The sequence below is a fragment of the Onychostoma macrolepis genome, chromosome 02 (assembly GCF_012432095.1).
Source record: "Onychostoma macrolepis isolate SWU-2019 chromosome 02, ASM1243209v1, whole genome shotgun sequence".
NCBI classification, from domain to species: domain Eukaryota; kingdom Metazoa; phylum Chordata; class Actinopteri; order Cypriniformes; family Cyprinidae; genus Onychostoma; species Onychostoma macrolepis.
The window spans coordinates 31798920-31943098 of record NC_081156.1 but is presented as its reverse complement, the minus strand read 5'-3'; the positions used below and the strand labels follow the sequence as shown (position 1 = coordinate 31943098).

The window sequence follows — 144179 nt, the reverse complement described above, 5'->3', positions numbered from 1 at the left end:
AATATGAGCCTTTCAAAATACAGCATTATTAAATATTTATTCAAACAGAATTGTTGTGCAAAAATATTTTTAAAAAAGTAAAGCTGGTCTGACATCTAAATGCCATGTCACTGTGGTACATTTGCAGGCCGTGCAACTCATATAACACTGCACTGTTTTATAATGAAAGTTTGGATCATGAATATTAATTAGTTTACTTAACCTGGCAGAGCTACCAATGGAAACATTTCTTGATTAATATTTATATGACAATCTCAAATGTGCTTTTCTTAAGAGAAAAAAACTTAAAAATGAATTATTTGATCAAAAATACAGTAAAAACAGCAATATTGTGATATTATAACAATTTAAAATAGCTGAATACAGTTTCAAATGTAATTTATTCCTGTGATGCAAAGCTGAGCAGAATTACTCCGGTCTTCTTCAGTGTCACATGATCCTTCAGAAATCATTCTAATATGCTGCTTTGCTGCTCAAGAAACATGAAAACAGCTCATGAAAACAGTTGTGCTGCTCATTTCTCAATGAGTATAAAGTTCAAAAGAAAAGCATTTACAGTTATGTGAAAATGCTTTGTAACCTTGTTACAAAATTTGTAACATTTTGTAACGTGTTTACTGTCATTTTTGATCATTTGAATGCATCCATGCTGAACAAAAGTATTAATTTATTATTAAAAAGTGGAATGGTAGTGTAATTTTAGATTTTTTTAAATTATTTTGTGGCATTGACTAATGCAAACCTCTTACCTGTGACCCTCAGCACCTGCAGGCTGACGAGGGGTTTGAGTGAAGCGGGACTCAGGGTTCTCAGGTTGTTCCTGCTCAGGTCCAGAAGAGCCAGAGAGGACAGACCCACCAGAGCCTGATCTCCCAGCACCTCCACCGCATTCTCCTGCAGATGCAGCTCCTGCAACCGCTGCAATCAGCATTTCATCACGATTATTACTACAAGCATGATCATAGCTATCATAAAACACACTTTGTAAAGCAATCTAGCATTATGCAGAGTCATCTATTTTCACTTCAGTGTCTCTATTGAATTAGCATATTGCTGAAAAAGCCAAGTAGGGCTCGCTGCCCAACACAAGATCCAGGGGGCGTGGATGGATCCACATCTAGGGGGTGGAGATTGGTAGGTTTAGGGGTGGAGATGGGTGGGTTTAGGGATCAGGGGGTGGAGACGGGTGGGTTTAAGTATATGTAAGGTGGGAGGAGTTGGATCTGGATCCAACCACACCCCCTAGATCTTGTGTTCTGCAACGAGACGCTCCTCGAAAAAGCCCCTATTAATTTAGCACTTTTGTGAGTTTTTCTACTGCTTTTCTGTGGCTTCTGCTTCACTTCTACTCTCATGAAACGTGCACACTTTGGCGTAATATTATGTAAAGACTGTGCAAATATTCAGAACATTCTAAAAATAATTTTAGTGAGGCAGCATTATTATGGTTTTAGTATTTCAAAAATTCCCACAATGTTAGGAAGAAACATTCTAATTTATTTTGAACTCAACGGACCTTCTATAGTGGTAATTGGAAACGGCAACAAATATTAGGCCTATTTCTGTGTTAACATTTACCCCAAAAGCAAAATAAAAATCCATGACAGTGTTATGACTTTTTTTTTGTTTTTGTTTTTTTTTTGACAAATTTTTTCGAAAAAAATTAACCATGGTTTTATTGTAGTAAAAGGGGGCTATTGATTACCATTTGTATAACCACAGTTTTACTACAAATACTATGGTTAAACTATGATTGGTGTATCAAAACCATGGTTCATTTGTGGTTACCATGGTTTTTTTGGTTTTATTTGTGCTAAAGTCATGGTTAATGTTCAAAAGGGTAGCCTAGAGATTGATTATGTTGGTCAGAAGAGAAAAAGACGTCAGATTTGCTGTTCCCCCTCAGCCACCGTGTACACTCAAGCAGTGTAATGTAGCCTAAATGAACATTAATTAAAAATAATAATAATAATAAAATCGAATAAAATGATTCCTAACTGCCTGTCAACCTGTGTGTTTGCATACTAGCCAATAGCGAGAGATTGGGGCGGGGCTACTGTAGCAGACTGAGCCAGAGGGTGTTTAAGATTGCCTTACAGAAGCGCAAGAAGCTTCTCGACAGGTAAGCTAAGTAGGCTATTCCTAATATATTGGACCATTTATTGAAAAGCAGCCTGCTTTTTACTTTGAGATATGCTTTCATTTTTATAGACCCGTAAGTGCTGTGTTTGTGATGTTTGACTCGCGAAATGGGCTTTTGAAAATAGGCTGCTTTATACTTGTATTTCCGCTAGATGGCACTAGCAGCACAGAAACTGCCTAGCCTACCTTTAAAATAGTATTAATACTAGGCTTAAACCTAGTCCTAGACTAAAATGTAAGTCTGAGCTGTTTTAACTGAAATAAACTTGCACTGACTGATCTTAAAATATATCAGTGCCTTTCAAGATGCACACCAGTAATGTTTTTTTTTTTTTCTAAGCACGTTTATAAAAATCACTTAAATGTCCTAATTGAACTATGGCCTAATCCTGGTTTAGTCTAAACACTGTCTGTGAAACCGTGGCGCAGTCAATTACGTTTCCAATGTAAAAATCACTTATTTCTCTTTACAGTTTCATTTTGGAAGTAACCTTTTTTATGTAATTATGATCTCTTGAATCCCCTTTTTTGTCCATTATATGGAGTTTACAAGCCAATAAATATACAGTCCGACTCCCAGTTGAACCTTTATTACCAATCTTTAAATTAATATTTTAGTAGCATTAATGCTGCACATTAATGCTCCTATAACATATGTTAATTGTAAAAAAAAAAAAGTTCAATCATTTGTAATGTTAAAACATTTGAAAATGTGTGTTTTGATAGGCAGAATGGCGCAGAGAGTCGTTCCACCTGTAGTCCGCGGAAGGTGTAGTCCTCGAGTCTGGTGATCTGGTTTCCTGCGAGGTAGAGGATGCGCAGGTGGTCCAGGCCGCGGAACACGTCAGCTGTGATCAGGTGGATGCGGTTTCCGTTGAGCGCCAGCTCCAGAAGCAGGCCCAGGTTTCTGAAGGCCCCGGCCTCCAGCGTGGAGATGCTGTTGTTCTGCAGGTAGAGGTAGTGCAGCTGGCCGAGGTCAGATAGATCCCGCTGACGGATCTGTCCGATGGCATTGTCCTGCAGAAAGATGGTCTGGACAGGACACAGATTCCGTGGCAAAACATAAGTACCTTAACACAGGTTTGTGACATGGTTAATTTTATAAACTAACATTAAAGAATTTTAAGCAGAAAGAACTAGAGATAATCAGTTTAACCAGTATTTCTTACCAATATTCACACTTTCCAGCTTTAAAATAGCTACTCTGTGGATAAATAACACAATTCATTTCTCTGAGAAAAAAATTATAATAATAACAATTGTAATTTATTATTATTATTAAATTGATATTTATGTTTATACGATATATAAATATATAATATATATAATATGTAAATATTTTAATATTTATATTTATTAAATATATTGATATTTATAGTTGTGGTCTAATGATAATTTAAATTACATTAATTATGGAATTAGTGTTATTGTTGTTTAATTTTTATTAATAGTTCAAGTATTATTGTATGTAGTATTATTATTGTTAAAGGTGTTGTCATTAATAACATTAATAATAATATGAATTATAAAGTACATACATAATACATGACACATAATGCACTAACAATTGAATTAATAATTATAGTAAAACAACCACAACAAAAATAATAATTAAATTATTATATTACTAATATAATTATCATTATTCTACATATTATTAGTATTAGTATTATTAATGTTGTTGTCATTAATAATTAAATTAATAATAAATTATATTAATAGTGGAATTATAATTATTTAGATTTTTATTATTATTGTTGTAGTCTAATGATCATTTAAATGATAAATTATCATTATTGTACTATTATTATTAATATTATTATTATTAATGCTGTTGTCATTAATAATCAAATTAATAATAAATTATATTAATAGTGGAATTATAATTATCATGATTTTTATTATTGTTGTAGTCTAATGATCATTTAAATTATATTAACAATGGAATTATTATTAGTAGTAGTAGTAGGAGGAAAACAAAAAAGCTTCATTGATTATAATGGCATTCTGGTTTTGACGTGCCAAGTAATAAAAGCAGCATCCGTCTCATTCATGTCGACTTGTTTTTCTGTCCTAATCAGTGACAGCAGCGAGATAATGCAGACAAAAAACAAACAAACAAAAAACGCTTTTAAGCTGAAACACAAAAGAAAATGTTTATATCCTGGAATATGCGTTCCAGGTGAATGCAGAGTGAAAGAAGGTTTTCTTTAACATAAAATGGATCAATTCAAAGCTTTGGAAGTGTTGCACAATTCTGGATTGACTATCCTTGAGCCTTAAACATGCAAACAAATCAATTAGCAGCATCAGAAGGGCATTAATAGGCTTTCACAAGAGCAGAACAACTGAGTGGCCTGTCTCCACTCATTTAACTGTATTAATGATGCAACATATTACACTGATTAATTTTCTAATTGATTTCTATCAAGCTATTGTCTGTGATCAAACACGGGCCGAGCCGAAGCAAATTTCTTGTGAAGCATAGGTTACACGGGTCAATTGAGCAATTTATGCGAGTCGGCTCATGAATATTCATGAGCTGCAGTAATGTTAGTGGTGTGACTGGAGCAGATACAGAAACATGCAAATAGGGTCCACAGGGTGACGCTGGCCATGATTTACTGAACGATTCCCAGCATTCCCAGAGTTATGATCTATGGTTTTAATGTTGGGTTTGCTGTATTGTGGGTCAAGGTGTAGATACAAACAAAAGAAGATAGTATTTTATTATTTAGGGTGACCAGAATAATAATAATAAAAAGTTCAGGTGTGAGCTAGTTTGTTTAATGTAATACTTTTGTTTTCATTTACTAAAGTCTGTAAAGAAAAAAAAAGAAAATTGTTTATTCATTCACAGTAAGACCAAAAACCTTTACTACAGTGAACAGGGTCAACTTGACTTTATGACTACTGATCAATCATTCTCAAAATTGCTGAAAATTATATTCAATAAACAAACTATAGTTTTGAATTCAGCCCAGTTTTCTCCCATAAAAGCTAATGTAAAGTATTTATAAACTTTTCAAAAGTATTTAGAAAAATTTTATAATCTTGATTATTCTGATCATTTTGATTATTTCTGATCGTTTCTCAATAAAAAAAAAAAAAATTGTATAGAAACAACATGACACCAGTGACCCATTTAAAAATATATATTTGTATTAATTTACATGATGTTTCATTTGACAAAATGTTTAATTTGAATGACAAAAATCTATTTAATTTAAATGACAAAAAAGTATATTATAACATCATTAAGCATAAAAAACATTTCTTATGATTAAGTTCTTATGATTTTAATTTGTTGTTATTAATTAGCCTACTTATTTTGCTTGAAATGACATTCTATTTTTGACATTCTATAAAGTTCTATTCTATAATTATTTTCCCATATTGTTTTTAACATTTATAATAACTGTTATAACACCAAAAACACACAGAATCATTCATGTGATTCAACAATTTTTTTTAATGTTGTTATTTATATATTTAATTAATTATTTTGATTAAAATAATTCAAATTTAGATCATTAGAAAATGTATAAATCATTTTAAATGATATAGAAACATTGACACTGGCAGTATTTTTGACGTTTTATGACGTTAGTGTGTTTTTCCATATTGTTTTTAACATTTATAATAACAATAAACACCAAGAACACATGAAAATCATTCGTATGATCTGAATTTTTATTAAAAATGGTATTGTTTATATTAAATTACCTCTCTTAATTAAAATAATTTGTATAAAAATGTATAAATCACTGTAGGAACTAGTTTTGATGTTTTGATGAAATATTTTAATAACTGATTTTTTTTTTGTGAGCAGCTAAGATTAAACTTTGGGAGCTGATTTCACACGAGGTCAAAAATGAAAATGTAGAATTCAAAAATCTAATTTAAATGTTAAATTTCATTTAGATAAAACAAAGACACATTATCAAGTAAAATTTTAAATAAATTAAAAAAAAATATATATATATATATAATTACAGTTAAACAAATATTTAAAGCATTTTCATTAGTTAAGAAGTGTATAATTTCTAATAAGTTTTTTTTAAATCAGATAACTTTTTTTTTATAAATGTGAATTGCAAAATGTATTTAATAAATGGTTACGTTACAAAGTGATGTCCTTCACTCTTAAAAATAAAATTTTCAAAGGGGGGTTTGATGCCATTTTTGCTTCCCCTAAGAAAAGTTTCAGAGAAAGTTTACATTTCAGTTTCTTTTTTTTCTTAGTGTGACAAACATTTTAAGAATGTTTTTCCACAATAAAGAATCTTTTGTGGGATGAAGAGATTCCATGAATGTAATGTAGAACCTTTTTGGTGACCTGTCAAGGGACATGTTAGTCCCCAATACAGTATTTTGAGAACGACCCACCTATGAACATCCACATGTGTTTGCGCAACTGACCTGTGTCCCGTGTGTGATGCCTTGCGGGATCTCTTTGAGCCCAATGGATCCACATTCGACGGTCAAGCTATAGCAGCGGCACCCAGAAGGACAACCGATAGAAGTCGCACACAGCTGGGCCAACATGAGCACCAACACCGCAGAGAGCTGAGGAGGATTCATCTCAGAAAGAACTGTGAAAACAGGAAAGAGGGAATGATAGAAAAGAGGTGGCAGAACTAGGGCAAAAGAGAGGAAAGAGAAAAGAAGAAAGAGAGAGACGGGTTGCAGTTAAACCAGCGGAATAATTGTCCAAAAGAGAAAGAGAGTGAGCCAAAAAGACAGGGCTTGTTGTTAAAGAGCGCATGCACGTGTGAGCTAATCGGATCCGTAACGCATGAGAATCCCGCTTAAGTGGATCGGAAAATTGAATCCTGCCGAGCAGAAAGGGAAGTAAGCGTAGAGTCAACATAAGGAGGGGGAAAAAACGTCTGAAAGACAGATAGCGCTCGCTCCTGCCTGCCGGTCCCTACAGAACAGTCTCTTAGGAAGAATCTGTGGTGGGCTTTGGTTAATTAAACATGAGGCTTGAGGTGCACATGCTCGCTGCCTCCAGGATCTCTTTTCTGTTTTGAGAGAATATGAAATACAACACCAAACACTGGCCGGCGCGCACTGCACGCTTCTCCCGGGAGAGCAGATCAAACCCTCAGCCTGTTCCACTCGCCTCATCCATCTCAAATCCCCAGCTTTTCATTAAGACATGGATTATAAGAGTTATGAACAAAGACATGTGCATTTTGGCCCCCTGGTCCCAGATTTACAGCATACTGGACTGGATGTGCTTCAGGGCAGGACCGTATGATTGTATGAACTGCTGGAAATGCGTTAGAAAGTCTACCTTCTGTCATATTCTGTACATAACACCTAAGATTCATTCAAAAATAAACTTATCTATTAGTTGGTGTTTATAAAATTGCATTACATATTAATGCCAGGTTAATTAATAGTCTGTACACATATGGTTTTTCACTTTCGCTTAAGTGAAATATTATTTCCATTTAAAATAGCTATTTTTCACATGATGTATTATTAATACGCTGATTTGCTGCTCAAGAAACATTTCTTATTATTGTCAATTTTGAAAATAATTGTGCTGATTATTATAGGTTAATAAATCAAGTATTTATTTGAAATAGGAATTTTATAACAATTTTAAATATATTCTACGTTTTAAATATATACAGGTATATGAACAGAAGTATTAATTTGATTTTTTAAATATATAAAACATATTTTAAATAATATAGTTATATAAAGCAATAATGAACCATTAAATAAATGAATAAAAAAATAAAATAAATAAATCAAATACATAATAATAAACTGCTTAGAATGACATCTGAACATCAAATAAGCTGTGATTGACAGTGATTTTGCTGTTGTGTCACATTTTCAATGTGGACGGTTCAATTACTTGTTGCGTGCCTGCTTAGGACTCAGTGAAATGCGTTTCAAACCTGATTTGTGTTTTATTAAACAGAACAACAAGGATAAACAAGACACAAAAATACTAAACCTCTCTGTACCTGCCAACAATAGCATCCTTTGTGCTTTTTTTCTGAAACTACAACTCTTTCTTTCTTTGGCTGCTCTGTTCTAGATAAATTCAGAATGAAAGAGAGATGCTGCTTCATCCACACCTCGAGAAGTCTCACAAAATGGATCAATACAGAGTTCTGTGTGCATTTAGCAGTTCTAGGTCGTCTGTCGTCTGTGAGCATAGAGCCTCTGAAACATGGTAGTGACTGAAAAAGATCAGATTTAGAGGTCCAAAGGACGGGGATCAAAAGCGACACAAGGCGATTTGGAAAGGCGGATTTGAGATACGAGTGCATCTAGAGCTCCTAAATAATGTTCACAACTTTAAATATGAAACGACGTCTCATTTTTCAAAAAAAGACATAATAATGCACAAAGAAAGAAAGATTGTGTCTGCGTGGACAGATAACAATGAATTGTTTCATTTGGCTTCGATGTTGATGTGATACATTTGGGCTGTTCTTCGCTTAAATGTGTCATTGAGTGATGAACCATGAGCAAATGTGAATATTTTATGCCTGTTGCTTAATTTAGAGAGTATTTGAGAGGACAGCGAACTCGATTAATGCAACATGACCCACATAAGCCTTTTTATCTGCTCAAAGCATGAAGGAGAAAGACACGATAAACATCAGAGGAGAAATGGCAGTCTATTCAAGTCCAGTGTCCTGCACTCAAATGCTATTCTCCTGATGCTGGAGAAAAGAGAATGGAAATCACAATGGACAGAATAAAGGGGGGAAATGGGAAATTCTGAATGAGTTTTGCTTTCAGCGCCTTTCTTTTGCTACGTGTGTCGCTTCACAAACATCTGCAAGCCAAAGGAAGCAGCCGTGAAGTGTTGAAAAGGCGATGTTCTGTGAGATACGGTGCTCTCTTACACGTGCGTCTGGGTTCTGAAGTGATTCTGTCAGATGAGATCCTTTAAAAGCACTGGGAACATCTACAGAATTTAATATTTAGAGGCTCCATGCCGCTTTATCATGAGACCGCGTGTTTGGAATTCACTGCATTTCTCTCCAACAACAGCAGAGTGTGTTGAGAACGGAAAACAGAGGGATGATGGATGTATTTTGAAGTTTCAACAGATGTCATATCTCAGACGGATGGATAAATAGACTGACATAGTGAAATAGGAAATTCAATGACAATAAAGCCAGAGACTCTTTAGTCCATCTGAAATTGATTGAATCATTAAAAGTGGGAACTGTATACCATAGGTGGTTAGAGTATGGAAAAATGACAAATTTCTGACATTGAAGAGGTCAAGGTTGAGCCGTTAGGCTACACCATGTGGGAAAAAGTGACTTTTCTCCATTATGGACAGTTAATTTGGCTGTTATTTATTTATTTACTTGCTTACTTTTTGGAATGCAGCATAAATCTTACTTTTAGTATAGGATAAAAAATTATAATAAATTAAGTAATATAATAGAAAATAATACGTATGGATGAATTAATTAATTAATTAATGGCCAAATAATTGTATTATTATTATTTTTTATTGGCAAGCAACATAAATATTGCCTTTAGTAGAGGATTTAAAAATAAAATGCAATAAAATAACTCAAATAAAATAAAATAATAAAATAAAACATATGAATGAATGAATGAATGAATGACTAAATAAATGGTTAAATAAATAAATAAATACATACATACATAAAATAACATTTTAATAAAATAAAAAAAATGTATGAATGAATTAGTTATTATTAGTAGTATTATTATTGTTGTTGTTATTGTTATTATTATTATAATTTTGCAAGCAACATCCAGCTTCTAGTAGAATATCCAAATTAAGAATTATTTGCATAATTGCTTAAAAAGAAATACATAACAATATAATAATTTAATAATAAATAAAATGAATGAATGAAAATAAAATAAAACAAGACTTCTGTCATTTCATTGGCAAACTTTATTTCTTCTGTAGAACCCAAATGGAGAAATGTTGTCTTTCAAGCATCATAAAAGACAAAAAGCACCACAAAAGTATCATAAATGTGGTCCAAACGACTTGTAATATTTCAAATCTTCCAAAGCCACTTGATTCATGATGCTCTGACAAACAGACTAGAACTTATATCATTATTCATTGATAATCCTTCCCTCCAGTGAACTGTTAAACACAGCGAGCGGACCGTTGAGAACCCTGTCAGTCAGGCTGATGAGAAGACCAACAGACAAAGAAATAGAGACGAAACAGATGGTGCATTCACACATTCCCTTAAAAAAAAAAAAAAAAACAATTCTACAATCCATACTGTTTTGCAGCAAATTCAGTCCATCGGTTTCTCAAACAGCTACAAAAAAGAAAACAAAGGAGCATCATTCTTCAGGGGACAGCTTGTGTCTAGGGGTTTTCTCGATGATATACAGTACAAATGCCAGTTTGCTTCAGAGATATTTCTACTGTCATGAGCCTGGTTATAATTCTGTTCGCTCTGGATGAGCTATAAGGCCTGTACAGATCTGACAAGCTAATACACTCTGGTTTATAGTTTGTAGTGATGCTGAATGCAGTAACGGCTGATTCTGTGAGCAGCCAGCGCTTTGTTTGCTCTTGTCTGAGAGCAGCTTGGAGGGTTTAATATCTACAGTGCTGTATGTAACCGGGTGATTCGTGAAATGGCACTTCATTCAGACAGACGACTGTCCTTGTGCTGGGAAAGCTGTACTTGAAATGTACTACAGTATGTGTTGCTCTGAATAGGAAAATGTGAGCTCGGTGAAGGACAATCGAATGTAAACGGTGGAGCTGTTATTTGTCTGTCCTACCTTTTCCTAGAAAATCTAAGAATTATTGATAAAACCAAGGTCAAATCATATTTTTGCCACAAAATCTAAAGGGAAAAAAAAGAGAAATAATGATTAAATAAAATAATTGCATTTTCACTTGATTACAGATTATAATTAATAATATTTAATCATTTATAATTTTCATTATTATTATTATATTTAAATAAGTATAATATTAAATATTCTCAATGTCAGTGACAAAAATAAATTATCATGGTGTATCAATACTATTTTATATATAGTATTGTTCATAATTTCTATTTCAAATAAATGCTTTTTATTCATCAAATAATCCCGAAAAAAAATTATCATGGTTTTCACAAAAACATGAAGCAGCACAACTGTTTTCAGCATTGACAGTAATATTTTAATATGTTTTTTGAGCAGCAAATCAGCATGTTAGAATGATTTCTGAAGGATTATGTGACACTGGAGACTGGAGTAATGATGCTGAAAATTCAGCTTTGCGTCACAGGGATAAATTACATTTGAACATAAATAATAAAAATAAAAAATAAATATATATATGTATATATGTGTATATATATATATATATATATATATATATATTTTTTTTTTATTGTAATAATATTTCACAATATTACTGTTCTTTTATTCTTACAAAACATAAAAATTATTATTATTTCACGGTGAAAAAATTGCAGGAGAAAATTCTTCAGAATGTTCTAAATGAAAAAATAATGCCATAATACAAACAATTCTAATGGTCCTAATGTACCCAGAATATATTACGACTTCAGAAAGACATTGGTTAAACACATATAAACTACATTTTATCCCCATGAACACACATCATGCTCTTGGGTTTTCTGTCACATTTACAGTCTTAATAATAAAATCTGAAGACACCTCTAGATCTGAATGTGTCATGATTACAAAGAAAGAACTCCATACGCTTGCACCTGTCAGCCTCATATAACATCATATTCAAACGTAATGTGCTCCCAGGAGTGCTTTCTTTAATGGGCCGAGCTAAAAGCTTGGAGTGTTACGACTGACCCATATCATCAGTACAAATCACAGCTATCGCGTCACCTGACGCGAGCATTCATCAGCTCTAATGTAAAGCAGAACTCAGAGTCTAAATGAGAAGAGCTGAAGTGATCAGATTCAACGTGTCAGGAAGAGATAAGAGAGAGAACGTGTGAGTGAGAGATAGCAAACACACAGCGATGCCCTCCGGCCATGCCTCCCATGTTGTCATGGAAACAATAGCACAGGGTTTGGATTCTGAAGGCAAGGCCTGCAGGCACTATTACGACCGAGAGCAGCGTTCGGCACTCAGGAACAAGACAGAGACAAAGAAACAAAGGACGAGCCAGATTAACAGAGGGGGAAAAGTGAACAGGGAGAAAGAAAGAAAGAAAGAAAGAAATACATTAATTCATTAAATGCTTGCAGTGGACAACCTTTCATCTGCCTCGAGTCAAATGTGCCATAAGCATTACTATTATTAGTGCTATGATGATGTACATGATGCGATGTACGATTGCGACAGAATATATTACTGGAGAAATAGAATGCTGAGAAGTAGAATGTACTTCTCAAAGTAATAATAATAATAATTTGTATTTTAATCAAAGTGACTTACAAAAGAGGAACAAAAGCAATTAAACAAAAAGCCAACAATATTCATAATCTACAATGGAATATTTATTAGACAATTAGAAAATAATAAAAATAAATAAATACTACAAATAAAAAAAAATGTGTATATATATATATATATATATATATATATATATACACATATTAGTGTTGTCAAACGATTAATCACGATTAATCGCATCAAAAATAATATATATATATATATATAAAAATATAAAAATAAAATAAAATAAAATGAAACATTTTCATTTGATTACTTTTAAAAAGATTCATACAATTGTTGGAATTTTATATATTCATTTGATTACCACCATTCTAATAAATTTGTTTTATCTCATAACTCCTGACAATTAAGTTTGAAATGTTAGTAATTCGTTTGAGCTGCAGATATGAATGATGCCGCAAATTATGCATCATGTTGATGCGAAGTGCACTGGTATCTTTCTAAAGCGATCAGACCTACAGTTTCAACAGAAGATAAAATGTCTGAAAAGTCTCAGAAGGATGGATGTTAGCCATATCTACAGACTAACATATGTATGACAAGAATCCTTTTAAGACTTTTCCCACACTTTTCATCTTCTGCAAGGCTAAAATTGTAAGTGAAGTGCAAGGGGAAAAAAACATGTTTTCTAAGAGAGAGAGTGTGTGTGTGTGTGTGTGTGTGTGTGTGTGTGTGTGTGTGTGTGCTGAACTGAAACACAAAAGCATGTAAATTGTTATGCTCTGCGATTTCACCTGAGTGTTGTTCCTCTGTGACTGTGTGTTTTGGCAATCACAGCACACGAGGGCAGTAATCAGAGACACAAACACACTTCCACCCTGTAGTCTTTTATCATTTCTCATCAGAAGTGAACTCACACAGTCGCAGCAAGCCTCCAAACCTACTGTCTCCAAATCAATTCCAGGCCTATGCATTTCTGGCGTATCACCAATTTAGCCAGAGACTCTGAATTTTGGATGGTCCAAATGGATAGACACATCTGCTTGTTATTTAATCGCAGTACCGTGTCCAGATGCGGTTTGCTCTGATCGATTTTTCTGGTCTCTAAGCACAGATCAATACGTGTGTGTGTGCGTGTTTGTCAGAGGAGCAACACTGTCCACTGATTTGAAAACTTTTTGAGATGCAAATCAATGTGGGAACCTGAGAACGAATCTCATGAAAACAGGTCCAGTTTGCATTTCACCCCAAAGTCATGAGAAATTATATTCTTGCTTATAGGATATAAAGCCTATTTGGCATTGTGGCATTATTTTCATGAATATTAAACTAAGCACATTTTCCCTGAAATTCTCATTACCGTTATGCATCCAGGCGTTGTGTAATTCCCATTAGTCTTTATAATGATTCTCATTAGATTCTCATAACAGTAATACTGTATTTTTGTGTCATACAAAACAAATTGCAGTAGATTTTATTTTAGAACAGCACTAAAAGCAGTGTAAAATTAATACCATAATGTACTAATATTATTATTATTTTGTCATTATATATTTTATTTTATTTCATTTATTTATTTATTTTTTTGCAACACAACTATGAAAATGCGACTTGTTTGCAGTACATTAACGAGAACTGGCAGAAATAATAAACAATTTTCAAGAAAATAATGCTGCAATGTTACTAAAATAAGCTTATTTATATTGTATATATAATAAGTATAATATATTGCATTTCACCCCAAAGTCATGAGAAATTATGTTTTACATAAGGGAAATAAAGCCTATTTATGGCATTGTGCCACTGTTTTTGTGAATATTAAATTATTATTAAATTAAGCACATTTCCCTTGAAATTCCCATTACCATAATGTACCCAGACATTACTTTTTTGTAATTCTTATTATTCTCTATAGTAATTCACATTACTGTAATACAAGATTTTTGCTGTTTTTTAAATAGCACTATAATAGAAAAAATATTAATATTATTATTTTACCCCTATATATTTTAATTATTTATTTGCATTACAATTATAAAAAATGAGACTCATTTGTATTATAGTAATGCCAACAGGGAGAAAGAATGACAGATTTAATAAATTCTCATTAGATTCTCATTACTGTAATAAAGTATTTTTGTGGGGTACAACACATATTGCAGTTACAGCTTTTTTTTTTAAATCAACACTAAATCAAAGACAGTGGAAAAATAATTGCATAAGGTATTAATATTATTATTATCTGATCACTTTTTGAACTGCAATTATTTACATTACAGTAACAAGAACTGGGAGAGAGAATGAACACCTTATTTAATTGCCAATAAAATAATGCAACAATCCTGTAATTGTCCTAAACTAGGCTTAATTTTATTGCTAAATATATCTAATATCTTTAAGCACAATATATTCAAATTAAATTCCCACACAAAGCTCATTGTTCTTTACACATGCTGGGTGTTGTAACATTACAGGATCCACATGTGTCCTGTGTCTCGCTGGCTGATTTTATCGATCGCTGCTCTGTTATTCACTGCACGCTCATGCGAGTGTGACACTGTGCTCTTGTGCTTCTACACTGGACTTTCAGCTTTCAGCCAGTACAGTCAGATAAGCCTGAAAGGAGCCCGGCGTCATCAGTGAATCACCTGTAGCTCAACTTCCAGCTCTGTGAGCTCAATGCCATTCACAGCTGTCTGAAGAATAGGGAGGAAACTGCATCTTAAATCCACATCCAATAGGTCTTTTAACCAACATCGCCTATATTCACAGCATCTTTTCAAAACACCTGCTCAAAATACGTTCGGTGTTAAACTGGGGTCAACAGAAAGAACAAAAACAAACAGAACTGATCTATATTCATGTAATAAATCATGAAAACATTATACATATATGTGTGTGTGTGTGTGTGTGTGTGTGTGTGTAGTAAATAAAACAAAAATTAAGAAAATACTACTTCAAGAATAATACTACTTTAGTTGTTACTTGCTGTTTAATTAAATTCTATATATTTATTATATACACACACACACATTGTATGTGTATATATCATACATACACTTAAAAGAAGTGTAAAAAGAGAAAAAAGAAAAATTTGAAAGTTGTAAATAAAACAAAGATTATTGAAATTTGTTTTACAAGAAAATTTCACATTCAATTCGGTGTGTTACTGTTACTTAATTGTCAAGTTTACAATATGTAAACACACAGTATATTTACAGTATACACACATACACACACACACAAATATATATATCTCTCTATCATCTCTCTCTCTATTTCTCTATACATACAGACAAAAATTCCTGGCCATGCAGTTAAATCAGTCTATCTCTAAATGACACAGTTTGTAATAATTTCATTTTTCCAGTTCCGTGCCAGATTTCTGCCACATGGATTTCCTGTATGCTTGCCATATTCAGAGTCTGACAGTCGCGTCTGTTGCAAAACAACAGACATATTGCATTGCATGCACTCAAACTGTTGTTTTCTCTATGCTAGTGAGTTTTAAGTTTGCATTCATTTGCACTAACTGTTATAAATCAACCAGCTTTCATCAGTGTCAGGCAGGAACATAAAATAATAGACTTTAATGCATAGTTTAAGGAATGTGTTCCTCTTTGCTTCCTTGTATCTTTGTGAAAATAGTACAAAATTATTCTTGCATTTGACATCAAATAAACAAAAGAGTTAGATTTTAAGAAATCAGATTAGATTTGCCTCAGTACCAGATTACATATCAAACAAATGCTCTCCTTGTCTCCTTCTCCATGTGGATGAATATACACTGCACTGAATGGCCTTAATGATGCTGATTTTACAGTATAACACAGCAGAGTACAATGCACAATATGAAAGACATATTAAAAGTGATGCATCAAAACAATAGGGCACAAACTCCTTCAATTTGTTGCAGGTACAAAGACACACTGTTGTGAAAGCATGAGGAGTGCACGTGTTGTGCATTCAATTAGACAAAGTGTTTAAAAGTCACAGGATGCATGAGTACCTATCGGAATATTATATATACAGAGGATCTTACCTCCAGACCGTGGACTCGGTGCGGTGCTGCGTGCGGTGCTGAAGAGCTGCGCTCTTGGTCTTTATACGGACTGAATTCAGATGCACATGAATGAAATATCAATCCACGTCTGGACGGCGAACAAAGCGGCATTTGAGCTGCGATCCGAAAGGCCACCGCTCCGTCCTGCCATCCTCACAGCAGCGATGCTGGAATATTCCTCTGTCACATCACATCCCGCACAAAAAAGCAAATCAATATCAGCCGAGCGCGAAGCTCTTACCGATATGAGTCTAACCAACCAAAACCACGTTTGCTATCCCTCTAAAATAGGTTAAGAAGCTTTCTCCAAATCTCTTCCTCCCTATGAGCTCAGCTGAGTCGACTCTCTCTCTCTCTCTCTCTCTCTCTCTCTCTCTCTCTATTGTTCACTCTGATTTGTAACGTAAGACTCGCATCATCCTTGAAGCGTTCATTCAGCGTGTTTCCTTTAAACTTAGATTAGTGGTTGTGTACGCCATAAACATGTAAATGTAATTTAAATATAAAAAAGAAAAAAAATACTGTTCTTGATTATGAATGCTGCCGATTATTTATATAACCTATAGGCCGATATATTTGTTAGTAGGCTAGTAGTAGTATTAGCTTCCGCTAAGAAAAACATTACAGAAAACGGTTGACCAACGTTAAACAATAGCTAACAACAACAACAACAACAATAATGTATTATTGTTATTAATCTACAGTTAGCTTCTTTTTAGGTTCTCTCTCAAAGTTCTTGAGAGAGTGTGTTTCTGCTGTCCTTCCGAGGTTTTTTATTCTTTTTCTGTAACACTTGAAGCGTATTTTGTTCACCGGTCGTTACTCACTGACACTTTTCCGGTCACATGATTTCAGCACCAAGGACAGCGACAAATGACCAAAATACACAGGCGTCTACACCAGAGGAAATCATAAAATGCACTATATTACACTGAATTTTTTTGCAGTTATCAAGAAAATATACATTATTATTAGCTGTGTTTTACTACTTCAAAATTTTACATCTAATTTGAGCGCTATTTGTGTGAAATTTACCAGCAACTGAATTGAAAATTGTTTCTACATTTTTTTTCAATGTAGTAGGCCTATATTTAAGCAATATGACAGAAGCAAGAGTACAGTTGTTGGGTATATATATACACTGTAAGTTAAGTTAGTGACGTATTGTCAAGTATGGTGACCCATACTCGAAATTAGTGCTCTGCATTTAACCCATCCAAGTGCACACACACAGCAGTGAGTAGTGGACAAATACACATACAGTGAACACACACCCGGAGCAGTGGGCAGCTATTGCTCCAGCGCCCGGGGAGCAATTAGGGGTTCAGTGTCAAGGGCACCTTAGTCATGGTCTCAAAGGTGGAGAGAGTGCTGTTCATTCACAATCCCCACCTTCAATTCCTGCCGGCGCGAGAATCAAACCGGCAACCTTCAGGTTACAAACCCGACTCCCTAACCATTAGGCCACGACTACAGTAAGAAACTGACTGTGAAATTCACAGTAATTAACTGGCAGCAAGTGACAAGTAACTTACTGTAGAAGAAATAACCATATTTTCGCTGTTTTCATTTACAGTAGCAACCATGTAAAAGTAAAACTCACTAATTTGCAAGTGCAATTTTATTTATTTTTTTGCCTTTTTGTGCTTATTACACAGGACAGTGTAGCGATTGGTGTGGGATGGAGAGAGGGGAATGTGATCGGCAAAAGACCTTAAGACAGGAATCGAACACGGGTCACCAGAGACACAGTTGCACTATATATCAGTGTGCTAAACACTAGACTATTGGTACAGACAGGTTCCATTGCTGTTTAGTTATATTGATTCAGCCCAAATAAATAATAATAAAAAAAATGAAATAAATAATGCATGTTGCATGATTTAAATATAAATATTCACAGTTAACTGCTCATTATTATAACAAGCTTTATTCATCATTCTTCACTTATTGCTAGATGTGTTGAAAACAATAAAATCTTGATGACCTTCTGGTCATTTTTATTTATTTATTTATTTTTACAGCACATTGTTGGTTACTGTAATTTTCTACAGTATATAGTTGCTTATTGTGTTTTCTACAATACATTGGTAATTACTGTGATTTTATACAGTACATAATTAGCTATTGTGTTTTCTACAATACATTGGAAGTTACTGTGATTTTCTACAAGACATTGCTGGTTACTGTGGCGCTCACAGTACTTCTTACATTACTGCAATTTTGACTGAAACTAAGGTATTCTACTGTGAACTAGTATACAGTAATTTCCTGTGCACAAACACAGTAAATTACTGTAGATTTCACATGATTTTTTTACAGTGTAGGCTATAAATGTTCATACCATCAGCACAATTGCAAGTCTTGAATTGCTTTTATTCAACAGAAGTATATACAAATAAACATATTAATATATGTAATGACTTAATCAGAATATATTTAATGAGTTAATAATAATTATATATGGTCACACTTGTCCAATTCTTACTATTAACTAACTATGAATTACAACTTCTTAACAATATGTTCATGCAGAATAAGGCATTCATATGTGTAATAATAAGCAGTAATAATGCATGCTAGTTAAAAATGAGAGTATTATGATATGCTACAAGTTAGTTCAAAAATACATGCCCAAAGACATGGTAATACCATAGTAAAAATAAAATCAAAGCAAACCACTGGGAATACATCTGCTCTTCAAAGTTAGAGAGAAAATCTTAAATTGCATTAATACAACAGTTCAGTAAACAAAAGGTTAATGAGTAGCTTGCATTTTAGACACAATATTGTATTTTCCTCCTTTGTTTCTATTTTTGCTCTGCTAACAAAAACTAAAAAGCAGAATAAATGAATGCTTCCATGGCTCACTCAAAAGGTTATCGCTTTACACCTATAAAATATATAATATATAATAGTTCAATCAAAACAAACCACTGGGATTAGCTCTGTTTCTGCCATTTTTGAGTTACTCTGTATGTTATAACAAATCCATCACTGCAAAAACCCTCACCGAGAGGCTTCATACTACATTAAAACACTTCATGTAGGGAGCAGAGAGGAGCGGTACAGCATTACAACACTAACTCATGGTCCATTACTGTCTTTTACAGTCTAATTACATGAAAAAAACACAGCGGGTGACCCGTTTGTTGTTACTGTCTTGTGTGTGTATTGATGTATGTGTTTATACCGTAGAGATAAAGACAGTGTATTGTGTCGAATAACTGATTTGTTCTTTGCTCCTGGGGTGATTCTCATCCCATAGCAAAGACGAATCGAGTGTCACCCTACTTTAATAATGCATCTCTCCCCGACTGATAATAACACAATTTATTTCAGGACCAAGCCTTGCTGTTAATGAATGTTTCGACAGAAACAGGCTCTTCATAAATGATAGCCGCCCAGGTGTCAACTTCATAGCCCAACATCTCAATAATGCGTGTCCTCAGCTGCTGCACTTTGTCATAAAAATAAAGGCTTGGTGATGTCATTTCCCCTTTGTCTGAAATCCATAAAACTACAGCGCACAATGGAAGGTTGAGTTTTCAGCAAACAGGAATGGCACTGTCGCCATGGCGATGTGATCCTGGGATAACATTAATATTGGTTTACGAGAAGAAAGAGAAGCTCTGCCTTTTCCTGTCTGTTTGTTCCCCTGTGTGGAGAATGCAGCTGGAGTCTCGCTTATCTGTGCACGTAATCCCAGTTGGGCTCTTTTGACGGCTGCATTATTGTTTATATATGGGTCGTATTAACCTCGGATGGAGCAGGGGAGCGGGGGATCAAGGCGAGCTGACCCACATTCACATGTGTTCGGATCCATGTGCATTCGGGATGATGCATGCATTGTAGTGTTTGTTTGCATTTACTGTGCGTGTAAATACCCTCAGGGCTGTGCTGGTCCATGTCGACCCAGATCAGAGTAATTACACATCAGAGACTCACGTCTGGAGTAGATGAGAGATTTGCTTCACCACGTACAAAATAAACACACATCGGTTTATAGCTTCGGTTTTCTAGACAGATTGTACCAACCGCTGCTCCAAAACCAAGAGAGCTGCTTATCTGAATTTTTTTATTTTAAGACATCAAACACACTGCTTTCCATACTAAATTGGACAGACGTTTCAGTTGATGTATTTGACCTCTGACCTCTGACAACAAAGGCATGATGTGTGGAAGATGAGTTTTGGAAATTGGAAATTCAAGAATTGCCAAGGTAAACAGAGTGCAGCATAAGGCATGTATATTTAAGTTTGTTTTCGCTTTCATGTTGTTGAACAGGAGTCTCTTATGCTCACCAAGGCTGCATTTATTTATTAATAGTGCAGTTAAAACCATAATATTCTGAAATACTATTTGAAATATAATTTCATATATATTTTGAAATATAAATATAATTTGAAATAACAGTTTTCTGTCTTAATATATTTTAAAATGTAATTTATTCCTGTGATGCAAAGCTGAATTTTCAGCACAGTGTCACAAGATCCTTCAGAAATCATTCTAATATGCTGATTTGCTGCTCGAGAAACATTTCCTATTGTGCTTATTGTGCTGATTAATATTTTTGTGGAAACTGTGATTACACTACTATATTAAAAGGATATTTTTTTTAAGAAAGTAATGCTTTTATTCAGTTAGAAAGTGACTAAAGACATTTTATAATGTTACAAAAGGTATCATATTTCTATGCATCAAGAAAATGTTTATGCTCAAGATGCATTTCTTACTATTATTAATGTTGAAAATAGTTGTTTAGCTTAATATTTTTCTGGAAACTGGTTTTGATACTCTTTTATAAATAGAAAGTTCAAAAGAATAACATTTATTTTAAAATAGAAAATATTTTGTAACATTATAAAAGTAATTACTGTCATTTTTATCAATTTAATGCATCCTTGCTGAATAAAGTATTCATTTCTTTTAAAAAATATTGTACTGACCTTTTGAATGGTAGTAAATATACTCACATTTAATGCATATTTAATTCAGTACAATTCAAAATTAATTTATTAATTCATCAAAAATTAATTAAAAATTGACATTTTCGTCCAATATTTGTGCCCGTGTGTTCCAAAGCAATTACTTATTAGGACTTTAGGATTTGAACTAGCGTTCTGCCTTTTGTAAACACCAAGGATTGGCTCTCTAGGTTGTGGAACAGAGCAGCTGTCTGTGAACTACGAAAACAGTCACTATACGAGCTGTGAGTGTGTAAGTGTGTGTGTGAGATTGTGCATTTGTTTTGTGTCCATAGGCAGAGTGCTTTGTGGGGATTATTGTAACACTGAATTGAGAAAGCAAACACGCTTTTACCCTGGAGAAAGAGGTGGGCCATGACTAAAACAGCTTTGAAGGATTACAGCATTGAAAAAGTCGTATTGTGGAAAGAAAACATGAGCAATGGTGTATAGACAGATGTTTTCTTTTTCACTAGTCTTTGGGGGTTTGGGGAGGGATGAAAACAAGGGCTTTAGCACAAACAGCAGAACAGCAATCACACACACATTCAGACATCTGTCTCTGTGCTACTGTCCGTTCAAGGTTGAAGAATGAGCAGATTAGACTGATTAAAGGAATAGTTCACCCAAAAACAAAGATTTGCAGAAAATGTGATCACCCCAGGCCATCCAAAATGTAGATGAGTTTGTTTCTTCATCAGAACAGATTTGGAAAAATTTAGCATTACATCACTTGCTCACCAATGGATCCTCTGCAGTGAATGGGTGCCGTCAGAATGAGAGTCCAAACAGCTGATCAAAACATCACAATAATCCACAAATAATCCACACCCCTCCAGTCCAACAATTACTGTATTGTGAAGTGAAAAGCTGCATGTTTGTCAGAAGCAAATCCACCATTAAGACGTATTAACTTTAAACCATTGCTTCGGGTTAAAATATGACTTCATAATTCATAATATTGCTTCCTCCAGTGAAACAGTTATCTCATCTAAAACACAGACCAAGCACCGTTTTCAAGAGAAAACAGTCCAAAACAGTTCATAACAAATAGGTTGGTGGATTTTGCTGTGAGAGACAACAGGAGATGGACTTTTTCACTGTTATTATGGATTATTATGGATTTATTTTGGCCAGAAGCGATGGTTTGAAGTTAAAACGCCTTAATGATGGATTTGTTTCTGACAAACATGTAGCTTTTCACTTCACAGTACATTAATCGATGGACTGGATTGGTGTGGATTATTGTGGTGTTTTTATCAGCTGTTTGGACTCTCATTCTGACGGCACCCATTCACTGCAGAGGATCCATTGGTGAGAAAGTGATGTGATGCTACATTTCTCCAAATCTGTTCTCATGAAGAAACAAACTCATCTTCAACTTGGATAACCTGAGGGTGAGTACATTTCACCCACATTTTCATTTTCATGTGAACTATTCCTTTGATGTTGTGAGCTTTCATCTGCATGTCTTTGTGTAATCGTACAGTATTTCATCTATTTGTAATCAAATGAATGTCCTTCACCACTCATTCAACGCAAACACTCACAACCCATCAACATAGTTGTCTGTAAATACTCCATATTGCCTTTCAGCAGCGATCCCTCAATAGACTCATTACTATTTCAGAAACACATTGCACCACAATCGATACATTTCCATTAGCATGATGGACGACTGTTTTTCAAATGCTCTCCTGTCTCAACAGAATCACAGGATGGCGTTTACAAGACACAGAAGTGTCATGACTAATGCTTTACTCTTTATACGACGTCTGTCTTCCTGGAATTTCAGACCATTTAACTTCAGCCGATTATTCACATTCAGACACACTGCAGAGCTATTATTTTCACGTTAAAGCTTTGATGAATTCATGTGGTAATGCCGCATGTGAAAGGAGAACGGGGGAAGATGGCTACAGTAATTTTCCATCTCTTTCAGACGTTGTGAAGGCCTGTTCATCCCTCTCCGTCACTGACAATGCCAGACTCAATCTCCTATAATTCATCATTCATATTGACTTACAGGACTTCTCAGAGGACACAAACTGCAGCCAAAGCAGGAAGCAATCCAGCAGATATGAATACCTGAATTCATAAAAAGACAAGGAACCTTTAAAACATGCTAATTTTATGCATCCCACATGCTCCATTAATTAAACAGGAAAACACACAAACAGCTTGCTATAGTTTGTATATAAAACTTCATTCACAACATGAATCCTGTGAGAATCTTCTCAAACAAATGCAAATCTGCTCATGCTAGCATTTCTATAGTAGGTGTATCCACATTTGTGACCCTGGACCACAAAACCAGTCTTAAGTTGCTGGGGTACATGTGTAGCAATAGCCAAAAATACATTGTATGGGTCAAAATTATCGATTTTTCTTTTATGCCAAAAATCATTAGGATATTAAGTAAAGATCACATTCCATGAAGATATTTTGTAAATTTCTTACCATAAATATATCAAAATTTCATTTTTGATTAGTAATATGCATTACTAAGACCTTCATTTGGACAACATTAAAGGCGATTTTCTCAATATTTTGATTTTTTTGCACCCTCAGATTCCAGATTTTCAAATAGTTGTATCTCGGCCAAATATTGTCTGATCCTAACAAACCATACATCAAAGGAAAGCTTATTTATTCAGCTATAATTGACACTTAAGACTGGTTTTGTGGTCCAGGGTCACATTTAAGAAACTCCTAATTAATGTCAGCATCAAAACAGCATGGCTATATTATAAACCTAAAGCTATACTACTCTGCATTATAAATATTATTATTATAAATACATTCAGATTTTTTTTTTGTAAGAATAATATATATACTAAATTTTCTATAATGTACAGTATAAATAGCACAGAAAGAGGAATACTGCATTGAACAATATAATGTAATTGTTGTACATGTTGATGATAGAAAAAATAATTGCTCTCTTTGATTCATTATATGTAAAGATTTTACTCAAAATGAGAATAAAACAATTCTTTCTGAGAATGAAAATGTATTATTTATTATCTATCAATGATTATTTAAAATTACAATATATTATTTAAAATTATTCAAAATATTAGATATACTATTAAATTATTTTATTATATAATATGTGTGTGTGTGTGTGTGTGTGTGTGTGTGTGTGTGTATATATATACATTAAACATATCATATATAATTATTACAACAACCAAAAAAAATATTATAAATGTAATAACGAACCGCCTTGTGTGACGTCATATTTAGGGGGCGTGTCATCGTGCGTTCAGCTGGACGTAAAGACGTAAAACAGCAACTGGTAACACAGCGTGGACATGTAAGTACTGTTTGACACTTTTACAACTCTTAACTTAACGTTAGTTCCGACGAGTAGTTCATGACCATTTTATCGTTTTTTGTAAATGCGAAACTGATTTCGCAAAGGGTTGCTCAGCTGTCACAACAGTTCCTGTTTAAAAACAACAACAACTAGTGATTGAGACCGCTGTGAAGAAGTAGAAGTCCATTAAAACAAAATCAAACACCGATTCAGTTATCGTTAAATCTTTAACAGATCAACTATGTTAAACTGTTGGAGATTAAATTTAAATTCGTAAACTAGATCAAGCGTAAACTAAATGCAGGCTTGAATGAGTTCTCTTATTATTGTGGTTGTAGCTTATTTATCATTTTACCAAAAATACCTTCTCTGGCGTCTGATACTGGAAACACGTTTAATTACGTTTAACGTTATACGTTTTAAAAGAAGCCAGAAATCACTGAGGTTACAACGTGTTCACAAACCAGCCTAACCAGTTCTGCTTGAACGAGGCTTGTAGCAAAACCCTGAAAATCTCTGTAGTTTAAAACAGTTTACAATCTCATTGTTCACTGTGGCTGATGTGGCATGTCAGTTGACCATGCATATGTTTAATATACAGGGTTTCTGCAGGTTTTAAGGTGATAAATGTAAGACTTTTTAAGACCAATTAAAGACAATTCAGGAAATAAATTTATTTGAGCACAGTACACCAGTGTGATCTCTCTAAATGTAAATGTCTTGTATTAGTAGTGCTTCAGTCACAGTTTGAAAATACAACTTCCAACTGATCTCCAATACTTTAATCCGGTTTTTAAAGAAAAAAGGAAAAAATAAATGGCTTTAGCTCTGCACCAAGTCACTAAAATATGGAAATAACTTTTCCTGTGATCACAGAGTCAAGAAGTGATGCTGTTCCTCAGTATTTTTGGCTTGTTTTCCAGTCCGAATATCTAAAGATTTTTATATCAAGATACATTAACTTGAGAAGCAAAATGACATAAGAAGTCTTGTTTCATGAAAAATTTATCAAAAGTGAGTTTGTGATTTTAAAACAAGAACAGTTTGCTTAATTCAAAAGGAAAACAAGTTTTCATACTGACATATATTTGTTCTTGTTTTAAGCATAAACCCACTTAAATTTGTTCACAAAACAAGACTTCATGTGTTCAATTTGCATCTCAAGTGAATGTATCTCGATTGAAGGATGTATTGGAAATCGAGGCAAAAATACGGATGATGATATTAATTTTTTGCAGTGCATGCAACATTTAGCCTAATGCCATGACTTTATGAATTTAAGACTTTCTGCTCTGATTTAAGAGCTTTTTAAGCATTCATTTGTGCAAGGGTGAATTAAGATCCCCTGAAACCATGTATATATATCTATTATTCTGGCTTCAGTTTTACTTCTGTATATTGCAGGGAGGACACACTGCTGTGGATTGTGGGTGTGTTGTTACTCCTGTTCTGCAGTCTGGATGTGTGGTATTACATACGGGCAGTGATTGTGCTGATCCGGGCCTGGTTCCTCTCACCCGTATTTGACATCACAGCAGAGCAGACTGCTAGCGGACGAGTCGTTCTCCATGACGTTGACCTTTGCCACATGAACAATGCACGCTACCTGCGTGAGTGTGACTTTGCCCGTTTCTCTCTGTATACCCGCAATGGTGTTTTCAAGGCTTTAAGAGCTCTAGGGGCCAACATGGTCGTTGGGGCAACTACCATCCGCTATAGACGGCCGCTGTGTGTCGGTGAGGCGTTTGAGATTCGCAGTCGAATCGTTACATGGGATGAGAAGTCATTTTACCTGGAGCAGAGGTTTGTATCTTGTAAAGATGGGATGGTGTCAGCTGTTATGTTCTGCAAACAGAATGTCCTGCGCAGCAGTCCGGACAAGATCCTGCAATACCTGTGCAAGAGAAAGGTGAGCTGCTTTCATAGATTTACTAGCACTTTTAACTCTCTGGTGGTCTTCTGTTGTTTTGAATTTTGGAGTTTATTTATTTATTTATTTTTCCATTTCATTGGAATGGTTCAATCTTTTGACATTTGTAGCAGTTGCTATATAAACACAAAAAATGTGGACATGATTCAAAAAGGCTATGAAAGTCTGTTTATAAATGCAAAATTGCATGATAGAAATTCACAATTCAGATAAAATTCAGTATTTCAAGAAATAATGTTGAGAATTCAGAATTGCAGAAAAAAAAGATAATTACAGCTTTTTTTTCTCTTTTTTTTTGCATTTGCAGGTTTTCACAATTCTGATGTTTTTTTTGTTTTGTTTTTAATCAGAATTGCGAGAAAAAAAGTTGCAATTATTTTTTTTTATTATTCCGTAGCGTAGAGCTTCCATAAAAGGCTAAGTCATCTTAAAAAAAAAAAAGTAAAAATACAGAGCAATTTTTTGGTGTTCAATCTAATAATGTCTAAATATATATCCAAATGCAACTTTATAACGTAATTAATTATGTCTGAAAATATTTTTATAAGCAAATAAAGAACACATAGCCCTATATAAACACTGTATTAGTTAGTAATTATATTAATATTAGCATTTTCTAATATTTTAATTATTTTAAATAGAAATAAATGGTACATAATTTAGAGGTGAATATAGTGTGTGGTACCATGAAATCCCCTACAAAAGCAAAATATGAAATAATAAATTATTCAATAATAAAATTATTGATAGTACATTTATTTCATGAAAAAAGTTAAGCTTATTGTCACTTAGGGAATGAGGAAAACCAGAGGGTTAAAGAAATGGTTCGCAAAAATGTTATAAATTTACGTGTTGTTCCAATCGAATATTAATTCCCTTTTTTTCAAAACACCGAAGCCTGACATTTATGAACTGATTTTGTAGGTTGAAGTGCCAGAAATTCCTGAAGACCTGCAGCACTGGATCAATTTCATCTCAGCCAGCAGTAAAGCCCTTAGGGGAGAAAGTCAGCTCGATGATAAAAAGAACGAATGACGGCTCACTGCCTTAAATGAACTTTCAAACACTGGTTTACATTCTGATGCACATACATTAATGTCTCAGGTGTTTGGACACTCCGATGCAAAATAAAACTGTGAGTTCTGCTGTAATCTAAACGTCTGATTCATGCTGCATTATGTATTGTGTATACTGTAAGATTGAGAATATGTAGAAACAATTTCTTAAAAAGATATTTTTTTTATGGTGTATTACTGTCTGCCACTGACTGGACTGGAGTGTGAAGCATTAATAGCAAGGGAAACAAAACAATAACAAAAAATAAAACAAATAACTATGCCACTTATGCAGTATGTGTAATTTAAGTTCCATTTTCTAATCCTGTTATTATCTTTATATTTTTGGCTGTCCTAATGCACAAATCATAAGATTTGGTAGATTGAAATGGATTACATTATGTATCTCTACTATTTCTGTAATAACTTCTACACAAAATAATATATTACTGCTTAAATGACATGCAAAACATACCTCAGTATACAATGAATTGGGAATTATTCCAACATATTCAAGTAGCAGCAAAAACGTTTCTGTTCAAACAAATATATAAATAATTTATTGAATGCCTTAAAAACAATAACAATTGTCATCATTGTCAAATCATAACAATACATTCAGTCTTTCAGTCCAGAGGAAGTGCCAAGTCCTTTAGCAAAGCTATTGCTTTTAAGTTTGTAGAGAATTCAATAGATTAAAAATACATTTTCATTCGAAGTTTGAATCAAAAAAAAAAAAGAGGTTTGAATTTAGAAAATTTAGATAAATGTTTTTCTTGGAAGTGACGATGGAATTCTGGCGTCACGCCGTTCGTCTGGCGGCCTGCTGACGTAGTCACGTGGCCTCCTCAAACCAATCAGAGCACGGTTTCAGTCTGTGCGGAAGTGCGTGAAGCCGGTGTCTTGCGGGTGTCAATCGCGTGAGTAACAAGAAAATCATATTTGACAAGATTATGAATATGAACACTGATAAACGCACGCCGTTTACCAATTTACACGTATTAAAACTCAACCCGGTCTACTTAGGATAGGTTTCGTTGCACGACCTTGCCTATGATCCACATGTACATCTGATATTTAATCTAAACGTTGATTTTTGATTCATTTCCGATGTGAATGAATGATGTGACGTATTTCCATAGCTGTTTTTAAATATATATATTTATTTATTTATTTTTTAAAAGAAAGAAAAAAGATGCAATCATGTCCTGCGTGTTGTTTTTAGCAAGCCGGGTCACTCTTGTTAGAAACCCTGTTCTGCGTCTCCATGTGATATGTATGAATTATCCATGATGTGAATAATTAATAATCTTCACTGTGTAACAGAATCATGCTGCTGTGGATTCTGTCCGGCTCTCTGCTTCTGTTCGGCAGTTTTGACGTCTGGTACTTCTTGAGAGCAACGTGGATGGTGATCAAGTCCTGGTTCCAGGGTCCGGTTCGAGACGTTATGGCGGAGCAGGTGGTTCACGGAAGGGTTCTCCTCCACGACCTGGACTTTATGTGTCACATGAATAACGCCCGCTATCTGCGCGAGTGCGACTTCGCGCGCTACGCGTACTGCACGCGGAACGGGCTCTTTCTGGCGGCGCGTGCGCTCGACGCCTCCATGCTGATCGGAGCCACCACCATCCGCTACCGGCGCTCGCTGGCGTTCGGCGAGGCCTTCGAGCTGCGCACGCGGATCGTGGCGTGGGACGAGAAGTCCTTCTACCTGGAGCAGAGGTTCGTGTCCAAGACAGACGGGTTCGTTTCTGCTATCATGCTGTGCAGGCAGAATGTCATTCGCGGAAATCCACAGAGGATCTTGGATCACCTTTGCAAGAGGAAGGTATGCATTTATAACGAGTGCATCATGTGCTTATGTATTTTGTGCATTAAAGTTGTTGCTTTCTTTTTCTTAGGGTGACCATACGTCCATACCATACGTACCCGGAGATGTCCACTTTTTGGACCTAAAAATGCGGAATTTCTAAATCACCCAAAATGTCTTTCTATTCTCGCCATTCATTGTGTGGGTTTTTGTAAAGTCCTGCGCGGGACTGAATCCCTCTCCTGCTGAATTTCTGACCATTGCTCTCGCAAACATTGCATGTAATTGTCGCGCATCAGGCAGCCGCTATCAATATGCGGAGTATTTAAATCTCTTATGAATGAGCGCTCACTGTTCACTTTCACTTTCGGTTTGGCCATCACCCGCAGTCTGTGTAAAGGGAGCACATCTTATAAGATCAGATATCTGTCTATCTTTTGAGCAGCAAATCCTCCAGCATGGTCTGTCAGTCATCCCTCCTTACTCTCCACCTATGATCAGTTAAATCTGACTCCTGCAGCTAGTGTCTGAAGCCAAATATTGCATAAATTACATTTGACTGAAATACTTGTAACATTGAAACATTTTGCCCTCTACCCATGATAAACTGTGGCAGATGTAAAGTTTTGTGAAGGATTGCCACGGGTAAGAAGCCTTTTAGCTTTGCCTATTAACAATCTTCATAACAGTGACTGTAAAATATGTATTTTAGGAAATTACATATTTTGAGTTTGGATATTATAACCCTCCTCAAACCACCCACATACCCAACCACCAATCACGCCCCCCATCTGCCCCGGCCCCCACTGTCCTCTTTTTGGAAAGCTGAAATGTGGTCACCCTATTTTAACATTTAAAAGCTCATCCTAGAATATAGTACTGTAGTGTTAAATGTTTGTGCTTGTATATTTACTTATTTATTTGAAATGTGTTGTTTTTATTTTAGACAAATTTTATTGTAATCTTATTTACAGTATCTCACAAAAGTGAGTACACCCCTCACATTTCAGCAAACATTTTAGTATATCTTCTCAAGGGACAATACTATTGAAATTAAACTTGGATATATTTTAGAGTAGTCAATGTGCAGCTTGTATAGCAGTGCAGATTTACTGTCCTCTAAATATAACTCAGCATATAGCCATTATTGTCTAAATAACTGGCAACAAAAATGAGTACACCCTAAGTGAACATGTCCAAAGTGTCAATATTTTGTAGGGGCACCATTGTTATCTAGCACTGCCTTAATCCTCCTGCCTTGGAGTTCACCAGAGCTGCGCAGGTTGTTGCTTGGATCCTCTTCCACTCCTCCATAATGACATCAAGGAGCTGCTGGGTGTTAGACACATGGTGCTTCTCCACCTTCAGCTTGAGGATGATCCACAGGTGTTCAATGGGGTTCAGGACATACTTGGCCACTCCATCACCTTCAGCTTCATCAGCAAGGCAGTTGTCATCTTGACGGTGTGTTTGGGGTCATTGTTATGTTGGAAAACTGCCGTTTGCCCCAGTTTCTGAAGGGAGGGCATCGTCTTCTGCTTCAGAATGTCTCAGTACATGTTGGCATCCATGTTTCCCTCAATGAACCTCAGCTCCTCAGTACCAGCAGCACTCATGCAGCCCCAGACCATGATGCTACCACCACCATGCTTGACTGTAGGCAAGACACAATTTTCTTGGTACTCCTCACCCGGGCATCGCCACACATGCTGGACACCATCTGAGCCAAACAAGTTTACCTTAGACTCATCAGACCACAGGACATGGTTCCAGTAATTCATGCTCTTGGACAGATTGTCTTCAGCAAACTGTTTGCGGGGTTTCTTGTGAGCCAGCTTCAGAAGAGGCTTCCTTCTGGGATGACGGCCATGCAAACTGACTTGTTGCAGTGTGCGGCGTATGGTCTGAGCACTGACAAGCTGAGCTTCTGCTTCTGCAACCTCTAAAGCGATGCTGGCAGCACTCATGCATCTGTTTTTGAAGCCAGTTTCTGCACCTAAAGCACAGCACAAGGTCTCAACTTTGATCGACTCTTGTGAGGCCTGTTCCGAGTGGAACCCGTCTTGGAAAACCTCTGTATGCCACTGGCCACTGTACTGTAACTCAGTTTCAGGGTGTTACCGAACTTCTAGGCCATCTTTGTGGAGAGCAGCAATACTGATTCTCAAATCCTCAGAGAGTTCTTTGCCATGAGGTGCCATGTTGAACATCCAGTGGTCAGTATGAGAGAACTGTACTCAAAGCACCAAATTTTAACTGCTTTAATACAAGATAAACAAATTTGTATGGTCTTGTCAAGCAGCCAAAAACATGAACATGATGAATAGGACATGTGGCTTTGCATGGTTAAACGACGTATAGCTGTTATCATTTAGGGTGTACTCACTTTTGTAGCCAGTTATTTAGACAATAATGGTTATATGTTGAGTTATTTTTAGAGGACAGTAAATTTGTACTGCTATACAAGCTGCACATTGACTACTCTAAAATATATCCAAGTTTCATTTCTATAGTATTGTCCCTTGAGAAGATATACTAAAATGGTTGCTGAAATCTGAGGGGTGTACTCACTTTTGTGAGATACTGTATTTCTTTATTTTTTTTACTTACTTGTTACTTTTTGCATTTTTTTGGACCCCCAAATATGCTCATTCTCATGCCTGGGGCATGCTCATTCTAAAATTTAAAACGCAGTTGTATATTTTCATGTAAAAGACCCAATACTATAAATATGTGTAAAATATTAGGTTGAAAATATTTAGGTGTAGTGCACAACATTAATTCTGTATATTTTCTACTCACTGTAGTACTGTACTATTAGCTTTAGGCTTTAGCCTAGATTTAAACTGCTGATTTTGTCTGGCCAGAGGAGAATGACACTATTTCGGCAAACTATTTCCCCTTCTAAATACTGTAAATCTGATATAAAGCCACCCAGCTTTATATCAAGCTGATGTAAAGCTGCTTTGACACAATTTGCATTGTTAAAAGCGCTATACAAATAATAGTGACTTGACTTGACTTGACTACTATTAGATGTATTATTTCTTTTTTTAATTATTTAAAGCTGCAGTCTGTAAGTTTTGCCTCTTTGTCGCCATCTCTGTTTGAAAACCTGGAATTGCAGCTGCTTGCAGAATTGTGACCCTGGACCACAAAACCAGTCTTAAGTGTAATTTTTTCTGAATAAATAAGCTTTCCATTGATGTATGGTTTGTTAGGATCGGACAATATTTGGCGAGATACAACTATTTGAAAATCTGGAATCTGAGGGTGCAAAAAAATCAAAATATTGAGAAAATCGCCTTTAAAGTTGTCCAAATGAATTCTTAGCAATTCATATTACTAATCAAAAACGACATTTGATATATTTACAGTAGTAAATACTTTACTTAATATACTAATGATTTTTGGCATAAAAGAAAAATCTATAATCTTGAACCATACAGTGTATTTTTGGCTATTGCTACAAATATACCCCAGCGACTTAAGACTGGTTTTGTGCTCCAGGGTCCCAGTTATCTCGCTTGCGTGGGTTGTGAGTCGGCACGGCTCCAGTACGAATGAATCTAATGTTTTGAAGAGTATGTGTGGATATTTACTGTACTTCGCAATCACAGATTCTCGCCTACGTCTTGGAATATATGACCCAAATAAGAATTTTCACCGTATATTGCCATCTGAACAAATAAGTAACAAGTCTGCCACGTTTGTTCTGACCAACTGAGGAAAAAAGCATTACAATAAATCACGCTACCAATGGTGATTAAATCTAACGATCGGTTAGCTCATATCACATCAAACCGTGCAAATTATTATTATACTTAATTCTCAAATTATTAATGTTAACAACATCAGCATTGTGAGTATTGTGTGTATTAGCGTGTAGATTTCAATTTCTCTACAGTCCAATTTAATTGTCATGCCAGTCGAATTTCATATTAAGAAATTCTTTTAACCCATAAAGCAAATTATGCTCCCTTCGGACTGGTTCTCTTTAAAATAAAGATCTTGTGTAATCCCAGGCTATCTGTAATCTGAAGCACATTTAAAACTGGAATATAATTTAATTTCATTCACATGTGTTTCATAAACAAACAATCCTTTCTGGATCACAATCCGCCATCAAAATGATACATTTAATTATTCTAGCTGCTGTGAGAAAAGGCTATAAACGACTCGTCACCTGCAGGATCCTCACATGTGATAGCCTAGTAGCCAGGACAACTTCTTTATGTTTACAGACGTGATGTAATGACGCAGTGCCATGCTCGAATTTCCCGTGAAAACCTACCCGTACCACTCAAATTAGAAAACATTATTATTATAAGCTAACCGATGTGAATCGGGCTAAAGTAAGGCGATAGTTTTGAACACTGGCTGGTTATGTACTTGCTCAAATATTGATTTCGGGTAATTTTTAACCAAAAAAAGTTACGGACTGCAGCTTTAAATAAAAGTTCTATTTTTATTTCAATAATTTTTATATATTTCTTTTTTATAATTTTTTTAGATCCACAAATATGCTTATCCTAAAATTGAAAAGGCAGTTATATAATTTTCCATGTATAAAGACTCAATTTATACAGTGAAAATTAATATGACAAATATATGTCAAATATAATTTGGACAGTATTTATTTTTTTATTATTCTACATTATTACGTTCCTCTTACTAAAGTATGTATTATTATTGTTGATGTGCTATTTATTTAAATTAAATGCATATGTATTATTATTGTTGATGTGTTATTTATTTAAATTAAATGCATATTATTATAATATTTTATTTAATTATTTATTTATTTTAATCACATGTACTTATTTATTTAGTTTATTATAATTAGTAGTAGTAGTGTTACTATAGTACTGTTACTGTAATTAATTAATTTTTGGACCCTCTGAAGACCTAATTAATACAGTGAAAAAAAATGTACATTTATAAATGTGTTAAATATTATTTGGAAAATATTTACATTACTATTTTTTTTTCTACTCAGTATAGTACTGTACTGTTAGGTTTGTTTATTTATTTCAATTTGATTTTGTAATAATAATAATAATTTTATTATTATTATTCATTTATATATTTTTAATTTTAAACATTTCCACGGACCCCAGTAGTTCCCCAGACCCCAGTTTGAAAACCCCTGCATTAGAGCCCTAACAAACAGTACCATGATAATACTATGCTATTTGGATATACAGTATATCATGGTAATACCACAACACTCCTTGTCTTTACCATGAACATAGTAATCATTTCAACACACTTTGGTAATACCATATTGTTAGACGCATAATATGGTAATACCGTAGTTTTCTTTGAAATATGTTCCTGTTGGTCTAACATACAGTATATGCGTCTCTGATCTGAAGGTGGATTGCCCTGAAATTTCAGAGGATCTTCAGCACTGGATCAGGTTCATCTCTGCCAGCAGTCAGGCTCTGAGAGCAGAGAGTGGACTGGACGACAAGACCAAATGATCATTTCAAAGACTCTTACCGTACGCCTTCCTTCTGCATGTAAGTTTCCCGTGATGCTAACCTTAAAACCGTAACTCTCTAAGTGTCCGTTTTAAAGTTACAAAAAGGTTTTATAGTCCAGAACCTGTGGCTGTTGGCAGCTTCAGTGTTTACTCCACTACACCAGCCCTCCGTATAGTTTATTTGTTTAAAAGTATAACAATGTCATTATTGTGCTTACAAAATCCATTCCAGAAGCTGCAAGAAATATGACTGACAAACCACAGAGCATGAATCTGTTGAGAAACAGAGCGCATGAACGAATGTTGAAAACTTGACTCTATTGACTTGAACGCTGGGGGCTTTTGAACGCTCCTATGACCAAATACGCACATGAACGTAAGAAAAATCACGTTAAAAGGATTTGCACTGACTATTTTAATAGTATAAATGGTAGATGAGTTCTGAGCAGTGAATTGGAATAAGTGTGTTTTATCATATCACATCATGGATTTGTTGTGCTGGTCAGATATGTTAATGTAGTTATTTATTCCAATTTGAAACTGTTTATTATTATTATTTATGAAAAGGGAACATGTATTTATTAAAATATTTTTTTTTCTGAGATTTGCATAATTTCTTTGAGAAGAGTCTGTATGTAAAATAATTTAAGCACCTGTGATGAAACTTGAAGACTTGCTTTATGAAATAAAATTCTGCATTATAAATAATGTTTGTATGTTTCTGAGTCATTAGAAACAGTGTTCATGTATCTGGATCATGTGAGAGCAGCACTACTGCCATCTAGTGTGAAAAGACTGACATATCACGCTCTCAAACTGGAAAGTTGAGTTAAAAATGTACACGTATTGCAGAATGGCATTATATTTGGTTTTGAATCACTTTTGAATCCATGGCAGCAGTACTGAAGCTCACATAAACAAAACCTGATGTTCATGTTCTGCAGCATAACTTGAGATGTTCCTCAGAGCGTCTTAGGCCCGGTTTCATAGACAGGGTTTAGCCTAAACCAGGATTAAGCCATAGTTTTTATAAACATGCCTTAGAAAAAAGCATTACTGGTGTTCATCTTGAGACAAAACAAAGGCACTGACATGTTTTAAGATCAGTCAGAGCAAGTTTCTTTCAGTTGAAACCGCTCAGATTTACATTTTAGTCTAGGACTGGGCTTAAGCCTTGTCTGTGAAACCAGGGGTTAAGCTTCAGTGTAAGCAAGAAAATCTGACAAATTCTGTACAAAGGAGTTTTTATCTGACTAAACATATTCAAACAATAAAACATTTTTTTATTCATTTTATGACAGTTTTTCTTTGTTTTAGTTTATTTATTTTATTTCGTTATAATTGTATTTTCTCCAAAAAAAAAAAAATGTATGTAAATGTATATATGTGCATGTATGTATATGTATATGTGTGTGTGTGTGTGTATACAGTGGGGGGGGAAATTATTTGATCCCCTGCTGATTTTGTACATTTGCCCACTGACAAAGAAATGATCAGTCTATAATTTTAATGGTAGGTTTATTTGAACAGTGAGAGACAGCATAACAACAAAAACCCCCAGAAAAATGCATTTCAAAAAAGTTATGAATTGATTTGCATTTTAATGAGTGAAATAAGTATTTGATCCCCTATCAATCAGCAAGATTTATGGCTCCCAATTGTCTTTTATAGGTAAGGAGCTGAGATCTCAGATTGTTACCTGTATAAAAGACACCTGTCCACAGAAGCAATCAATCAATCAGATTCCAAACTCTCCCCCATGGCCAAGACCAAAGAGCTGTCCAAGGATGTCAGGGACAAGATTGTAGACCTATACACAAGGCTGGAATGGGCTACAAGACCATCACCATGCAGCTTGGTGAGAAGGTGACAACAGTTGGTGCGATTATTCACAAATGGAAGAAACACAAAATAACTGTCAATCTCCATCAGACTGGGGCTCCATGAAAGATCTCACCTCGTGGAGTTTCAGTGATCAAGAGAACGGTGAGCCCAGAACTACTCGGGAGGATCTTGTCAATGATCTCGAGGCAGCTGGGACCATAGTCACCAAGAAAACAATTGGTAACACACACTACACCATGAAGGACTGAAATCTTGCAGCACCCGCAAGGTCCCCCTGCTCAAGAAAGCACATGTACAGCCCGTCTGTAGTTTGCCAATGATTCAGAGGAAAACTGGGTGAAAGTGTTGTCAGATTAGACCAAAATCCAGCTCTTTGGCATCATCTCAACTCGCCGTGTTTTTTCTGCTAAGGGGACAGGACAACTGCACCACATCAAAGGGACGATGGACGGGGCCATGTACCGTCAGGGCCAGGGCATTAAAGCCAGCCAGGGCATTGAAAATGGGTCGTGGATGGGTCTTCCGGCATGACAATTACCCAAAATACACGGCCAAAGCAACAAAGGAGTGTCTCAAGAAGCAGCACATTAAGGTCCTGGAGTGGCGTAGCCAGTCTCCAGACCTTAATCCCATAGAAAATCTGTGGAGGGAGCTGAAGGTTCGAGTTGCCAGACGTCAGCCTCGAAACCTTAATGACTTGGAGAGGATCTGCAGAAAGGAGTGGGACAAAATCCCTTCTGAGATGTGTGCAAACATGGTGGCCAACTACAAGAAACATCTGACCTGTGATTGCCAACAAGGGTTTTGCCACCAAGTACGAAGTCATATTTTGCAAAGGGGTCAAATACTTATTTGACTCATTAAAATGCAAATCAATTTATAACTTTTTTTTCTGTTTTTTTTTTTGTTGTTATGCTGTCTCTCACTGTCAAAATAAACCTACCATTAAAATTATAGTCGGATCATTTCTTTGTCAGTGGGCAAACGTACAAAATCAGCAGGGGATCAAATAATTTCCCCCTCCACTGTGTGTGTGTGTGTGTGTGTGTATGTGTATATATATATATATATATATATATATATATATATATACACACACACAGTGGAGGGAATATTGACAGAAAAACACAGAATTGTTGACATTTTTGCAGATTTATTAAAAAAGAAAAACTGAAATATCACATGGTCGTAAGTATTCAGACCCTTTGCTGTGACACTCATATATTTAACTCAGGTGTTGTCCATTTCTTCTGATCATCCTTGAGATGGTTCTACACCTTCACTTGAGTCCAGCTGTGTTTGATTATACTGATTGGACTTGATTAGGAAAGCCACACCTGTCTATATAAGACCTTACAGCTCACAGTGCATGTCAGAGCAAATGAGAATCATGAGGTCAAAGGAACTGCCTGAAGAGCTCAGAGACAGAATTGTGGCAAGGCACAGATCTGGCCAAGGTTACAAAAAAATTTCTGCTGCACTTAAGGTTCCTAAGAGCACAGTGGCCTCCATAATCCTTAAATGGAAGACGTTTGGGACGACCAGAACCCTTCCTAGAGCTGGCCGTCCGGCCAAACTGAGCTATCGGGGGAGAAGAGCCTTGGTGAGAGAGGTAAAGAAGAACCCAAAGATCACTGTGGCTGAGCTCCAGAGATGCAGTCGGGAGATGGGAGAAAGTTGTAGAAAATCAACCATCACTGCAGCCCTCCACCAGTCGGGGCTTTATGGCAGAGTGGCCCGACGGAAGCCTCTCCTCAGTGCAAGACACATGAAAGCCCGCATGGAGGACTCCAAGATGGTGAGAAATAAGATTCTCTGGTCTGATGAGACCAAGATAGAACTTAGACCTTAATTCTAAGCGGTATGTGTGGAGAAAACCAGGCACTGCTCATCACCTGTCCAATACAGTCCCAACAGTGAAGCATGGTGGTGGCAGCATCATGCTATGGGGGTGTTTTTCAGCTGCAGGGACAGGACGACTGGTTGCAATCGAGGGAAAGATGAATGCGGTCAAGTACATTTACATTTAGTCATTTTGCAGACGCTTTTATCCAAAGCGACTTACAATTTGGGGAACACATGAAGCGATTCATCTTGAAGAGGCAATCCGACAAAGGAAGTGCTTGTAACACCAAGTCTCAGGCATTGTTTAAATAAGTACAAGCTAGCAAGGGAAGGAAAAAGTAAGGAGAAAGAGGGTTGTTTTGTTTGTTTTGTTTTTTTTTTTGTTTTTTTTCTCTCTCTGTGTAGGTTGAAGTCAAGTAGTGTCGAAAGAGATGAGTTTTCAGCTGTTGCTTGAAGATTGACAGGGATCCAGTACTCCGAATATGGGTGGGAAGATCATTCCACCAGCCAGGAATGGTGAACGAGAATGTTCTGGAGAGTGATTTTGAGCCTCTTTGTGATGGTACCACGAGGCGTCGCTCACTAGCAGATCTCAGACTTCTGGAGGGGGTGTAGATTCTTAATAGTGAGTGCATGTAGGCGGGTGCTGAGCCTGTGGTTCAGGGATATCCTGGACGAAAACCTTCTCCAGAGTGCTCAGGACGTCAGACTGGGCCGAAGGTTTACCTTCCAACAAGACAATGACCCTAAGCACACAGCTAAAATAACGAAGGAGTGGCTTCACAACAACTCCGTGACTGTTCTTGAATGGCCCAGCCAGAGCCCTGACTTAAACCCAATTGAGCATCTCTGGAGAGACCTAAAAATGGCTGTCCACCAACGTTTACCATCCAACCTGACAGAACTGGAGAGGATCTGCAAGGAGGAATGGCAGAGGATCCCCAAATCCAGGTGTGAAAAACTTGTTGCATCTTTTCCAAAAAGACTCACGGCTGTATTCGATCCAAAGGGTGCTTCTACTAAATACTGAGCAAAGGGTCTGAATACTTAGGACCATATGATATTTCAGTTTTTCTTTTTTAATAAATCTGCAAAAATGTCAACAATTCTGTGTTTTTCTGTCAATATGGGGTGTTGTGTGTACATTGAGGGGGAAAAAAATGAACTTAAATGATTTTAGCAAATGGCTGCAATATAACAGAGTGAAAAATTTAAGGGGGTCTGAATACTTTCCGTACCCACTGTATATATACATGCGCACGCACACATTTTCACTTTTTTTAAATTAAATGTTTTATACTAAATTATTTTTATTTATAAATTGTATTTTAATATATAATTATATGAGTATATAAAACACAATATATTTTATATGCTGTTATAAAAATTATAATTTAACACATTTAATTTAAAGTAAATGTTATATCATATATATATATATATACACGCACACATTTACTTAAATATAAATATAAACTTACAATGTTTTTAAAATCTAAAATGCTTTTTTTAATTTAAAATAAATATATAAAATATTTATTTAATTTCTTTTTTTTTTTATTATTTGTTGATTTTGTGGTGACGAGACTTTATTATTTTTTTTTTGAGCTGCACTAATTCTTAGAGTTTAACACTGCAGGCAGCTCAGTGTTTTCTGACATGCTCAGTTGTGCAGAGCAGCTGTTCAGCCCCTCCCCCTCCTGGCAGACTCTGTGGTCACATGACTCACTTCCTGCATAAACAAAGCTTGCCTGGGCTTCATTCTGCCACTGGGTTGGACGGCAAGAATCCTTTTAAAATGGCGCAAGCTGGGGTTTTACTGGAGCATGACCAGTTCAACTGTTCCATATGCCTGGATGTCTTGAAGGACCCTGTGACTATTCCATGTGGACACAGTTATTGTAAAGGCTGCATTAAAGGCTACTGGGACCAGGATGACTATCTGGGGATCTATGGCTGTCCTCAGTGCAGGCAGAGCTTCGCTCCCAGACCCGTGCTGGGCAGGAACACAATGCTGGCTGATGTGGTGGAGAAACTGAAGAAGACAGGGCTCTACGCTGGACTGACAGCGTCTGATCCAACCCAAGCCGAACCCGGGGATGTGGAGTGTGATGTTTGCTCTGGGACAAAAAACAAAGCCTTTAAATCCTGCCTGGTCTGTCTGGCGTCTTACTGCGAGACCCACCTTCAACCCCACTACGAGTCTCCTGCCTTTCAGAAACACAAGTTGGTTTCTCCTTCAAAGATAATACAAGAACAGCTCTGCTCTCGCCATGATAAACTCCTGGAGGTGTTTTGCCGCACAGATCAGCAGTGTATTTGTTATCTTTGTTTAACGGATGAACACAAAGGACACGACACTGTTCTAGCTACAGCAGAGATGAATGAGAAAAAGGTAATGTGGTAGACCGTTTCTAGAGTGTGAGTGTTGTTTTGTGAGTCAGTAGAAATATGACGTGTTATGTAAGCTGTGTTTTTCTTCCCAGAATGCTCTGGCAGAGATGCAGAGGATTTCCCAGCAAAGGATTCAGGAGAGAGAGAAGGAGCTGGCCGACCTGAGAGAGGCTACACAGATGCTTACTGTGAGTCTGTGTGTGTGTGTGTGTGTGTGTGTGTGTGTGCGTGTTCCTCCTAACAGACTGCACTGAAGTTTCAAGGTCAATCAGTATCAGACCTTGTGAAACTTCTTTCGATAATAGTTTATTTATTGGGGCAAAACCCACAGCTGCCTAGTTCTTTTTATATATTAACAGGCAATTTATTTAAATTTGCGCTCTATATATATATTGATAGGAAGAAAAAAGTTTAGTTTATTTTATAGTTAAATTGTATGTAAATTGTATGTATGTAGTTATACCGTTAAAAAGGATTTTTTTTTTTTTTTTTTTTATCAAGAGTGCATTAAATTGATCAAAAGTGACAGCAAAGACATTTATAATGTTACAGTAGATTTCTATTTAAAATAAACGCTGTTCTCTTTAACTTTTTATATTTATCAAAGAATCTTTAACAGAACTGCATCCTGGTTTCCACAAAAGTATAAATAAGATTTATTTTTATTTTATATTTTATTTATTTATTTTGACCAGCAATTCAACATATTAGAATTATTTCTGAAGGATTATGTGACAATGAAGCCTGGACTAATGACTTTGCAGCACAAGAATAAATTACATAAAATAACAGAAAAGTTATTTAAAATGGTAATATTTAATATATATATTGTATACATATAAAGTGATAGATAGGTAGATAAATGCATAAGTTTTTGTTAAAGGCAAAAACATTGCAAAATCTAACAAATTACTTTTCACAAAAAGTGCATACATTTTTTTTTTTTTTTTTTTTTGTACACTTTTTTTCATTTATTTTAAAGCTCTTGCCAATAATTGAAATCACATCGGTCAATATATCAGATTAAAGGGGCTGTCTTCAATAAAATAACCATATTTTAAAATATAAAAAAAACATTTAATAATTAAAAAAAAAAATTTAAATATATTTTTACTCCTAGACTAGACTGAATAAGACTAAACTAAAAGATTCAGATCCAGAGTAGACCCCTTTATTCCCAGATCCAGACCAAGACCTTTTGGTCCATAAACCAGGCTGTACATTCTAATAAATTTAAAAAAAATGCTGAATGTATTGCAGTATTCCTTTAAAACACCTTCCCTTTTTTATATATTTTTTATATTTTTTATATATTTCTTCATATAAATTGACCCTTTTACATTATAAATCTAATTATACGCTCAAAACCTGTGCAAGTATCATACAAATGAGTTCCAGCTTTGACTGTGACCCTGACCAAGGTCTCAGTTATACAGCATGCTCTCAAGGCTAAGGCAGTGTAAAAATTTCTGAATATCTGTTTTTGCACTTTAGTTTCAGTGAATGTTCTGCTTGGATTGAGCTCTGAAAGTTTGAGCACGTCTGCATCGTACATCAAACTCCTACTTCAAAAGAGCAATAAAAATCCTGTTTTCCGCCGCATGACCTCTTTAAAGCTGAAGTCACGCTTTATCATTCTGCTTTTGTCTCCTCTCAGCTCTCCGCACAGACGGCCCTCGAGGAGAGCGAGCGCATCTTCACAGAGCTGGTGTGCTCCATAGAGCGCCGGCGCACTGAAGTGATGGAGCTGATCCGGGGTCAGGAGAGGGCAGCAGTGAGCCAAGCTGAAGCACTCCTTCAACAACTGGAGCAGGAGATAACAGAGCTGAAGAAAAGACACGTTGAATTAGGAGAGCTCTCGCAAACAGAGGACCATATCGCCTTCCTTCAGGTAATGCTGCTGCTTGTTCACAAATTGCTTTCTTCTCCAAAGTCTCCAGAGTATCCTGAGGTTAAGTGCCTTGATTGAGGACACAGTGGTGATTAGTTTATGAAGCACATTTTCTGTGGTTTGAACCTGATAAGTGTTTTGGTGAGCAGCCGATCTTTAACCGCTAAGCAGCACTCACTCCATTGTAAAGTTTTATTGTTAGACCGCTCCGTTTCAATGTTAGAAGAAATAGTTCACCGAAACTTAATTAATTCCTCACCTTCATGTTGAGGAAACCTGTATGACTTTATGCTTTTCTATAACACTGTATGACACTGCTTTTTCCATAAGAAAACAAGAAAACATATCACAACCAGGGGCTGTCAAAGTCAAAAAGGACAGTAAGGTCCCTTTTTCTGGTAACAGTTTACTTAAAGCCTTTATTTATAATGAATTCTAAAAGTAGTTTTAATATATTAAGTATGCCTGCATACACCTTATAATGCATTGTGTGATCCCATGAAAAATTTTACCCACAATTATGATGCTTATCTATTCATTCTTACACATTTAGAAAGTGCATTAAAACACATGACAAATAAACCTTCGATTATTATGCTTTTTAACTTTGGTTACAATTATGCATTACAATGGACATTATTAGTACCTTTATAATGCATTGTACATGCAGGCTTAAAGTAAACTCTTATTGATTTTTATCTATTTATTTTTGCAAAACACCTTTCTCAGAATTGCAAATTTATATCTGACAAGTCTGAGAAAAAAAGTATGAATTGCAATGTTACCAATGTTATTGCTAGATATAAACTCTGAAATGTGAGAAATTAAGTCAGAACTGTCCGTTATAAACTCACAATTTTGATGGAAAATGTCTAAATTGCAAGATATAAACTTAAACCAACCTTGTCGCATGGCATAAAGGTACCTGGGGGCACTTTACTGCACGTTTCGCCGCAGTTTCATAGAGAAATGTCCACTGAGTGGTACTAAAACACAGGTTCAATATGTAAACCCTGGCACGTTTTTATTATGTTGATATAGGTACATATTGCTGTGTTTTTATTACGTTGCTTCAGGTATGTATTGCGGCGGTTCAGAATTCAAATATCCGGGGACCATCGTTAAAAAATGAATGCTATATCGTGTTATAAACGTAAAATTCTGAATAAAGTCAGAATTGAGTAACAATTGCAAGATATAAACTTGGAATTGCAAGAAATAATGTAAAAAAAACTGAATTGCCGTATTTTACCTCAATAATGCGAGAAACAAACTTAATGTCAGAATTGGGTTATAGATGTAACTCTATATTGTGAGATATATACTATGAACTCACAATCACAAAAAACAAATTGCAAGATATAAACTTGTAATTGTGGGAAATACAGACAGAACTGTGTGTTATGAGATAATTGCGAGATATTGTGAGGAATACAAACTAAAAACTGCAAGATGTTACCTCAAAATTGCAAGTTATAAACTTAATAAATAAATAAAGGTCTAAATTGTGTTATGAACTCAGAATTTTGAGAAAAAAGACAGAACTGTGAGATGTTGAACTCAGAATTGTGCGGGGAAAAAACTGAATTGCCACAGGTTTACTCAAATTTGTGAGGTTAAAATTTGGAATTTCCAGAAGTAAAGTCAGATTTTTTTTTTTTTTTTTCATGGCGGAAACGATCTCTTTTGCACTTATACTTTTGAACTTACAAATATTTGTTGAGTATTAAAAATGTTCATTTTTGGGTGACCAATTCCTTCAGATGTGACTCAAAATTATGAGATATTAACCTCGGAAATATAAGACGTAAAGTCAGAATTGTGAATTATGAACTGGCAGTGGCAATTGTGAGAACAGTCTGAATTGCAAGATTCAACCACAAAACTTGCCACAAAACTGCAAGGTGTAAACTTAGAAATCTGAGAAAAAAGTCTGAATTGTCAGATAAACTCAGAATTGTACGGAAGTTCTAAGCGGCCATACATTATTATATATTTTTTCTTTCTTGTTTTCTCGTGATCACGACTTAATTTTCTTGACTTAACAAAAGTTGTTTTCTCGTTATCATGACTTAATTTTCTTGTGATTTTGACATTACTGTTGCTATAGTAACGAATGCAACCTTGACAGGAACATTCTAAAATACTTAACCTGGCTTAATGCGTTAATTGAGAGTGTTTTTAAAAGACAAAACTCAGTATATACACACATTAATTCATATATATACAGACAAGAAGATGAGCCCATAATAAGAACGCAATTCTTTTAATTCCGCGTTAAGCGTTTTCCTCCCATAGAATAGGCTTAATGCGTTAAGGCAGTGTTTTTAAAAGACCAAACTCAGTAAACACATCATTAATAAAGCATTCTATGTACAAACAAACACATAAGCCCATATTAAGAACGTAATGCGTTTAACGCGTAAAGCGTGTCATCCATAGAAAACAGTTAGGCTATAAGAAAAACGCGTCTGCTTGTCTGTACATAGGCTATTATAATTTATTAATAATGTGTTTACTGAGTTTGGTCTTTTAAAACACTCTCTTAACGTTAAAGGTTAAGCGTTTTGGAATGCCCCCTTTAAGGCGCAAATGATCGACAGATAACCGTGAGCTCTTACTGTATCTTGTGGATATGGAAATGACATCTACAATAAAATACATAGGCTAATCAAACACTGCTGATTTTGTTCAGAGTTAGGCTACGCTAAACATTTTATTTGTGTAATTAACATGTTTAAATGGTCCAACAACAAAGCATTTAACACCTCAAGCGCAGGCGGAGCGCCTTAGAAGAATGCAGAGAAGAACTAGCCTATTCTAAAAATCTTAAACTGCTTGGATAAAAATATATTATAATAATTTGTTTGTGGTTTTTATTAGTCATGTAGGATGTGGTCATGTGCGTTACAAGCTTAATGCTGCAGTGTGTGTGTGGTTTACAAAGAAATGTAGAAAATACAAAAGATTAGGCTACAACACTGTATAACAATGTCAGTAACGAACGCCACAAATTATAGATAACCTAAGAAGGTCCTCTGTCCCAAACGCGTACAGTATGCTGATACAGTAGGCAGTATACAACTCCCCAATCGTAGTTCTATACTGCCACCTGTTGGCGCAGTTGTGTAACTTGAGAACAACTCTTGTTATGTCGAGATCACGAGAAAAATGTCGTGATAACGACAAAACAACTTTTGTTATGTTGAGATCACGACAAAAATAAAGCAGTGATCACGAGAAAACAAGAAGGAAAAAAAAAAATAATGCATGGCTTGACTTCCGTAGAACCCACATTTGTCCTTTGGACCATTTTTCACATGGTGATTTATTTATTTATTTTTCTCCAAAACTTCAAAGGGCTAAAAAGATAGGCACGGAATTGAGATTGCATCAGTATGTGCTTTTGTGAACTGAAACCAGTCTCAAGGAATTGTATTTGGGTTGCATACCATTTTTGATTCATTAAAGTTTGAAGTCAGACCACTGCCTACAGCTAACAGTTTTCATTTGATAATTCACCGTTGTTCTGGTTCAGAACTGCAGGTCTCTGTGTGCTCAGCCTGTGACTGTTGACTTGCCAAACATCACCTCTGACCCAAACTTTGGATCCATGATGACGGCGCTGACAGAGTTCCAGGCTCTCCTCGAGGACGTCTGCCAGGGAGGATTTGTCAGTATCTCAGAGAAAGGTAAACAGAACTGCATTCTGAGACCTTTCAAGCCATTAAGGACAAAATCAATATTTCATTGTATTGTGAAATTACTTTGAGTACTTGATCTAACCGTCCCGTTCCGGTTTGCAGTGAATCACGTTACTATTATTGAGAGAACCAAACCAAAGACAGATTCAGAGTCCATTACAGGTAAGAGTCCATAAAATTAAAAATGCATTATACTGCGGGGCCGTTGAATGCTTGAATCTGATTGGCTGACGAACGTTCTAAGGTGTGCAGTTATTTTCAGGGAAACTCACGGCGAACGTAGTTCCAGGCAGCTCTTGATCACATTACATGACCATATCACTTCGCCAAATGATTTCTGTTATTTCAAAGGTCTCACAACAGCAAAATAACCAAAACCCACAATGACACTGGCCAAACAAATAAATATAGTAAACAAAAGAATAACAATGACAGATCATGTCCATGTTTTGCCACAAAATTACGCTTTATGTACGGAAAGCACATACTCTATCTCTCTCGCTCTCTCTCCCTCACAGACCGCACAAACATAACAGTTACAGTTTGCACACATCAACATACATGGCGCTAATGTTGTTAGCGCTACTCTGACGATTTTATCAGTAAACAACTTAAAAACTACATGACTTCTCAAAAGAGAGGTAACAACAACAGCGCTGTTCGTGAACAAAAGGAACTAAGTTTAACTATAAATAGAGACATTGCTGCCGAACACTATTGAGAGACGCACAGAGGCAATCTCTCTCTCTCCCTCTCATAACTTGCTTATTAACTGTATTAACTGAATTAGTCTGCTATCAACGGCTCAAGCCTCCATTACTAGGTTTAAAATGATGTTTAGGAATTATCAACGGAGGCGTTGGATGAGATGCGGAAGAAATAATCCTACTTACAGTAGCGATTTAAGTAGAAAAACCAGACAAATGCCTTGAAATATATCATCTGATCGATGTCTTGAGGTGTGGCAACTGTAGTATAAGTGGAATAATTGACTTCGGTCTGTTGAATTATTAGAAAAATAATGCACACCCGAGGTGGTGATGCGGCCACGATGCGAAGCGGAGACCGTGGTCAATTATTCCTTACTTAAATTAAGTCTTGCATATACAATCTGTTCAAAAACCTAGAGAGCTTTTTTGAACCACCATTTTTGGTTCCCTGAAGAACCTTTTAGTGATCAGTTCTTGAAAGAAACTTGAGAGCGCACTTACTGTACACTACTGTTCAAACGTTTTGGGTCTGTATTTTTTGTTTTGTTTTTTAAAGAAGTCTTTTGCTCACCAAGGCTGCATTTACTTGATCAAAAATACAATAAAAACAGCAATTTTGTGAAATATTGCAATTTAACATAACTGTTTTCTACTTTAATATATTTTAAAATGTAATTTATTCCTGTGATTAAAGCTGAATTTTCAGCATCATTACTCCAGTCTTCAGTGTCACATCATCCTAAAGCCTAAAGTTTTGAACAGTAGTGTGAAATATGATGCTTAAAATGCTCACAAAGTTTGGAATAGAGCCTTACAATTAAATGTATTCAGATGATGTTTCATTTTCATCTAATAAAATTGTTAACATTTTGATTTTGACTACATGTGAAGAAGCTTTCAGTGCTAACAGGATGAATTGTTTATTTCTTAGCTTCAGCACCGGTCTTTGGTCAGGCTGTACAGAGCTCCTTTACCATTAGCGTCCCAACAATTAGTGTGTTTCCATTCTCGTCATTTGGTGAGTATCAGGAAAAGCTTTTATTGTACACTTTAAAAAAGTCAGTAAAAATATGGGCCAATGTTCTGTGTGATTTTTATTATTTTAATTTTTTTTACAGATGTTTTACCGTATTTTGAAATGCATTATGTAGTGTTTTAAAGTTGAAAGAAATGTCTGTAAATATACAGTAACAGATAATGTACTTGTAATTTGCTGCCAGGACATTTTTCTACAGATTTTTTCTCTTACAGTGTAGAATGTTGACCATCTCTGAGCTCCTTTTTTGCTTTTTGTTTTTTGCATACAGTAAATCATTGTGGTCTCATTTTCCTTTTCCTCTTCAGGATCCAGATCACAAGGTCCTCGTCAGAGACTGCAGCCACGTAGGAGACGGAGGTAGCCTTAAGATCGGCCTGAGAAATGCCTGATTAGAATTCAGTGAAGAGGCCAAAGTCGGTTTGTGGTAGTATTTTGGAACATGTACATTTTCATGGTTAAAAAAAAAAAAAAAAACTGTAACGCTATATTAACCGCAAACTCTTATTACTAAATAAGACAGAAATGTAAATGCAGATGCGTTTCAGTGTCTACCGTACAAGTCTCAACGGTATTAACTTTAAATTTATGTTAATCTGTATATCTTACAATTACAGATGTGTTTGGAGTGAAAGTTGCAATATTGTGTGTGATTAAACTTTTCAAAATAATTACCTGTTGATTAAGCTATGATTATAATATTTTCTTAAGTGTTAATCATACACATTATAGAGGGTTATACTTGTGTAAATTGTCAGTGTTTTATTCACTGACACTGTCTATCTATTAACAGATATTCATTTTAGCTTTATACTGTATGTTTGAGATGTATTTGTGTGTATTAAACATTGTTTAATTACAAGAATTTTTAAAATTAGGATGTTAAATACTTATTTTTCATATCATGAAAAATAAAGTTTCTTCCAAACAGTTTGATGGCTCTGGTATTTTACTGTGTAGCCAAATGAAAAAGGAAAAAAGACTGTGCTTGATTCAATGCACTTGACTTGAGTTTTCATTTCCAATGTGACAAATGAACCCAAAACAAAATCAATCATGGTTTTTAACATCTCTTTATTTTGGAAGCCCATTTTTTTTTTGCCAGATAAGAAACAAAAATAGTCTTGGTAATCATAATCGTAAATTGAAGTTGTGATTAAAAAACACAATTGTGACATGAAAAATGAATTGCGATATTACATATGAAATACGATTAAAAACTTGTCCCATAGTTATGACTCAGTATCTCATATTTAGAGTTGCCATAATTATAACTTGTCATGATTTTGTCTCGTAATTTAGACTTTCTGTTTCAGAGTTTAATTATTATTGAATATTTACAAATGTGGACATATAGACTTTATAATTAGACCATTTTATGACTTAAGATCTCTGACTTTTTATCTCATGACTTATGATTTAAGCCCTATTAGGACGGTAATTGTTTCTCAGGGGGACATAAGTGATTTTCACCATTTACACAAGGTAGTTGGTGATTGTAATGCCGTCCGAATCCAGGATGTCGGTGTTTTTCTCTCACCACCCCCGTAAAAATCCCCGGCCAAATTACCTACTGTTTTTTGACAAACACCGAGGTCGTGTGGTAATTTAATTGCTGTCCGAATCCACATCTCTTGAGTTTACGAGAAGAAATCGATTCAAAATTCAGTGTCTAAACCCTTTTTGAAGCTCCCAAACACCTTAAGGTTACTGTTGTATGTCGGTGTAATTTGCATACGTATGTAGGCCTATTTCTGAAATGCTGGAAAGTATTTAAAAGAACAATAGGCCTACTTCATAACTGCTCCACCACAGCAGCTGGGAGCAGAAAGAGAAGCACGTTCAAATTCGAAATGGGTATTTATAATGGCAGCAGCAGGTATGCAATACAATTTTAAAATGTGTATTATAAACCGATATATATATCGAGTATAATTATATACAACTATAGCGCGTCTATTTTCCTATTTTTAAACAGGAGATTTAAATAATCAAATAATAAATAGGATTATATATTATAAAATATGCTTGGAATAATAATAATACATTTTATATAAGTATTTTAAAATACATTTTACACAATAAGAATAAATTTGTAAATAAAATCAATTTGATAAATATAAAATTAATTTTATTTACAGCAGACAATCATGTGACTGGCCACGTGAGCAGCACAGAACTGCCATCCAAGTATAGAGGTGTGTTCGACTTCATGCAGCGCCGCACAGACCTATCGGCGAGAGTAGCCGCTTGCAGTCGGGGGCGGAATTGAAAGCGGAGACGTCAAGTCGGACACTTTCTGCTCCCGATAGTGATGCTCTCGCGGTGTTTGCATACTCTTCTCACAGATGAAGTGATTAACATGCAATATTTGTCAAATGCACAGACGTTTCAGAAATGTTTTCATGAGCAACAGAAACACTTTTTTATATCCTGCTTAATACAGGGCCATCTGTTCAAGAATAAAGTTCAACATAAACATATACTATTTAAATACCAATAAGCATTTATCAGTGTTTTTTTTTTATTAAATGTGACTCAATATAACATTGTGACTATACAGTAAAAACAAAAAAGCTTTTACTGTTCTAAAAACAGATTTGTGGGCAGTATTTTTTTTTAATTATTATTATTATGCAAAAATTATACAAAGGTTTGTACAAGCATATACAACTCACAACAAGTACAAAAACAAATAAACATTCATGAGAATATGTAAAGTGAATTCATGCCAGGGGTAAAATTACAACAATTTAAAGTAACAAAAAGCTTCATAGGTCTTTCTTGCTTTTTTGTTCTTAATTTTATCTAATGTAGTTGGCTACCATTTGTTTAATCTATTTTTATAAAATGTTCAAAGTTTGGCTTAGCTTCCATTTTTTCACACGATTGTGATATTTTCCTAGTAAAATAATATTTGTGAGCTGTATTGGATTTGAAGATGTTAGAAACACACGTCATTGTTATCATGTGGTGAATTTGGCCAATCGTGAAACAGCTGTGTGGTCATCAGCGCTCCCGCAGTCGCTCTGGAGAAACTGCGCGAGTTGAGTCAGCCGGCTGCTCTCGAAACGCTCTCGCGGTACTTTGATGCCACACGTGACAGTGACGTGGCGTCGGCGCCGGTTCAAGTCTGACAAATTTTCTAACCGAAGATATAGATGTAAACTGTTCATTCTGTTTACGACACTCTGAAACGGTACCTCATATTTTCTGGCATTGTCAATTTACGAAGAGGTTATGGCGGGAGGTTTCTAGATTTATAAATGACAAAGTGATGAGCAATTTTCTTTTACTATATGAACATGTAATATTTGGTTTTTTGAACTATGACAAGAAGTTTGAAAATAAGGCTTATATAATTAATCTCTTGATTATACTTGTTAAATTTCATATTCATCGTTGTAAATTCAGCAATCAGAAGCCTCTTTTTTCTGTGGTACGTAAGGAATTAGATATCTATATAAGTTCCATTAAGGAGAGTACAAACAAAAAAGCTGTTAAAACTGTGTATCTATTTGGTATATTTAAGTTATTGTGATTTAGTAAGGCCTTTCACTATTTTATTTTATTTTGATTTATTTGTTTACTTTATACATACGTGTATAGTTTAAATGTTTTTTCCCCCCTGTGTATACCTTTGGCACTTCTGTTCTGTATTTGTTCAAGCATTAATAAAAAAAAAAAAAAATTAAAAAAAAAATTCTAACCGGCATGCACTGCTTCAAGTCAGCCGCCGATCGGTTTTCATGGCGCCGCATGAAGTCGAACACACCTTAGGTCTCTGCAGGAAAGTAATGGGAGTTACCAGATCAGGGCGTTTTTAGACCATGTTACCTGATTGGCTGATGTCATAGTGACGGTAGGTTTAGGGGTGGGGTTAGGTAAGGGGGATCATTTTGATTGCATGGTTTAGAAACACCCAGCAGTTTGAAAACACCCAAAAAAATCAGAAATGCCCACTTTTGCACTGCAGAGACCCCAATCTCCTGCCATCGGAATCCATGAGTTTTATCACTGAGGCGATATGTAAATTTATTTTTACAGACGTCCATATGAGAAACAATTACCGTTTTTTGTATCAGAATTGGGTTTCCATACATTATTTTAGCAACTAAAAAGAAAAAATTCCCGGAAACAATTATCTGAACATCTGGATTTACTCAGATTTACTTAAAATCCCAGCCCGATCTCACGGCAATTCGTACATATTTTACGAGGTGGCTAATTCGTACGACCTCACTCTTACAAATTCATACGATTTGTGCTAAATCGTACGTATTTTACGAGTTGCCAATTCGCATGAATTTGTACGAATGATCTACACCTAACCCCGCCCCTAAACCTACCCTTTAGACAAATCGTACAAAATCGTATGAGTGAGGTCGTACGAATTAGCCACCTCGTAAAATATGTACGAATTGCCGTGAGATAGCGTTGAAAATCTTCATGAAAGGCAAAATCAAATCTGCACAAGGAAAAGAAAATTATTTGCCTGTAATTCTGACTGGATTGTATAATCAGTCATGTGATATTTACAGTTGCTTTAGAATAAACAAAACGGCTTTAGTGTAAATACACCGGTGCAAAACATGATGGTCATCTATGTATAGATGTAAAATGTCCAAAACTCTGTAATTAACCCAACTTATAAATATTTAAATGCTTTAAGTTTGGGGGACAAATATAAAACTATGACTATAGCCTTTAAATTAGTTGTAAATGAAAACTTTTTTGGAAAGTAAATTCAAGGTGGAAATTAGTCAATCATTTATTTGTGGAATTTATTTTCTTGCAATGCAAATCAGTTGTGTATGTTTGACCGAAGGCCTTTAATGCATTAGACCAGCTCAGGTTAGCAACGAGAAATGACTACATAATTTTAAAAACTTTGTGTTTTCATGTGTAGTAGCAAAAACTATTAAGCACTGTGAAGAAAACAACACACGGTACAAGTTTATTAGAACCACTATACACAGAAAAGACAAGTTAGAGCACCTCATATAGAGACCAAATAACTGCTTATGAGTCATGTCATAATTTTGACTTTATACTGTATCTTAGAATTATGACTGTCTCAACTTTTATTTTATGATTTAGCAACTCATAATCCTGAATGAGCTCACTGAATCCATCAGATCAGCTACTGAATCAACATATGACTCACTTACCAAACTATAAGACCCATGTTAATGCATCATTTAACATAGAAATTTGTTTTTATTTGCTGTACAACTAAAAAGCAAAATATAATTTCCTTACCTGTAGGTTATATCTTAATTGTTTTTGTTCATGTTTAACCTTCTTTTTTTTAATAGCTTACCTGAAGCATTATGGCAACTCAATAATATTGGTAGCCAGTTTAATACTATGATAAGGAAAATACTAAATAACTAAAAGAGAACAAAAACTAAAAAGTTTGAAAATTATAAAAAGAATAGAACTTAGTGACTTTCATGGCACTTGCTACGTGAACATAGGCAAAAAAGGTCTTTAAAGAAGTCACATTTGCAATGTTTGAGGTCTAAAATGCCACATAAATATGAAACTTTTTTTATAAACAATAGTTATATAATTTGAAAGCACAGACTTTCTTTGTTCTTTCAGTGATTAATATTCACAATGTGTTTCTCAAAATGATGGAGCAGATCACATATAATATAATGTAAAGCATGTAAAGCAAACTCATGCACCTGCAGCTTTATATTTGCATAAAAACAAAAAAGTGACCTCCTGTACTTGGTGATTGGCTGCTCCAGGGTGTTTCGGACTGAAACCCGATAAGCTTCTACTGTACCTGCATTATGTTCACGCCCAGTTTATACACAAACACTATTGTTTTGTTCGCTCTGTCCTGCCTTGGTGACCACCTTTCATTTCCCTCTCCTCTAACACATGTACACATGTAGGAGAAAATGGCAGGAATGAATATCTCTGTGGATAAGGAGCAGTTCTGTTGCTCGGTGTGCTTGGAAGTGCTGTGGGAGCCGGTCACCATTCCCTGTGGACACAGTTATTGTATGGAATGCATTAAAGGTTACTGGAGGAAATGCGAGTTGAAAGAGGAATACAGCTGCCCTCAGTGTAGACGCACCTTTAGTCCTAAACCTGTGCTATGCAGAAACACCATGCTGGCTGATATTGTGGAGAAACTGAGAACCGGCGTTCAAGATGCTGGTAGGAAAGCAGCGGATGTCGAATGTGACGTTTGCACTGGGAAGAAACATCGAGCTGTTAGGTTTTGTGTGAAATGTCAGACGTTTTACTGTGAGATGCACCTGAAATCTCACAATGAAAGGAATCGTGGCAGGACGCACCCTCTTACTGAAGTTACAAAACAACCGCAGAAGAGAATCTGTTCACGGCACAATAAATTGCGGGATGTGTACTGTTGCACAGACCAACAATGCATTTGTAGTTTGTGCTTCAAAGATGGACACAAAGGGCACAGCGTCGTGACGGTCATGGAGGAGAGGATGGAAATACAGGTAACAAAAAAATGAAGAGAACTGTAAAGTAGAATTCAAAGATGGCAAAATTCTCACATGCATGGTTTTCAAACAGAAACATCTTGAGGAAGCATGGAAAAGTCCAAACTGAGGTGTAAGGAACGAGAAAAAGAACTCAGAGATATTGTAAAATATATCAAGGTAAGTCTACTGTCATATTTTTTACACAATCACAAAATAACAGGTTTCTTATTTTTGGGTGGAACAAAACTATGGTTCTGTTTTGCTTGCTTCTCAATCATAGACCCCCAAATTTTGCATTTTTAACGTCTAGTTCAGATTGGTATGAATTGTTGCTTTGTGAGGGAAAAAAAGGGAATACAATTGGAATTGATTGCAATTGAGTGGCAATTGTACTGAAAATGACCACCATGAATGGGCTATGAAAAATACAGAAACGCAGAGTATATTTTGTGTAATACAATCTACAAATCAGTCATGACAGCTTTGAAGGTGTAAACTCTAAAACCACAAAAGTGTAAAACTGGCACACATATGAACTGGTATGACTGTAACAGAGCAAACTTTTGCAAATTTGCACTTCAAATAATTTCATTGAAACTTTGGCAAAAGTAGTCTTTGATCATGTATAAATATATATCCAAATGCAGAACCTAATAAAAGTAATTATGTCTGAAATCTGTTCAGCAACTAGGGATTGCACAGCCCTGTTTATATAGCGGGCTAAACAAGCGTTTCTTGCCATTCGTAAGTTCTGGAGCACAGACCCTCATCAAAAATATTATTGATACATATTTTAAAACTCTGTTTTAGATACATGGATATTTAAATTGTCTTTACCTGCAGTACAGAGTGTGCTGCTCGTTCACAACAAGCACAATAAAGAGTGGCTTCATCTTTGAATGATAGAAGAAAAATAGAAGACATTTGCACTTTTTGTGTCATACAATGTATGTTTTTGTTTCTGTCTTATAAAGTATCCTTATAAACACTGCAAAACATTTAGCGCACGAGTGTTCTGGCCGTATCAATCAAACTGAATTGAAAACTAGTTCAGACCTTTCATGATTCATTCATGAATTGCTAAACAACTAAAAGAAAAAACATGACATGACTGCTGAAATATTATTAGGGAAAATTATTTTTCAGTAATATTTCACTCGGGTGCGTGGATAATTGTATTTTTAACTGTACAAAAACATTCCGTTACACTGCTTGATATTGCAAACAGACATTTGTTATCATAACATATCATAATCGTAAACACATTTGTTTATAGTGCAAATACCTTTGCCATTTACTGCACTTGTTATTCTTTTAGTTACCTATAGCGGCCAATGAATCAAAAATTCATGAAAATCAAAATAATGAATTAAAAAAGCAGCTTATTTTGATTTACATTTTACTTACATTATTTTTTACTTATATGCTTATTTCCACATTCCAAAATAAGATGGACTGCCTTCATTCATTGGATTTTAAATACATTTGCTAAATTTTTAACCTAAATAATGCACAATGTTTAAAAATTTCTGAAAATTTCTTTTTTTTTTTTTATGTAATAAACAGGGCATCATTTTGAGATAAATATTGTTATTTAGTACAAAATCTTCTCAAACTACAAAATAGAAATGAAAAAATATAGAACATTAATTTTAAAAATTGTAGAATGGCGAACAGTAAGAGTGTGACCCATAATTGAACAATGGCAGAAGGTTAAACAGTGCCCTTTCCGTCATTTCTTTAGCGTTCAACACAAGCGGTTGAGGATGACAGCGAAAAGATCTTCACCAGACTGCAGCGCTCCATCGACAGAAAGCATTTGGAGGTGAAAGAGCTAATCAGAGGTGAGGAGAGGATAGCTCTAGGCCAGACGGAGAAACTTCTGGAACGATTGAATCAACAGATAGTTGAACACAGAAGAGGAGAAGCCGATCTAGAGATGCTCTCAAACACTGAGGATCATATCAATTTCCTGCAGGTGAAGTCCTGGGTCTGAAACATGAACTGAATTTGTTTATTTGTGCTGGAGGTTATGAAACTGAAACACTATGGGAACCACAAGGCCATGGCATAGCATTCTCTTTGTTTAGCCTCTATAGGGGAATTTGGCCCAGCGAATATAAAGGTGTGGGTTTGCTTACTTGCTGTTCGCTAACATGCTAGCTTTACCTGTGTCACTCACCTGTGCAGAACTATAAGACGCTCTGCGCTCCTCCTGACACTGGGGGGCGCCCCAGCATCGACGTCCATCCGTACTTCTCTTTGCTGATACTGAGAAAAGCTCTCGCAGAGCTGAGAGATAAAGTCAACGAGGTCTGTGACAGAGAATTGACAAAGATCGCAGAATTAGGTGAGTGCAGAAACTCAGATACACAAGATAGCTGACTATGGTGGACTTAGTAACCACTTAAATGCATGAAGGAATTATTAACTGATTTGAAAAACATTTTAATAAACTAACTGACAAATAATTAGACATTCAAAATATTTTTAAATAATGCAAAATAACATTTTATAATTAACAAATTATTAAATATTCAAAATTCATTAAAATCATTAGAAAATGTAGTTAAATAACATGAAAACAACAAAAAATAATACATTGTAAATACCACAAATGACCCATAAATAGACATTTTAAAACTTAAAATAAAGTTCATAATTCTTTTATTTTCTTAATTTAAAAACAGTTAAATATAATGACATAATAAATTATTTCTAATAATAAATACCAGTCAAAAATGAAAAATAAAGTAAATATTTTAAATTAGAATTATTTGTAAGTGTAAACTTTTTTGTCTTGCTGTATCAGTAAATGAAGGTAATTAAGAAAATCCTGTATCTCAAAATATTAGAATATTTACATTTAAGTTTCATTAAATGACCATACCTACAGTATAAATTCCGGGTATCTCTTGAAATCACAATAATGGGGAAGACTGCTGACTTGGCAATGGTCCAGAAGACAATCATTGACACCCTCCACAAAGAGGTCATTACTGAAAGGGGTGGCTGTTCACAGAGTGCTGTATCAAAGCATATTAAATTCAAAGTTGACTGGAAGGAAGAAATTGAATAGGAAAAGGTGCACAAACAACAGGGATGACCGCAAGTTTGAGAATACTGTCAAGCAAAGCAGATTCAAACACTTGGAAGTGGACTGAAGCTGGAGTCAAAGAGAGAGAGTCACATCAAGAGAGTCACCACGCTCAGACGTCTTCAGCAAGCCACTTCTGAAACAGAAACAGCATCAGAAGCAACTTACCTGGGCTAAAGAGAAAAATAACTGGACTGTTGCTCAGTGGTCCAAAGTCCACTTTTCAGATAAAGGTAAATTTTGCATTTCATTTGGAAATCAATGTCTGGAGGAAGACTGGAGAGGCACAGAATCCAAGCTACTTGAAGTCCAGTGTGAAGTTTCCGAAGTCAGAGATGATTTGGGATGCCGTGACGTCTGCTGGTGTTGGTCCATTGTGTTTTATCAAGTCCAAAGTCAATGCAGCCGTCTATCAGGAGATTTTGGAGCACTTTATGCTTCCATCTGCTGACAAGCTTTGAGATGCTGATTTCCTTTTCCAGCAGGACTTTAGCACCTGTCCACAGTGCCAAAAGCATTTCCAAGTGGTTTGCTGACCATGATATTACTGTGCTTGATTGGCCAGCCAACATGCCTGACCTGAACCCCATAGAGAATCTATGAGATATTTTCAAGAGAAAGATGAGAAACAGTCGATCCAACAATACAGACGAGCTGAAGACTCAATGGTGCCTCAGCAGAGCCACAGGCTGATCGCTTCCATGCCACTCCTCACTGATGCTGGAGCTTGTGCTAAAAAGCCCCGACCAAGTATTGAATGCATAAACGAACATACTTTAAAGAACTTGAACTTTTCTGCTTTGCAAATCCTTTTTTGACTGATCTTATCAGAAATATTATAATATTTTGAGATACTTGATTTTTGACTTACATGAGCTGTAAGCTCTAAATATTCAAAATTAAAAAAAAAATTAAAAAAAACTTTTGAAATATTTTACTTTACATGTAATGAATCTAGAATACATGAAAGCTTCACTTTTTGAAATGTTACAAAAAAGTGAACTTTTTCACAATCTTCTCTTTTTTTAAATGCACCTGTATGTATGTATGTATATGTGAAGAGTTTATTTGCAAAAACAGATTTACATTTTCAAAAATCTTATGTTTTTGTTGTGTTAGTTAGCTGTTTTTAAAGTTATTTTTTAAACTAGTCAAAATAACCCAACTGCAGTTGGATTGAGATTAATTGGAATGCACAATGAAAAAACATGATTTCAGAGAATTATTATCGGTTTTTGCAAATAAACTCTTCGTATATATATATATATATATAAAATTATATTTTAATTATAGTAATTATATAATTAAGAGATTCATACAAATGTAAATAATAAATCCCGGGCAAATTATATGATACACACACACACACACACACACACACACACACACACACACACACACACGTGTACTTAAAATGCAGTTTAAAAACTAACATTTAAACAGCCCAAATGTGTTATTCACTACACTTAGCATTATGGTTAACTACCTTTTTGTGCATTTATATTTGTTGTTTTCCAAAATGATTTATATTTACATTCCCAAATGAAACTAAATCGAGTCCTTCATTTTCGTGTGACCTTGAACGTGATTTCACCAAGTACAACATGTTCCTAGAACAACATTCCAATCTACCAGTCAGAACTGAGGGATAACTTTTCAGGAAACCTCAGTTTTAGGCTTACGATCAGGGTTAGGTGCTTCTACATGCTTGTTAATCATTTCCCACTGATTTTAGGGATAAATTATGGGTAGAGGTTTAGGGGTAGGCATTGGGTTAAGTCTGTATTTTTGGACAGTAATGTTGATCCGGGATCAACAAAAGAAGATGATCTAGGAACATGTCTTACTTGGCAAAATCATGGTCTCAACACCTGATTATTTAGAATGATATAAACATCAGCGGTTGATGCACAAACGGCTCTTGACAGTGGATACCCTTATATTTACAGTTGGTGAAGAGCACGATCAGTCAGCTGAAAACTCCCTGAGCTGTCCATTGAACACTGATACAGGTACAGACACTCACATCCCTCCCAGCAAGTGAGTCATCAAAGCACATCAACTCACCCATGTTTACCACTGTACATCAAAACTCTTATGACGTAACTCACCTCACTGACCTTTTCCAGCCCATAGACATTTACACCAGACTGAGCCGAGGACCAGAGGAGATTTCTTACAGTGTGAGTTCAGAGTTCATTCTTGGTAAATTCTTGGATGAAACCAAAGACTTAAGATATACAAAGACGGTACACTCATATTACTTATGAACAGGAGAAAGTGTAACATGCAATAATGGCAGAATATCACTGCAGCTGCAGATATGGAAGCCTGTTTCCGCCACAGAATTAAAAAATAAATAAAAGGTGATTGCTACGGTTTTTCCTTCTCACAATTGTGAGTTTATATCTTGCAATTCTGGTTTTTCCAAATTGCAACTTTATTTTTCTGTCAATGTGCGAGACTTCCGGTTCATTAGCCACCATTAGTTCATTAGAAATAACGAGAATATAAAAGTGCAGTAAACGGTAAAACAGTGTTCATAACTAAGATAACACATTGAAATAAAAAGGTAAGACACACCAGTTTGAAATATCAGTCCGCAAAAAAAAAGGAGCGGTTTTGTACAGCTAAAAATAGCTGGACATGGATGACACCGGAAGCCAGACACACTGAGCCACTGAGTAACACGACTTGCCTTAAAGGGACTTCTTAGTAAAGTATCCCTTCTCTTTCAGACTGCTGCGATTTGACATTAGACCCAAACACAGTCAACTCTTGCCTCCGCCTTTCTGCAGACCGTACAGAGGTCACGACCGACCACGAGCCGCAGCCGTACCCCGATCACCCAGAGCGCTTCATCAGCTGGGCTCAAGTCTTGTGCACCGAAGGTCTGTCTGGACGTGGATACTGGGAGGTTGAGTGGAGAGGCGGTGGAGGAGTTTCTATTGGCGTTTCCTACAGAACTGGAGGAAATATGGACCAAAAACTGGGATGTAATTTGAAATCGTGGAGCTTAGATTTCTCAGATTCTCTTTGTTTGTTCCAGCACAATAAGTTTAGTGTAGAAATTCACACTCCAATGCCTCACAGAGTTGGCGTGTATCTCAATCACAGTGCTGGAACGCTGGCATTTTATTGCATTTCTCTGGCAGACGATACCATGATTTTGCTACATCGAGAGCAAACTACATTCACTCAGCCTCTCTATCCTGGTTTCTGGGTAGGACTTGGATCTACTTTGAAACTTTGTCGAACGTTCAGCTTTTCAGCTTAGGTTATGCATTCTGTGCTCATTTCGTTTCAATGGACAGTTCACCCAAAAATCAAAAGCATGTCATTCGCTCACCTTTGTGTTGCATTCGTGTTTTTCTCTTGTGGCTTGTTATTGTAGAGACCAAACTGCCCATGCAACAATGAAAAGTAGCGCTCTGACCTCGATATATCCTTTTGTTGGAATGACCATTTTCATTTTTGGGTAGACTTGCCATTAAAAAAATAAATAATAATAATAATAATAATATAATGGAATCTTGTAAAATCAGGACATGAATAAAGAGCATATAAATAAAGAGTCAATACAGCAAGTTGGTTCACGTGGCAGAACAGTTTATTGGTAACCGTGTGATATAAAAGCAGCAGTAACCCAGTGTGAGGTGGTTCTTTGAGGCAAGAGGCTCAGATCTTGTTGAAGGCAGCGATGTCAACACTCTGGATCTACAACATGAGGAATTAATGTAGTATTGGTCAATAAAATCTTGAAATATTTTTCCCAACAGTTTATAATGTAATCAAAATGTCGATCTCAAAAAAAAAAAAAAAATTTGGATTTCACCCAACCATAACAAAAAAAAAAAACATTTTATTTTAAAAGTATATTGTGAATAAATTCAGACCCGTGTTTTTTGGTCATTGTGATCATTTCCATTATATTTCTTTCCCCATGACAATTAAGTTTATTCCCTCACAATCTGTCCTCTATTTTAATAGTTACTGTAGTACTGTAATGCAACAAATACATACACACATTTGCAAATGAATACATTATAAAATCTGTAGTTAACTGCAATATAAAATAACTTTAATAAATTATAAAATAACTATAATATAAACTATTATTTATTTTCATGCCAGCTGTTCATTTGTCCTCAATCTGTCCTCTTTTATAAAAATCATTATGCAATAAATACATCTGTCAAGTATTTATGAACTATAAAAACTTTATAATATACTTTACTATAAAAAAAAACTGATTTTGCTTTTAAGTGTACTATATACAGTATAATGCATAAATTGAGCCTATTTAAGACCAATGTTAAATTTCATTATGATAGTACAGTATATTTATTCATTATAATTTTTAAAACATTTAATTGAATTCTTAAGCTATTTCTTTATTTTCATGACATTTATTTTTTTCCCCTCACATTCTTAAATTATTTTACTGAAGTTACTTTAATGCAATAAATAAAAAAACATTTGCAAAGTACAAATCATTATAAAATTATCAGTATTTTACTGCAATATACAAAACAATTACTGGATTAAAGTAATTTGAATCGAATGCAAAAAAAAAAAAAAAAAAAAACCCCAACATTCAGTTTTTCTTTCAATTTTGGGGTGAAACATTCTCAGATTCATCCTGCACTTACGTAGTCCTCAAATTTGGTGATCTCCTCTTCCAGAATGTCTGTTCCTACTTTATCGTCTTCTACCACACAGCTGATCTGCAGCTTTTTGATGCCGTAGCCGACAGGAACCAGCTTAGAAGCTCCCCACAGGAGGCCGTCCATCTGTATGGAGCGCACGCACTCCTCCAGCTTCGACATATCTGTCTCGTCGTCCCACTGATCAATGAAAACCCATATATTTGAAACTGAGGAATTATACTTGACACTTTAAAGATTGTGAGTGTTGAATTTCTCGTACAGGTTTGACGTCCAGCAGGATGGAGGATTTGGCGATGAGGGCTGGTTTTTTGGCTTTCCTCTGGGCATATTCCTTCACCCTCTCTGCTTTGATGCGCTCTGCCTCCACATCTTCCTCATCACTGCCAAACAGGTCAATATCGTCGTCATCGCCATTATGTTCCTCAACCTTGGGCTTCTGGACAGGAGCAGCCTTCAGATAAAACAATATCCATATTATGAATGATAGCTGAATTTGTTCAGTGCACAAAGATGGCCGCAGAATCATTGTTCAAGTTCAAGTTGGCAGGCTCACCTACCTTTGAAAAGGTAACAGTCTTTGAAGCAGGCGTTTGGCTCTTTTCCAGTACAGCCATTCTGGACTCCAGTTTGGACAGCGTGGCTCTCAGATCATCCACCACTGGTAAAACAACAGCTCTGTTAATCTCAGAATAATCAAGAGCACCTTCAATACAATCAGTAACTCAAACTGAAAATTAAGCTAAGTGTGCTGCAAATTTTTTTATTTTTTTTGATATTTTGAAAAACAAAAACCACTATGAATAATAAACCAAAATAAATTGTTATATTTTCAGTTTCAATTGAAGTTTTAGTGATTGTTAAATCACAAGTCAAAATAAGTCAATTTAATTTATTATTTTAGTATCGATATACTACTATAGTCTTCATTCAATTTTAAAGTTCCAGTAATTTAGTTTAATGCCTATAGTGTTATTAATTTGATTTTAAGTTTATGACATCAAGTTAAAACTACATTTAAAAAAAATAAGTTACCTAGGCAACTAACTGAAATATTTAATAAATTTTATTTCAGTATTTCAATATTTTTTTTAATTTCAACATTCATTTTAAGTAACAAATGTTTTTCAGTTCGTTTACTATAATAAACCCTCACTCAAAATATGAATAAACACTACAGCAGCATATAATTAAAATAAAATAATTTATTAATTTAAAAAAAATGTTTATAGTTAAGCATAACTATAAAAATATAATCAAAAGAAACTAAGAATATTCTAGGCCTGGATATCACTTTTTTTCCTGTGGAAACCTCGCACAACTTTTGAAAATCTGATCACAAATACAACATCCTGATGTCATTCCAAATGTAAATGAAATCATTGTCACTAAAAATGCAATGCACATATGATCTAACTTAATGCCAACGGTTTCTAAATTTGAACATCTTTTATTATATCGCTGCATGTGAGCAGAGACGAATCATACACTGAAATCTCACGCAGTAATTCTTCTCGCATGACTTTCAATGTCTTCTCTCTGATTGGTAGTTGCTACATCAGTCCTCATTTGCAAAGTTGAACATTTCTCAGCTATGCTGCATTTAAGGATTTTTTTTTTTTTGCTGACAACTGTGAACACACACACACACACACACACACACTGAGAATGAATGACCTCCAGTCTCTTTGTCACTGCAAATCACTGTTGTTTGTGAACACTCCTAAGGCAGCATCCAACAGACTTCACATCAGGAACTGGGAAATTGCGGTCAAGGTAGGCAACTTATTTGATTGTGGAACAGCCATCATGTCTGTCTGTGTCTTCCAATACGTACCTTTGTGCATGATCTTGTTGTCCAGTTCCAGACCCTTTAGACGAGAGACCAGCTCACTCTGATCCTCAGACTTGCTGGCATTCTGACTCTGCAAATCAGATGGAGAAGAACTGAACGTTAGTGAATTATATCTCAAAGAGCTGACTGTGAAAATCACCATGTAGGGTTGCGACTGTAGACATGCCAAACAAAAGGTTCGTCAACCTCAATTAAAAACCACAGGAAATCATGTGGAAGCATGGTAGTATGATATTATTTTGAATAATATAGTTTCAGTTTGAAACACTGAAGAAAAAAAAATTTGTTTCCACTCAAATTTGCATGCAGTTTACTTTGGTGAAGGCTAAAACTTTAAACCAATGCATGAAAACAGTCATGCATGATGTCTGTGTCCTTAACACCAGTCTCACAGAAAAGAGGCCGTTTAGAAAGTGTCAAGCAGTAATGAGTGTATGATCCACGCTGCTTCAGGCTCCATTCACATGCTTTTCACACAGACATCAGGCTGAACCGCAGCACAGCACTTACGGTCTTCCTCTCCCGCGGTTTTTGAGCACGAGCGTGCCCTTTACTACCCTGTAGAGCAGTCTTCACCTGAGAGATTCACATTTAACCACCACAACCAGAAAACAAATCAGAGAAAGAGACAGAGATAAACTACTATGACAACAACAGAGTTTTGCTCTATTAAAATTCAAAGAAAGAAAGCGGTCAGAGAAGAGATGCATGCATGCATGCATTAAATGTTTTCACTGGCCCTCAGTTTTTTGCTTCACTTTAAATCGGTCCTTTAAATGACCTTCATGTTGCTAAAACATCTGTGCACAGCTCTTTTAAAGGACAAGATCACCCAAAAATGAAAATTTGATTAAAATATACTCACCCTCAGGCCATCCAAGATGTTGATGAGTTTGTTTCTTCATCAGATCAGATTTGGAGAAATTTAGCATTACATCACTTGGAACATATTGCTTCCGGTCTATAATCCATAATAATGCTTCCTCCAGTGATAAAGTCCATATCCTGTTGTCCTCTCACATCAAAATCCACCCACATCTCGGGTGGATCTTTTTTAATTTGTAAACAGTGCTTGATCTGTGAATATTTCTCTCCTGATTTAGACGAGACGACTATCACTGGAGGAAGCAATGTTATGGACTGGTATTTTAGCCAGAAGCAATGGTTTAAAGTTTAAAAATGTCTTGATGTATTTGTTTCTTACGAAAATAGAGCTTTTGGCTTCACAAGATGTTAATTGATGAACTGGAGTGTTGTGGATTATTGTGATGTTTTTAAATCAGCTGTTTGGACTCTCATTCTGACGGCACCCATTCACTACTGAGGATCCACTTGGTGAGCAACTGATGTAATGCTACTACATTTCTCCAAATCTGTTCCAATGAAGAAAGAAACTCCTCTACATCTTAGCAAATTGTCATTTGAGGGTGAACTATTTCTTTAAGAAAAATATCAAAAGATATTTTTACGGTTTATCAAACCGCAAATATAAACATGCAAGCACACGTTTGCAGTGTGTAGACGTGAGCTCTGCTTGCTTAAACAAAGAACGTCATAAAAGCATAAACCACAAACACACTAACATCCTCAGGCAACTGCACAGCAGCCTGCTTCCTCTTACAATATTAATGATGACAGATGAACACAAGACTGAGAAGAACAGAGCGCAGCACATGCATTGGAAAATGCACAAGCACAAACACAACCAAAGATGTCATGCTGGGAAGGAGATCTTGCTAGACCTACTTGCACGACAAGACAGTTTACTACAGCTAAGTGCTTTTAGGTGCACACAGTTGGACTATATAAAATATTTGAGGTGAACTCTGATTCCTAGTCAATGCATTTGAGTTTTCTGAAGTGTCTAGTAAGCATATGCTTTGATGATAAGGAAGGTGTCAAGTAACTGCTGACAGAAGAACCAAATACTGCAACATCAGTGAGAAAAGACCGTGGGAACTTCTGTCTGTTTTGGGAAATTTATGTAGCCTTAAGAAATCGGTGCACATGACAAATGGTCTTCAAAAATGAACATGCCAATTAGATAAACCTTAAAACAAAAATAAATCTGGAGACAAGCAAAGTGTGCAAAATGAGTGCAGCACATCAGAAGTTCTATTTAATCAGCCTGATTTGCCAAATTCTGAGCCCAAATTAGTTAAAAATGTCAAATTCAATATTACGCTTCTCAAATGTAAAGGTGCATTCAAAACTATTCATATCCAATATGATGCAAACCTTTATCAATCTCTGGGAAGTACATTTTGATCATTTAGGTGTTTTCGTGAAAATTAAAACCCATCCACAAAACTAATTTGTTTACAAAATACAGCCCACTGCCATTAGAGCTGGGAGATACGTTTTATTGTAATATCTTTGCTGACACTATAAAATTAGAGAATAGAGTGTATATTGTGATGTTGAAAGACAGTAAGAAAATCTGAAGTTTTTGTTGGAAAAGACTGGACTTTGTATAATTTTTTTTATTTTTTATACATTTCATTTTTTTTTTTTTTTTTTAAAGTACTTAATTTTTTATTCGCCCAATCCTAACTGACATTGATTGATCAGCTATATCAATATCAACATTTGTAAATTATCAACATCGACATCTAATGTGATACGTTTTGACTGCACAACAACAAAAGCTCTGTTGTCCAAAACAACTTCTGTTTCCTTGAGTGGACTAACATAGTATAATTAACAACCGATGGCCTGATTGTCTGAACAATGGGAGATGGGCACCTCACAAACAATTAAGGCTTAAAAGTTATAGTTTGTTTGTACACCGATTTAAAAAAAAAAAAAAAAAAAAAAAAAAAAGGATTTACTTACCATGTCACTTAAAAAATTGCTTGTGAATTTCAAATATCCACAAACAAATGGCAAGTAACACACAGAATAAAACGCAAAATTTTGAAGTAGAAAGACTGAAAGAGTATTTGCTTGTAAAACTCAATCTTTTTCTTTGAAACTTCAAAAAAAAAAAAAAATATTATATTTTATGTAAGGGATCAATCTTTGATGTATCAATGAAGATATTCCAGTATACTTTATTTTAGAATAATTAATTTAAAATAATTTAAACCATTTCAGGTTTACATTTAAGTTCAAAACTAAAAAATGAATCCGCCAAATCAGCCACCACTACAAATCCTTATACGGTTCATAAATTGTGTACATGGGTTAGTAATCTCCATGTACAGTTCACTAATCCATAAGTACAGCTGATTTTTTTTCTCCCTGCCAGGGGCACAAGAGGGGGTTCTGTAAACATACTGAAATAGCACAGGGGTATTTATGGAGGGCGAGTGTTTGTACTGTAGCTCCAGTCTTGTGGGTGATCGGCAGCTGAACTAAAAACGGTCCTGTTAATTTCACCTCCATCTTGGTTAGAGCTTCATGAAGCAAAATTAAATCAGCCCTTCAAACTGGTCCCATGCAGGACGACAGTTATCGAGCGTCAGTAATCACTCTAGTTAAATGCGCTTCACAAGACGATTCAGTATGCTCCAATAATGAGATTTTATTTTATTTTTTTCATATTTTGGGGGCAGTACTCACTCCGGTTAGGGATTGCTGGATATTCTGTCGGGCTTTAGCAATGTCCTGCAGGATGGCACTAGCATCTCTCTCCTGGAAGAGTACAGCGGGGTAAAAAGGCCCATGTCAAACAAACCAGCAAGAGGCAGAGAGTGAGCATGCAAGCAAGCAAGAAAACAAAAATACACAGGTGCGTACAGAAGCGCCGTCAGTGCAGACTATTCAGCATAGGAGCTTAAAGAAAAAGCAGACACCTGGAAAAACAGATGATAGATGGACGTACAGCAGCGGAGTAAACAGGAACTCATGCCTCTCCATGAGAATCACCCTCATTCATTGAGACAATTACCAGTTCGTGTGAAAACCCAAATGAGGAAATTTTAGACTCAAATTGTGCTGTGCTCTGACATCCGGGTCTGTAGGGGGCAGTACCTGAGATGTCTGAGGGATGCCGTTCATGCCCTCGTAGAAGTGTCTCTCAGCCTCATCGTATCTGGACTTGTCAAACCAGATGTTCTCCTGGGCGAGTCCCTGAAGTCCACTCATTGTGATGCTAAAAACACAAGAAAAATGAGACGTGAGAGTTTGTGTGTCAAATAGCAAGCATACAGCTTTAGAAAAACTCAAAGCTTTGGAAAAACACTATTTAAATGAAAGTCTTTCGTTAATTAGTAATGTAATTCATTCAGGTGTGCAAGAAGCCTCAAACATAAATCAAGCCGAGCAAGCCAAGCACCATCCATATAAATGAATGCATATACAGTATCCTTCACTATATTGCCATACATTATGGCCATATACTGGTTACAGAAATGTTTATTTTCTATTAGTTCTCTTGAATTTGGATCCTTAAAATCATAATTTCAATTCAGAAATCATTGTCAGAGATTCCCACATTACAGCTTTTTTTTTTTTTGCACTCAATACAATTAAAATAGTGTTTTAGTTTGAAAATTGAAAAATTGAAATAAAAAAAAATTTAAAAAAATTTTGTTTTTTCCCCTAAAATAAACAAATGTCAGAATCTACAAAAGTTGAAGGAGCCCATTCCCTATTTTCACAAAGATGCCTGCCTCGTCTATTTTTAATGCGTTGGGCCCAAACTGTTTAAACCGTTCTGAATAAATAGAAAAAACAAAACTTACTGAGCAAGGTTAAACTAACTAACTGCTAGCTTAATTATAGCAGCTGCAACAGACAACTAGCTAAATAGCTAGTACAAGTAATTTTACTGATGCTGTTGCTATCTGAGAACAAAAGAACATATAGATGCCATAACAATAAACAAGCATTAAAAACGTTACATGAACAATATATGCTGACAAAAAGGGAATGCTTATTGGCAATATATTTATACTATACCTACTGAAACTAACCTAACATCAGTTTGTACAAACATCTGTTATTAATTATACCTTACATTTCCATACATTCAGTCACTACTTTAAGCAAGTGAAAGTAGTATTATCAAATGGCTAGTATTTTTGCATTAGGGAGTAAAATCTATTGTGAGATGCATTGCATCTTGTATTCAAGCAAGTCAAAGACCCCTTGTTGTGAACAAACCCTTCATTACTTATTCGTTCTGATCTAACCATTTCATTCTTGCCGTGAACAGGCCTTTACTGTCAAAGTCTGAATCAGTTATTCAGCATGATAAATTGAAGACTGCAGATGATCAATGGTAAACTCATACACCCAATAACTTTATGATGCAGGAAAAAACTCTTAATTATGTTGTCCAGGTCTTGCATTCACAGATTTTGTAGAATGATTATTTGGATTGATTGTTAAAGTCCATTCAACCACTAAAACTCCTTTCATTTGTTTTTTGCTGACATGGGCTGCAGACAATGGGACAGATTTTGCGTGCCAAAGCCCTCGGATTAGTTTCACACGGATCAGCTTTCACCCAGCAGCCAATGGTGACACGAATCAGGTTGAGGCTTTTGAAAGGTGAAAAGTGTTTAATAAAATCCACAAACTCATAAAAACACACCGTTCAATAAAGGAGAAGGCAGTTCCTTAAAGTCAACTGTCCCATGCCCCTAAACTAGCCATACTTGTCCCTTTTCTGAGGGGCGCGTTCAGTCTCAGAGAAGACCCTCTTTCTGCTACTTTTTGGGAGCTGCCGATCGGGTTCAGACGAGGAGCGCTGGTGCGTCGAACCCCGCTGCTGTTGACGTGACGCATAGGAACGGGTGTATGTTTGGTTCTCCTCCTCTTGTGGTTGTTGCGCACCGTTGCGTTTAGCCCTAAAGACAAGGGTGCGGGGAATTCGATCTTTTGGGGAGGATGAAACCGGAGGCATCCTGGTCCCTGCGCTCAAGGATTGATAAGCATCAGCGGCCTGCCCATATATGCTGCGGTTGAACCAAACCTTCTCTCCTCTAATGCCCTGAGAGGTCAGGTCCTGATGGAAACGACCTTCTTCCGAACCCTGATTTTCAGACCGGGACGAACGAGTGGGTCTTCTCTTTCCGTCGTTTGAATCTGCCAGATTCCTTGTCTGTTCGTGTTTAGTTTCTTCTTTGGCTCGAGACCCCCGCTGGTTCTCCATCCTCTAGCTCATTTACAGCATATAAGGGAAAACAAAAAAGGCAGATGCTGAAGAATTAGTCTGAGCTGATGTTAAACAGTAAACGAGGGCAGAGGCGGAAACAACCAAGCGCATCCAGAAGCCTTGCAGAACAGCCAGTCCATCATCAGTCTAACAAGGATTCATCAAGGGAACCAATAAAATTAATGGAAGTTTCAAATTTAGACAGTGTGATTTAATTTTAATTTTGTATGTGCAGTCTGGTCAAAGATTACAATTAGAGATGTAACAATGCATGCCAAGCCGGTTGTGGTCAGTTGAGGTGTTAACCATATCGCGATATGACTGGAGGTGAGTGGGTTTATATGAATGCATTCTCTGATGGGAAATGCCTTCAGAAAAAGTTTAGATGGTACTTTCTCCTCATCTTGTCTCTGTATAATGCATATTAAAGTAGTGTTTATAAGCACATCTCTGCTTTGTTTACAGCAGTAACCAAGGAAATGTTGTCACTGCTGTTCTATAAGCGCCACTTATTTCATTTATTTATTTGATTTGGGATTGGTTTTAAAAAAAATAAACAAAAGGACAGCCTCTCTTTTATAATCTCATTTTGTTTAAAAAAAATAAATAAATAAAAATGTATTGTGAAACCAGTATCATCTCATTGTGAGTTACGTCAATGGTTACATCCCTAATAACAATTATCCCAAAAAAAAAATCAGCCATGCAAATCAAGCAACCAGAATGAACAGTTTGCTTTTTAGCCAGATCCAACAAGTCACATAAAATAGTAGTCAAATGCCTTAAATATACTTAAAAACATAAATATATATATAAATTCTGGCCTATTTTCAACTTGATGCCAAAGTATTGCATGTGCAACATGCTGTTGATTATAACATTTTTTAAGATAATCACCCAGTTTATTAAACGCTATCTGAACAATAACTGGAGCTATAGGAAAATAACAGAAACATGCACACAATCCCAAATCCCTTCACTCGAAACGATATCCTGAGCTGTGATGTGAAAAGCAGAAATACCCAGTGAATATTACATTTAGATTTGTGACCCTGGACCACAAAACCAGTAAGTAGCACAGGTATATTTGTAGCAATAGCCAACGATACATTGTATGGGTCAAAACTATTGATTTTTCTTTTATGCCAAAAATCATTATGATATTAAGTAAAGATCATGCTCCATGGAGATATTTTGAAAATTTCCTACCGTAAATATCAAAACTTAATTTTTGATTAGTAATATGCATTACTAAGAACATCATTTGGACAACTTTTTTCTCAATATTTAGATTTTTTTGCACCCTCAGATTCTAGATTTTCACATAGCTGTATAAATATTGTCCTATCCTAACAAACCATACATCAATGTAAAGCTCATTTATTCAGTATTCAAATGTATAAACCTTAAATTTAAAAAAAAAAAAAAACCTGACCCTTTTGAATGCTTCAGTGGTCCAGGTGTCACATTTAGAGTTTTAAATTGATAAGGTTAGTTTCAGGGTTTAGTCGTTTTACACATGTGGAGGTTTCCCATTTTAAGTGTCTTGACTGGTTACCTATAGAAAGCGGACTAGAATATATTAAATTAAAAATGGTACATAAGATTATCAATAATAGAGCTCCTTTATATTTTAATGCACTTTTTTTCTAGGGTAAATGAGCAACATTGTTATAAAACTAGGCAAAGTCTTATGGATATTACATTATGTTGTTTTAAAACTATGTATGGTCGTAGGTCTTTTAGATATTCTGGGGCAATAATAATTTACCTCTGGATATTAAGGGTATTTCGACTATGGTTAGTTTTAGTTTAAAAGCTAAAAGTTGGCTCTTAAGTAGGGTGTTTTGTTGATGGTTATTTGTGATTGTAAAAGTGGAATTTTATTGTAATTTTTGTATTTATAATGCAGTGCCAGTGTACCTGTTCCCAGGAGTGGAGTTTGTGCTTTACATCAAGGACCACAATGGAAACAAGTTTTATTTTAAACTTTGTGTTATCCTTGACGAATTGAGTGCATTCACTACTTTTTTGTCAAATAAACGAAATGTCATACTAACTGGAACATGCTAACTTGCCAAACACTACACCAACAGCTAAAACATTAGCAAGATATGCTGCACAGTGTATATTTTGAGGGGTGCTCCGATTGATCGGCTACCGAGCACTATCGGCCGATAATCGCTTGGGGATGTTTGATCGGCAGTCTCTAAAAGGCGATCTCAAAAAAAACGATCTCTAGCTGATGACGCGCCTGCTGTGATAGATTTGGCAGTCTTTCTCAGTCTTTGTCCGGCACGGGTGAAATAATTATAATGCTGAAGGTAAGGTACAATTCATATTTCTTCATTAAATAACTTATAAAGTAATTTGAAAACCTTATGCAAGATGTAATTTCACAAACAGCATAAGTGAATCACCGCATGCGCTCGCTCTTTCGCTCTCAAAACGCGCAAACTGCTTCAAATCAAATGGCGTCTGCACTAGAAGCGAACTGCACGCTGAACAGTTGACCGGAACGGTCACTTGCACAATCGAGGCAGGGTCGCTATAGTTTATAAATTGCATTTCTTTTTTATTCTTGCCAGCGTTTAAACCTTTGTTTGGCTTTTTGGCTAGGTTTAAAGGGAAAGAGCACTTTTAGATAAACAAGGCAATAATAAATGGTACTCGTGGAGGTAGAAAAACAAAGTTCTTTATGAACCGCAGGATTGCTCGTAATAAAGGTTTAAATGCAAAAGGAAAGGCAGTCAATGGGAAGTTTGTGATAACGTAAAAAAAGTAGTTTAAATGTTTTTCCACTTGAGCAACTTAAGCTATATAAATCTGTAAGTAAATGCAAAAGTAAAAAGCATTGAATAAGGTGTTGCTTTGCTTATATTTATTGTGTTGAAACACATCTATGAAAGATTGTATAACTGTACTGTGTAAAAAAAAAAAAAACAATTCTGAAAAAGCATTTTCAGTGACAATGTTTGGATTTGAAATCAAAATAATGGATAAACGTTTGTGGTAAACAGCCACAGATCAGTTGCAGACTCCTGTGTGAAAAGTCAGTGCTGCTTCTGCACCGCACATGGACTGCATACACACTGCAAACAGAGTAGGCCTGTGTGTGAACCTGGCATAAAAGGCCACCTCATATACAGCTCACAAAATCAGGCTTGTGCTGCGTGTAAGCTATTGCACGATTGTAAAAATAAAAAAAATAAATGCACTGCATGATCAAACATTTAGGTGAGATAAATATATATTTTTGAAAAACGTCTAAAAAAAATGCCCCCTCCACCCCTCAAATTAAAAAAAAATCCTCTCACACAAGAGTCACCTAAGAGGGGAATTCATTCTCAAAAATGAAATTCAGGCCCTGAATAAATGTCTAAAAATCCTGATTGGAGGAGTATCACTATAAGTAATTCTACATAATAAAAAGGCGGCTTTAAAAAGATCGGTATCGGCAGATATATGGCTTTCTCTGATCGGCAATCGGCCTCAAAAGTCCTGATCGGAGCACCCCTAGTATATTAAGTGAAAATGGCAACAATCAGGTTAAAAATAGCCAGGAATATTCCATTTACGTTTTAGGGGTGGGAGGATGATAGTCAAAAAAATAAATAAAAAAAAACACCTTAATAGAGAATAATAGTGAAAATGGGGTGAAGTCATGCCACAATTCAAACTCCTAAACTACCACAAAGTATTCTTTAGTCTGAGAATCCATCACAAACACACCATGCGTTGCATTTCCAAACTCACCTGCTGAGGTGTTCAGAGAAAACAAGCGCTGACAGGGCTTTTCACCTTCCCTTTAACAATGAGCATTTAACTATTACTAGGAGGGCTGAGAAATGATCACCAAGTACTCTCTTGTCTGACACCAGTGGTCCACAAAAGAGAGCCAGATTGATTAAACATTGCAAATTAGCACAAGACCACAATCTTATAAAATCAATGTTGGGAGTGGAAGGTTTTGCATGTAATCTACTGACAATTCTCAAATTATAGAACACAAAATGACCAATGCAATCTACCAAGAACAGCGCAAATTACCAAGTATCGCAGAAAAGTCAGATGCAAAATGTGTTAAAGCATGTTTTTTGTGCTCAAATTCCCATAAATTTACTATGAGTGAATAGTGAATGAGATTCCATTTAAATAATCTCCTCCTATAAATATTGCATCTGAAAGGGAAACTTCTACAAAAGCATATGCCACAAAAATAAGTCCATGCTTTTTCATATCAAATCTTCAGTAAACCCTGACAGAGCAATTTTTTTAATGCTAAGAGAGGGTTTGCACTAGCTCAAGCTGTTAGTAAATCTGACCAATAACGTGATGAATAAAGACGCATAGCATAATTTCCATCAAGACAAAATAAGTGGCCAATAATAAGGTTTTTGTGAAAAGTTAGTGTACTTTGTTACACAGTGTCCAGTGCTGGAGACCAAAAAAAAAAAAATGTCTTTAAAACGTGGTGAAATAGATTCCCGTTTTATACATGGAAATTAAAAAGGGGGAGGCACTGAGATTGACACTGGCTTGTAGGACACGAAGAGCAAATAAACAGGAGTAACACGCCTAACCCAGATTTAAACCAGCAGAGACCTGTAGGTCAGGATTAGATGACACATACAGATCCGTTACAGATGCTTCATGTGATCCACCCTGTTAATGAACACACGAAACAAACTACAACACTGAAACTTCATGTGTGCGGTCACGGACTTCATTAAAGTTTTATAAACTCATAAAATATAAGTTTTTATTCACGTCTAACAAATTGCATACGTGTGTGATGTGTATGAAGTCTGATCAAGTTCAAGGTTAGAATTCTGCAGCGGATTAAACTCGGATGAGTTTCAAATGCAGCCACGTGGCGTGACACTCAAAGCGGAACACTTCAACTGTAACACGATAGGGTGAAATATAATTACCACTACCGTGTTAGTGAAAACTAAAGTTTTACTTACTTTCGAAGAGTTTGATAAGTGACAAGCAGTTCGACTTGAACTTCTCCACCGGACTCCCTATTACAGAAAGAGACTGAGGAAACCGGGTAACGCGCATTTATAGCTGACAGAGGGGTTTTCCTGTAAATGTCACTCTTCATATGGCACGATGAAATGCAGGATAAACAATTTTAGCATTATATTATGGGTATACGGACTTAAAGTGTTGATTTTAATCTTGTACAACAAGTGCGAGTTTGTAAATGGTATTAAAATGCAGGCTTTTGAACGTGTGTCACCCCCCCATAACAGAGATGGTACATTCACATACGCTGCAACGAAACATTCCGTCCTCGTGCCCGAACTAACAGCTGCACATTAGTGCGATTAATACATCCGTTATACCAAACAACATTTTTATTTTATCATTATATTTTCTTCTCAGTCACTCTTATGTATTAATTCTAATAAAGTACTTCGAACATTTAAATTAATTATTTTCTCATTTTAAATATCTTATACATATACGTTTATAATCAATATCTTTATTATTATTATTATTATTATTATTATTATATTTTAGATTACTTGACAGAACTCAAAACTATATAATACAATACAGTCGCGTTTTGCCAATCTGAAAACAGGATTCCAGATCAATAATATCAAATGATCTGTTGAGCAGTTTGCCCAAAAACAGCTCGGATAATAAATAATAATCTGCAGCAAACTATAGGTGTTATCTCAGAACGAGACCCAAATACTGTATTATTTGTCGTTAGGACACATATGCATTTAAAGTGGTGTAAATACAAACGCACTGGCCTTTAATTCTTTCGGGTTTTTTTAAAGATTGGTTTCTACCAGGAGTGGGGGTCGAACCCACGAGGACATGTGTCCATTGGATCTTGAGCGCAACGCCTTAACCACTCGGCCATCCTGGTCCACTGCTCACAGTACTGTAGCATGGAGGGCCATTCCGGCACCACGAGTCTGGGGTCAGTACTTTTTCATATTTTCATATTTTTTTTTTATATATAAATGCAGGAATAATCCTTCTGGACAAATGTTGGGTCAAGTGTCAAGGTAAAGAGAAGTACCACCATAATTATACACAAATATCGATATACCGTAATTCTATTAACTAGTTAAGATTTCTTTTAATCCCACATTATGAAGCATTTTATATAGTTTGGTTATTAATTTTCAATAATGTCTCATCTTTGAATTTACTGAAATACTTTTTATAAAATGGATAGTTCCGGTCCTTGATTCTGATTGGTTGAGCCAGGTTCGAAGCTGTTATAAATTACTCTACAAACATACACCTATTGAGACAACAACCATGGATTCTCAGAGACCGGAACAAGAGCAGACGGTAATTAATTTATCAAAAACATCTTTAACCCCTGACTGTGTTAGTGTGTTGTCTAAAGGACTCTCTTTCTCTCCCACTTACCATACAAATGAGTTCAATACCAAGGTGGATCTATTTAGATTCTACCGAAGCCTTCATCTCAAAGTTTGGTATTATCATAATAATCAGAGAAATGAGAGCAGTCCGAAGATCTCCCTTTAAACCAAAATCATACCTCCAGTTTCAAATGCGACTTTGACTGCTTTTACAAAAAAGGTGGATTTTGACATTGAGAGACTGTTTCAATCATCAAATCCAAGAATTAGGGAGAATTTGACTAAATCACAAAAGTTGGCCATAGATCATTTGACAAAGAATGAGTCTATAATCATCAAACCCGCTGACAAAGGGGGAGCTGTTGTGGTAATGGACAAAGATAAATATGTTGAAGAAGCCTTACGGCAATTGAACAATCAAGATTACTATCAACGGCTATTGTCTAATCCAACTGACAACACAAAAGAGAGATTGAAAGAACTGTTGTTCATAGCCAAGGATACTGGTTGGATTTCGAAACAAGAACATGATTTTCTCCTATGTCAACATCCTAGAATACCTACTTTTTACATGCTCCCAAAGGTTCATAAGTCCCTCGAATCTCCTCCGGGCAGGCCTATTATATCATCTAATGGTTCTCTCACAGAGCCAGCCTCGCAGTTTATAGACTTTCAGATCAAGCCTTTGGCTCAGCAGCTTCCTTCCTATATACAGGACACTACTCATGTGTTGAAGGTCTTAAGTGACATGAGAATTCCAGATAACTGTTTTTTAGTCACATTAGATGTAGAGTCCCTGTACACAAATATTGCTCATGATGATGGACTGAAAGCTTTACAACATTTTCTAATGAATAGACCTATAGACTCTTTGCCTCCCTCTGAATTCATTATTCAGCTTACTGAATGGACACTTAAAAATAATGTTTTCCTTTTCCAAGACCTATTGTATATTCAGGTTCGGGGTACTGCAATGGGTGCATGCTTTGCCCCTAACTATGCTAATCTTTTTTTAGGTTTGTGGGAGAAGGATTTTGTCTATTCTAACAGCTACAGTGACAAGATAAAATGGTGGGGGAGGTATATTGATGATATTTTCTTGCTATGGAGTGGTTCTTATGAAGAACTGTTACAGTTTTATGATCACTTGAACAATAATGATAGAAATGTAAAATTATGCATGGAATATTCTAAAACGACCATTAATTTTTTAGATTTAACCATTTCTAATGGCAAAGATGGGAAGCTCCACACTACTGTGTATCGCAAAACAACAGATAGAAACACTACGTTGAAAGCAGATAGTTTCCATCCAAATTGGCTAAAAATAATATACCTTTTGGCCAGTTCCAACGTCTTAGACGATTTGTGATACCGACAATGAATATGAGGTGCAAGCTAAAATCATGTCCAGTCGATTTTCACAAAGAGGCTATCCTATAGAAATTATACTTGATGCTAATAGGAAAGCCCAGTCCATTCCTAGATCAGAGCTACTTCAAAAAAAGAAAAAAAGATCCTCTAAACAAAACCAGGCTTTTTTCGTTACAAAATATAGTTCTTTGGCCAATCCCATAAAAAGGATAATATATTCAAATTGGAATCTTATTAAGAGTGACGCTGTGCTTAGAGAAGTGTTTCCTGTACCTCCAAAAATTAGTTTTAAGAGGCCCCTACATTACACGATAGGTTAGTACCAAGTCATCTTCCTGCCAAAAAACAGATCACTTGGCTTCATAGACAATTAGAAGGTACTTACAAATGTGGGTTATGTAATCATTGTTCTAACATTAAAGAATGCAAACAATTCTGTGACTTTAAGACTAATAAGATGTATAACATAAAAGCATTCATTAATTGTAACACTACTTTTGTGGTATACAGATTATCATGCAAATGTGGATGTTTTTATGTAGGTCGGACCAAGAGACGTCTCAAAGACAGAGTATCGGAGCACAAAAATGCCATTAGGAAAGCCAATTTGGATTATCCTATGGCTAAACATTTCCAAAATGTGCACAATAGTAATCCAGAAGGCCTAATGGTTGAGGGTTTAGAAATGATCAAAAAGAACATTCGAGGTGGTGAGCGATTAAAATTACTTTTACAGAGAGAAACATTTTATATATATAATTTACAAGCCACAGTGTACCCTGGGTTGAATGAAGAAATAGATTTCAGTCCTTTCTTGTAATCATTCGCTCTCTTCCTCTCTTTCTTGTTCTCTATATGTGTATATGTATGTGTATATGTATATGTGTATGCATGTATATGTAGGTATATATTTGTTTGGGCTTCATTTGTTAGATAGCCACTTAGTGGACCTTCCTTGTTTGTAGATATTGATGATGTATGCCATTTAGTGGACTGTATGTGTATGTATGTATATATATATATATATATATATATATGTATATATGTGTTTGGACATGTACATGTGTATGTGAATATTCACAGCCAGCCACCTAGTGGATTGTTTTGGCATACTCCATGTGGTAATTTACCATGTCACTCGGGTGTTTCTAATTTGTATATATATAAAAGGGGAAATTGTTTGTCTGGGAAGCACACCCTGAAGAAGGCTATTTGTGCCGCTACGCGTGGGTTGTTTCCATGTATTTTATATTTTCTAATATGAAATAGCCAGTAAAATAAAGGCTTTTTAAAGGACTTTGAAGAAGAGTGCCTTGGATTTCCCCTTTTTTAACATACACCTATGTTTATGTCTGTGTGTTGCTTGGCAACCACTTTGTTGCAATCACAACTGTTTCTGAGGAACTACATTGTTTGGCAGAAGAATAATGTTTTTATTAATATCATTACATTTTATTTGCTTTGTTTTATTTTGTGAAACCTTGCTACATATATGGAATAGCCGTTTTATAAAAGCAATAAGCCCTGTGAAGCCATGGTTTACAGTGAATTTATGACAGCTAAGGGGGTTTTAGGCACTCTGCTTCACTGTTCACTGTAAACCACAGCTTCTTGGGGCTTATTGCTTTATTAGACCTTTTTCAATTTCTCAGTTTAGTGCACAAAACCTTCTGCCAGGAGTGGGGCTTGAAACCACATGAACATGTGTCTATTGGATTTTAAACCCAACACATGAACCACTCAGCCATCCTGATCCTGTAAGACAGTTTTTCATATATTGATGAAATCAAAATGGAAAGGGCAAAATGATCTGAGCAAAACAGGGCAGCTGTTTGGAGTGAAGTGAGACAGCCTTATGCTCCTTTAACCACATCTTACCTCGTGGTACCTACAGTTCACATTCTGGATCAACTCAAGTCTGAGGCTAAACTCACATTAAACGGCTTAAAGCATGTACCAGGAGTGGGGCTCGAACCCACGAGGACATTTGTCCATTGGATCTTAAGTCCAACGCCTTAACCACTCGGCCATCCTGGTCCTTCAAACATATAACAATGTAAAGGAAAACAGCTTATCATAAAGCCACATTCTTGTGGATTGATCTGAGTGGCTTTTTGGAGTGGAGTACAACCATTAGGTCCACAACAACGTTTTTACCTTTGGGAAAGGTTAGGTGCTTGTTCACATTCTGGAATAAGTCAAGCCTGAGACTAAACGTTATACTAAAGCTTTTACCAGAAGTGGGGTTTGAAAATACAAGCACATTTGTCCACTGAATCTTAAGTACTGTACAACACATTCAGCCATCCTGGCCCCATAGGGATGCTAATATGGTCATCTTTGAAATGGAAAAACAATTAACCATAAAGTGTCCTTAACTTTTATAGCTTATTGACGTGGGCAAATCAGAGTGGTGTGAGACAATCTAGTGTTCCTTTAACAACATCTTCACCTTGTGTAACCTGTTGAGTACATTCTAGATCAACTCAAGTCTGAGGTTAAACCTCACATTAACCCCTGTTTTAAACTGCCTACCTTCTACCAGGAGTGGGGTTCGAACCCAAGAGGACATTTGTCCATTGGATTTTAAGCCGTAACCACTCGGCCATCCTTGTCTGAAAATGACTCTTAAATGACAATGACTCTTTCAAATGTAGAACAGCAAGTATGCAAAGTAAACTAGTGAATTATAAAGTGTCACCATGTTCAAGCTGGTTGGTTTGGACAAAGCAAAGTGGCTTTATGAACAGGAGTAAGACTTGCTGGAGTTCCTTTGACAACATTTTTATTATGTGGAAACATTAAGTGTGACTATTGTTCACATCGTTAAGTCTTGAGGCTAAACCTTACATACACAGTCTTAAGCAGGGTAAAGCTTTTACCAGGAGTGGGGTTCGAACCCATCCTGGTACATATAAGGAGTATTTTTTTATTTTTTGGAATTGTTCTGGCTGGGCAGGAAGGCCATTGCATGTCTATATGGGTAAGAGGTTTGGAGAACTGATGGATGGATGATGTTACGAAAGAGTGTATCAAAGTAGATCAATGGTAATAATTATTCATAAAGTGCTCTTAACTAGCACCATGTTCCATCTGATTGATCTGGACAAAGTGGCAGTACTGTTTTACATCTATAAGAGTGTCAGAGAGCATGTTTCCAAAGTGTTAAAGGCAGCATCTTGAGGTATTCTATCATTAAAGGGTAAAAACTAATCAAGGAGATGACAACTTATAAAGTTTTCTATATAAAAAAATAAAAATAACCACTTCATCTAAAATGTCAGAAATTAAGAGAAAAATATTTGATGTAATATAGAGGAGCAAAGTCTACCATAGTGAATGAAAACAATTTTAAATGTTAAAATCACTCAAATATCACATCAAACACAAAAATAATTATATATGATAAATGTGGGTTAAATGTTGTTAGTTAGTTAGTTTTTTTTTTACATTTTATTTGTGTACTATTTATTTTTAATTTATTTTTGTTTATTTATTTTTTTTTTGAAGCATTAAGTTTTCTATTAGCTGTTTCTCTTTAAGCACTGCACTTCAACCTGTGCCAAGCATTCCTGCTGGGGATGGGTGGCAAAATCACACAACATAACTTTAGTCATTAATTATACAAATTCAAGTAACATTTTTTTATGAACCTTTGCTTTCATTTGAACCCGGTTGTGTAATCTCACTGTCTGCTCCACCAGAGATATTCAACAAGGAATGCAAACTGTGCCAACCAACCCATGTGCCAACCAATCCTGGTCTTCCTTACAAAATCCCTAGAAATGGCTCAGTGTTTCTACCAATGCTGTGTTCAATTATTCACATTTAACAGGCGACATTTCCTCTCCCCTGAAACACCTGCCCCTTTTTTAACAACCTAAAAAGAGATGTTATATTAAATAATGTGCATCAAGCTTTTGTCTACAAAATCAAAAGTAACTTACCTCGACAGAAATCCACATATCTCTGAAACGAGCATTCAGCATTTCTCCAGATGCATTTCACAAGCAGCTGCTCATATGTTCAGCTGTGAAATTGGGTTACATTTTAAAGTCAATCCGACTGCGCGCGCTCCACGACCCTGTGATGAGGACGCGCATCCGTGGAGGAGAGCGCGATAGCGAGTGTGACTTCAGTCTGTCGAAGAAGAGCAGATCACTCTGTTTGAGGAGTTACAGGGATATTCTGTGTTCTTGGGTCTTCACACACTCTTGGCTTTAATATGACTGTTCTACACCTGTGTTTATTCGTGACTTTTTGGAGAGCTGTAAGTAGGCTGTTTAATGTTAAACATTTTCTACGTATTTAATTTATACAAGTGACCATTATACAAAACTAATTATAATAGATTTCTGTCAGAACGAACAGAACTTGTACCGTCGTTGTTAATGTCTTGCTCAGTTTTCTGCACAGTTACTGAGTTGCGCGCATCTGTAAGAATATATTTAAGACGCTTAATATGGTCACGAATGCGTCTCTTGCAAAAATTCTAAAGAAATCCTATTGACATTTTTTTTTATCATGACGTTAAACGTAGAATTCTGACAAAAAAACGCATCCTTCCTTTTCCACTAGAGATATACTTAATAAAAAAAGAAAACTGTACCAACCGTTTGATTCCTATTTCATTCCATTACACTTAATTTGAACTGACTGATTTCATATAACCTAATAATAGAACATTCCTTTGGTTTTTTTCTGCCTAAAAATGTAGACAAGTGTGACATTATTTTAAGTCATATTGGCAATAGAGATGAGAAGCATGACCTTTTGATTTGAAATCAGTTTACAATTGTGGATCACTTAAAAAGCTGATGATCCAGTGTCACCCACTCATGTAAACATCCTTTAATCTAATCTGTAGACTATGCTGATTAATGTGCATACTGATTCATATTTTCTCCTCATCAGGTGCATGCTATCCATCCGGACTGTGCTATTATCTCCCAGTTTATACAAGACCAAGAGATCTGCATCCAGACTAGGAAGCGAGAGATCAAGAATCAGTCCCAACAAACAGGTTGTGACAACATTATCACACACACACACACACACATGTATGGTTCTTGTGGCTGGACAGGTGGGGAGTTCATTGGTCAGCAGCTGATGTGTTCATGCTCAGCTTGGCCTTAACTAAAGATGATTATGTGTGCTTGCCATGCGGAAATCTTAACCGTGTTACTTTAATTAAATATAGTCAAGGACAGGAAGGAAATGGTCTTCTAAGCAGACCTTCAGCATTTACCCACATTAAAGCTGTGGTTCTCAAATGGTTTTGTTAGAGGAAAAATATTTATAAGTGCTTTCTTCTCCATTTTCCCAGCCAGTATGAGGTTAGTTCCATTTTATTATCTGTTTTTTTTTTTTTTCCGACTCTGTCAGATCAGAGCATTTCTGGATCACAACATGTTTTACAGAAATACGTCACCCAAAAATGAAAACTCGCTTAAAATTTACTCACCCTCAGGCTATCCAAGATGTAGATGAGTTTGTTTCTTCATGGGAACAGATTTTAGAGAAATTTAGCTTTGCATCACCTGCTCACCAGTGGATCCTCTGCAATGAATGGGTGCCGTCAGAATGAGAGTACAAACAGAGTCCATCAATTAATGTCCTGTGATGTGGAACGCTGCATATTCGTAAGAAATAAATCCATCATTAAGGCATTTAACATTAAACCGTCTCTTCTGGCCAAAATATTAGGCCATAATCCATAATAACACTTCCTCCAGTGGAAAAGTATTTCCCCCATTGTCCTCTCACATCAAAATTCACCCACATATTTATTTAGAACATTTTGGACTTGTCTTCATTGTAAACAGTAGCCAGAAGAGCAAAATTGTCAGCAAATCTTAATTTTTGTGTAAACTATTCCTCTAAGAGAGAGCAATTCTTTAGTGTCATGTTAATGGATTATTACTACTAATAAAGTATTTTTATCATGTTTAACTGTTGAATAACTGACAGACAGCCTGGGAACAGCTAAGCATAGGAGCACATTTCAAAAGGCGGCTAAGGCAGCCAAAGTAACATATTTGTCAGAAATTATTGTCAAAAATTCTCATTGTTCGAAAACACTATTCTCAACTATTGATTCTGTGTTAAATCCCCCAGTGCTTACATTTCCAGAGCTTTCGCCTTTATTATGTGAAAATTTCCTCAGGTATTTTGTAGATAAAGTAAATAGCGTTAAGGCTCAGTTAGCTACTATGGTAAGCCCCGTCGTAGATCCTGTTTTATCCAATATTCAGTGGAGTGAATTCGAATTAGTCTCTGTACAGACATGCAGAGAAATTACTTTAAAGTTAAAATCCACTTTTTCCCCTCACGATGTAGTTCCATCACGGTTTGTTAAACAAACATTTGAGACTATTGGTTCAGATTTAGTGACTATCATAAACAGTTGTCTTCTAACAGGGGTTGTACCTGATTGTTTTAAATTAGCGTCTGTATTACCTATTCGTAAGAAGCCTTCACTTGACCCTGCGGTCTACTCAAATTTTAGACCAATTTCCAATCTCCCGTTTCTATCAAAGATTTTAGAAAAAACTGTATTTTTGCAATTGCAAAACCATTTGAGTATTAGTGGTATCTCTGATGTTTTCCAGTCTGGTTTTAAAAGTTTGCACAGTACAGAGTCTGCCCTTTTGAAGGTTTTTAATGATATTTTACTTACAACTGACACATGCAACATTATGGCATTAGTGCTTTTAGACCTTAGTTCAGCATTTGATTTTGTTGACCACGGTATCTTGCTGTCTAGGTTGGAACATTGTATAGGTATTAGAGGCACTGTACTTAACTGGTTTCGATCTTTTCTGTCCAAAAGAAAATTTTCAGTCAACATTGGCAAGCACTCTTCTTCTGTAGCTCATTCTATATGTGGTGTACCCCAGGGATCAATCCTGGCACCGATATTGTTTTCACTGTATATGTTACCCATGGGATCTATATTTAGGAGATATGGTGTATCGTATCATTGTTACGCTGATGATACCCAGCTCTATATACCACTAAAGCGTGATGATGATAATTCTGCTGTAAATCATTTAACTGCTTGTCTCTTAGAACTGAAAACGTGGCTTACAAATAACTTTCTACATCTAAATAATGATAAAACACAAGTTGTTTTGTTTGGATCAAATGGCAAAACTGACTTGAGCAAAATCGACTTGGGCTCTCACCCCATATCAAGTCCATGACGCAAAAAATTTGGGATTTATACTTGACTGCGAACTAAGGCTAGATAAACAAATTAATGCTACTGTGAGCTCCGGCTTTTACCATCTTCGTAGATTAGCGAAGGTTAAACCCTTCCTGAGCAGGAAGAGTTTTGAGACTGTAACACATGCTTTCATCTCTTCGCGACTCGACTATTGTAACTCGCTTTATTATGGGCAGTCGCAAATGGATACACATTACACCTATCTTACGTTCGTTGCACTGGTTACCACTGCAGTTTCGTATTGAGTTTAAAATTCTGCTTTTTGTGTACAAAGCTGTGAATCGTTTTGCTCCTCAATATCTCTCAGGGTTGCTTACTGTTTATAATCCTGTTAAGTCACTGAGATCTCAGACTACACATATGTTGTGGGTTCCCAGAACAAGACTTAAATGTAGGGGAGATAGAGCCTTCTCTGTTGCTGGTCCCAAATTATGGAACGCTCTGCCTCTATCTATCAAAACTGCTTCGACAGTGTCTGAATTTAAATCTTTGTTAGCTGATCCGGTTGTTTTAAGGTTATGTTTTTTGTTGTATTTATGTACTTAGCCTATGCAATACTAAATGCAGCGCTTAGATTTGTCAATTTTTTAGATGTTTATGTTTAGGTTTATGTTTTATGTACAGCACTTTGGTCAACTAAAGTTGTATTAAATGTGCTTTATAAATAAATTGAACATTGAACATTGAACACTGTGGGAAATATCCCCACAAACGCTCTTTAGAGCAGTCAAGCATAATCTCTGAAGTGACTTGAAGAGTTACTATTAATCTGAAATGAGTTTTGATTGGGGTTCTGATTGCGTTCCTCCCTGAGACTTGTTTAAGTTCCATGAATAGAATTTTGTTGAATGAGAATCGTACAGCCAGGTGGTTCAACCCACGGGACAGATGATAATGATGTTACGTGGCAGCTTGAACCTCCGGAGGTCTGTGTTCCTACAAATTGGCAATGTGTGAGTGAAAAAGGAGATTGTGTGAAATGGTCTGTTTGCTGTTTCCTGCAGTACGTGTTCAGATATGCTAAAATTCAACAATATTGTTATGCAAGTTAAGGAATCCATGCTGGTTTATAGGACATTTTCTATTCTCTGTTCGATTTCAAATAAAAAGCAGAACAGGAAAGCTTCACTGCAGGATATTCAATAAAAAAATAAAACTGTGATTTGAAGGATTACAATTTAATCAAATTAATTAACTAATTTGCCAATTAGTTAATCTAATTAATCACATTTGTACATCTTGTACATCAACATTTGCAGGAAAATCACCACATTAGTCACTTTAGGGGCTATTCACACATGACAAGCTCTTGTATTCGGTCTGTAAATTACTGATCCATGTACACAGACTGACCGAATGTGACCTGCAGACTTTGAAAGGACATGTTTTCCTCTCAGCAGTGACATACAGGAACAAAGCTGTCTATGTCTATAAGGTAATATGCAGTACTCTCTTAAAAAATAAAGCTTACAAACAAGGTTTTCCAGCCTGATGAGTCATAAAAGAACCTTTATAAGATTTTATAATGATATAACCCAGGAGGGATACATTTGGCCTTCTTTAACAAATAGTACAGTGACCAAACAACAACAAAATTTGTTTTAAGTAAAAATGAAATAATAATTTGTAATAACTAAAAAATAATACAATTAAATTATAATAATAAATAAAATTGTATGTAAGAAATTAAAACAAACAAAGAAATAAAATCTGGTTGTTTATCGTAATGACCCCAGTAGCCCCTGCTGGTAGAATCTGGTTTCTACACCATCCTTATTGGCATTTATCACTAACCATTTTCAGAAGATCTTAAAATGTGAAATAGACATTTTTTTTCTTCCTGTCTACTGTTTTTCACATTACAGCTCAGATAAAAATGGCCTCATTAATTTCAGAAAGCATCCACTCTCCATCACCATTCATATCTGCAGTTTTTAAAAAATCTGCTGAAGACTTGCAACTGCACGAACCATATTCATGAGTAAATTTGCAATACAGTCATGCCCTGAATTTTTTTTTACCTTGTTTTTTTTCCCCTCAAAGTATTGTCATACTCCCAAACTGAGTATAAAAAATTAATGATGCTATAAATAGCCGTAGGCATCTAGGTCATTCTGCAGCAGAGGTCTTGAGTGTCTTAAAGACGCTGATATAGTATAACCTTTCCCATTCTTTATTGTTCCAGATTTAAATCATTTTAATAGACTGGAATTTGTATTACATGAATGCATGCACATATTGACTAATATTGCTTAGTAACATTTCAAAATTGTTTGCATGTCTAGCTCATGAATGTTTAGTGACATCATAAGGGCACTGATAGTTGTCAAAACGTTGTATTGTGTGTTAAAAATTAATGTTTTACATGGACGAGCAGTGGAACGCTAACGCTTTCCTGCACAGCATGACAAAAGACACTTGGATAAACTGTAAATGAACTCCCTGTCCATTAGATAATATCCATATGAACAAGTGCAGAACATATATTGTTGACAGTGTCATGACGGCTCCTCTGTGGTTCCTGTCTCAGGATGTGGGACGGATTGGGACGGGATCCGCTGCTGGCATACAGCCAATACTGGACAACTCATTAATGTGTCCTGTTCAGATGTCTTCCAGCACATCTCCAACACTCAAGGTCAGACCTCTCTATCTATCTATCTATCTATCTATCTATCTATCTATCTATCTATCTATCTATCTATCTATCTATCTATCTATCTATCTATCTATCTATCTATCTATCTATCTATCTATCTATCTATCTATCTATCCATCCAACCATATACAGTATGTATATATATATATATATATATATATATATATATATATATATATATATATATATATATACACCCATCCGTACATATATCTGTTCATCCATCCATCCATATATCTAACCATGCCTCTATCATTGATCTATCCATATATATCCATCCATTCCTATATCCACCCGTCCTTGCATCCACCCATCCATCTGTTCATATATCCATCTACCCATCCATCCTCTATATCCATCCATCATCTATCTATCCGTCCGTCTGTCCGTCTGTCCATATATATCCACCCATCTATCCCCATATCTGTTCATCCATCCATCAATATATCCAACATCCATCTATCACTGATCTAACCATATATCCATCCATCTATCCATCCACCCATCCATCCCTATATCCACTTGTCCTTGCTTGCATCCATCCATTCACATATCTATCATCATTCATGCATCCATCCATCCACCCTTCCACCCATCTACCATCCACTTATTCATCCTTATATTCATCCATATATCCAACCATCCATCCCTGTCCCTGTCCTTCTCTTTCTCTCTCTCTCTCTGTTTTATTTTACAGCCTCATTATCATTGCTGTCATTCTTTAATATCCGGCTGCTGTGACGGAGCTTGAGGCTCATGTCTGGTGAAAGGTTTGTCAAACAGCAGCAGATAAGTTGTTTCTTGAGGGCTGGTGCGCAGTAACCGTGGCTGACACTTCTAGTTTACAGTTAGGGGTTGTAATATTGTGCGGGTCAGTAGTCTTTACAGTCACAGGGCTGTGATTCTGCTGAATGTTTGAATATGCAGACAGAACGTTGCAGAGCCCTAGAGATATAGGGATTGAGCTTGCACTGAGATGACCTGTATATATGTATGCACTCAAGAATGGATTTTTGCAGTAGGCTAAATTTTGTTAATTAAATTTGCTAATGCATCACAATTTTGAGCTTTTTTTCACAGCCTAATTTCATGGCATGCAAGCAATTTAAATTCATGAAATGGAAATTTACTTAATCCATTTACACTGGGAATACATGAATAATTTTCAGTGGCCATAACTGCATAGATGGAAATACAAGGCGGAGATTTAGTGCTTTACTAAATTAAAATTGTTAATAACTTGTTCTTGTTGCATGTCAGAAAAAAGCAAATGTTTGTAAAAAGCCAAAAATTCGAAGTGACCAGAGTTTGAACCCAGCTCAGTCCTTTACATTTTCATTCTGTGTTAAAGGCAAAAAATGAAATTGTTCATGCAATGTATAATCATAATCATGATTCAATTCAGACTGCAAACTCAGGGGAAATATAACTTTTCACCACAGGATAGATTCAGCAGCGGTGTTGCGGTGGCACTGAGAAGCTGTGAAGGAAACAAGACCAATCTTTGGATTTGAAAATCGATATTGTCATCGAATGAAGATTACAATTTATGTTGAAATATCTACGCAGTACCTTATATAAGACTGACCTTTAACTTGTTTCTTTTTCTGCTTCTCGTTCCTGCTTCCTTTAATGGCACAGTGTGCTTCATAAAAAAACATGTGATGTTTTTAGAAATATGATTGTCTCCCCGGCAGTTTTTTTAATTTTTATAATCCATACAGTTTCATCAAAATTGTCTTACAAGAATAAACTGTAACATCTGTGACTGCCATAAAAACTAAACAACAGACAGTAACCTGAAATGTTGGATTAATCTAGACTCACTGGTTTTAAATCCTATGATTTTAAATCCGTCGGAAGTGCTTACAGGTCAGAATGCTCAAATGTCAGTAGACACTTACTCTTCCAATAGAGGGAATGCATTGACGTCACTTTCCTGCCGGAAACACGACCCCAAGTGACATATTTAAAATTGCACACAGATGCACACATAAAATATATAACAACTGTCAAAATCAACACATTATGAAAAGCTAGTGATTGACGTATGAATTGATATTTAATTCACTATGAAATTAATAATAGTATGAAATTAATCATAATCATGAAATTAATTCACTATATTTAATTCATTATGAAAATCACAGCGTGTGTGTGTATATATATATGTGTGTGTGTGTGTGTGTGTGTGTGTGTGTGTGTGACCCTGCACCACAAAACCAGTCTTAAGTCACTGGGGTATATTTGTAGCAATAGCCAAAAATACATAATGGGTCAAGCTTTCCTGTAGCTCAAATAGTAGAGCATGGTGCTAGCAATGTCAAGATCATGGGTTCGATTCCCAAGCAAGAGCTGATAAAATGTAGAAACTGTAACTTGAATGCAATGTAAGTCGCTTTGGATAAAAGTGTCTGATAAATGTAAACTGGGTCAAAATTATTGATTTTTCTTTTATGCCAAAAATCATTAGGATATTAAGTAAAGATCATGTTCCATGAATATATTTTGTAAGTTTCCTACTGTAAATATATCAAAACTTAATTTTTGATTAGTAATATGCATTGCTAAGAACTTCATTTGGACAACTTTAAAGATGATTTTTCTCAGTATTTAGATTTTTTTTTTTTTGTACCCTCAGATTCCAGATTTTCAAATAGTTGTATCTCGGCCAAATATTGTCCTATCATAACAAATCATACATCAAAGGAAAGCTTATTTATTCACTTTTCAGATTATTAAAATCGACCCTTATGACTGGTTTTGTGGTCCGTGTGTGTGTGTGTGTGTGATTATTCTTAGACATATTTATAAACATAAAAAAAAAAAAAATCAACAAAAAAGATTTTTAAATATGAAAAAAAAAACAATCATCAATGACACTAAAATAATATATATAAGCCATATAAGCTTTATATGTTGAAAGTCATTTAGTCGTAGAGTTGTAGCTGTTGGTCAGACTCTCTCACTGCCGCTGAGGTTAAAGCAGGTGACTTGTGCACTTATGAAGGCTGAAGTGGGACACCTGTTCTGTTCTGCTACAGGAAATGCACCCAGCAGCAGGTTTTGTCCCAGCTCTAGTGCTCATGTTTTCCCCTAAGCATTCTCCAGGCGTCTGTGGGTATTTTTGGAAGTGTTATGAAGTGGGAATTGTGCTTACTGCTCTCTGAAATGAGGGCTGATCAGCAGGAGTCTGTAACAACTGACAAACTTGAGACATATTTGGCACTCAAGCGTTTGAGATTTGTTAATGACTGCTCATTATGTGATCAGGACAAAAGCCCTTTTACTGATTTGTAAGTGCAGTAGGGTTCGGTGAAATTTTAGAAAGCCCTTCAGGGACAAATGTTGCAGTTTTGTCATCTTTAAACCATATGCTTTGCTGTTTATTCGGCAGGTTTTATATACAGGAACTGCACATCTACTGGCTGGAGTGACCCATATCCACCGTACGAGGAAGCCTGTGCATTTGAAGATGATTCAGAATCTGGGACTGTGGTAAATAATTTCCCATAATGCATACATATTTCACAGTAATGCCCATATTTCAATAAATATTACTTGTGCAGAATGGCTCAGTTTGATGAATGGCTTCCAGTGTATGTAGTGTGTACTTGAGCCTCCCATGATGACCACTAGTGGTCACTGTTTTGTTTCTGTGTAATGCTTTAGCTTGAACTGTTCTTCTTTTGATTATTAAATCAAGAAACTCTGTTTAGGATTAGTTCAAAACGACATTAGTTCATTGACCTCTATGTTCCTGCTGAAATAAAAAGAATAAAAGAATATATGTTTAAATATTTTTTCGACTTTTAATAAGAACTGGAGGAGTATTATTATAGTCAGGTTTAATCCAAAGATTATAGATATTGACATAATGAAATATAAATCTGTTGAAACAGGTAAGCTTGACATACTGTTTGTTAGGGATATTAACTTCTTTTCTCTCATACTTTTTTTTTTTTTTTTTCAGACAACTTACTTGTCAACCTTGAAACAGCTGTACACTGCTGGATATGCAACATCACTTATATCGCTTATTACTGCCGTTATCATATTCACATGCTTCAGGTAAAGCTCTGTCACACTTATATATTACACCGGCCTGCATCATATTCGCTGAATGAAATCCATATGATTTTATAGCATTTTTGCATTCGACAACCATTTGTAAGATGTAGAAATCTTGTATTATCCCTTAATCAGCAGAAAAACGGCCAAAACATGATTTCTCATTTGCCACTATATGTTTATTCTCAGCTGATTTAGGCATATGTGACATTATTTTATGCCTAAACCTGATGTCAAATGTTAATGTCAAATCTTTTGACATTAAATGTCAAAAAACATTTTTCTGACCCTCTGCAGATTGTAAGTTAAATGATACATTTTGAATACTTGTTTTTGTCATTAAAACCATTTTTTTGACATTTGGCTGCTTTTGATATTTTGATAAGTGCATTAAAGCTGATGCATATTTATAATTTGAAAAGTCTTCATTCCTATTTTGTATATGTGTGTGTGTGGGATTATATAATATTATGACTTTTTTGCAAATCAGCTGACTTTTCTTTTTCAAAATGCACAGCTGTGTGATAATGATATCAAAATGCAATTATGATACACAAAATGCATAACAAAGAGAATCAGAAAGGGTGAATGAAAACATCTGCATATTCAGTAGGCAATCTACAGTATAAAAATATATTATGTTTATAAATACCCATGATGCTCTGTCATTAAAGGAAGTTCCACTGCACCAGAAACTACATACACATCAATCTGTTTGTTTCCTTCATCTTGCGGGCAAGCGCAGTCTTCATCAAAGACGCCGTTCTGTTCTCAGATGAAACTCAGGATCACTGTTTAATGTCCACGGTGAGTGAGAGCGTCTGTATACAGAATTCACAGAATTTCACCTCATTTGCAAGTCGTTTTGGATAAAAGCATATGCTAAATGAATACAGGTTATGGTTTGTGCTCTTATTCTGTATCTATACCTGTGTGTGTTTTGTTTTTCACAGGTGGTGTGTAAAACTGCTGTAACGTTCTTCCAGTTCTGCATCCTCACTAATTACTTCTGGCTGCTGGTGGAAGGCTTGTACCTGCAGACGCTCCTCGCCCTCACCTTCGTCTCGCAGAGGAAGTACTTCTGGTGGTACATTCTAATAGGATGGGGTTGGTACATCCTGAAAAACGGATTTCAGGAGAAAGGCTGTGTGTGAACAGATTAAAAGATGAACATCGGCAGTCTGCCTTGAGTACTAGAGCAACTGTCACATTATTGAGATCTCTTCTAAAAAAATGTATTACAAGTCTGAGGGTTGTTTTTCTGTGCATTTGGAGAAAGTGAGTATGCATTGTCTGTTTTTTTGTAGGTTTCCCATCAGTCGTGCTGATTGTGTGGGTGTTGACCAGACAGTTCTATGATAACAGAGGGTATGTCACATCTTCAACATTAAAATTATCTTAAACTGAACAAAACTGACCCTATTTTCTTTCTTAATGCATATTCTTATTGTATGCATATTAAGTATTTCATCGAATAACATTTTTTTTTTTTTAAAGTCCAGTTTGACATATCAGCATTATTTATGTATCATCAACATACTATTATAGTTTTTATTAACATTTGATTTTTTTTATTCTAATTTTGTTGTGTTTTTGTGATGTCTGTTATTTTTTAATGTCTTTATAATTTTTATAAATGTTTAAGTTTTAGTTTTAGTTATTTTAGTATATCAAGTTAAACTAAATGAAAATGAGAAATGCTGATTTTATTTCTTTAGTAGTTTTAGTTTCTTTAATAGTTTTATTTTTATTTCAGTGTTAGTTTTAGTTATTTTAGTACATCAAGATAAACTAACTTTAAAAAGAACTTTTTGCCTTTTTAGTAGTTTTAGTAATTCTTTGCAGTGTTTTTGTAATTTCTGTTAGTTTTTTTTTAAATATAGTTTTTATTTTTATTTTTCAGTTTTAGCTTGTTATTTCAGTTAAACTAAATGAATATAAAAGTAGCTAAATTAAAATACATTGAATTTATTATACAGTTAAAGTTTATTTTATTTCAAGTAAAAAAATTTTATGGTCTAAGTTGACTTGCAAATGAAATTTAATGTTATTACAATGAATAATTTTCATTTTTTTAACATAAATTTCTCATATTTGCAGATGTTGGGATGATACAGATAATATGAACATCTGGTGGATCATTAAAGGACCGATCACAGCATCCCTGTTTGTGAGTTATGATGTTATTGTATGTCATTTTTTGAGACTGATAAAGTTTAATCACATTTATCAGCAGATTAAGTTCATCAGAAATCTTACATGAGACTTCCCTGCTCTTTAGTAATCATCTTCCTCTCTCTCTCTGTCTGTCTGTCTGTCTGTCAGGCTAATATCATCATCTTCCTAAATGTGATTCGCATCTTGGTTCAGAAATTAAAAAGTCCTGGAGTTGGAGGCAATGACACGGGTCACTTCATGTGAGTCTAATGTGCAAGAAGTGCTGAAAATGAACCTTTGCCAGCCCGGTTAATGCTGAAAATGCAAAAAATTGTCAGAAAGTGCTGAAGTTATGACAGTCAAAGATAAAAACTATATTTTGAGGTTGTTAGGTGATTAACTGGCCCAAGTTAAAAAAATTGTAGTGCAAATGTAATCGTTATTTGCTACATAGTGAAAGTCAATTCTAAACCCTGCACACAACACACACCAGTTTTGACAAACAGTTTATGTAAGTTATGATTATTCCAGATGAAACCTGGTTAGTCTAGAATCAGACAGATGGCATGTGTTAATGTCAGTGAAACGCATATATCTTCATTTCTCTGCAATGTCTGTTCATTAGCTATACACCCTGCCAGGTCGTGCTTTATGCATGAATAATATTTATTTTGACAGTTCACGCTAGGGTGAGTTTCTATTTTAGGTTCTGTTGTGTCTTAATACCTATATCTCCTGATAATATGATGTATATGCAAAGACAAAGAAAAATTGCATTTAGCCCATTATCAAGAGGCTTATTCGTTTCTGAAAGCACAGATCTGTCTTGCAAATTTGATTCTATGCCATTTAACTTTATATTGGCTCTGGGCTTGACCTTGATATTTGAGGGATTTTTGCATTAAAATGAAATAATCTTTGTTTTATGCATTTTACAAATTACATACTCATCTAAAATAAATCACTAAGATGATACAGATCTAGCTGTGCTCTGAATTGTTTGTGTGAAGGCATGAATTCTGATTCATGATCATTTTTGATAATCACACAGGAGACTGGCCAAGTCCACCTTGTTTCTGATTCCTCTGTTTGGGATGCACTACACTCTGTTTGCCTTCCTGCCAGAAAACACAGGGGAAATAGTTCGGTTTTACATCGAACTCGGTCTGGGCTCTTTCCAGGTACAGATGAATTCATTTCTTTATGTAGAAATGATCTGCTTAATGTCAGTTTACAGATTCTATAATGAGGAAATGTCTTAGTGTATTCCTGAAAGTCTTTTTTATTTTAATTTTTTTCCTCTCTAGGGCTTTGTGGTGGCACTCCTTTACTGTTTTCTCAATGGAGATGTAAGTATTCTCATAATGGAAACATTCAACATGATATTGACAGTTACAACTACATTTTAACAGTTTAAGAAAATGTGCAAAACTACAACCGCCATGATACTGGATGGTTTCAAGGGCGGTGCTATGCAGTTGTTCTGAGTGTTTTACTATATTGCTGCATACCCTGGGTCAAATAAAGCACTCTTGAGCAAATTTCTCCTATCACCGAAAGTGGGTTTTTTTCCCCCCCACCAGGTGAAAATTGAAAGTCTGATCACTTGGAAAAGCAATAAAACACCTCAACAAGCTGCATGATTTGAGGAATTATTCATGTCCATACACAAATGGTGTGAAACAAGTTATGTGAAAAACTACAGTATAATATAAAGTTTATGGGGTTTTAAAATCCCTAACCGCAAAGGCTAAATCTGAACTTAAATCTGATTTTAAAACACTACACTTTTAAAAAAAATCCGTAAGATTTATGGTAAAAAAAAACGGCAGCGGTGTTTGCCAGAATTCTACCGCAAAAAATACAGTAGCAACATTTTAGGTTTTAACTTAAATTTACAGGTAAATACTGTAATTTCATTAACTGATATTGTCACATCTAAGCTGGAGCAAGGAGAATGCAGGAGTCGAGGAGCACAATCAAACCTTCTTTTAATGAAGCACAAACACAGGGAAACATGGAGCACGGGGGAAAGACAAACAATACCGGACATCAGACATGGGGAAAACCAAGGGAATTAAGTTATGTCGTTATGTCTTTTATAATAAACATAACGAGGGTACTAAAGGGACACACCTGGAATCAAATCAAACTAAACGAGGACAGGAAACGGGAAAAACCAAATAAGGGCAAACAGGAACACACATGTGACAGATTGCCCCCCTCCAGGTGCCTTGGAGGCCGGTGCAGGGCAGGAACAGGGAGGAGCTTAGGAAGGCCTCCAGGGTGGGTCAGGGTCAGGTGGCCATGGCATATGCCCCCCCCCAAAAAAAATGTTCCAGGGGGAAACTATGGAGTCTGGTGGGCACTCAGGATGAGTGGGCTCTGGTGGGCGCTCAGGACAAGCGGTCTCTGGTGGGCGCTCTGGAAACGCGGACACTTGGGGGCGCTTTGGAAGCGTGGGGCTGGATGGGACCAGCAGAGACATAGGAGACGATGGAGGGCTGGACGGGACTGGCCCTGGAGAGGAGCAGGCTCTGGAGGGTGCTTGCGAGGAGCGGGCTTTGGAGGGCGCTCGGGAGGCGCAGGCACAGCATAGTGCTTACGAGGGGCTGGCCTGGGGGGAGCCATGACCGTCAGGCTTGCCACATGAACCGCCGGCAGGCTTGCTTTGGCCGCGAACGGTGGCGGGCTTGCGTGGGCCGCGGACGGCGGGCTTGGGATAGCCGTGGATGGAGGCGTTGAGTTCCCCGTGGATGGCGGGCTTGCGTTGGCTGTGGACGGGGGAGTGAATTTCCCCGCGGACGGCAGCGGGCTTGCGTTGGCTGCGAACGGCGGGCTTGACTGGGCTGCGGATGGCGGCGGGCTTGTGTTGCCCGCGAACGGACACTTCCTCTGGGAGGTCCACGGGGCGATGGTAATTGGCCCCGAGCCAGAACAGACGATTGAGGGCGGCGTCATCCACCGTTGCCGCCGCCACGAGCTTGCAGAATTCCCCAGCGTACTCGTAGAAGGGGAGATCTCGATAGGCTAGGGCGGCAAATTGAGCGGCAGTTTCCATGCCGCGGGGGAGAAAAACAGGGAAAACAAAAAAACGTTCAAAAACGAAACAAAAACACAGGGAGAAAGGGCGCCGCTCACTTTTTTGTTTTGGGTTCGGTATTCTGTCACATCTACGCTGGACCAAGGAGAACGCAGGAGTCGATGAGCACAATCAAACCTTCTTTTAATGAAGCACAAACACAGGGAAACATGGAGCACGGGGGAAAGACAAACAATACCGGACATCAGACATGGGAAAAACCAAGGCTTTCATAATAAACATAACGAGGGGACTAAAGGGACACACCTGGAATCAAATCAAACTAAACGAGGACAGGAAACAGGAAAAACCAAATAAGGGCAAACAGGAACACACACGTGACAGATATAATGTTAATATACCAAGCTATTGAAGTACTGAAATCTTTTGTACCTTTGAAATACACTGATAACCACCAAATGCAGGTGGTGATGAGAAAGTCACATGATGAACCAAAGCCTATCACAAGCAGCTTTTAAATAATAATAATATATAGAAGGTGCACAGTGTCATTCACACAAACACTAAACACCATCATGGTGAGACTCATTAAACTGAAATATGCATTAACCATTAATTTAACAACATTAGATGTAACGTACAACCCTAATAAACATAACTGAGAAGACAAAAAAAACGAAGAAACATAGTTATTTCAAAGAAAAAACATCAAATTCAAACTTTGAAATGCAACACAGGGAATTCTGGTAACGTCAACTTACGTTTTTTCCCTGTAAATTGTAGGCTACATTCTTTTTCACTTCCAAAAACAATATTTCACCATAAAATTGTCTGAAATGTCTATTACAGTTTTTCAACGTATATATTAAGGGAACTTACTGTTAACCATTTAACAGGTTTTTACTGTAGCATTTTCACAGTTTTTTACCGTTAAAATCACAGTCATTTCTTACAGTGTAGGCATCATTTTTAGGCAACTTTGGGGCTAAATGGGTACAAAAACCTGGGCATCAAACACTAACACATACCTCATTGTGTTATGAGATGCGTGACAAATGAAAACAATAACGCGCAATCTCAGTTTATCACTCCATTTTTAACCCTGAGCAGTGGAACAGTTCATACTTGTCAGCACCACTTTTACCCAAAGATATGAAACCCTGCCCCGGGCTTTTGCGATGCCGAACTTGTATAGTGTGAAAGAATGCAGTGTTATTAGCTAGATGTTATATATTAGATGCTTAGCAACAGAAAGCCAATCTCGTTTAAAAAGTTACACTCGTTATATTCTTTATATTCTTTAAACAGTTACAGAAACCCCGCGTAGTATAAACAGTATTTTTAGCATTTGGGCATCTTCTTCTTCGTCTTCCTTGATGTTTAACGGCGGTTGGCATCAAAAACTTCAATAGTGCATTACTGCCACCTACTGTACTGGAGTGTGAACTGGAGCTAGACAGAAATAAACTGTAGGAAGACTTCCATCTCTCTTCTTCCCCTTCCTTTTTAATTAATAATAATGATTTCCAAAACTGTATTCTATATCCTATTTGCTACACCAGTGTCCCTCAGGAAGCTAAATAAATGAGTACTAATATCATTTGAAGTTTTTCCCAGAAGTTCCTTAAGTGAATTCCCTTGCACCCCCAAATTCCTTATGTTTTCTTTCATCTTTATCCTTTCTCTCTCATTCAAGTACCACATGTTCATCAGATTCAATACGGTCACAAAATTCACATCTTCCTGATATATGCTTACCTAAGCACTTATTTAACCCACAATGCCCAATCCTTAACCTAGTGAAAATGATTTCTTCTCTTCGATTCCTTCTAGTGATCTTCCTTGTCCCAACCTTCTGTTGTATTCTGCATAAATGTCTGCGTTTCTCCTCTCTATCCCAATTACTCTGCCACTTTTTTATAATTTCTATCCAGATTTTAGTTTTAGCGTCTGCTTTACTTATTGAGATTGATATTTCAACATCTTCTCTTTTACTGGCTTGTTTTGCCAAACCATCTACCATTTCATTTCCTTTAACCCCCACATGTGCTGGCACCCATGTAAATTTTACCTTCACCCCAAACTGAGAAATCCTTGTGTAATATTCTAGTACTTCATATACTATGTCTTGCCTTGATTGTGACTTAAATTATTGCAAACTCTTTAGGACTGCACTAGAGTCTGCGCAAATTACAACTTTATCTGCTCTCGTTTCTTCTACCCACTGTAGAGCCAACCAGACACCCATCAACTCCACTGTGAATACAGATACTTGTTCAGACAGTCTCTTCTGTACCTTAATTCCCATCTTTGGTATTCCGAATGCAGCCCCCGTTTGCCCAGATTGCGGATCTTTAGACCCATCTGTGTAAATATCCAGATACCCATTAAACTTCTCATTCAGATGATTACAAAACACTTCACATAAATCCACCTCCCCTCTACTCTTTAAGTGGCTATTTAAAGTGTTTTGAACACATTTTGAAGTGTCGCATGAGAAACGATTGATGGAAACGCCAAATTTCGAATAAAAATCCCACAATTCACAAAAAAGTTTTTACGCTCGCTTGAGGTAGTTTTTGACTTGTGCGAAAAAGGGTTAATGCGAATAATGGGAGATGGAAATGCATTTTGCGAATCAATTCCTCCAAGCGCATCAAAAAAATCATTATGAGACGAAATAACTTGACTAGCAGCGGACCGATCTCGTTCACAGCATCTGAAATGTTATTATGGTCGTTCTGAAATGCCTGAGCAAAGTCTGTCATCAAAGTATTTCTGTATAATTGTCTTACACGACTGCTTTCCCAAACAGCAGCATTCACCGCCGAAAGCAATGACAGCATTTATTGTGTTTCGTCTGCTCGCTCTGGGCGCAAGTAATTTTTCATATATGAAAATTATTATATTCAGTAGCTTATCCTAGTTTTCTATAGGCTATTTAGTGCCAGTTTACCAGGAAGTGACGATTTTGTTCTCTTTGACTTGTTGGATGGAAACGGTGCTTGTTCGCAAATGTTTTATGCGATATTCCAATTTTGCGCACATGTTAAATTTGCAACTTTAGATGGAAACCCGGCATATGTGAACTGCCCATGTTAACCTAGCATCAAAAACCATTGCCAAAAACCTAAAGGACTCTACTTTCTCCAGAACATGTCCATATAGTTTAAGATTAATCTCTTCCCCTACCTTTTTCCTTGTAAAGAAAACCACTTGAGTTGTTTCCTTTGAAATCTAAAACCCCATCTCATTGACCATCATTCTACCTGTTCTATTGCTTCCTGGACCCTTACTCACTGTATATTTTATGTTTCTTCCCCACTTCCACAAGGCCCCCATCATCTGCAAACAGCGATCTTCCAATCCCAGGCCCTACATCGGAAAATACATAATTTATCATGATGATAAAGAGCATTGGACTAATAACTTCACCCTGGGGGGGGTTCCATTTTCGGTTTCACTTTATTTTGATGGTCCCTTTAACACATTCTGTTGACTATAAGTAATATTGCACCTACATCTCTACTAACTCTCGTTAGAGTGTTAGTTGTGTATTAATAGACTGGTAGGGTTAGGGTTAGATTAAGTTGACATGTACTTGCAAAGTTACTAATAGTCAGTAGAATGTCAGTTGGGAGACCATCACAATAAAGAGTTAGCAGATATGAAGCAGATTGTCTACTAATACTCTAATGAGAGTTTGTTGACATGTAGTTGTAACATTACTTAGTGTCAACAGAATGTTCAAAAGGGACCATCAAAATAAAGTGTTACCCCATTTTCTACCATATAACTACCAGATAATTCTTTCCCAATTATCACCCGAATAGAGCATCCATACAGGAAAGTGACACTTACAACGCAAATATGCGAATAAGAATGTTAATCCGGGGTTTAGGAATGTGTGAAACATCACTTTAAAAATATCCAAGATTAGTTTTTAACTCCGGGTAAATTATGAGCAGTTTGAAACATGAAGCAAGATTATGCAGGATTTATTTATTTTTACCAAGGAAATTACATTTAGCATTAACTATTTCAAGTGTGAAATGCACACGTTTGTTCTAAAATCAGCTCAAAAACATGTTTGATATCTTTTGACCAGATGGATTTATAGTCTGAAGCCACAAAATCAGAGCCTGTGTCAATCACTACACTATTTCTTGTGAAATCGGTTATCTCCGACTCCTTCAAACTGTAATTGGGGCAAAAATCTGGGGAAAAGGTTGTGTAATATATTTCAGGCATAATGAGCAACACTCAAAACAAAAGGTGCAAAACTTTCACTGTGGCGCTTACAAAAGGTATCAATACAGTAAATACACTTTAGGTACTAATTTTAAGGGTAAATAAGGTGCAAAAAGATGCATCTTTTAGCTTTTCTACCTTAGGGATACTGTGCAAGTTTTTCTTTATCGCAATCAGTATAACCATTTGATATGAATGCATGGTCACTGAAGTGCGTCTCTTTCTCTTTCAGGTACAGACTGAGTTAAAGCGCAGGTTATGGACATGGCAGACCCAGACTAATCTGAGCCCCAGTAAAAAGCATCGGGTCACTGTTACTCAGATCATGATGCATGACTCCAATCAGTCACAGACTGCCATCTGCAGTGGCTACATCACGTCTGTGTGAACACACCTGGATGATGCAGGTGGAAAGACTTCTCGTCCGGCTCTGGAGTGTGGAAGACGTGCAAAGAAGAGGAAATGGTTCTTTGTACGGCATTATCAAGCTCATGCTGCAAATACCTCAGAGTTATGGATTTGGCAGATGTCATTTGAGTTCAGTTAGCATGTGCAGATTTGCAGGTTGCATGAACTACAAGCAGATTGTGACACAGCCAGTGTAAGTGTGTGGAGGTTTGATTAAAGTACAGATTTGATTGGTTCCCATGCAGTAGCAAATGCTTCATTAACATTCTGGCTGTATATTAGATTTGTGGTATGCAAAAGATATGAAATATTAAAACTTTTTTACATCCTCATTCCATCCAAGTACTGAGCTATTTGCCATAAACTGCAAAGTAACATGATTAATGTTCATCAGTTTGGAGGCATTTAATTTTAAAGTGATTAATTTGTTATTGCTGATGGTGCTGAGGATGTGTCATAAATATACAGCTTTGAATTTTCTTATGCCATTGCTTTTTATAGCTGCTTTTAACTTAACATTCTTGAACAACTTTGAACATTGATAGAAACTGAATAATATTGCTTCTCAGCAGCATATAGATGTATTTAAGTGGTACTATGGGATATGACCTCATTCATCAGTTTGAGTTTCATGGTACAGTATGTACACTGTATGGGGTCACTTTGGGGTAGTAAGATTTTTCATGTTTTTGAAGGAAGTCTCTTATTCTCACCAAGGTTATTAAATATACCATGCCATGTAAACCAGAAATATTACAATTTAAAATAAGCATTTTCTATGCGAATATATCTTAAAATGTAATTTATTCCTGCGATGCAAAGCTGAATTTTCAGCATAATTGCTTCAGTCTTCAGTGTCAGATGATCTTTCTGAAATCAGTCTAATATGCTGATTTGCTGCTCAAGAAACATTTATTATTATCAATGTTGAAAATGTTTCAGGAATCGATGAATAGAAAGTTCAAAAGAACAGCATTTGTTTGAAATAGAAATATTTTGTAACACTCTAAATGTCACAATTGATCAATGTAATGCATCCTTGCTGAATAAAAGTATTACTTTCTTTCAAAAAAATAATTAAATAAATAATGAAAATCTTACTGATTCTAAACTTTTGAGAAGTAGTGTATGTCTGCAGATATTACAGCTGAATACCAATAACTGGAGCAATCAGACTGTAAAATTAATGTTAAAAATAAAATGCTGGATAGCACTGACTACTTTTTTTTAAAGGGAATTTTCAACTGTTGTACAAGTTATGTTGTAATGTTACACTGAGAACAATGTTTACAGTTTTAAAAGTTGTATTGTGCTGTATATCTGTTACACTAATTAAATTATTTTAACTTTGTACCCCTTTTAGAGATGCCGACAGTTCATTTTTATGTCTCGCTTGACACAGTTTTTGTTTTCTATTAAATATTTATTAGATCAGCTATTTTTAATATGTAATATTACATCTCTATATCTCTCTCTCTCACTCAAAGACAACATGCACATATAGAAAAAATTACATAAATTCCAGAAATTCAAGAGTTGTTTGTCAAGAATGGAATTCAGACACATACAAAATGTTCACAGGTCAAACATGGACATCATCTCTACATCAAAGCAGAAGAAACAGCAGGCAGCTTAACAGAGCAGCTGAATGTAAGATATAGTTGTCTGGTGTTACATTCAGATTGAAATGAGTTAGTCCACAATATGAAGACATCTCAAAGACACAATGAAACATGTCAGACCTACACGAGAGACACATCAAATCTCCTCGTTCCTCAAATATACAACCAAAGAAAAAGCGTTACCTACTGGCAGGCAGATGTGTTACAAGCACAAGAAAACACGTCTGTAACAGCTTTGAGACATGGTCGTTACCTTCTGAGCTCACACTCAGAATGACGGCTGGTGTCAAGAACATAGAAAGCAGCAAAAACTGTCTCTTTTTTGTCTTTTTTCATGCAGATATATCTAGAAAGAGCCACAGAGGGAGCTCGTCCCCTCGTATATCCAAACACATATGAAGCTGTAAGGTCACGTGATCCAAGCAACATCTGGCGCTCTCCGTTAGGATTTCACAATTTATTTCTACAGACAAGTTCACTATCACTGAGAGCTTGTTCAAAATCATTAATATTTACATGTTGAAAAATAAAGACGATAAGAAAAATGAGAATTTAATTTTTTTTTTTTTTGTCAACAATAATGAGAATTTAATTCCCGCCCCACCGAGCGGATTTGCAAAAATAATGACTCTCCTCGTTTGCCATTGGCCAAAAAAATTAATAAAATAAAAAAACATATAGTACCACCCCAAACTCACGCCATGCTTTGAGCTAATGTTTCAGTTTGCACGATGCTCAAACCAAACAAGCTTTTATCACCAAAGAGCCACACTTTTTTTTTTTTTTTTTTTAGAAAAATCCAGCTACAAATGATTTTATAATCGTCTCTGCATATTAAGTACAGAGCCAGTTTTTTACATCAGAAATATTTGTTTAAAGAAAAACGCAATCTCAACTAATTGCGCGAGGGGGCGGGGCTATGTTTAATCCGGCCAATGAAAGATGAGGAGCGTTCGAAACCTTCTGTCATTATTTTTGCATTTTCCTAACTGATGATGGTAGTAGCACACAAATTACACACTTCAACTTCAAAATAACAACCAAATGAAAAACGTATACATTTCCCCCACATTTTTTAAAAGATCTGTGCGATCTACACGACCATCACTTTACTGTACATTTCAATAATCACCTCAACTCTGCCATGTGATTCACCGACAACTATGAGCTGCAACAAAAGCATATTGCATTTCAAAATTGGCACGTTTATAATCACAGAAGTTTTACATACATCGTTGGTACTTTATGACCACAAGTGTTGACTAAAGAGAGTGCTGGTACATCCATCGTTTACTGGCACATGTGCAAATTTAACGTATACAGAGAATTTACACTCACGGCAGAGAAAACTGTACTGGAAATAAACAACACTTTTAGCAGAGACTCTTGCCACTTTGCACATAGGTGCACGTTATTTTCGCGATCAAACATGTAAAATGTGAGTGATGATAACTAATTATGATTGTCAGTCAGTGGTGATGCAGTAAATTTGGTTGGATTCACAGATTGACATCAGATATTGTACTTGTAAAGGGTCGGGGTTACCTGTCTCTCAAGTATTAAAAGCGTTCACTCAAAAATTAATCAAAACCTGTCATCATTTACTCATCTTCATGCCATTTCAAAACTGGCATACTTTACTTGTTACCATGCAACATATAGTGATCACCGGCTGTCAAGCTCTAAATATGAACAACACCAACAAAAGGCATCATAAAAGTCATTTGTATGATATGAATTCATATGTCATTTTGGAGCTCAACATTCTTTATCATTCTAAGAGTACAAACATTTAAAAAATCAGGTTTGGTATGACATGAAGGTGAGTACATTATGACACAATCAACATTTTTGGGTGAAATATCCTTTTAACACTTTCACATCTCACTCAAACGTCTCATTTCTCTCACAGTTGAACACGTCAGCCCTAAAAGCATTTATAATGCACCTGATAGTAATGTAATGGCATTGATTTGCGCATCTCAAAGCAAACCTGAACACTGAATCTGTTAATCTACACTACTAAATGACTAATAACTAAATCAATACTGCATGGCACTGGTTGTTTAGAGTAGATCCATCAAAGCTATTTTTGTGACCATCAGGCACTTCAGAATAAATCAGAGGGAATTGTTGAATAGCCTCCTCGCTCCAGTAATTGTTTACGGAACTGTTTTTTGACAATCCTTGATTTACTGATATTGGCTCTGTGTAGTTACAAACCATTCGCATGACAATAAGAAAACACTGGCCAAAAGCTAAATCACAAAACCATAACAACATTTACATATAATCTAAATTCATGAGTCATTCATAAGTCTTTATATTGTTGACATACTCTGTACTTACGGCTGATTGTAAAAAAATATGTTTTACAATCTCTCTGTGGAGAACATTTAATCAAATACACAGCATCTGAACGAGCAACACGAAGTCTGTACATTTTCTTTTATAGATCTGATAAACACAGTAGCTTGCAGATAAAACAATACTGAAATATTCATGTTTTGGCACTTTATATTATTAAATTTTATCGTAACGCTGAAATGTAACCCGTCTCTCTTTCTCTCTGATATCTGATTTACACTTAAACTAGAAAGCAATGTGCTGTTGGATGGATTGATGTTTCTCTGACTACATTCTAACCACAAACCGTTCACATTCTCTATGGCTCAAAATGCGATATGAAAATTCACTCTAATTTCCGCCGCAATCTCATTTTGGCATTGCGGTGTGAATCATACAGCCCCTGTTCTGCATTATTATTGATTAAAAATAACATTCTTTTATGCTTGTATTGTTATTTACTCATTAGATTAATTAGAAAGCCTTCCAAAAGTTGCGTTATGGTCAAAAAGCTTCCTAACCTGAATTGCAACTTTTAAGCTCGAAACAGTTTTGGCACTATAAATATTTCCCTGGACGAATTGTTTCTAACCGATAATGGGTGACACGTTCTGGATCTTGTTTGGAATCTTTAAATACTATCCAGAGATTTCATTAATTATTAGCCTACAAGTTCTTCTCTAATTGTGACTGGTCGGCCCTACTGTAGGTGAAGAGGGTGAGTTGGAGGGCGGGGCTTATGGACGGACGGGCCAATCAGGCGCTCAGGTGGGCAGGTTGAGGTTGACCGTCTCGGCCAGAGGGCTGGACATGCGTATCTGTGAGCTGCTCTTGCTGAGGATGGACAGCTGCGTCCCCCCGTTCACCCCACTGCTCGCTAGCGAAGGGTGACGCTGCTGCTTCAGGTCCACAGCAAAGTACCTGTTCACCGTCCAACTCCTCCATTTCCTCTTTATCTCCGACTGCACCTTTAGGGAGAAACTTGAAAAGGTCATTTTTTAATGTACTCAGCTGTAAAGGTGCACGCGTTCTCCACCAGTCCACGCTCTCTCTCATGCTTTACACCATGTCCAAGCCAGACGTGACACGTTTGTGGACACAAAAAGCAAAATACTTCAAAATATAATAGCCAATCAGAACATATATTTGATGTTTTATGTTTGGACCAATGAGATTTCATTGTAGGCGGGGCTATTTAGAGAAATGCAACATAAAATATGTCTTGTAGCAATGTGCAGTTGCCTCCTTTTTGTGTGAATTATTGCTTTAACATGGGAGAAACTGATTGTTTATTACTTAATTGCATCACACCTGGTCAGGACATGTTCGTCATTCCTTGGTAGTAACTCAAATTTTTTTTTTTTTTTTTTTTATGTAGAAATATTGGATAAATTATTGTGGAAACATAATATTTTTTGAGCAAACCCAGACATATGTAAAATTAATATCAAATCTGATTGCATGCATTTGAGAATATCAAAACAAATGCTCTTACCTCTCCATTCAGAAAGCAGTACAGCACAGCAACCACAAACCCCTGTGGAGAGTTAAAGTGAGTATGTGGTGAAGTGGATATCATTTTAAAGCACTTAACAGTTCAAAAGTTTGGTAGAAATCAATACTTTTATTCAGCAAGGATGCATTCAACTGATTAAAACTGACAGTAAAGACATTTATAATATCAAATAAATGCTGTTCTTTTGAACATTTTTTTATTCTTCAAAGAATCCTAAAAATGTATAATGGAATTTGAAACTCTTTTCAACATTGATAATAAGAAGAAATTTTCATAAACAGCAAATTCTGAAGGATCATGTGACACTGAAGACCGGATCAATGGCTGCTTTGCATCACAAGAAAATTAATTAAAATATACAGTATATATATATATATATATATATACAGTGAGGAAAATAAGTATTTGAACACCCTGCTATTTTGCAAGTTCTCCCACTTAGAAATCATGGAGGGGTCTGAAATTGTCATCGTAGGTGCATGTCCACTGTGAGAGACAATCTAAAAAAAAAAATCCAGAAATCACAATGTATGATTTTTTAACTATTTATTTGTATGATACAGCTGCAAATAAGTATTTGAACACCTGTCTATCAGCTAGAATTCTGACCTCAAAGACCTGTTAGTCTGCCTTTAAAATGTCCACCTCCACTCCATTTATTATCCTAAATTAGATGCACCTGTTTGAGGTCGTTAGCTGCATAAAGACACCTGTCCACCCCATACAATCAGTAAGAATCCAACTACTAACATGGCTAAGACCAAAGAGCTGTCCAAAGACACTAGAGACAAAATTGTACACCTCCACAAGGCTGGAAAGGGCTACGGGAAATTGCCAAGCAGCTTGGTGAAAAAGGTCCACTGTTGGAGCAATCATTAGAAAATGGAAGAAGCTAAACATGACTGTCAATCTCCTCGGACTGGGGCTCCATGCAAGATCTCACCTCGTGGGGTCTCAATGATCCTAAGAAAGGTGAGAAATCAGCCCAGAACTACACGGGAGGAGCTGGTCAATGACCTGAAAAGAGCTGGGACCACCGCTTCCAAGGTTACTGTTGGTAATACACTAAGACGTCATGGTTTGAAATCATGCATGGCACGGAAGGTTCCCCTGCTTAAACCAGCACATGTCCAGGCCCGACTTAAGTTTGCCAATGACCATTTGGATGATCCAGAGGAGTCATGGGAGAAAGTCATGTGGTCAGATGAGACCAAAATATAACTTTTGGTCATAATTCCACTAAACGTGTTTGGAGGAAGAAGAATGATGAGTACCATCCCAAGAACACCATCCCTACTGTGAAGCATGGGGTGGTAGCATCATGCTTTGGGGGTGTTTTTCTGCACATGGGACAGGGCGACTGCACTGTATTAAGGAGAGGATGACCGGGGCCATGTATTGCGAGATTTTGGGGAACAACCTCCTTCCCTCAGTTAGAGCATTGAAGATGGGTCGAGGCTGGGTCTTCCAACATGACAATGACCAAGCACACAGCCAGGATAACCAAGGAGTGGCTCTGTAAGAAGCATATCAAGGTTCTGGCGTGGCCTAGCCAGTCTCCAGACCTAAACCCAATAGAGAATCTTTGAGGGAGCTCAAACTCCGTGTTTCTCAGCGACAGGCCAGAAACCTGACTGATCTAGAGAAGATCTGTGTGGAGGAGTGGGCCAAAATCCCTCCTGCAGTGTGTGCAAACCTGGTGAAAACTACAGGAAACGCTTTGACCTCTGTAATTGCAAACAAAGGCTACTGTACCAAATATTAACATTGATTTTCTCAGGTGTTCAAATACTTATTTGCAGCTGTATCATACAAATAAATAGTTAAAAATCATACATTGTGATTTCTGGATTTTTTTTTTAGATTGTGTCTCTCACAGTGGACATGCACCTACGATGACAATTTCAGACCCCTCCATGATTTCTAAGTGGGAGAACTTGCAAAATAGCAGGGTGTTCAAATACTTATTTTCCTCACTGTATATATATATATATATATTCAAATATGAACCAGCTATTTTAAACTGCATTAATATTTCACAATTTTACTGTTTTACTGTATTTTTGATCAAATAAATGCAGCCTTGGTGAGTGGAAGAGATCTATTCATTTAATCAAGCTCCAAAACCTAGTGAGCTGCAAAAGTACATCCCAATACTGTGTTAATATGAAGTAATTTTTTCGTAATAATATTTTATAGGTGTTTTAGCTGGATTTTGAAACACTCATTGCATTGCATAGTTTTTTATGGGTTGAAAGTAAATTTAACAGAAAATGTACTGGTAATTTTCTGTTAGAACATTATCCATTTTTGTACTGATTTTATTTTTCTTACAGTGTGCCTTGCTGTCTACATAGGCTAGCTTCTAAGGCAGCATAGTAATAAAAATATAACACTGTAAGTAAAAACTGAATGAATTGAAATGCTCTACATAGGCAGCATTTCGGAAAAGTAGAGTGAAAACTAGAGCTGACTGCAAGTTACAACAGAGGTTAACATAAGCATGCTGTTAAGCTAATGGCTTCAAACAAATACGACATACTCTCACAAATACTGGTTGTATATTTTAATACAAAACTGGATACTGGATCTTTAGTACTGAAAAAAATATGGTTTCTTTTGATTCTATCTGCCATTTTGAAATAAACTTTTCACTAGGATTTTTGCAATGCATTCTGAAGTTGTCTAATCTACAAAAGTTTATATTCTTGCAGCATTTAATATTAATGCCCTATGTTTGGAACAGCCCTTGTGTTGGGATCACACCTACTGTATGACGCCATTTCTGGCAGCTCACTGGTTTGGAACAGAGAAATAGTGTCCATGGAGGTGTTTCTAAAATACAGCGCTAAAGTTGCTACTATAAAAGCTGACGCTCAGTACCTGGAAGGAGCCCAGGCCCAGCTCAAAGACCAGTCGCTCCCGCTTGCTGAAATCCTCTGGGGAGAAGGCAAAAACAGTGTAGTGGATTCCGAACAGAGGGATGAGGAGCAGGGTGGAGCGCGCCAGACGCCTGTCAACACACAGCACACACAGCGGCACTTCAGACGGCTGATTAAATCTCTCAACATGTCAACACACAGTAACTGTAATGCACTGGATATCAGAGCCCTCCACAAAAATCCTGCTCCACAGGAAAGGAGGCCTCTTTGATTCATCTATTATTTCTTCTAGACAGCAGAAGAGCAAATAGAGACCTCAGATGCTTCTCCTGAGCAAAAGATCCCAATAATCTCACAAATGTCTCTTCTCTAGACTTTCAGATGAGATTTCAACAATGTCTGCCTGTGCATTACCGAAATAACAAAGTATGCAATTAAAATCTAGCATAAGATATGCAACAATAATCAGAAATATATATTTTTTAAATGGAACAGTTCATTAAAACTGTAGACATAATACATAAAAAAATAGTGGGTCAATAACCAAAACTGCTTGGATGATTAACAGCTGTGCAATAGTCCACCCTGTTTTGATTCCAAAATCTGGCTACAAAAAAAATCCAAAATCTGGTTCCAAAAAAAATTCTAAAATTTATTTAGTGGATGAAGTTTTTTTTTTTTTTTTTTAAACATTCTAGTGAATATCATGTTCAATTTTATTTTTGTGAAATAAAAAAATATTCAATTAAATGATATCATCCTCTGAAAACCTATATCGATCAACTTATACTGCCAAGCCCTGTTTTGGTCTCAGCAGGGCCCAAGGCCAAGACCAAGACTAACTGCCCAGCCACCTAAATCAGATTGGACCAGCCTGAACCACCAGTTCCAAAACAAAGAGGCAACTGTAAACTGGATTTTCCAGCAGGTAAAACTTAATAAAAGTTGTTTGGTGCTAACAACATCAGGGACATGGATTCAGTTCTCAGAGAATGCGACTGATAGTAATACATTTAAATATGAATGCAAAGTACTGTAAATCACTTTGGATGAAAGCGTTTAAAAAGTGTGTGCACGTAATACAACTACACACAATTCTGTGAATAGTCACAGCCTCTTTTCCTCAATGGACAGTTAAAAATGAAAAATGCACATTTGTTGGCCAACACAGAAGCAGATGCACACACACATTCACACAAACACACACACTTACAGCGTGATGGTAGAAAGCTCTGACATCCTGCACGAATGCTGGGCGGCCTGTGTGGGCTCACTGAAGCATTTCTGTGCACAGCTGCTAAACACGACAAAGACAACAAACACTCTTTAGGACAGAACACACACACATACACACAGACTCACTCACGAAACTGACCACACACAACAGACCCCAACACCGAGAGAACTCAAGGACCTCTAATAGCTCAAGCACATACCTTGCATGATACTGTTTTCTATGCAATTACACTAAATAGGGACTGAAGCCTTCAAGCTTCAAAAAGGATGCGAAAAGTGGTCCATACGTCTTGTGCTCTAGATTATTTAGGCTATTTATACTTGCCTAAATAATGCTTATCCAGAAAAAATGATATGTTTTATTTTTCACTGCCACAGAAACCAAAAAACCCCAAACATGTTGCCTTGATCAACACAGAAATTATTGCATCACTCCTGGAATCAACACACAACAGATTTATTGAACATAAACTGCAACCATTCTAAAAACAATTAAAAATAAATAGATCTGTATTAATAACACATTCTCTATTGTTACATCCCAATCATAAAGTGTTACAAATTCGGATGGAAATTCCAAATCCCAGTCAGATTGTTACAAATTGAAATGGAAATTCCAAAAGAATTCCTGTATGCATACAAAATGAATGCTTCCACTTATCCCAGTTGACAATTTTTAGTTACCAGAACAGGAAACCTTATGGTTAAATAATAAAACAAAACCTAAAAATAACCATTAGAGAGCACTCTTTCTAGATTCTAATTAGGTTATATTTAGGTTGTCACAAAATGTTATGGCAAGATTAACATTTTGGATACAAAACCTACAGATAACTTTTCTAAAATGTCAAAATTTGGTTCCTAAAAATAACCAAACGGGAACCATATGTGACACTGGACTACAAAACCAGTCATAGGGGTCTTTTTTTTTTTCATGATCTTTACCTAATATCCTAATGATTTTTGGCATAAAAAAAAAAAAAAGAAAAAGGATAATTTTGACCCATACAATGTATTTTTGGCTATTGCTACAAATATACCCCAGCGACTTAAGACTGGTTTTGTGGTCCAGGGTCACATATGCTAAAATTAGGTGAACGTTATGTGTTTGATTGGATACTATCAGGACTTTCATTTCATTTCAGCCACCATCATGTGATACATTGTATTGACTAATCAGACACAACACAACAACAGCACTCTGTTTCCATGGTGACTGAGACTACACACTCACAGGTAGATGCTGGACTCGTTCCCGCCAATGTCTGGAGACTGCAGCTTCTGCACCAAGATTATGATGATTCCAATGAAGAGGACAAAATTAATCTGAAAGGAAATGCATGAGTATGGAACATGGCTCCATTCGCATACAGTACATAAATTAATTCATATGTTTTATTCATCCACCTTTTAGCTCTAAAAACATAAAATATATATATATATTTCTTTTGCTTACCATGATTGATGCCACAACGGGTCCCTTGATCACCCACCAGAGGGCAGTATTATCATTCATGTCCCAGCAACTGCAGAAATGCAATTGATTAACTGTAAGAAGCTTTATTGCTATTGGTAGGCTAGGTCACGTGATTTAGCAGCTAAGAGTTCAGAATGATAAACTGCATGCTTTTGAAAGAATATAACATTCAGTGTGTGCCAGATGCCCCACTGCATTTGCCTAAAAGTTAAAAAAATTTCTAAATTATCAATCAGATGACAGAAAGCATGTAGTAGTTAAGATGATTATGCTCATACCTATGAATTAGAACCTGAAGAACACGTAGAATCAGAAGTATAAAGTGTAATTCTTGACTAACTATATTTTGATCATATTTTAACTAACCAAAATGAGTGCAACCAGAATGATTGATCTATTTTTGATTTATTCACTGATCTAACCTGTGGATCCCCATAATGTGATGATTGTATATACTTGTGATTGATTTGAAAAAGCACAGGAGTGTTCAGTATCTAAGACATCTCTGTGTCTTAAAGTGGCCATTTTGAGATTCTAAGGAACACTGGATGTGCAAAGGATGACATTTTTTTAATTTTTTTTTGTTCCAGATGTTTGATGTTCCAGATAAAACATAGACTTTAGTCTGTCACCAAAAGAGACAAACTTCCATATTCGGATGATTCTGCAAATGGTGTTATCCAGTATTGCACAATGTTGTACTTCTGCTTTACTATATACTGTATAACCACTGCCCTGATAATAAAGTTGAGCTTAGAATGAACTGTGTGTCTCATTCTTTGGTCCCGGGTACCTGAAATTCTCCAGATTTCAGATTTCGGTTTTATTGTTTTATTCTAACACATGTGAAATATGATATACGTTAATAGATGCTCCTGGTCTTATTGTGCATGATTATATCACAATAGCAATGACATGTAATTAGAAATGTATGAGTTGCACCTTTTCATGTTGACCACATTCAACTCGTTACTGACTATTTATGTAATCCAACTCCCAAAAGACATTTTTACACAAAACTGGATTAAACTATATGTATTTCTGAGATGATAACCAGATGGGACCCGAATTAAACATGCAGCATAGTGAGGTTATGGTAACAAAGCTGTGTTTTCTTATTTAAAACATTAAAAAAAAAAAAAAAAAAAATAGTATGTAGTCCTTTCAAAACATAGTCTCATTCTAGTGACTAGTGACACTGAACTTCAGTGCCAGCATTTGCGTATCAAAGCAACAAATACAGTACATCAGTTTTTGTTTATGCGGCATTGCACATACCCAGAATCATCAAAATGAAGGCGCAGAACGGCCCATATGGTCACACAAATGGTGGGCGTTCCTGAAAGCGCGAGAGGAAGAGGAAATTTGTCAGACCTCAAAGCTGTTCTGCAGTGCATTTAGACCATCAATATGAATGCATTGCATATGCCAGCACAACAAATCACATCATAAAGAGCCGGTGGCCAGTTAATACACAAACGCCACACTCCATTTCCCTCCATATCTATGACTGTGACACATAATCAATCATAAACAATCTATTTTTTCTATGATGCATCACTGTGACATACCCCAGCCGATGATGGTGTACCAGTAGAAGTAGCGTCTCTCTGGAAAGAAGGTTTCCACCAGGAGCGTGAAGAGATAGAGACCTTCGATGAAGAGCCAGAAGTAGTTTGACATCACACAGTAATGGAAGAAGACCATCACTGCCTTACATCCCACCTGAACACAGAGAAACGCATTCAGGTTTGCTTAAAATCCAATGGATCCCGTTAGAAATCCCTTTTACATTCACACTTAAAAATAAACGTTCTTTATTGGCATCCATGGAATCTTTCCATTCCACAACAGGATCTTTGTAGTAAAAAAATATTTAGATTATTAAAATGTTCCTCACACTAAGAAAATAAAATAAAATAAAATTGCTGTTCACTGAAAGGTTCTTTGAGGAACCAAAAAACAGTTCTTCTTATCACAATACTGTGAAAACCTTCTTTGGCACCTTTTTTTAATATATAAATATATATAAATAATTTAATTATCCTGTTTCCCGAGAATAGTTCTGTTTTTTGGTATCCTGTTGCCGGAAATGTTCAGCACATTCAAAACAATCGACAAATACAAAGCAAAAAAGTGACGCTGGTTACTTGGTCACTCAACTATACTGTATCACAATATCAATAAATACAGTAATAATCAACTAAACAGTAACAATTGCAAAAGCACTTTTTCGGAAAGCACATCATTTATACTAAAATGACCTTAAAATGCAAAATAATATGCTTAAATAATATGATAAATGCACAAAATATATTCAGTTGTGAAAATGAACATATTACTTAAGATAGAAAATTTTAAACATACTGACCAGGTAGAACATATTTGTTAAAAACTGTTTTATCATATGCTCTAATATTTCTTTGATTATGTTTTTGTAAAGTCATAATTGTGTTATAATATTGTATATATAATATACTATTTTGATCTGTCTGCAATTTTCTATTTTTCATAGCGTGATTCTTAGTAAGTTAGGGTCAGTTTGACTTGCAAATGTCATACTATTATAATAAAATTATGTTAAAAACACAACTATGTCATGTCCTCATTTTTTTAAAAAGTGACCACTAAACTGTAAGAAATGTCTCTGGTTTCTATTTCATAAATCTAGCCACCTTCATTTTACATCCCTATTCTGATATATTTTATGAAACAGTTTATAATAAATGACAGGACGTCATCCATTAGGAAATGATTTAAGTGCAAAAACTGACACTGGCTATTTGATGTATGAATGCAAAAGGAGAGATTTCTCTTTGTATTATAGGCCTTCTTGGGTCAAACCAGTTTACCAGTTGGTCAAGCTGGTTTTTAGAACATAGCAGCTGATTTGTTGCTGGTCCATAGTGGTCTGCCAGGTAGTTCAGCTAATCAACCAAGCCTAGTGACCATCTTAAACCAGCTGTAAGCAACTGGATCCATGATGCATCCTTCCGTCTGACAGACTGCATGTATATTTCCATTCACAATTTCTTGCCCGCTGTGTGTCAGAACACCCTTAAGTCTTTAACCATGTTCATCAATTACCCTCTGATCCAATTCGGTGCTAAGTGATGTCACTAACATGGCCTCTGATTGGCTGGGGGAAAGAGCTCAGAGTCCTCATTCAGGTGTATAATGAGAGCGTGCACGTTTTTATAAGCTATTCATATGCTAATACGGAAATAATGTAATATTGCCAGAGCGGCGTCATGATAATTACGGCTGTTTGTCAGGCACAGACGGGGGAAACAGAACGTGTTGTTGTTGAACGTGGGGCGAAGGCTTGAATATAAACGGAGGGAATTATTATTAGTCTCTGGATTTCACATGCAAATAGCATCTAGCCAAACTCCGGCCCTACTAACAGTTTCCATTTATGGGTGATTCACTGTGAAAGCAAAGCCTATAAAAAAAACTTTAAACCACACACACACACACACACACACACACAAACTATTACCAGATTAAAACCAAATAGTTTTATATGCTGATGGTACCATAAAATGTAAAACTGTTATAAATACTGATAGTAATATAATATAATATAATATAATATAATATAATATAATATAATATAATATAATATAATATAATATAATATAATATAATATAATATAATATAATATAATATAATATAATATAATATAATATAATATAATTTAGTAATAGTTTATTATTGTTTTTTTTGTATTGGTATATTTAGTATTTAGTGGTATTATATTATATATTATATAATAAAATATGCATTATATGCAAATCATATATATATATATATATATATATATATATATATATATATATATATATATATATATATATATATATACACAGTGGGTGCGGAAAGTATTCAGACCCCTTAAATTTTTCACTCTTTGTTATATTGCAGCCATTTGCTAAAATCATTTAAGTTTTTTTCCTCATTAAATGTACACACAGAACCCCATATTGACAGAAAACCACAGAATTGTTGACATTTTTGCAGATTTATTAAAAAGAAAACTGAAATATCACATGGTCCTAAGTATTCAGACCCTTTGCTCAGTATTTAGTAGAAGCACCCTTTGATCTAATACAGCCATGAGTCTTTTGGGAAAGATGCAACAAGTTTTTCACACCTGGATTTGGGGATCCTCTGCCATTCCTCCTTGCAGATCCTCTCCAGTTCTGTCAGGTTGGATGGTAAACGTTGGTGGACAGCCATTTTAGGTCTCTCCAGAGATGCTCAATTGGGTTTAAGTCAGGGCTCTGGCTGGGCCATTCAAGAACAGTCACGGAGTTGTTGTGAAGCCACTCCTTCGTTATTTTAGCTGTGTGCTTAGGGTCATTGTCTTGTTGGAAGGTAAACCTTCGCCCAGTCTGAGGTCCTGAGCACTCTGGAGAAGGTTTTCGTCCAGGATATCCCTGTACTTGGCCGCATTCATCTTTCCCTCGATTGCAACCAGTCGCCCTGTCCCTGCAGCTGAAAACATCCCACAGCATGATGCTGCCACCACCATGCTTCACTGTTGGGACTGTATTGGACAGGTGATGAGCAGTGCCTGGTTTTCTCCACACATACCGCTTAGAATTAAGGCCAAAGTTCTATCTTGGTCTCATCAGACCAGAGAATCTTATTTCTCACCATCTTGGAGTCCTCCATGCGGGCTTTCATGTGTCTTGCACTGAGGAGAGGCTTCTGTCGGGCCACTCTGCCATAAAGCCCCGACTGGTGGAGGGCTGCAGTGATGGTTGACTTTATACAACTTTCTCCCATCTCCCGACTGCATCTCTGGAGCTCAGCCACAGTGATCTTTGGGTTCTTCTTTACCTCTCACCAAGGCTCTTCTCCCCGATAGCTCAGTTTGGCCGGACGGCCAGCTCTAGGAAGGGTTCTGGTCGTCCCAAACGCCTTCCATTTAAGGATTATGGAGGCCACTGTGCTCTTAGGAACCTTAAGTGCAGCAGAAATTTTTTGTAACCTTGGCCAGATCTGTGCCTTGCCACAATTCTGTCTCTGAGATCTTCAGGCAGTTCCTTTGACCTCATGATTCTCATTTGCTCTGACATGCACTGTGAGCTGTAAGGTCTTATATAGACAGGTGTGTGGCTTTCCTAATCAAGTCCAATCAGTATAATCAAACACAGCTGGACTCAAATGAAGGTGTAGAACCATCTCAAGGATGATCAGAAGAAATGGACAGCACCTGAGTTAAATATATGAGTGTCACAGCAAAGGGTCTGAATACTTAGGATCATGTGATATTTCAGTTTTTCTTTTTTAATAAATCTGCAAAAATGTCAACAATTCTGTGTTTTTCTGTCAATATGGGGTGCTGTGTGTACATTGAGGGAAAAAAATGAACAAATGATTTTAGCAAATGGCTGCAATATAACAAAGAGTGAAAAATTTAAGGGGGTCTGAATACTTTCCGTACCCACTGTATATATATATATATATATATGTGTGTGTGTGTGTGTGTGTGTGTGTGTGTAATACTGCTAATATATACTGCTTTAAATTGTTGTTGTTTTTCACCCAAAAAATTAAAAAGTTTTCTGTTTAATTTAATTGCAATTTTGTTTATGTAAAACAAATAAATATCATACATTTTTCAAATATCATACTGATTTGCACCCACTAAAATGTCATTCAGTCATTCAACAATCTTGTCAGACATATTTACAACAAAAATAAATGTATGACATATTAAAAGACTAATTACTTTCACTCCAAATACTAATTAGTTGTAATTTTACATTTTATCCTAGGTTTTGTCCATTTGTCAGTAATAATTTTTTTACTCATTTAAAACACAATAAAATTTAATATGCTCCCTTATTCTTTTATATATTTTAATATGTACAAGTCAGAATAAGCATGTTGTTTGAATTTTTACATAAATATTGTGTTACACTGAATGACAATGTAACATTATTTCAACCAAATTTTGACATTTTATTCTCCAAAAACTTATTTAAAACCTTAAAAGTAGACACTTTACTTACATTTAATGTGCTTTCTATGGATATAAAATAAATTTTGTAAGTTTCGTAAATTTCTTTGACCCATATATATGTAAGGGATAGTCAACGGCTAGATGTGCATTAAACGATTTGAATGCACGTGGAGGCGAAGAACCACCCGATGCGGGATTTTATTGAAATTTCATCTCAATACTTTATTATATACCCTTTGTTGGCAATGACAGAGGTCAAACATTTTCTGTAAGTCTTCACAAGGTTTTCACACACTGTTGCTGGTATTTTGGCCCATTCCTCCATGCAGATCTCCTCTAGAGCAGTAATGTTTTGGGGCTGTCGCTGGGCAACACGGACTTTCAACTCCTCCAAAGATTTTCGATGGGGTTGAGATCTGAGACTGGCTAGGCCACTCCAGGACCTTGAAATGCTTCTACGAAGCCACTCCTTCGCTGTTCGGGCGGTGTGTTTGGGATCATTGTCATGCTGAAAGACCCAGCCACGCTTTCATCTTCAATGCCCTTGCTGATGGAAGGAGGTTTTCACTCAAAATCTCACGATACATGGCCCCATTCATTCTGTCGTTTACACGGATCAGTCGTCCTGGTCCCTTTGCAGAAAAACAGCCCCAAAGCATGATGTTTCCACCCCATGCTTCACAGTAGGTATGGTGTTCTTGGATGCAACTCAGCATTCTTTCTCCTCCAAACACGACAAGTTGAGTTTTTACCAAACAGTTCTATTTTGGTTCCATCTGACCATATGACATTCTCCCAATCCTCTTCTGGATCATCCAAATGCTCTCTAGCAAACTTCAGACGGGCCGGACATGTACTGGCTTAAGCAGGGGACACGCCTGGCACTGCAGGATTTGAGTCCCTGGCGGCGCAGTGTGTTACTGATGGTAGCCTTTGTTACTTTGGTCCCAGCTCTCTGCAGGTCATTCACTAGGTCCCCGTATGGTTCTGGGATTTTGCTCACAGTTCTTGTGATCATTTTGACCCCACGGGTGAGATCTTGCGTGGAGACCCAGATCGAGGGAGATTATCAGTGGTCTTGTATGTCTTCCATTTTCTAATAATTGCTCCCACAGTTGATTTCTTCACACCAAGCTGCTTACCTATTGCAGATTCAGTCTTCCCAGCCTGGTGCAGGTCTACAATTTTGTTTCTGGTGTCCTTGACAGCTCTTGGTCTTGGCCATGGTGGAGTTTGGAGTTGGACTGTTTGAGGTTGTGGACAGGTGTCTTTTATACTGATAACGAGTTCAAACAGATGCCATTAATACAGGTAACGAGTGGAGGACAGAGGAGCCTCTTAAAGAAGAAGTTACAGGTCTGTGAGAGCCAGAAATCTTGCTTGTTTGTAGGTGACCAAATACTTATTTTACCGAGGAATTTACCAATTAATTCTTTAAAAATCCTACAATGTGATTTTCTGGATTTTTTTTTCATTTTGTCTCTCATAGTTGAGGTATACCTATGATGAAAATTACAGGCCTCTCTCATCTTTTTAAGTGTGAGAACTTGCACAATTGGTGGCTGACTAAATACTTTTTTGCCCCACTGTACATATATATATATATATATATATATATACTACATAGAACATATTAAATTAATTTCATTTAAACATAATTTTTTATAAATTTGTCATGTTGATTTCTTCAGGCATAAAACTAAAAAGGTTTAGTGAAGCTTTAATCCAAAACAAAATATGTGCATTGGTGCATGTGCATTACTCACAGTATGAACAAAGCAGTGGTCGCTGTCCTCCTCAGCATACAGGACCCCGTCTTTAATGAACACAGAGATGGCTCTCAGGATGAAGGACACAAACAGGTTCATGTGGATGAAGTTCCTGGTGCAGTGAAGCTTGCTGTTGACAGATGTTCAAAGGCAGGATTACGGTGTTGTTAGGAGACTGAAATTCTAATGTGTTCAGGTGGGCAGCTGAGGGTCTGTATCAATGTGCAAACACTCATCAATGCTCCTTTGAAGCCCTTGGCATCTTATCATAATGTACAGCATACACAGGTTCTTCAGATCACTCTAAAGCACCACTAAACAGATGCTTTTCTAAATAACTAAAGAAAACAAAGTACTCAAAAAGCTTCTTCATTTGCATCAGGCTGTAAAATCCTTTTTCAATGTAATTGGGAAACTGTACTTCAAAAAGTTAAGAGGCCAATCTCATGTCTGGGTGATAATACACACCAAAAAAGAAACAAAAGAAATTATATTTTGCATGAAGAAAATGAAGTCGCAGTTTTGTACTGCAGTTAATATTTCTAGTAAAATACTCCTTTTTCCTAACATAATTAAATCACTAGCAATAAAGTAGTTTTGACATGCATCATGTACTTAGAGTTTCATCAGTATATGTTAAACTGACCGGAAGCGACACAGAATGACCATAGCTGTGGTCAGAGACACCAGAGACGTGCTGTAGCCCACCGTATAGAGAGCTTTCACAGACGCATAGTACATGTCCTTGGGAAGGGAAGAGAAAACTACATTAGTCTTGGTTAGCAGCAGTTTAGCAGAGCTTTTTGCTTTCTTACATTGCCGTTTCTGCAATTCTTTGAATGCTTTTTTCCGACAAGAAAAAAAAATTAAAAAAGGTAATTGTGACTTTTTATCTCACAATCACAGTTTTGCAGTTCAGATTTTTTATCTCCCAATTCTGAGAACTGCAAGTACTCCAAAAATACTTGTGAGTTTATATCTTGCGATTCTGGCAACTTTTCTTCTCACAATTCCAACTTCTTGAAATTCTTTGAAAAGAAAAAAAAAAAGTCAGAATTGTGAGATGTAAACTTTGAGATATTAACTTGTAATTTCAAGTTTATAATTCGCAATTGTGAGATATAAACTTGCAATTCTGAGAAGAAAAGTCAGAAATTGCAAGAAAAAAGTCTTTTCTTGGAGGAAAAAAAAACTTGTCAATTCTTGCAATTCAGTCAGAATTGCGAAAATCAGAAAGTTAGATTACAAAATTGTATCATTTTAAGAATCTGTCATATTGGTGGACCATAAATTTGAATTTTTATTACTCTTGTAATGACAATGGTCTCCTAAATGACTATGGTGCTTATGACCCTCATATTCTCTCAGTATACAGTTGTTCTGAGCTTGTCTCCAGATGATTTATATCGTTCAGTCAGATGAGATACTCACAGGTTTGGTTGTGTTGTCACCAACGACACAGGCATCAACATAGTGCGGATACGTTTCAGACCAACCGAACTCCGTACAGTTTCTGCTGATAATGCCGAGTCCTGAAAATCAGCCAGGCAACAAGCAGAACAACGATAAATCAAACATGTTTCCCACTTTAAACATACTGTAAGCAGCTGCTGCAATATACTGCTGTCAGCAGAACCACAAAAACAAAAGAGTACATACAGCACATGTACATTTATAATGACTCACGATCTCATGTAAAGCCTAACGTTCAGTGTTTCTGTGAGATTTCAGGCTGATCTTACGCCTGCTTCAACAGTGTTGCTGTTAAACCTGAACTAAACCACAAATACAACCAAAACCTTCAAAAGATTGACTTGAAAATAAATTTTTATTTCACAGCAACTCTTGTTTATGTTTATATCTTTAACTCATTTCTATTTTATATTATTTATTTATCTCAACATGCTCAGCTCGCTAAAAATAAAGTACCATGGTAATACCATGTTTTTTGAAGATGTTTCATGGTCGTACATAGAGATTCTACTGTATGTTTATATATGAATGATTTCTAAAGGATCATGTGACACTGAAGACTGGAGTAATGATGCTGAAAATCCAGCTTTTTCCCTCACAGGACTGTTAATTAAAATAAATTATAATAAATAAATATATACTACATAATATATTAATAAATATATTAAAATAACATTTATTTATATTGTACATTTTAAATGCTGCACTATTTGAGGGTATAGGGGGCGATTTCAGATACTGCCCCGGACTTTGTGGAAAGTGTTGTCTTGTTTCCTGTTTCCTGTCTGTGTATCTCGGATTTACCCTTTGCCTGCTGTTTGTACCTCGCCTGGACTATTGCTCATGTTTCTGGATTACCCCTCTGGATTGTGTTCACCGGTCAATGACCTACGCCAGCCCTAGGAATATTCTGTGTCTTGCCTTCTACATATTTGTTTGCTAATGCTCGACCCTGCCTGTGTATGACCATGCTTGTGAATAAAGCTTTGCGCATGGATCCGCACATCTCACGTCTCGTTCGACCCGTTACAATATATATATATATATATTCTAACACAAACACAAATGAATAAATAAATAAAATTTCATAAATAATAAGGTCCCAATAAGGCCCCATTAATGCATTAACAAACATTAAATAACAACGAGCAATACATTTATTACAATACTTATTGATCTTTGGTAACATTAGTTAATAAAAACAGAATTGTTAGGTAATGTTAGCTCAGATCCATTAGATAATATTAACAGATACAAACCTTTGATTTCAATAATGTATTAGTAAATGTTCAAATTAACATTAACGAAGATTAATAAATGCTTTAGAAGTATTTGTCATTGTTAGTTCATGCTATTGCTAAATATTTGTGGTAAAGTAATATTAATAAATGGAATCTTACTGTAAAGTGTTACCAACACTTTCATTTATATTACTATAATTAGTTATATGAATATAATTAATTATATTACTATTATAATTTATATTAGCAGCAATGCATTAAAAATGTCAGAGTGCAATGTCTCTCACCTTCCTCTGGACTCATGAACTCGAAGAGCTCGGGACAGCTGACCTTCACGACCTCGCCGACACTGGCCGCCTGCCAGCAGGTCAGATTGTCCCACTCCCACGGACACTCTGAAAACAACACCACCAAACAACATTAGTACACCTCACATCTCACAGCAGCTAGTTAGGTTTGTCTTGCTGGGACTATTTTTTACCAGAGATTAGAGGCCTGTTTGTTTTGGACAGTTACTATGGTTTTATTTGAACTTCCTTAGAGTGCCAAGTAAATAGCATGGCATAGAATTACAATAATAATTCAAAAGCATATAAAATAGACAATGAAATATCATGGTATTGCCAACTGAAACAATATCTGTACCACAGTACCGATAATATCCTCTTTTGCATATAAAGCCAAATTACATCTGGACTTGTGACACTATAACAGATGTCTCTGTTTAATTCTCAATTATACTGAAGTCTTTCTAAGATTAGCCTGTGAGAGGACGCCAAAGTGAGCGTGACTGTGACCATCAGGGGGCGTCAGCAGCGGTTCCTGCCCGAGGACTTCAACGTGATCAATAGGTGATATGGATCAGAATCCATCACTTTCACAATTGCATTTGACTCCTCGTTTCCCTCAGCTCATTACTGAAATTATTCTGGAATTAATGACAGAAATGACTCTTCACTCAATCTGGTGGCAACCAGCAAAATGATGCAAAAGATGAATGAAAAAATGTGGAGATACCTGATAGTGTCAGAACATCGACAACAGATTTCGGAATGAATTGTGGGCAGATTTAGAGTACAGATGTGTCTATTTCTGTTCATTAAAATGGTAACTGTTTCTGTAAACAGTTTAGTTTTACTGAATGATAAAAATCGAGAATGAAACCTTTATATTTCAGCTGTAGACAGCAAATGGAAAAATCTTCAGGGTTTTAGAAGAAATATTATTGTCTTCAACTATGCTCAGAGACCTCTAACTAACCCCGATTCTATAATTAATTCTATTGAGTTCCAAAATAAACAATATAAATACAAACCAAATTCAACAAATAAATAATGAATAACTGAATGAATGTAAATACAATTCTATAAATATATAAATTAAATAAATACTATTGAGTCTCAATATGAACAATATAAATAAAAAATTAAATAAACACTACCCAGATTATATAAATAAATTCTATACTATTGAGTTTCAGTGTGAACACTATAAATACAACTAAATAAAATTAATAATTAAATAAATACTATTCAGATTCTATAAATAAATCCTGTAATATACCTTCGAGTTTCAATGTGAACACTAATTAAATGACTGAATGATTGAATGAATGAATGAAGTAATGTAAATAAATTATATAAATGAATACTATTCGATCTTAATATGAACACTGCAAACTCAAACTAAATAAAAACTAACAAATGAATGAATAAATTAATGAATATACAAATAAATATTACAATAATAAAAATGAACAAACACTAATAAACAAATGAAATAATACTGTTGCATCTCAATATTGTCACTATAAATGGAAACTAACTATATAAACAAATAAATATAAAACCTAAATAAAAAGTGAACAAACAAATGAATAAATGGCTACTATTCAGATTCATTTTACTCTGACTCAGATATTTGTTGCATTTGAATCATAACTTCAGCAATCATTTTCCTCTGCGAACTCTCCAAGGAAAAATAACATTTCTCCCCAGCTCATTTCACAGAATTGATCACTGAGACAATAACATAATTCATGAACATGTGCTTAGATGTTTTGCTAACTCACAGGAAGGAATGAAGCCATAGTTACTTTGGCCAAGAGCCTGATTAACGAGATGCTGTACATTTAGTTTGATTAAAGTCTCTAGAGCGGGCCCACCCAGGCCCACCCAGTTTCATCTGTGGCTCACCCAATGAGAGTTTGTAATTTTCCAAATGGATGTAATTTATTAAACGATACTAATAAACGTCTTATTTATTTTATTTATAAACGTAACTTTATTTATTAAAAATATTAAACGCTTGTTTTCATGGTCAATTACAGGTCGTTTCTTAGTTTCCCTCTTCCTATAGGCTAGGCAGTGGCGCCTGCAGGTGTATGTACGCACTGTGCGTACCATGAGTGCTCAGACTGACCTGAGATTTGCCCCGCAAACATTTCAGCAGTAAATTATAGGCCCGTGTGTCCTGTATTTCTGTCAACTGAACCAGCCATGCCATTAATAATGAATTTATCAGTCTTTTGCATGCCAAAGTCAATTTCTGCTTGTAAACATTACGTCAAATAGAAAGAGAAAATCGGGCTACACGCACTTTCGTGAGATCGGGTTAGACTACAACGATTAATTTTTTACATTCAAGCTACCCGTAAAATTTATAGTGAAAAGTTCTTTAAAATCATCTGGAATGCAATAAAGTCATTTAAAGCATTTGCTGCATGGATTAAAAAATAGGCTAATAAATAATTCACATATCAGACAAAATTGCGTTGCCGAAAATCCTTTAAATTTTAAGGAATTCAGAGCAGAGCAACATAAAAATCAGAAAAACATAATCGGGCCTGTTTTAGGCTTTTCATTATTTTTATATTTTAGACGGTGATGAAAAATTACTCGCCATCTCCTCTTTGGACGTGACTTTAGAGAGAAATGCATCTTTACGGATTACATAATGAAAGAGTTTTTGTTTTCGATTTGAATTATTTCGTTTAAAAGTAGTAATTTAAAGCTTTCTATAGATATATTTATCATATCTGTGACTCAATTCGTTGAGTTTCGGTTCATCATTGTGAAGCGCTTCATTCAAGACGAGACGGCAAGCGCATCCTCTGTTTTCCTATTTATTTTATAAAAGCACAACGTTTTGTTGATATTGTGAATGCACACAAATAAAAGTAGACCCTTTACAGTTCCGAATGATGTATTGCTCTTACCTTTTTGAGCAAAAATTACGGCGTATTTTAAGTTGTTTCCATTATCAAGAAAAAAATGTAAGTGATCGCTCTGGTGCCTCCCTGTCCTGCAAAGTGCGCTTCAGCTTCCACTCTTCACTCAAATGATTAGATATGCACCTGTTTATATAGTTCAAACATTTAAACTAACATTATGATATGCTTGAACTGTTTATATCTATAGATTTTATTTTAGGCAATGATGATTTGAGAAGGCTAAATTGATCAAACATATAGGCTATGATCAGCTCACTGTCTGCCGCTGGCCGCTTGGTCGTTACTTAAAAAAAAAAAAACTTACATTTAACGAACAAAAAGTGCTCCAAACGTTTCTATAAATTAACTTTATAAAAAAACGAAACTAAATATATCACTTTACCATTACATGTTAACCAGCTCAGGCAAATGTTAACAATGTTAACTTTTTAAATGTTAACTTTTAATTTGAATAATGTCCTATTAGTAAATTTAGAAATGAACATTGATATAACAAATTACTAATGTTAATGCATGCTTTAGAAGTACTGTGTAATGAACCTTGGTGCTGTATTTTTTGTTAGCAAACTGACATGCAGTTTTCATATGCCTCACACCTGACCCACCCAGTTTTATGTAGGCCCACCCACTTGAACATTTCTGACTACGCTGGTGCTCAAGAGCGACGTTCGGTTTCTCCGTCTGCAGCCTGTCTGCTATTTCTAGCTCGAGTGAATATGCGAAGTGAAGGTGGAGAGCAGTAGGTTTTGTCTGTCTGATGGCGCATGTTCTTTCGCACACATCTCAAATCGGTCCGGACACAAAGCCAATTATCTGAAAGGCCAAATGAGAGCTCTCTAAACCAGCGGAAGAGTGAGAGAGAGAGAGAGAGAGAGAGAGAGAGAGATGAAGAAATAGCGAACTAACCAGATGCAGATAAAAGTGTTCATACTGACACGAACACTGCCTCTCTGAATCATTTCTAGCGGCAAACAGCTTCAGATGAACACATGTGCTCAGACTGACTCACTGCCATATAAAGGTCATTGCTAGATCGTAATCAGATTTATTGGTGAGATTTTGCCGATTGGACTCACAGACTAATCAAAGTGTGACGTCATTGATGCGTCAGGAGCCCTGAGGATGTAAACATTACAGCTTCATTCATACTAAACAACATTTTAAAACAGATGTTAGAATACTAACACACTATGCTTACTAAAAAATTGCATGCAAAGAAGCATTCAGTATGCAATAAGTATGTCATATTATCATACATCATGTCTTGTTGTTACTGTTAACTGAGACTAATAAAAATGATTTTTAAAATATATTAGAGGATATATTATATAGGAGATATTAGAATATATTATGAAATAAATTAACATATCAGTATTAGATGAAAAATTTGAAATGAAAACACTTACAAAACTGAAAATTGATGAGTAAAATAAGTTTTAAAATCAACTAAAACTGAAATAAAAACTAAGCTATATAAAATATTTTTAATATTCAAAATCTAATAAAAAATAACAAAACTAATAAAACTTTAACTTTAAAAATAAAATGAAACCTAGGAACAAATAATAAAAGCTCATTCAAAATATTAATAGATACCAGAATACTATAATAAAACTTTAATAGTATATAAATAATACTAAAATAACATTGTCACAGAATTAAATGTGGTGTCCATTTGTCACCTTTGCAATAAGATTGTTACAGTAAAAACAGTAATATTGTGAAATATTATTGTAATTTAAAACTGTTTTCTAGTTATACATATACACACACACACATATATATATATATATATATATATATATATATAAATAAATAAATGTAATTTGTTCCTGTGATGGAAAACTTTATTTAAATTAAAAGCTAATTTAAAATATTAATATCATATTTTTATATATTTTTAATATTAATTATATATTTTAATATTATAATATATTATTATATTACAATAATATAGGAACATTATAATTAATAATATATTCATATTATAACTATTCATAATAAAATATTATAATAGTATAACAAAACGTATATAAATAATACTAAAATAACTGTCACATTACACTGCATGTTTAATTCAACAAGTGTATCATCAACATGAAAATAAATATGTACTGTATTTATTTAGCATTTTTAACCCAATTCTGTGTAAAATATCTGACCTTTTGGCAGTCCAATTGAATAATTAATCAAAATGAAAATCATAAAAAAACTGCAGTTCATACTGCTTTCTTTTTTTGACAAACAGCACTGGTGACGTAAAAGTTCAGTGATTATTCATATCTGTGTTATTTTGCTTATGTTCATGTTCTATATGACACTAGTACCACTCTCGCTTACTTTCTCTTTTGTCTCAATTTCTCTCCCACAAACTTTTGCTTTTTCTGCCTGCATCTGTCAATCTCTTTCTCAACCCCTTCTTGCAAACATGGCTGTTTTATTTCCGGCTGAATGATTTTCTGTCTGCGCAGCGATGAGCCTGCTGTGCTTTAAGGAAAGGAAGAGGACGAGGATCAATGAGGCAGATGTAAACTGGCTGAGCACAGAGGTCATTCCTCCAAAATACTGCCAGTTCAAAAACACAGAGACGTTAAAGTCGCACGCAAAAAGGTCACTGCATTACATGCACAAAATATAGAAAGCAAGCAGCATTCACTCTAAAGAAAAACAGCACAAGCACACAATTCAAACCAAATATTTCATATTATATCATGTCAATAGATCAAATACGTTTAAAGGTATAAATTCCAGCTACTGCACAAACTCCTTCCCCACCAATGAGAGCTTTGAGTTTAACATGGGTTTTAATTACTGCCGTTTTAATGGTTTGCAGATATCTTGAAACTGACACTTAATTCTCTGCTGGTAAGCATGTTGCTCTCCGTTGCGGTTGAGGGCACTATTGTCGTCAAATTAGCTTAACCGCCCCCAGAGGATGCTGATTGGACGGCTAAAATTTGCCAAGAATTTAATGGCTTTGAAGCGAGGCTGAAAGACGAGATGTCTGAACACAAATAGTCAAACACTTTACCCTCTTCTCATCAGGTCTGTTAAAATGAAGCTTCCTTCATATCTTACAGTGCATTTTCAATTTTTCAGCACCGTTACTCCAGTCTTCAGTGTAACATGATTCTTCAGAAATCATTCACTAATATGCCGATTTAACAAGAAACATTTCTTGTTCAAATGCTGAAAACAGTTGTGCTAATCACATTTTTTTTTTGAAAACATTAATATATTTCCCATTTCCAGGATTCTTTGCTAAACAGAAAGTTAAAAAGAACAGTATTTATTCGGAATAGACATATTTTGTAACATCATAAATGCCTACTGTAAATTTTTTTAATCAATTTAATGCATCTTTGCTCAATAAAAGTATATATTGTTTTTTTTACCTTTGACAGGTAGAGTACATTTAAACCTGCACATCTTCTGGCTCAGATATTTTGCCATTTTTGTACACTTTAAAATGACTAAAAAACAATAAAAAAAAATCTCACCCACTCACTGCTGAATCAAACTGAAAAAAACAAACAAACAAACAAAAGGATTGCCTTTTGAAATAAGACTCTATTCTACTGATTGCTCTGAAAAGAATTGCAATGACAACCTACGGCACATCTGGATTTGGATTGCGGTTGGTTATTGAAAAACACGCAGGTTTTGGCACTGAAATAATTCCGCATGTAAAACTTTTACTGTTCAGTGAATTCGCCCCCAAGTGTCTTTCTAGCTACTCAAGCTGTTTTACACCTTATAATCTGTTATTTTCTGCTCCAAACAGTCAGAACTATCTGAAGCGTCCTTGAGGCTGCAAACACATGAGTCAGAGTCAAAGTGCTTTCTCTCCATCTTCCTCTCGGCCCATTTATCCACATCCCGCTGGATGAGTCCTCCAGCTCTCACAAAAATAACTCCTCTTCTCTGTAATTGCTGACAGGTGTCACAGCCCTGCTTCCTGTTTACCACAATACCTGAATACCTCTATAGGGGACGGATGACACATTTAGTACACGCCGAGCGAAATGAACCCAATGAACGCAAGTTCTAGTTCGTTTAGTATATTGAGGCTCTGGGAGAGATGGAGAATCGTGACTCATTCTTTCAGAAGAAGGACTGAGAGCGAGATGGGAAGACAGAATGGAGAACACGCTAGATGGAATGTTGCATTCTAACAGTTCCGAATCACTTCTATGAATCGAACTGTTCAATTCAATGAATCATTTAAAAAAAATGGTTGCTGACATCCCCATCTGGCATATTACATGCTCCTACACAGTCCAATAAAGCCATATGTATGCAAAAATTACAACAGAGTTTCAATAATAAGAGTGTTTGTTGTCAATTCATGTATCCCACTTCAGTTTAATCAAATATACAGAGACTAAAATGCAATTTAGTTACACAATTCAAAAGTTTGGGGTTAGTAAAATTAGTAAAGAAATTAATACTCAGCAAGGATGCATTAAATGAATCAAAAGTGACAGTAAAGGCATTTATAATGTTTAAATTTAATTTCTGTTTATCACAAAATCCTGAAGAAAAATGTATCACAATTTCCACAAAAATATTCAACATGCAGCCTTGGTAAGCATAAGAGTCTTCTTTCAATAACAATATCTTATCGATACCAAACTTTAGAACAGTTGTGTACAAAATTCTTTTAATAAAAAACTAATTTTTTTTTTTTTTATTGTAATCACCCTACAATGATAAAAATCCACCATTTTTTTAAATCCCCTTTAAACCAAGTCAGTCTCACTAGGCCTGCCGTTTTGATTCTCACTGCAGTGTGACGTCACATCTCGGAGGGCCGGGCCACGGGGATTGATTGACAGCCCTGCATTGCTATAGTTTCCAACAGTGTCTTGCAAGCATATGCAGGGACTATGCAGCTCATTTGCATTTAAAGCCATACACTCAAATCAGCTCTTTTTTTAGACACACCTCAAAAATGACATTTTCCAGATGTTATAATAAATGATCTGTTGGGTATTTTGGGCTGAAACTTCACAGACACATTTTGGGGACACCCAAGACCAATATTACATCTTGTAAAAAGGGGCATAATAGGTGCCCTTTAACCCTCAAAGATCGAGACAGCTGCCCGCAGCTAAAATCCAATGCATTTTGTCCATTTCGAACAATAACAGCCAAACAGAAACGATTGTTGACGCTTAGTCCCACCCCCATGCCCAGATTGGTTCAAACTGTCCCATATTCAAACAATAAACACAGGTTTTGGTCTTTTGAACCACCGTTTAGGATTTTTCATTGGAAATTTGAACAAATGCAAAGTGAAAGTAAAGTCTGTCGTGCGTGCATGAAAACAAACACAAAATAACACATTTGCATGAGAGAACTCTCTGAAAAAGCCCAGAAAAACAGGAATGAGTACTTTGACATAAAACAAACCAAAAACAAGGATGAAACAGCGTTACATATCGAATAAAGCACTGGAATTCATGTCTTCGGTAAAATCGATTCCGAGGCAGAGTACAGCCAGCGGATCGATCCATTTATATTATTTATATTATGTAAACAATAATTATATAGTTTATAAAGATCATTTTCACAATTTTTTCTGTTGCACTCTATATATCTCGCTCATTTTGTGTGTAGTCTGTGAATCATTTGCACTGTTTGTATTTTTGTTGCAGAAGAATTTGTGCAATTGTTTTTACTATTAGCTGCGCGGTTTGTTTTGTTGTTGTTCATACTCAGATTGAAAATATATTTCTCTGAAAAAAAGTCACTTTTTTTACTGTGTTTTGATATTATATAACACTGACTCCATTTTCTTTACTCCCTAAACGTTTTTATATAGATATTGACACATCTATATTGTTAGTAAACAATTTTCACTGAAAATCGCTTATAACAATATTGTAATAAATGGCTATAATTTGCTTGGGGAATGTTATATGTAGGGGTGACCCCGAATAGTCGACGATTCAATGCTTCGATTCGAGGAGCCTGATTCGACTCTCAATCTCACAGTCGAATATTCGCGGGGTGTTATGATCATGCCATTTTGGCTATATGGGGGTGCTAAATGTCTGATTTCACATAGAACTACCGGTTTTCTCCCAATAAGTTAATATACAGCCTATTATGATAATGCTGTAAATAAGAATCTGAAAAGAAAAAAAGCTTTAAATAAATATTTTAACGTGCGTGAATAAATCCAACCACCCCTATAGATTTAAGTTTCACTTTCCATAATCCGTGTCTGACAGAGATTTTTAGAGTATAATTCCCGTGTTTCTGCACATTGTTGCGTGAAGAACGCGTCCACAAAAGGAGTTCATTCAGAGCCGCGCAGACGTTCATGCATCGGGGCATTTTGTGCAGATAGCCTATAAGTTGTTATATTAACCTTATGTTGTATAAATAATGAAGCGTATTTTATATGAGATAAATGAGTTAAATCCCATTGATTAAAAACCTGCTATCATATGCTTCATTCTACTGGTCATCTTCAGCGCGCGTAGCTCAAAACAAAAATGCAGAACATTAATATAAACATATAACTGTCATATACATAACGTTATAATGAGAGCACTATTGGAAAAATGTTGTGAATTCTTTGGGTTTCACTTAAGTTTAATGTTAACTTAACTATCTTTTAATCAAAACATAAAACATTATTCACTCCGTTTGTATCTGCGAGGCGTCTGTTACACATTTTCCCTGTGTGTTAACGTCAGTATTTATGGCTGTCAAATGTGTGAATTGACTCTTGGTAATGTATTTTGCCCCGCCCCCAAACATATGATTCGACTATCAGTCGACTATCGGCAAGATTCGAAAATTCCGATTCGACTATGAAAATCCTTAGTCGGGGACACCCCTAGTTATATGTAGACAAAACTTTATTTGGAAGTGTAAAACACCCAGATGCAACTTTCTAAAGAAAAAAATCCAAGTTTCAGTTTGAGTGCACAGTAAAAAAAAATTGTTGCTTGCGTTTTTCTTAAAATTCTGGAAATTCATTCATTCTTAGAGAAAACAAAAGTCTTTAAATAAGCTTGACTGAAACTTCAAATTCTGCTGTTTATAACGATATATGGCACTTGATGCTGACTGATAGAATAGGTCTTAAAAAACAAAGAAAAGTGCAGGCATGTCAGGTGACCCAAAAATGTTCCAAGTCTTTAAAGGTGCAGTGTGTAATATTTAGGAGGATCTATTGACAGAAATGCGATAATATACAAAACTATGCTTTTAGAGGGTGTATTTAAAACTTACATAATGAACCGTTATGGTTTTATTAACTTAGAATGAGCAATTTATATCTGCATACACCGCGGGTCCCCTTACATGGAAGTCGCCACCATGTTTGTACAGTAACCCTTAAAGGACAAACAGAGCACGTTTCGTCACTGTTGTTCTTGCGAATAAAACACTGACACAATGAACAAGTAACAATAATATTCGCAATAAAATATCAATTTATTGAATAACTAAGTAAATATAATTCCTTAATTTACCTTTGTAATAAATGAATAAACCTCATTGCCGGCTACTATTTGCTGTCTCAGACTACGACATCTTAGCTCTGTATCGGCCTCCGTAGCTTCTCTAAAGGGAGGAGTGAGCGGTTGCAATTCGCAACCTCAACCGCTAGATGCCGCTAAAATCTACACACTGCACCTTTAAGGGTTAAAGTAACTTATATTTTGCCCCATTAGTCAAAATCTGTGTTTACAAAAATGCTCTTACTATCAGTTCACGGTTCACTGTGAATCAGACATGTGCAAAAGAGGCGGCTCGCACTATTTGATGCAGTTGAAAATTGCTCTAGAAAAGGAAATCTTTAGCTGTTATCTTTCACACTGTAATTGGAAGATCAAACGCACTGGTTTATGTAAGAGAATTCCATACTAGATGTACACTTCACATTTTGCCACATTTGGTCATCTGAATATTCCATGCATATACTCTGTATACATATTATACTGTATATGCTAGACACTGTAAATGTGTTAGATAGCCTTTGCTCTCTCTCTTACCAAACTTTTCGTCATCTTTAGGGTTGTGCAGCGCAATTCGCTCCAAGCATCTCTCCTCCTCACGTTTGATCACACAGTTGGAGAACTCTGAATGTATGGGCCACATCTGAATCAACAAACAGATAAAACACCTAAATAAACCAGAACAACACAAGTGCAGGATGAATAAACAGCAGCAACAAACAGGATACATTTGCGCCACAAAAATGTTTCCAATAACAATAACTTGCCTGCATATAAACCAGATGAAAAATCGGCCTGCAAAATCTGTGCTGGTCCTGTCTATTTATCCCTCTGGAGGTAAATAAAAAAACTTTCACAGACTTTATCTTTTACAGAAGTTGTCTGTAACATCTATAGGGTTTGTTACTGGGTTGGATTGAATGTCCGTCGCTGTAAAAATCCAGCTAAAACTGGTTGTCCTATAAAACACCCTCAGGCTACCCAAGATGTAGATGAATTATTTTAGATGAGAACAGATTTATAGAAATTTAGCATCACATCACTTGCTCACCAGTGGATCCTCTGGAGGTTACTTTTACGTCACCAGTGCTATCTGTCAATCCTCTGGAGTGGTGTGAATTGCTTGTGGATTATTGTGATGTTTTTATCAGCTGTTTGGACTCTCATTCTGACGGCACCCATTCACTGCAGAGGATCCACTGGTGAGCAAGTGATGGAATGCTACATTTCTCCAAATCTGTTCTGATGAAGAAACAAACCCATCTGGACGGCCTGAGGGTTAGTAAAGTTTCAGCAAACTTTCATTTTTGGGTAAAATATGCTTCGAATTGTATAGAAATGTGTGGAGTTGAGGTTTCTAGAACACACTTCTGTTGCCAAATTCTTTTAACATGCACAGATATAAACAACAAATGCGGTGTCAAAAATTCTAAACAATGATTTGTCTGTAGTCGGGTGTGAATTATACAGCACAACTGACGGGGATTAATATAATCTATAATAAAGTGCCAAATAATGACATTGCGTCATCAACTGTCCATTGATCCTAATGGAAAGCACTTGAGCAGCCAACTGTTGCTATGGTTACCTCCTCCTGCAATTTACTGAAAATACACACTCTGAGTAACTTGTAATCTAATGTTTGTGGTTACTGAAATGTTATGTAAAAGTCCTAAAATTCTGTATGTAAAATGTAATATTTTAGATATATACACTTGACCCCCTTTCCTTTGGTACGTTCAGGCCTAAATTGGAGGGGTCATGGGTCAGACCTCAAATTCACCAATCTAAAAAGGTCTGGATTCCAACAAAAATAAAAACCTTCCCAGAAACAGGTCAAATTACATAAATTGTACATAAACTATATAAGAGCAACATTTGAGCAATTTTTTCAAATGGACTTATTATGCAAATCATCCAAACCCTCCATTCCCATCATTCAGACGGCATTTCTTTTCATTTTGATTAAAGACGAGATGCTCTTCTTTGTTACCTCACTGTAGGGAAATTACCAAGAACTAACATGACCTTTATCTCACAACAGTTATCACAAAACCTCAGGATGTGTTTTTCCTCTTCTTTTAAAAGTCAACCTTTCAGATATGCTTTGAAACTGGCACTAAAACAGAACTTTTTTTTTTTTTTTTGTATTTTCAGCTTGCCTGTTCACGTTGCTACTTCAAACAGAAAATACAAAAACTAGTTCTGTTTTAGTGTTACTACCTGTTTCTAAGGTGTGTGGTGTGTGCTATGTGGTAACTAACATTAACGGAAATTCATAAATACTGTAACAAATGTATTGCTCATTGCTAGGTAATGCTAGTTAATGCATTAACTAAGGTTAAGAAAGGACGGTTATTGTAAAGTGCTACCAAAAAATCCCTAAGTAAACTATGAGAAATGTTGCTTTCGGAACGAAGTAAAATAAGTTTAAGCACTAAAAATATGAAAAAAATAAATAAATAAAAATGGAAAAGGGAAATTAGTAAAAACTAAATCTGAAATAAAAATAAATGAGACCTAAATAGTAATAGTGTAAACAAAAGCTAATAAAACTGACAAAAAATGAAACTAAAATTAAATTGAAAACTGAAAGTATTAAAAAAAAAGCAAATTCAAAACAAACTGTAAAGTATATAAATAATACTAAAATAACACTTGTGGTTGCTAGGGTGTTCTGAGTGGTTGCTAGGACATTGGTAGCTGCTTTCTAGGGTTTTCTGGATGGTTGTTTAAAGTCTCTGGTCTATAAATATGGTTATTTTATCATCTGCTAGGCAAAATCATGATAACCAAAGTTTAATAATGAGGGTTAGGGGTTTGTTCAAAAACTAACTTTAAACAAGCAACTGTAATAGTGATTCTTGCCTCATCAAACTTCAATAATGGTCACATGTGTAAAATATAATCATGTAAATCCATGTGAATACAGGCCCAAAGCACACAAATACAAGCCCGTCTCTGCTCTTACCAGGCTGATGATGAGGAAGAGGACGAGGAAGGTCTCTCTTGTCACGTGTCTATGCATTCTGCTCACGATTGTTCCCAGAGATCTCACACACAACCTCATAAAGCCTAAAGAGAAGGAACATTGTTTTAAAACACACACAGAGACACAGAGCTGCTTTAGTACTACTGGCCACATTGTAATATACTGCTGCACAGTGGCTGATGCTCAGTCAGGACCCACAACAACACCGAATCACCCTTACATTCTTTATTATATACAACCCCATCCAAAATAATCAAATCTCTGATCGCTGAAAGTGCGCAGGGCCGCCGCGGAGGGAGGGGTGAGTGGGCAGGGGTTTACGGGAAATGTGTGTCGGCCAGATTTACTGATCCACAGTGATTCTAAGGAGGTATAAAATCTCTTAAGATGAGACCTGTGCGAGGCTAGCGAACGGTCTGCGAGCCCCCGCTGTCTTACTCATCTTTATTAGCTCCCAAAAAAAAGGAATAAATGGATGAATCATAGGGAATAAAACACACACATAGACAAAAGCGAGCAGTGATTCAATTACATGCAACTGCAGAACTCCTAACTTGCATGCTCAGAAAAACAAGACGATTCAGTGCCGAAAAGAATCAGACATTACACTGTTTTCCTCCAAATGAGCATGCGATGATTTGGTATGTGAATGCTTTGCAGCTCTCAAGTCAAGAAATTCCAATTTCAGTAAAATGTACGTCTAAATGTTTCTTCTTGCACATTCTCTCTCTTCTCCGTGCTATTTTTGTAACCCTTGTGGGATGCAAACAAATAGGCACTTCAAGGAGAGAAAGACAGTTGAGTGTCAATCAAACAGAAGGTTTTTTTTTACGGATGCAAAACACACACTGTGGCTCTGATAACCATCATAATGAGAAGCACAGGACTGAACGCGGCTCTGTTTCTGAATGGGCTCTGTGCTCTTGAAGGCACAACAGCATCTGCTAATAATAATAACGGTCATTTAACATTGCATGTTCTTGTGTATTTTTATACCGCTAATGCTATTGTGATCTACTGTATTGCTACATTAACGGTGATGCATCTTTTCCACAACACAAAAAGCAACACTGTAACACAAAGAGAAAAGCACCACATTTTCAGCACCTAATGAATTTAAATGACTTAATATGGTTCATAATGTCAAAACATTACAAGGTCAAAGGTGTGTAAGGCTCCTGAATAAAATGAAGGTCATTGCAATACATGCACTTTTTAAAAATCTGATTCATTTTGAGGCAGTAATTTGAATGGGAATGTACAGTGGTTGGGTTTGTTTTGCATGAATGTGAAGGCAGCATTAACGTGTGCTGTGACTCACTGCATGCCTTCATATTCACTGCAGAAATCTGGATTGATTTACTGATGATGGTGTGAGGCGTTAGAGAGAGACAACAGACCTAATGCACGAGAGAAACCATCAGAATTGGCTGATTATTGGCTTTACACAGGTGCTTTGCTGTAAATGACACTGGCAAAAAAAACAAATTCTGGCTCAAGACACACAAGTTTACTTCATGAGGTGCATATCAGTGAACTGGAATATAATTCACCCCAAAATAAAAAATAAAAAACGCATAATGTTATTGGCTTTATATATGTATTGCATCATTATCAGTACAGTTCAACCCATTTTTCTCCCTAGTTTTCACTGTTAAGTCTCACGATGTTTAACTTTTGAGGTTTGGCTGTAATACTGTAATTATTCTTAGTGATAGCTCTCATTAGATTCTCATTACTGTAACAGAGTAATTAAATCATCCTGTCTGGTCAGTTTGTTTATATTAAAATCAGTAGACTTTGAAGGTAGTACATCAAACAACAGCCTTGATACATATTAATAATATTATTGTTTAAATAATATATAATTATTTTCTGCATTACAGTCAGTGGAAATGTGATGATATTTATGCAACTATAATTTCGTATTATTTTCTTTGAATTTTTAGGTGAAATGTGACATATTCTGGAGAAGCTTCATGAGACTCATCCATTTGCAGTTTACATGAAAAACAGCTCATGCTCAACAAGGATTTGCGACAAACATGTTTTGGATGCGTTCAGATGCATCCTTTTAAAGTGATAATGTGGATGAATCTGTACATTATAACCCACAATTCATCTTTAAATTCCTGAACTGAACGTATATGCAACAAAGCAAGCCCCATAATCTCTGCGGTCTCTAAATATTCACTCATCTCATATTAGTAATTAATCCGTCCATAGGAACACGCGTGAAGCGAACGAGAAACGCGCCGTTCACTACCGTGTATTATTGCGAACGGAGGTCGCCCGCATTCAGTGTAGACTGCGATCAATGACTGAAGAAACGCGAAGAAAGAAGAAGCGCAAACTCACCATCACAGAATGGCTCGCGATATAATCCCTCTTCTTCGCCGCGACGTCTGCAAATGGACGGTTCGATTCGTGCACCTGCGATTTCAACTTTGTCATCCGCGTCTCACATCGACAGACTGGAGTAATGAAGGTCTGTGGAGCTCTGGAGGAGCGTGAGAGTGGAGAGCGGTGATTCCCTCACTGCTGCTGACAATCACCTGCACTGAGAGACACCAGCATCACTGAACATCAGAGCACAGCATTCACATTATTAAGCCATCACACGCTATCATTCAACCCTCAACGCTTTGCATTGCAGTTTTCACCAATTGGCATTATGCATTCAATGCATTTTTGGGTTTCTTTGATTTGTGAGATTCTACAGTAATAGATTCTACAATCATTTTAATGCATTAACTAGTGATCAATCCTACCATTATTCTTCACTAATAAGGCTCTCCGACACTGAACATCACTTACATAAATAAACCATCACTCACCATTATTTACCCTCATTGCACCAAAAACGAACACTATTCAAAAAAATTCACCAATTTGTGGTATGCATTCAGTGCATTTTCTTGTCTTTCTTTATTTTTTGCTAGTTTCAAACCGTGGTTTATATAAGTTAATAATCCTATCATTATCCATCACTAATATTGATCTCAAACACTGAACATCAATTGCATAAATAAACCATCACTCACCATTATTTATCATCATTCACCAACAGTGAACATGTCACAATTTTACACCAGTTGGCATTGTGCACTCAATGCATTTTTTGACTTTCTTTTATTTGTGAGATTCTAACAGTGGTTTAGAATCCATTAACTAGTGAACAATCCTACCATTATTCATCATTAATATTGCTCGCCAACACCGAACATCACTTGCATAAATAAACCATCACTCATTATTTATCATCGTTCACCAACAGTGAACATGTCACAGTTTTTCACCAACTGACATGATGCATTTTCTTGTCTTTCTTTGATTAGTGAGCTTTTCAATCTTGGTTTATAGTCTATTAACTAGTGATTAATCCTACCACTATTCATTGCATCACTCACCATTATTTACCATCATTAACCAACAGTAATCACCTTTTCACCAATCTAAATACGATTTCTTTGAAAACTGTTTTGCGAGTTTCTTGTTGTGGTTTATAATCCATTAACTACACAATCATGGCATTAGTCAGCATCACTAATATTGCTCTCCAAAACTGAATATCACTTACATAAATAAGCCATGACTCATCATTATTTACTATCATTCACCAAAATTGAACATTATTCAAAAATTTTCACCAATTGGCATAATGCATGCTAATTGTGGTGTAGAATCCAAATAACTAACATACTATTATTCATCACCACTAATATTGCTCTCCAACACTAAGCATCACTTATATTAATAAAACATCAGTCACCATTATTTATTATCGCACCACCAGTTAACCCTTCACAATTTGCCACCAACTGGCATAATGCATTCAATGCATTTCTTTTCTTTCTTTGTTTAGTGAGTTTTTAACCATGGTTTATAATCATCAACTAGTGAACACATTCATAACAACTAACATTGCTTTCCATCACTAAAAATCATATATACAAATAAACCACCACTTACAATAATTTACCATCATTTACCAACACTATACACTATTCCCCAATTGGGATTTCCTTTGATTTGTGAGTTTTTAATTGTATTTCTACCATTCCTACCAATCCTAACATTATTCATTATTAACACTAATATCGATTTCCAACACTAAACATCACTCACCATTATTTACCATCATTCAGTGGACACGCCGCAATTTTTTATGAATTAGAATTATGCTTTTACTGCATTGTCTCATCTTACTTTGTTTTGTGAGTTTATAATCGTAGTTTATAATCCATTTACTAGTGAACAATCCTGCATTAATTATTATACTTAATACAGCTGTCCAACACTGAACATCATTTATATAAATAAACCATTATTTACCATTATTCACCATCATTGATCCATCATTCACAAACAGTTAACACTTCAACAATTCAATGCATTTTTTGTCTTTTTTGATTTTGTGAGACTCTAATAGTGGTACATAGTCCTTTAACAAGTAAACAATCCTACTGTTATTCATCATCACTAATATTGCTCTCCAACACCTGACATCATAAATATAAATGGTCACACTTTATATTAGTTGGCCTTAATTACTATGTACTTACATCAAAAAATAAGCACAGTGTATTTATTGTGTTCATATTGTATTGAAAAACACTTTTGCTGCTATTGAGGTGGGATATGGGTACGGTTAGGGACAGGTTTGGTGGTATGGGTAGGTTTAAGGGTGGGTTAAGGTGTAAGGGATGGGTCAACAGTGTAATTGTAAATGTAATTACAGAAATTAATTACAGATGTAATTACATAAAGGTATTATTAACAATATAAGTACAATATAAGAACATGTATGTACACAATAAGTGCATTGCATCAAATGATTAATTTAAATGTAAATACATAGTAGTTAAGGCCACCTAATATAAAGTGGGATCATATAAATAAGCCATCACTCACTATTAATTTACCATCATTCTCCAACAGAGCACAGTTTTTCACCAATCTGCATAATGCATTCAATGCCGTTTCTTTGAAGACTCTATTGCCAGTTTCTAATGGCATGCAGTCCAGTAACTAGTGATCAGTCCTACTATTATTCATCATTATTTACCATTACTAACTCACTCCCCAACACTGATCAGTCATATTAATACACCATCACACACAATTATTTACTATCATTCACCATCACTGAACCATCTATAACCAGCAGTAAACATTTTTCACTATTACTCACCATCATTAACCATTTTACCATCATTAAACCATCACTTGCCAAAAGTAACCAGTTAACGTTTTACAGTTAACGTGTTGTGTACATATTATTAGTTTGCACAGTTCACTGTGAGTAAATGTGACTAGAATAGTCTCTATGCTTTCCTACCAACACAAGAGCCTACTGTACTGTACATAATACAACAAATACAGATTGTTGCAGTGCAGGTTTGTATATATTTGTCCGAGGTCTAGTTATAGGGGAGTCTTGAGGTTTCTTTTGAAAGTGGCTGATGTACGAGCTGGAATTTGTTCCACCACCAAGTCCAAGAATTAAGAGGCTGTACAATCTGGACAAACAGGAATCCATCATGTGGAGAGAAGCGGAGCGGATCACAGCGGTCCGGCTGGGCTTTACAGTCTCTGATCAGTCATAAGACAGTGTTGTCTTCTTTAAGTTCTGTCTAGCTGTGCTGGAGTCAGAGATTCTCTCGGTCACTGCCTCTCTAACTGTGGCAAAACCTTCAGCACACACTATTGTTCAAATGTTTTTTTACTTTTATTCAGCAAGGATGCATTAAACTGATCAAAGGTCACTGTAAAGTCATTTACGATGTTATAAAGGTTTCTATTTTTAAATAAATGCTTTTCTTTTGAACTTTCTATTCATCAAAAAATCCTGGGGAAAAAAAAACGTTTTCCACAATAATATTAAGCAACACAACTGTTTCCAACATTAATAATAGTAACAAATGTTTCTTGAGCAGCAAATCAGCATATTAGAATGATTAGAATTGTTACTGTATTTTTTAATCAAATTAATGCAGCAAAGCTTGGTGAGCATAAAAGACTTCTTTCAAAAACATTAAAAATCTTACTGACTTAACTTTTAAATGTTGGTGTATATAGAATGTGAAAAATGCAGGAAAGAAAAATCAGGTATAGTATAAAAATATGAAAAATCAGGCAAGTATATCCATTTGAAGCAACTATACCTTTCTTAAAATCTCCAGCTTCTCATATTTTTCTCTGGAGCCCAGTAAACTTAGCTGTGTCGCGAGGTTTTGGTGGGAAAAAAACAGGTTTCACCACCTGAAACAAAATCATTTGAGAAACACTGATCTAGATTTTCAGAAAGGTCTGCAATGAAAAGAACTTAAGATGCACCTAAAAAAAGATCTGAGCTGCTATGCACATTGTATAGCTTCATTACTGTATGTCAACATTTTGTGTCTATTTTTATCTCTGCTAACAAATTTTAGAAAAGCATCTGAGACACTGTTAACATTTCCATTAAAAGAGCAATCTTTGAGCAATAAAAGATCCTCTGAGAGCATCAGCCTCAAGTTTCTCCATCTGTTAATAGATTAAAGGAGCAGATTAAAGGAATAGTTCATCTAAAAATGAAAATACACATAAAAAGATGGGTTT

At 35.8% G+C, this 144179-nt stretch overlaps 8 protein-coding genes, 1 long non-coding RNA gene and 2 other non-coding genes across 25 annotated transcripts in view; 5 read left to right on the top strand and 6 right to left on the bottom strand.

Moving 5' to 3' along the window:
* lrrc24 (leucine rich repeat containing 24) overlaps positions 1–17368 on the bottom strand; it is a 20985-nt gene extending 3617 nt beyond the window's left edge. The window contains exons 1-4 of one of the 2 annotated variants that reach the window (XM_058754537.1): positions 16563–17368; positions 6565–6782; positions 2896–3174; positions 750–918 (exon numbers count right to left, since the gene is read on the bottom strand). In XM_058754537.1, the coding sequence (XP_058610520.1) occupies positions 750–918; positions 2896–3174; positions 6565–6726 (610 nt within the window). In that variant the 5' untranslated portion in view covers positions 6727–6782; positions 16563–17368. The remainder of the gene's footprint in view (positions 1–749; positions 919–2895; positions 3175–6564; positions 6783–16562) is intronic. The other variant, XM_058754546.1, reaches the window with a different exon arrangement.
* A 7428-nt stretch (positions 17369–24796) lies between these two features.
* On the top strand, positions 24797–28098 carry them6 (thioesterase superfamily member 6). The gene is made up of 3 exons (XM_058763951.1): positions 24797–24869; positions 26277–26781; positions 27727–28098. Coding segments are annotated over exons 1-3 (618 nt in total). The 5' UTR covers positions 24797–24867; the 3' UTR covers positions 27838–28098.
* A 200-nt stretch (positions 28099–28298) lies between these two features.
* si:ch73-52e5.2 (protein THEM6) lies at positions 28299–37800 on the top strand. 4 transcript variants are annotated; one of them, XM_058763928.1, is made up of 4 exons: positions 28846–28921; positions 29184–29688; positions 35049–35195; positions 36830–37800. In XM_058763928.1, the coding sequence occupies exons 1-3, from the start codon at positions 28911–28913 to the stop codon at positions 35154–35156; spliced, it is 624 nt and encodes a 207-aa protein (XP_058619911.1). In that variant the 5' UTR covers positions 28846–28910; the 3' UTR covers positions 35157–35195; positions 36830–37800. The 4 variants fall into 4 exon arrangements, with proteins under 4 accessions (XP_058619921.1, XP_058619911.1, XP_058619900.1 ...); XM_058763917.1 differs by lacking the exon at positions 36830–37800 and adding an exon at positions 35391–36404 and having other exon boundaries at positions 28847–28921; XM_058763938.1 differs by lacking the exons at positions 28846–28921; positions 36830–37800 and adding an exon at positions 28299–28777 and having other exon boundaries at positions 35049–36400.
* Positions 37801–40570: 2770 nt separating this feature from the next.
* Positions 40571–49516, top strand: ftr67 (finTRIM family, member 67). Its single transcript, XM_058747855.1, has 7 exons — positions 40571–41243; positions 41335–41430; positions 42900–43133; positions 46672–46825; positions 46940–46999; positions 48479–48565; positions 48892–49516. Exons 1-7 carry the CDS (start codon positions 40647–40649, stop codon positions 48945–48947), a joined length of 1284 nt encoding a protein of 427 aa, XP_058603838.1. The 5' UTR covers positions 40571–40646; the 3' UTR covers positions 48948–49516.
* Positions 49517–54448: 4932 nt separating this feature from the next.
* LOC131522395 (uncharacterized) lies at positions 54449–61023 on the bottom strand. Its single transcript, XR_009266526.1, has 4 exons — positions 60265–61023; positions 57239–57371; positions 54678–54796; positions 54449–54584 (listed from the first exon to the last, which is right to left on the bottom strand). It is a non-coding gene; the product is annotated as an uncharacterized LOC131522395 (long non-coding RNA).
* Positions 54489–61597, top strand: ftr87 (finTRIM family, member 87). Its single transcript, XM_058747785.1, is given in 8 exon segments — positions 54489–55071; positions 55148–55166; positions 55169–55233; positions 56801–57034; positions 57247–57406; positions 60103–60165; positions 60283–60336; positions 60892–61597. Coding segments are annotated over 8 exon segments (1707 nt in total). The 5' UTR covers positions 54489–54498; the 3' UTR covers positions 61431–61597.
* Positions 61598–61741: 144 nt separating this feature from the next.
* Positions 61742–75896, bottom strand: eef1da (eukaryotic translation elongation factor 1 delta a (guanine nucleotide exchange protein)). Of its 8 annotated transcripts, XM_058747793.1 has the most exons (11): positions 75752–75804; positions 74538–74587; positions 70282–70781; positions 68651–68771; positions 68240–68311; positions 65186–65251; positions 64658–64745; positions 63381–63481; positions 63083–63274; positions 62806–63000; positions 61742–61870 (listed from the first exon to the last, which is right to left on the bottom strand). In XM_058747793.1, exons 3-11 carry the CDS (start codon positions 70776–70778, stop codon positions 61832–61834), a joined length of 1371 nt encoding a protein of 456 aa, XP_058603776.1. In that variant the 5' UTR covers positions 70779–70781; positions 74538–74587; positions 75752–75804; the 3' UTR covers positions 61742–61831. The 8 variants fall into 8 exon arrangements, with proteins under 8 accessions (XP_058603776.1, XP_058603820.1, XP_058603787.1 ...); XM_058747837.1 differs by lacking the exon at positions 70282–70781 and having other exon boundaries at positions 75752–75829; XM_058747804.1 differs by lacking the exon at positions 68240–68311 and having other exon boundaries at positions 75752–75802.
* Positions 75897–76591: 695 nt separating this feature from the next.
* Positions 76592–76674, bottom strand: trnal-caa (transfer RNA leucine (anticodon CAA)). The gene has a single exon. It is a non-coding gene; the product is annotated as a tRNA-Leu (tRNA).
* A 3797-nt stretch (positions 76675–80471) lies between these two features.
* Positions 80472–80554, bottom strand: trnal-uaa (transfer RNA leucine (anticodon UAA)). Its single transcript has one exon. It is a non-coding gene; the product is annotated as a tRNA-Leu (tRNA).
* A 1955-nt stretch (positions 80555–82509) lies between these two features.
* Positions 82510–102319, top strand: ghrhra (growth hormone releasing hormone receptor a). The gene is made up of 13 exons (XM_058756080.1): positions 82510–82787; positions 83432–83540; positions 88276–88383; positions 91802–91902; positions 92378–92475; positions 93150–93282; positions 93429–93582; positions 93783–93843; positions 94576–94645; positions 94801–94892; positions 95684–95813; positions 95940–95981; positions 102159–102319. The coding sequence occupies exons 1-13, from the start codon at positions 82743–82745 to the stop codon at positions 102312–102314; spliced, it is 1299 nt and encodes a 432-aa protein (XP_058612063.1). The 5' UTR covers positions 82510–82742; the 3' UTR covers positions 102315–102319.
* Positions 102320–103749: 1430 nt separating this feature from the next.
* adcyap1r1a (adenylate cyclase activating polypeptide 1a (pituitary) receptor type I) lies at positions 103750–140175 on the bottom strand. 4 transcript variants are annotated; one of them, XM_058756041.1, is made up of 15 exons: positions 139935–140175; positions 137556–137659; positions 135122–135227; positions 124162–124269; positions 122592–122692; positions 121807–121904; positions 121158–121290; positions 114985–115138; positions 114692–114752; positions 113393–113462; positions 113171–113262; positions 111914–111997; positions 110702–110831; positions 107798–107839; positions 107049–107283 (listed from the first exon to the last, which is right to left on the bottom strand). In XM_058756041.1, exons 2-15 carry the CDS (start codon positions 137652–137654, stop codon positions 107059–107061), a joined length of 1503 nt encoding a protein of 500 aa, XP_058612024.1. In that variant the 5' UTR covers positions 137655–137659; positions 139935–140175; the 3' UTR covers positions 107049–107058. The 4 variants fall into 4 exon arrangements, with proteins under 4 accessions (XP_058612049.1, XP_058612024.1, XP_058612034.1 ...); XM_058756051.1 differs by having other exon boundaries at positions 107049–107270; XM_058756066.1 differs by lacking the exon at positions 111914–111997 and having other exon boundaries at positions 103750–107270.
* Positions 140176–144179: the final 4004 nt, after the last annotated feature.

Bases quoted from the DNA above. Each gene is read 5' to 3' on its own strand.
- eef1da (XM_058747793.1), bottom strand. From the start codon at position 70,778: ATGGAGAACCAGCGGGGGTCTCGAGCCAAAGAAGAAACTAAACACGAA. The intron at 64,746-65,185 runs GTAAGTGCTGTG...TCTGATTTGCAG, and splicing joins AACCGCGGGAGAGGAAGACC to AGTCAGAATGCCAGCAAGTC. The intron at 61,871-62,805 runs GTAAGTGCAGGA...CTCATGTTGTAG, and splicing joins TCACCAAATTTGAGGACTAC to ATCCAGAGTGTTGACATCGC.
- si:ch73-52e5.2 (XM_058763928.1), top strand. The intron at 29,689-35,048 runs GTATGCATTTAT...TCTGATCTGAAG, and splicing joins ATCACCTTTGCAAGAGGAAG to GTGGATTGCCCTGAAATTTC.
- adcyap1r1a (XM_058756041.1), bottom strand. From the start codon at position 137,654: ATGAGGTTGTGTGTGAGATCTCTGGGAACAATCGTGAGCAGAATGCAT. The intron at 122,693-124,161 runs GTGAGAGACATT...GCTGATTTTCAG, and splicing joins GTTCATGAGTCCAGAGGAAG to GACTCGGCATTATCAGCAGA. The intron at 113,463-114,691 runs GTATGTGCAATG...GCATTTCTGCAG, and splicing joins CTTCATTTTGATGATTCTGG to TTGCTGGGACATGAATGATA.
- them6 (XM_058763951.1), top strand. The intron at 26,782-27,726 runs GTGAGCTGCTTT...CTGATTTTGTAG, and splicing joins AATACCTGTGCAAGAGAAAG to GTTGAAGTGCCAGAAATTCC.
- ftr67 (XM_058747855.1), top strand. From the start codon at position 40,647: ATGGCGCAAGCTGGGGTTTTACTGGAGCATGACCAGTTCAACTGTTCC. The intron at 43,134-46,671 runs GTAATGCTGCTG...GTTCTGGTTCAG, and splicing joins ACCATATCGCCTTCCTTCAG to AACTGCAGGTCTCTGTGTGC. The intron at 46,826-46,939 runs GTAAACAGAACT...TCCGGTTTGCAG, and splicing joins TGTCAGTATCTCAGAGAAAG to TGAATCACGTTACTATTATT.
- ghrhra (XM_058756080.1), top strand. From the start codon at position 82,743: ATGACTGTTCTACACCTGTGTTTATTCGTGACTTTTTGGAGAGCT. The intron at 93,583-93,782 runs GTTGGTACATCC...GTTTTTTTGTAG, and splicing joins GTACATTCTAATAGGATGGG to GTTTCCCATCAGTCGTGCTG. The intron at 93,844-94,575 runs GTATGTCACATC...TCATATTTGCAG, and splicing joins CAGTTCTATGATAACAGAGG to ATGTTGGGATGATACAGATA.